The sequence below is a fragment of the Lepidochelys kempii genome, chromosome 20, assembly GCF_965140265.1.
Source record: "Lepidochelys kempii isolate rLepKem1 chromosome 20, rLepKem1.hap2, whole genome shotgun sequence".
Lineage (NCBI taxonomy): Eukaryota > Metazoa > Chordata > Testudines > Cheloniidae > Lepidochelys > Lepidochelys kempii.
Window position 1 is genome coordinate 25,854,639 of NC_133275.1, and position 136,443 is coordinate 25,991,081.

The 136,443-nt window shown below is 45.9% G+C and overlaps 3 protein-coding genes across 3 annotated transcripts; all 3 read right to left on the reverse strand.

Moving 5' to 3' along the window:
• Nucleotides 1-26,802: 26,802 nt before the first annotated feature.
• LPAR2 (lysophosphatidic acid receptor 2) lies at nucleotides 26,803-48,115 on the reverse strand. Its single transcript, XM_073318706.1, has 3 exons — nucleotides 48,042-48,115; nucleotides 39,181-39,924; nucleotides 26,803-28,124 (listed from the first exon to the last, which is right to left on the reverse strand). Exons 2-3 carry the CDS (start codon nucleotides 39,911-39,913, stop codon nucleotides 27,823-27,825), a joined length of 1,035 nt encoding a protein of 344 aa, XP_073174807.1. The 5' UTR covers nucleotides 39,914-39,924; nucleotides 48,042-48,115; the 3' UTR covers nucleotides 26,803-27,822.
• Nucleotides 48,116-69,317: 21,202 nt separating this feature from the next.
• GMIP (GEM interacting protein) lies at nucleotides 69,318-109,545 on the reverse strand. The gene is made up of 23 exons (XM_073318686.1): nucleotides 109,510-109,545; nucleotides 108,802-108,885; nucleotides 107,162-107,326; nucleotides 95,726-95,819; nucleotides 94,296-94,371; nucleotides 91,715-91,778; nucleotides 90,040-90,165; nucleotides 89,572-89,636; nucleotides 88,688-88,798; nucleotides 87,197-87,277; nucleotides 86,107-86,295; nucleotides 85,137-85,274; nucleotides 83,841-84,031; nucleotides 82,326-82,450; nucleotides 80,735-80,821; nucleotides 79,173-79,271; nucleotides 78,389-78,528; nucleotides 77,819-78,007; nucleotides 77,176-77,313; nucleotides 76,370-76,566; nucleotides 75,006-75,294; nucleotides 72,050-72,170; nucleotides 69,318-71,412 (listed from the first exon to the last, which is right to left on the reverse strand). The coding sequence occupies exons 3-23, from the start codon at nucleotides 107,181-107,183 to the stop codon at nucleotides 70,883-70,885; spliced, it is 3,072 nt and encodes a 1,023-aa protein (XP_073174787.1). The 5' UTR covers nucleotides 107,184-107,326; nucleotides 108,802-108,885; nucleotides 109,510-109,545; the 3' UTR covers nucleotides 69,318-70,882.
• A 19,188-nt stretch (nucleotides 109,546-128,733) lies between these two features.
• NXNL1 (nucleoredoxin like 1) lies at nucleotides 128,734-135,046 on the reverse strand. The gene is made up of 3 exons (XM_073318527.1): nucleotides 134,626-135,046; nucleotides 131,789-132,788; nucleotides 128,734-130,089 (listed from the first exon to the last, which is right to left on the reverse strand). Exons 2-3 carry the CDS (start codon nucleotides 132,112-132,114, stop codon nucleotides 129,789-129,791), a joined length of 627 nt encoding a protein of 208 aa, XP_073174628.1. The 5' UTR covers nucleotides 132,115-132,788; nucleotides 134,626-135,046; the 3' UTR covers nucleotides 128,734-129,788.
• Between the last annotated feature and the right edge of the window lie 1,397 nt (nucleotides 135,047-136,443).

A 136,443-nucleotide genomic window follows, 5' to 3' on the forward strand; every position in this document is an offset into this window, starting at 1 on the left:
GAGTATGGTGCAGGGAGGTCAGTACCCGGAGTGAGGGGCTGGCCAGGGGCAATGGGGCATGGTACGGAGGGGGTGGCCCCACTCTGCCCAACCCAGTGTGAGGGCACTGTTTACAAACCAGCAGCTGCCAGACGCACATTAGCCCACCCAGCCCTCTGCTGCCAGCGTGTCCCTTCCCCTCTGGGGCGGGCCCATGCCATGCCGCACCCACCCCCCAACAACATTCCCCAACTCCCTGTGCCCAGCCTCCCCCAGACCCTTTATGCTGAGCACACACACCCCGCCCACAGCCCCACCACAACTGCCCAGCACCCCAACACACAGATGTCCCGCACCCTGAACTACCCAGTGTCCTCCTCCACAGCCCTACCATTACAACTACACAGTACGTCGCACAGGCCACCCCACTGCCAGCACCCCCCCTCCAAACTGCCTAGCACGCTAAAACACACAAACCTCCTCCACTGCCCAGCACACCCCCCCCCAGAGAACCACTCCCCCATGCCCTGGCCCCCTGCCGCACTCACCAGCCCTGCTAAGCCAGCGCAGAGCTGGGATCCCCCTCCGAGCACAGTCCTAGGAAGCAGAATAGCTGAAGCTTGGGAGCCCAGAACGGTCCCATCCTCCGGGGCCCCTCCCAGCCCTACTTGCCTGGCGCTGGGAGGGGCCCACTTCTGCAGAGCGGGCCCTGGGGCCCACCCAGGTCCTTTTAAATTGCCTGCCCCCTCCGAGCAATTGTCCCCTTTCCCCCCCACTGTCAGCAGGCCTGCTTAGCCATGTTGAGTACATAGCCACAGTCTATGTGGGGGGGAGGGATAGCTCAGTGGTTTGAGCATTGGCCTGCTAAACCCAGGATTGTGAGTTCAATCCTTGAGGGGGCCATTTGGGATCGGGGCAAAAATTGGGGATTGGTCCTGCTTTGAGCAGGGGGTTGGACTAGATGACCTTCTGAGGTCCCTTCCAACCCTGATATTCTATGATTCAGGCAGGTTTGTGCTCGGTGCAACTCGATTACCGACCTAAAAGTGGCAATTCAACAAAAAAAACTTCAGAAACAGACTCCAATGAGATACTGCTGCACTGGAATTAATTTGCAAACTGGACACCCTTAATTTAGGCTTGAATAAAGACTGGGAGTGGATGTGTCATTACACAAAGTAAAACTATTTCCCCATGTTTATTCCCCTTCCCCCTCGTTCCTCACAGGTTCTTGTCAACTGCTGGAAATGGCCCACCTTGATTATCACTACAAGGGTTTTTGTTGTTTTTTCCCCTCTCTCCTGCTGGTAATAGCTCACCTTACTTGATCACTCTAGTTTCAGTGTGTATGGTAATACCCATTGTTTCGTGTTCTCTGTGTATATAAAATCTCCCCATTGTATTTTCCACTGCATGCATCCAATGAAGTGAGCTGTAGCTCACGAAAGCTTATGCTCAAATAAATTGGTTTGTCTCTAAGGTGCCACAAGTACTCCTTTTCTTTTTGCAAATACAGACTAACACGGCTGCTACTCTGAAACCTGACTACTATTTATACTCATGTTAGCACTCACTGAGCTAGTGAAGTACGCGTACAAGGGCTGGGAACAACACCCCTAGCTCATAGGCTAACCATAGGCTCTGTCTCTCCTGTCCAAGCTGTTCTACTGTGAATAAGTTATGCAGAATCATTGGTCCAGAGACAGAAAGAGAACAAACATGACAATGACTCTGCAGTCGGATAGTGAGAGCCCTTAGATGGGAGGTAGGAGACCCAGAATCCAGTATCCCATGCCAATGACTTTTTCTTAATTATTTATCCATAGAGAAGAGCTTCAACAGGAGGGACTGAGGGAACCCCACATTCCAATATCCCATAACCCATAGTTAGAGCACTCACCTAAGTAGTGCCAGCTGGCAGTGTAAATCCCTTCTCCCACTGTGGGAGAGGGGGACATGAACCACACCCCAAGTGAGTACCCCAACCACCAGACTAAAAGTTACAGGAGGGTCCTCTGCAGTGCACAGTTGGTAATGAAAGAGGTGCCAGGGCCCAAGCAATTTTTTTTACATTCATAATTGATGCAGCAAGCCCAGAGGTGGTAGGGCTATGAACAGTCAAGCCTAGAAGTGCCAGGGCTCAACCCTGGCAAGCCCTGGCACAAATTAAGCACTGGTCCTCTGCTTCCTGGGCCCCACCATCCCATCTGGTCCTGCTCTCATCTCTCCAACCCCCACCCCCACATGCATGCCTGTGTTTGCATGGGACAGAGCCCCCCACTAAATTTCTACTGTGGGTGTGCTAGCCCACCCTTCCCTACCACTGCTGAACTTTGGGACACAGCTTAGCACCCCACCTCAGCTTAGCACCTCCCATTGGCTACCTCAGCAGAGCAACTGTCCCCCATGCTAACTTTCGTGAATCGCAGTCTGTAACAGGGTGGCACCCACCGGTCAGGTGTGTCTCCACCTCTCTCAGTCTGTGGTGACCCCAATCAACAGTTTCAGTGACTCAGCCCTCCAGCCAAGTGCCACACAGTCTGTGGATAATGCAAACAAAACAAACACCTTCCAGGGTGGACAGTCCAACAGAGACCTATCACAAGGCCTCTCAGTCTTTAAGCAGTTTCACAGTCACAGTCTGGCGCTTCTAGGCTTGGCAGTATCAAGCCATATCCCTAGGGGTTCCACCTTGGGAGCAATGATTTCACCCTCTCCAGGTCCTTCTGGTCCCAGACACATGCTACTGTGCCCTTTAACTGCTCACTATGCTGCTATGATTCCATGGGCCACTTCCCCAACTCTTCACCCTTACGGTGGCCTGAAGTCTGGTATTCAGTCCCAGCAGCCAGCCAAGAGCTCCTTCTTGCAGCCCCCGTCCCTGATAGCAACTGCTGTGTCCTCAGCCAGCCAGCCAGCCAGCCAGCCAGCCAGCCCGCCCGCCCGCCCGCCCGCTCCCCCAGGAACATCAGCCACACTCCTCCACCCCAAGCAGCAACTGCCTGACTCTGCCACAGCTTCTTTTATATGGCGCTTTTGGGCCCTGATTGGCTGCTTCCCCTGCAGCTGCTCTAGGCCACTTGAAGGCCCTCTCTACGGCTCCTTTCTGGGACAGAGTGTGGTAGTACCCCCAGGCCTCCAGCAGGGGGCCTCTGGGCCTTGCCCACCCTGTCACACAGTCTGGCACCCATCTCTCCTCATTCGTTGCATAGGGAGCCTAGGCACCCAAATCAGGCTTTGTGAACCCCAGTGATTTTCTGTCTGCAGTGTAGCTGTATTGATATGTAGTGACATAGGCTCAATGTCGTGATATTACCTCACCCACCTTGTCTCAGTGACTTTCTAGGCACCTAAAAGTTAGGCGTGGTGACACTGCCTATCACACTGCCTAAGCATCTTTGTGAATGTAGCCCTCCGTGCCTACAACCTACTGCACGCTCACACAGACTGGTGGTCGTGTGGCTCGAGCACAGGCTGGGACTTAGGAAACCTGCGTTCTACTCCCAGCTCTACCACCGAGTCACTGAGTAACCTTGGTCAAGTCACTTCACCTCTTTCTATCTCATGTTCACCATTTGTAAAATGGGGAATGATAATCATATGTATCCATGTTTGCAAAGTAGTTCCAATAAAAGGTATGATGTATTATGCACACTATATACCAGAGGTGGGCAAACTTTTTGCCCCAAGGGCCACATCGGTGTTGCAAAATGGTATGGAGGGCTGGGTAGGGAAGGCTGTGCCTCCCCAAACAGCCTGGCCCCCGCCCCCATCCACCTCCTCCCACTTCCCACCCCATGACTGCCCCCCTCAGAACTCCCGACCCATCCAACCCCCCCTGCTCCTTGTCCCCTGACCACCCCCAGGACCCCACACCCTATCCAACTCCCCCCCGCTCCCTGTCCCCCTGACTTCCCCGACCCCTATCCACACCCCCACCCCCTGACAGGCCTCCCGGGACTCCCATGCCTATCAAACCCCCCTGCTCCCTGTCCCCTGACTGCCCCCTGGAACCCCACCCCATCCAACCCCCCCTGCTCCCTGTCCCCCCAACCCCACCCCGTATCCAACCCCCCCTGTTCCCTGTCTCCTGACCACCACCCCCTGAACCTCTGCCCCATCCAACTGCTCCCTGTCCCCTGACTGCCCCCCAGGGCCTCCTGCCCCTTATCCAACCCTCTTACCCTTACCCTGCTGCTCAGAGCATCAGGACAGACTTGTTGGACAGCCTGGGAGGTGGGTGGGCGCAAGCTGTGCTACCCGTGCGGAGAGGGGGGACAGCAGGGGAGGGGCCAGGGACTAACCTCCCTGGCCGGGAGCTCAGGGGCCAGGCAGGACAGTCCTGTGGACCAGATGTGGCCCGCGGGCTGTAGTTTTCCCACCCCTGCTATATACAGATAATGCACACGTACAGTACATTTGTACGCATTTGTGCAGCGTCAACCCTATTTCCAACACAGGTCCTGATCTCCGTGTATTTACACCAGCATCAATCAGGAGTAAACCTATTGAAGTTAATGTAAATATACTGAGGTAAAACCAGTGCAAGTGAGAAGGGGAACAAACGAAGAATATGGACACCGCACATGCTGTAGATGGCCCAAATTTATACACTCACTGGGGTTTGACTTTAGTCATAATCCCAATAATGAACAGAAATCCCAGTTGAAGCTTTCTCCCTATTGGGACTGGTCCTAAGATTTCCCTGAAGGACCTCCCCTGTCCCAGTATGTGTCAGAGGGGCAGTCTAACCACTCCTATTCTGGATGGAGCTAGCAAGATCTACCTGCCAATACCTGAAGTTGTGTGGTGCTGAGAGCCTCAAATTGTATTAGTGTTGATGACTACGGATCCTCACTGGGACAAAATGCCACGAAACATTGCCAGACTAATTATTTGAACCCGAGTTCTTCTCTGTAGCTTGATCACCTTAAAATATTCCCAGTAACCAGCAGCCAATGCAAATGATCAATGCATGGGGAGGGTCTGCTCCTGTCGCCCCTGACCCCGCCACGCCGGAGTGAACTGCCACCTGAGTTTGTGATGAGCCCGCTTTTCACCTGCTTTGTGGTGAACTGGACGCTCCATAGGAAACTCTCTGCAGCCATCTCGTCTGATTTTTTAATGGGAGGATGGAGATGGGTGGGAATCTTCTGTGGTAAAGGAAATAAATTGCTGTCTGGAGGCGGACACAGATTCTGGCCCTTTGAGAGAGCACATTACCTGGTCCATCTCCTGCTAACAACCTCACCTCCAGTGCATAGCTGCCTCTGGCACTGAGGATACTTAGGCCTCCTTTCAAACTACATAAATTTTCGTGGTGTTGTGTTTTTGTATTCAATGTGGTTTTATTTTTAAATTAGATCATCCTTAAAGAAAAATACATGTCAGTAGTATTTACTCTGCATCTTCAGGCAGGTTCTAGCAACTGCCCTTACCCTGACTTAGCAGAGGATCCTGCATTCCTATGCAGAGTCCTAGAACCGTCCATCTATTGCACCATTACAATACAACATTAGGCCCTGATCCTGCAAAGACTTACATATGCTTAGCTCTATACACTGGAAGGAGTCTCACTGAAATCAACAGGGTGACTACCCCCAGCGTTCAAAGTTAAGCACACATGTAACTCTTTTCAGGGGGGGTCCTTCTTTTATACAGCATCTTTCCTACAAGCTGTGGATCAGATCCTGGCTCTCAGTTAGACCATTTTAAATCCTGAGTAGTACAGTAAGTCAAGGCAGAATCTGGTTCATCAGCATGGGGCACGGGTCACTTGCTGGAGGATTCTCTGCACCTTGAAGTCTTTAAACCATGATTTGAGGACTTCAATAGCTCAGACATAAGTTAGGGGTTTGTTACAGGAGTTGGTGGGTGAGATTCCGTGGCCTGCGTTGTGCAGGAGGTCAGACTAGACGATCATAATGGTCCCTTCTGATCTTAAAGTCTATGATTCTATGTTTACAGTTGAAAGGATTTCACCAAGCTGGAGCTAATTTTCCCGTGTCAAAGGGCTGAGTGTTTACGACCCCCATAGCTGTCAATACTATTCAGTGGGCCCTGGGAATAGTGAGTGATGTGATATAGTGCAAGCACCATGGAGGAAGAATCATATTTTTCCACCTTTTAGTAAAAATGATTAATAAACCAGCTTTTCTCATTCAAAAGATGCCTGTGGGGGAAAGGAGCAGGATTAAAAGATGACAAGAAATTAAATTGTATTGTGAATGTTCTTGCTGATGCAGCCAAGGGAAAGCTGTCTGCAGCCCTCTGACAAATCGCCCCACACATTTCTATAGGAAATGGATGAAGGCATAATTAGCAAGTGAATTCTCTCCTGTCAGCAAAAAAGAAAAAGGGAAAGGAAAGTGAATTTTAAAATTCAAGACAGAACTTTAGAACCTGATTGGCAAGTGTTTGTGCTGAGATAGAAGCCACAGAGCCATAAATCTGCACCGATTCATTCCCCACCTCCAAGCCATGCATTATCTCCAGGAATGGCAGTGGTAAGGGCTAGAGCTTCAATAAATGTTTGCACAGTGATGGGATTAGATTAGCTGTCAGCCAGTGATTGCTGCCTTTGCGATTCAGGGAGATAATATGCTGCACAAAAGTGAGGGGTTCCATCTGGAGAGAGAACTGCACAGTCTCAGAAGGAAATGTAGATTCCCCACAGCTGTTTCTCAGAGAGTTTTCATACTCTCTCGCTCTCTGTGAGTGAATGTGTTGGGTGTGCGACCACCGCCCCTGCTGGAAGGAGTACGTGGAGCTGTTGAAGTGTCTGCTGTGACTGTTGTGCACTTGTGGCTGTCCTATTAGTACTACACAAGCTTGAGTGTTTCATGGATAGCAGCTCGTTTTCTAAAAGGAGCCTGATCTTACTGATGCTGATGCAGAAGCAGCAACAGTGAGCACAGACCCAGGTCCAGTGTAATGCAGCTTTATGTAAAATGAAAAGGAGTACTTGTGGCACCTTAGAGACTAACCAATTTATTTGAGCATGAGCTTTCGTGAGCTACAGCTCACTTCATCAGATGTTTACCGTGGAAACTGCAGCAGACTTTATATACACACAGAAATCATGAAACAATACCTCCTCCCACCCCACTGTCCTGCTGGTAATAGCTTATCCACTTTAGATAAGCTATTACCAGCAGGACAGTGGGGTGGGAGGAGGTATTGTTTCATGATTTCTGTGTGTATATAAAGTCTGCTGCAGTTTCCACGGTAAACATCTGATGAAGTGAGCTGTAGCTCACGAAAGCTCATGCTCAAATAAATTGGTTGTCTCTAAGGTGCCACAAGTACTCCTTTTCTTTTTGCGAATACAGACTAACACGGCTGTTCCTCTGAAACCTGTCTTTATGTAAAATGTGCACCAAACTGTCCTGATGTTACGTTACAAAACTAACTCTTTGGGATGAACTGCAAATGATTTTTCATTCATATATAATTTCTATTTTGCACTGTATGTGTTTGTGTGTATGCCACGCACACGCTCAGGTAGGAGTGTTGAGATCATTTGGTGGGTGAAATACAATTGTTTTTTGACAGGAGGGTACTGGATTTTGTGTGCGAGAGAGCTTTTATGTTTGGTGGTTACCTTTCTTTTCCCTGCAACCCCAAGGAGCACTTTACATACACACAAACTCATGCACATTTCATAGATGTGTATGAACAATTCAACACACAGTTGCATGTTAGGAATTACTAAAGGGTTGCTGGGTGATTGAAATAGGCAGTAGCCATGAGATTGTCTCTAGTAAGAGGTGTCATATTAACATAATGTTTGGGAACCTCTGTATTAGAATAACACACAGTCTAAGTGTGCTGTGTCTCCCACAGTGGCTGGGGAATACAGAGGATAACAACCTACTACAGCTACTACTTAATGAAATGACTCCTTTAGCTCAAGTGACAAGGTCTGTTTTACAGTGCTGGAGAGCTCAGTCAAGCCCTGCTAATGACCAATTTACTCCTGAGGGCATTCTGCACCAAAAAATTAAAAATTATGCACCATTAAAAATTATGCACACAATATTTTAAAATTCTGCAAGTTTTATTTGTCAATAAATAAACGCAGAGGCTCCAGCATGGCAGTGGGGAGCACAGGCCACTGGCTGTATGAAGGTGGGAGATCACCCTGCAGCCTCCTCACCCCCAGGACACGGACTCGGTGAGGCTGCACCTGACCCGAACACAGCACAAGGCCTGGGCCTGCCCCAGAAACATCCTGGGGCTCTGCCCCTCTGCCCCAGGCACACCAGGTGTGGGGCAGGCAGGATCAACCCGGCAGCTCAGTGGGGAGTCTAGGTGTGGAGGGATCTGGATGCACAAAGGCTCGTTGGCAGGGGTCCAGGTGTAGGGGCAATGGGACTCTGCAGGGTCTTCCAGTCAAGGTGAAAGTGGTTGGGGCTCAGCGAGGAGTCTGGGTGTGGGGGTCTCCACACGGGGGCCTGGGTTCTGGGGGCTCAGGCTCATCAGGGTGGGAGTTTGAGTGCAGGGACCTTAGTGAGGGGTGGTCTGGCTGCAGGTGTGGGAGTCCGGAGACATGGGGTCTGTGTGCAGAGAGGTTCTAGATGTAGGGGTTGAGGTTTAATGGGATGAGGTTCAGGTAGGGATGGCGAGGGGGGTGCTGGGTGAGGGTCAGGCTTGGCAGGGGAGTCTGTGTATGGGAGGTCCAGATGCACAGAGCTTGGGTGGATGGGGGAGCACTTCCCCATACAGTGACCCCTCCCCCCACAGATGAGGAGCAATGAGGGCAGGAAGCAGGGGAGGATGCTGAGCTTCCTGGAGCTGGGGGATGTTTCTGGGGGTGGGTCTGACACAGACACAGCCACTCCTTACGAGGGAAGAGGAAGTCCCGTCCTCTCCTACCTTCAGCCCAGCCAGGATTAGCAGCTGATTCCGGCTCAGGGTGGGAGCCACTGGCTGGGGTTTGCCCAGCCCGGTGGTGATTTACCTCTCCCCCAGCTGCTCCGAGAGCCTGAAACAACATACCTGCAGAGCTAGGGAATGGTGTGTGACTGCTCTTGCAGTGTCCCTTTGCTTCCCTGTCAGAAAATCATTTTTGTGCGGGGAAGCAAAGAAATCTGCAGTGGCACTGAATTCCTCCAGGAGTACCAATTATAGCTAGTGTGCACTACTGTAATGCATGGTGCCATTACATGTATAATTGCTTGCCAGCTGGAACAACTATTGAATGGCACTGTAGCTATGAAATTCCCTAACAGGAGATAGGCTTTTCTGACTAGAGAAGTACACCATGCTATTGAGAAAGAAGTATGGTAGTTGCTGGCATGTCAATATGGGAGTCAGGCCACCTCAGGTCTAGTCCTAGCTCTGCCGCTGACTTGCTTCACACCTCTGTGTTTCAGTATAAGGGGTAATAATTCTTACTTCTCACACAGAGGCGCAGGGAGTTCTTTACACATATCTGTAAAGCGATCCAAACTCCTTAGCTAACATGCAATGTAGAAATGCAAAGAATGATTATTAGCAGCTGCCCCGAGCAAAGCCACCATTCTCCCAGCGCCAAGGAGGAAGATACTTGTTATTTTTATGGATAATACTATAGTATTTTCTCCTAGCTCTCAGCCTGTTGATCCAAGGTTGGTAAAACTGCCTCACCCTGGGTGTTGCTGAATCCCCATGCGACAGCAGATGACTGAGTCTGGGAGGGAGGGGTGGTACATGCCACAAAAGCGTAGAACATATTTCCGTCAGTGAAATTACATGGAGAAACATTAGAATCACAGCAGTCAGGATTCTGTGAGCCTGAGTCACCGCTGCCTTACTCATCTTGTGCTGTTGTAACTCTGCTGGTTTTAATACTTCCACTGATGGGCCCTGGCTGCTGCCTTGCATGTTCACACCAGGGATTTACTCTCCTGCGTAGGTTTTAATTTTCATCTCCGATCACTACTTGTAATCTAATCTAGCTCGCTAGCTATCCTTATCACTGTGGGATTTGAGCACCTCCTTCCCCAGCACAGGCTGATGCAGGACTATCCAAAACCACTTGCCATGCCAGACATGGTCCAGAGCTAATTTGCAACATCAACCACCCCAGGTTCACCCTGCAGGGGTAGGACCAGACCATGAGCAATAACTCACCAGGCCAGCAATCTGGCCAGGCCTAGACAGATGCCAGAGACCTACTGGCGACCATTCATCCAGAGGTACTCCAGTCCCAGAGTCTCATTTTCACAGCTCAGTGACTTTTCATGAGAGATCTAGGTGTTGGCCTCTTGCTGCTCACAATTTCCTCACACAGGACCTCATTCCCTGTATTCCTCACTAGGATTAACACTGCTCAACTCCAGGGCTCCACTGCGAGCTGCTGCCTGGGAGCGTACAGAGCATGCAGCCTCCCCCGGAGCACGGAAATGCAAAGCACAAGCACTAGCAAGGGCCAATAAAGTAGCAACAGTTCAACAACTGTATTATTCCTCAACTTGCTATCAGTTCCAGAAACATAAAACAACAACTTAATTATCTCTGTCTGTCTCCTTTTTGGCTTCGACTGCAGAATTTTACAAGAAGGCCAGTACAAAAATGACAAGATTTATGGTGGAAGCTGGCAGCTTGGGTGGTGGATAATGTGCTTTTCTAGGGAAAAAAAAATCTATTTAATGGAAAAATAATGAAAAATAGTTTCTTACTGTATCCAAAGAGATGTTTTATGTTCAGATGATGCATTGCAATAAATGTCTCCAATATTGTGGCTTACACACTCTATACACATTTGATGCAGATGAAGCCATCAAGAGAACATTTTCTAGGCCTTTTTATATGTTGGAAATATGTGAGTATTATTAATATAATAAGGGTTGAGAGTGAGATCAATGGCAGAGAGACATGGATCAGATCCTCTGCTCTGAGCTTAGGAAGAAGCTGTGTCAGGACCCATCTACACAGCAAAAAAACACTGTTACAGAACTGGTGACATAGCTGTGACTCCTGCAGGGACACGTGTAATGCTGCTAAAGCAGTTTGTAAAACACATCCTCGGGGCAAAGGCTAGAAAATAATCGTATTGAAGAGAAGGTAAGAGGTGGCGGCTTGATCCATAGGCACCGACTCCTGGGGTGCTCCGGGGCACAAGCACCCATAGAACAAAAGTAGGGGGTGCTCAGCACCCACTCGCCACAGCTGTTTGGCAGGCCCCCCATCAGCTGTTTGGCAGGCCCCGGGGCTGGCCGCCGATCAGTTGTTTGGCCGCTGGTGGAGATGCTCAGGGAAGGGCAGAGAGCAGCGAGTCGACAGGGGTCTCAGGGAAGGGAAGTGGGAGAGCATGGACAGGAAGAGGTGGAGTGAGGGCAGGCCCTCGGGAGATGAGGCAGAGCACCAACCAGGAAAAACAACAGCGCCTGTGGCTTGTTCACAGTCTATCAGTACCAATGCAGGGAGGGGTTTGATGGAAGAAGGCAGACCAAGATCCAATGACTGGCAGTTGAAGTTAAACAATTGCAAGCTACAGGGATGAGAATTAACCATTGGCGCAGCTTACCAAGGGGTGAAATGGCTTCTCCAGCACTTGAAATCTTTAAATCACAATTGGATTTCTTTTCAAATGGTACACTGTAGCTCAGCCAGAAGTTATGGGCTCTATGCAGCAATTACTGGGTGGAATTCAGGGGTCTGTGTTATGGAGGATGTCAGACTAGATGATCATCATGGACCCTTCTGGCCTTAATTCCTATGAAGCTATGAAAATCCTGCATGCTTGATGAAGGGTGGCAAATACAGCTCTGTTCATCATTCACTCACCCAGTGTTTAAAACCATTGTCCTGCTGGTGCAGGATGGAGTCACCCAAAGTCTGCAGCTTTGGTAGAAAGCCTGGCCAACTCCAGGGCCTTGACTACACTTTGCTACGACAGCGGTGTTGGCAACAGACGTTTCTCCAGGCTACTGCTGCACAATTGGTAGCAATGGCTTTAACCATCACGTGGCATAACCTAGCTAACTGCAAATCCAGACAGCACAGTGGTTAAAACACTGCCAGCTCCTTCGCTATGTTACCATTCCTAATGGAGAAGCTATATCACGACTAGCAATAGTGGGAAATTTTAGGACAAAGTCTACTGTAGCCAACATAAGAACGTAAGAGGGGCCATACTGGGTCAGACCAAAGGTCCATCCAGCCCAGTATCCTGTCTACCGACCGTGGCCAATGCCAGGTGCCCCAGAGGGAGTGAACTTAACAGTTAATGATCAGTGATCTCTCTCCTGCCATCCATCTTCACCCTCTGACAAACAGAGGCTGGGGACACCATTCCTTACCCATCCTGGCTAATAGCCATTAATGGACTTAACCTCCATGAATTTATCCAGTTCTCTTTTAAACCCTGTTATAGTTCTAGCCTTCACAACCTCCTCAGGCAAGGAGTTCCACGGGTTGACTGTGCGCTGAGTGAAGAACTTTAAACCTGCTACCCATTAATTTCAATTGGTGGCCCCTAGTTCTTATATTATGGGAACAAGTAAATAACTTTTCCTTATTTACTTTCTCCACACCACTCATGATTTTATAGACCTCTATCATACCCCCCTTAGTCTCCTCTTTTCCAAGCTGAAAAGTCCTAGCCTCTTTAATCTCACCTCATATGGGACCCGTTCCAAACCCCGAATCATTTTAGTTGCCCTTTTCTAATGCCAGTCTATCTTTTTTGAGATGAGGGGACCACATCTGTACGCAGCATTCAAGATGTGGGCGTTCCATGGATTTATATAAGGGCAATAAGATATTCTCCGTCTTATTCTCTATCTCTTTTTTAATGATTCCTAACATCCTGTTTGCTTTATTGACTGCTGCTGCACACTGCGTGAACATCTTCAGAGAACTATCCATGATGACTCCAAGATCCTTCTCCTGATTAGTTGTAGCTAAATTAGCTCCCATCATATTGTATGTATAGTTGGGGTTATTTTTTCCAATGTGCATTACTTTACATTTATCCACATGAAATTTCATTTGCCATCTTGTTGCTCAATCACTTAGTTTTGTGAGATCTTTTTGAAGTTCTTCACAGTCTGCTTTGGTCTTAACTATCTTGAGCATCTGCAAACTTTGCCACCTCGCTGTTTATGCCTTTCTCCAGATCATTTATGAATAGGTTGAATAGGATTGGTCTTAGGACTGACCCTTGGGGAACACACTAGTTACCCCTCTCCATTCTGAAAATTTACCATTTATTCCTACCCTTTGTTCCCCATCTTTTAACCAGTTCTCAATCCATGAAAGGATCTTCCTTCTTATCCCATGACAACTTAATTTACCTAAGAGCCTTTGGTGAGGGACCTTGTCAAAGGCTTTCTGGAAATCTAAGTACACTATGTCCACTCAATCCCCCTTGTCCACATGTTTGTTGACCCCCTCAAAGAACTCTAATAGATTAGTAAGACATAGAATCATAGAATCATAGAATATCAGGGTTGGAAGGGACCCCAGAAGGTCATCTAGTCCAACCCCCTGCTTGAAGCAGGACCAATTCCCAGTTAAATCATCCCAGCCAGGGCTTTGTCAAGCCTGACCTTAAAAACCTCCAAGGAAGGAGATTCCACCACCTCCCTAGATAACGCATTCCAGTGTTTCACCACCCTCTTAGTGAAAAAGTTTTTCCTAATATCCAATCTAAACCTCCCCCATGATCTCCCTTTACAAAACAATTTATGTTCTTCTATGTGTCTGAATTTTATTCTTTACTATTGTTTCAACTAATTTGCCCAGTACTGACATTAGACTTACCGGTCTGTAATTGCCGGGATCACCTCTAGAGCCCTTCTTAAATATTGGCGTTACATTAGCTATTTTCCAGTCATTGGGTACAGTAGCTAATTTAAAGGACAGGTTACAAACCATAGTTAATAGTTCCGGAATTTCACATTTGAGTTCTTTCAGAACTCTTGGGTGAATGCCATCTGATCCCAGTGACTTGTTACTGTTAAGTTTCTCAATTAATTCCAAAACCTCATCTAGTGACACTTCAATCTGTGACAATTCCTCAGATTTGTCACCTATAAAAGACGGCTCAGGTTTGGGAGTCTCCGTAAAATCCTCAGCCATGAAGACAGAAGCAAAGAATTCATTTAGTTTCTCCATGATGACTTTATCGTCTTTAAGTGCTCCTTTTGTATCTCGATCATCTTGGGGCCCCACTGGTTGTTTAGCAGGCTTCCTGCTTCTGATGTACTTAAAAAACATTTTGTTATTACCTTTTGAGTTTTTGGCTAGCTGTTCTTCAAACTCCTTTTTTGCTTTTCTTATTACATTTTTACATTTAATTTGGCAGCGTTTACGCTCCTTTATATTTACCTCACTAGGATCTGACTTCCACTTTTTAAAAGATGCCTTTTTCTCTCTCACTGCTTCTTTTACATGGTTGTTAAGCCACGCTGGCTCTCTTTTATTTCTTTTACTGTGTTTTTTAATTTGGGGTATACATTTAAGTTGAGCCTCTATGATGGTGTCTTTGAAAAGTGTCCATGCAGCTTGCAGGGATTTCACTCTAGTCACGGTACCTTTTAATTTCTGTGTAACTAACCTCCTCATTTTTGCATAGTTCCCCTTTCTGAAATTAAATGCCATTTTCTGATGTGTCAGATTCTTTATATGAATGTTTCTCATCTGATCTGGCCCATACTTTATCCTCTTTCATCCCCTCCTCCGGACTAAAACCTAGAGTCTCTCTATCAATAGACTCTCCTCTAAGAGAAGTCTCTGTCCGATCCACGTGCGCCTCTGCAGCAGTCAGCTTTCCCCATCTCTTAGTTTAAAAACTGCTCTGCAACCTTTTTAATGTGAAGTGCTAGCAGCAGTCTGGATCCACTTTGGTTTAGGTGGAGCCCATCCTTCCTGTATAGGCTCCCCTATCCCAAAAGTTTCTCTAGTTCCTAATAAATCTAAACCCTTCCTCTCTACACCATCGTCTCATCCACGCATTGAGATTCCGAAGCTCTGCCTGCCCACCTGGCCCTGCGCCTGGAACTGGAAGCATTTCTGAGAATGCCACCATAGAGGTCCTGGATTTCAGGTCTCTTTCCTAGCAGCCTAAATTTGGCCTCCAGGACGTCTCTACTACCCTTCCCTATGTCATTGGTACCTACATGTACCACGACCACTGGCTCCTCCCCAGCACTACACGTAAGTCTATCTAGATGCCTCGAGAGATCCGCAACCTTTGCACCAGGCAGGCAAGTCACCATACATTTCTCCCGGTCATCACAAACCCAGCTATCTGTGTTTCTAATGCTTGAACCTCCTATTACTAACACCTGCCCTTTCCTAATGACTGGAGTTTCCTGCCCCGTAGAGGTAATCTCAGTGCGAGAGGATACCCCAACATCATCTGGAAGGAGAGTCCCAACTATGGGAAGGTTTCCCTCTGTTCACATTGACTGCTCTCCTTCCCTGGGCCTTTCATGCTCCTTAACAGCGCAGGGGTTGTCTGACCAGAGGTGGGACAAATCTACAGTGTCCCGGAAATACCTCTCTGCCTCCCTTAGCTCCTCCAGTTCTGCCACCCTGGCCTCCAAAGCCTCCTGGTCTCTGAGGGCCAGGAGCTCCTTGCACCGAATGCACACATATGCCACCCACCCACAGGACAGGTAATCATACATGCTACACTGAGTGCAATAAACAGGATAGCTCCCACTCTGTTGCTGGGCTTCTGCCTGCATTTTCTCCTACAGCTACCTAGGTTAATGATAGGGTTTTTGTTTAAATCAAGAAGTTTTTATTATAGTTTAGCGTAAACGTTTTAAGAATGGCAAGTGTACCTCGCCTCCTTCCCACTCCCCTCCCAAACTCCCTCTTGAAACTCTGTTGGCGGCCTCTGTTCTCAAAAAGCCAAGGCCAAAGGGTGCTGAACTTAGGTGGCTCTGTCCACACTAGAGGGACAATAACTGTCAAATACCAGCTGAGCTGTGGTCAGGGAGAGGAGGAACTGGATTTGACACCTACCCCCTAAGTTCCCTGCCACTAGTTGTTTTCACTGACAGATGCTGAGAAAGCAACCTCCTTAGTCCTTCTTGTGATGGTGCTGAGAAATTCAGCTCCAGCAGAATCCAGGCATCCCAAGAGAGACAGAAAGCTGCATTTCAGGGTAAACTGGGTCTGGCACACATGAAAGGTGGACTTTCTCTCCCTTCACCAGCACGGAAATGCAAGTTCCAAGAAGCGGAGGCAAGACAACCCCTCAAAAAACACAGCAGCCCCAAGGACATCTGCTTTGCATGAGCAGCAGCATTCCAGCTCATCCTGCAAAGGGATAAGAACAGTCTGCAGAGCAGAGACCTATGGCTTACAGTCCCTGTACGCAACAAATACCTGTAGGGAAACCTCCAGCATACTGAGGGACTGATTCTCCACTGCCCAGCACTCTGTGCCATCATCTACACCCGCCCAAAGTGGGTACAAAGCTCTTCCATTCTGATTTAGCACTGTTTTAACACCCACTTTGGTGCTCGCTTTTCATGGATATAAATAATTGTATAAAGTGCAGTGCAGCGGAGAATCAGGCCCAGTCAGTTTCACAGGGGGAGATTTTCAACAGCACAAAGGGCAGCAAGCAACAGATTTTTAAAGATACTGAAGCATCTAAAGATGCAGATCGACTGGGAGTTAGGCACTGAGGAACTTCTGAAAATCCCACTAGATGCCTAAATAATTTTAAAAATCTAGTCCTAGCTGCCTCCTATTTGTACCTTTGAAAATCTTCTCCACTATCTCCATGTTGTTTAGTCTCTTTTAGTTTGTTAGAGGGAAATTGCTCACCTGCTAGCTACCAGGGTGCTTGCTGAGACCCTGTAAATCCATCGGTGTGTATTAAAGGTCTGATTTAGGCAAACAGACGTATTAGAATTTGCTGCTGTCAAATCAACAGAGAGGGGGCTGCTTTGCCTACCAAGTCTCATTCTGATCTCATTTATTCCTGTGTTAATCAGGAGTCCACTAAAGCCAATGGTGTCACTTTGCTGTTGGTGAAATCAGAATCAGATCTACACTCATAAGCAATGCTGCCCCCTGAGGTTTTCTGCCGTACTATAAGGTGGTGTCACCTAGATTCAATTCCAAAACATTGTCACCAAATACACTTAAGCCTTGTGTGTTAAAGCCCTAACTTAACCTTGCAGAACCAGGCTTTAATTCCTTGCTGCCCTGCACACTTTAGAGTAATTTACTCCTATTAAAGCAAATTGGATGCAAAAATCAGACATCTTCCCTCAGGCACCCTCCTGCGAGAATGCTGCACCCGCTTTGCATACCATAAATGATTTCAGAAAGAACCAGGCGCCAGGCCAGGCCCAGGGAGAACCAATGAATGAATGAAGCTTTGATGCCCCTAGTGGACACACGGATCCATTGCGCTGCAGAGTTGCTTACCTCGTAAGCCAGGGATGGGCAAACATTTTGGCCTGAGGGCCACATCTGGGTGGGGAAATTGCATGCAGGGCCATGAATGTAGGCCTGGGGCAGGGGGCTGGGATGCGGGAGGGAGTGCAGGGTGTGGGTGCGATGTGCAGGAAGGGGCTCAGGGCTAGGGGTTGGGGCGCAGGAGTGGGTACGGAGTGTGGGAGGGGGCTTAGGGCAGCGAGTTGGGGTGCAGGCTCTGGCCTGGCTCCACTTACCTTGAGCGGCTCCGACGTGGCAGTGGCGTGCAGCGGGGCTAAGGCAGGTTCCCTGCCTGCCCTGGCCCCGCACCACTCCCAGAAGCAGCCGGCACCACATCCCTGACGGCCCTTGGGGGAGGAGGGGCAGAGGGCTCTGAGGGCTGCCCTCTCCTGCAGGTACCTCCCCCGAAGCTCCCACTGGCCGCAGTTCCCTGTTCCCGGCCAATGGGAGCTGTGGGGGACAGTGCCTGCAGGTGTGGGCAGCGCGTGGAGCCCTGCCCCCCTTTCCCCCCCAGGGCCACAGGGACGTGGTGCCAGCCATTTCTGGGAGCAGCATGGGGCCAGGGCAGGCAGGGAGCTCACCTTAGCTCTGCGGTGCCATGGGGGTGGCAATCCTGCAGGCCAGAACCAAAGCTCTGATGGGCCGGATCTGGCCTGGGGGGCTGTAGGTTTGCCCACCCCTGTTGTAAGCTCTACACATTTCTGATATGAACAGTAATAGCTGTTACAGGATTCTTCCACACTTGTCAACATGCATAATGCGCAATCAATGCCTCAGAGACAGGAGCGACTGATTGCACCATGTAGAAACACTCAATCTGGCTTTTTAATAGAGAAAACAACGCTGTACATAAAAAACGTCCCAGCTTGACACGGTGCCAAACGGCAAGTCCCAGGCTGCAGAGCACTTTGTGGGGTTTAGGTAGCAGCTTTCCCTGTCATGGGAGCATCACCGCTGCATGTCATCCCTGAGTTTTATTTTTAGATATGAATCATGTCCTGACTCCCTTCAGAATGGCTTTGCCACTTCTTTCCAGGTGCTACAGTAACTTGCTCACTACCCAACTTTTGTCTGGATGTTAGAAGCCCAAGACAGTCACACGTTGGAACATGACAATATGACAAAACGTACTGCTCATCCTTTGCGCATCACTGGGATCCTCCTGGCTTTGGTCTTCGCATTCCTTACGGACTTTCAGTCAGTACCTCCACCTTTCATTCTGCACAATCTGTGCTTAAGTTCTGAGGCATGATCCACTGAACTATTGTGATGCCACCCTGTGGGCATCTGTGGCATTGCAGAAGCTGTCACATGGACTCACTTTTAAGCTGCAGGGGACGGTGCCTGCAGGTGAGGGCAGCACGTGGAGTCCTCTGCCTCCCTTCCCCCCCAGGACCTCAGGGACGTGGTGCCAGCCGCTTCCAGGAGTGGCACGGGGCCAGGGCAGGCAGGGAGTCTGCCTTAGCTCTGCAGCGCCACGGGGGTGGCAATCCTGCAGGCTGGAACCAAAGCCCTGACGGGCTGGATCTGGAAATAACAGAACACCACTAGTTGTCACCTTCAGCTCGCAATTAAAACCTCTCCAGAGCATCAAAGATTTACAACCTATCCTGAAAAATGATCCCTCACTCTCACAGATCTTGGGAGACAGACCAGTCCTCGCTTACAGACAGCCCCACAACCTGAAGCAAATACTCTCCAGCAACCACACACCAAAAACACTAACCCAGGAACCTACCCTTGCAACAAAGCCAGAAACCTACTCTGTCCACATATTTATTCAAGTGACACCATCATAGGACCTTATCACATTAGTCACGCCATCAGGGGCTCGTTCACCTGCATATCTACCAATGTGATATATGCCATCATGTGCCAGCAATGCCCCTCTGCCATGTACATTGGCCAAACCGGACAGTCTCTCCGCAACAGAATAAATAGACACAAATCTGACATCAGGAATCAGAACATTCAAAAACCGGTAGGAGAATACTTCAACCTCTCTGGCCACTCAGTAAAAGGTTTAAGGGTTGCAATGTTGCAACAGAAAAGCTTCAAAAACAGACTCCAATGAGAAACTGCTGAGCTTGAATTAATATGCAAACTAGATACCATTAACTTGGGTTTGAATAGAGACTGGGAGTGGCTGGGTCATTACACATATTGAATCTATTTCCCTAAGTTAAGTATGCTCACACCTTCTTGTCAACTGTCTAAATGGGCCATCTTGATTATCACGACAAAAGTTTTTTTCTCCTGCTGATAATAGCTCATCTTAACTAATTAGCCCCTTACAGTTTGTATGGAAACTTCTAAACTTCCCTGTATGTATATATATCTTCTTACTATATGTTCCATTCTATGCAGCTGATGAAGTGGGTTGTAGCCCACGAAAACTTATGCTCTAATAAATTTGTTAGTCTCTAAGGTGCCACAAGGACTCCTGTTCTTTTTAAGGCACATTTTCCACTAGTTTCTAACATAAACTTTTCCAAATACGGCTGGTCCGTGCCCCATTTTGGGCTTTGAACGCCACATTTTACAGACAGATGATTTTATTTCTTTGGCCAGCCTGACACAAACAGCCTCATGACACCCTCTAAGTCTAAGAGCCCCTTGCAGACTACATCCATGTTTTGCAGCCATACAACAATATGGGAAGGATACAACTCGAATAAATCCTGAACTTGATTGTCATACTAAGATGATGTTGATTCCATATCTGTTGTAAACGGCCCATTGCAGATGCTGCGATGCCAATCCGATGGAGACCCTCCGTGTGAGAATTGGAGGAGCTGGTAAGCATAGGCCCCAACTTCTCCTGGCACCGGTGGGTGCTTGTGAACCGCCCCCCCTCATCCCAACTCCACCACCAAAGGAACATTTAGAACTAGAACTAGAATTTAGAACTAGTTTTTCACTGTTTACTTTTCCCTGTTCATAAAACCATGTGAGAAGCTGGAAATCGTAAGGCCAGGCTAAAATCGGGAGGCGCCAAGTTAGGCTGAACATTCACAGCTCTCACTGGCGCCAACAGACATGGAGAGAGCTCACATGGCACAAGAATGCCAAGACAACTCAGTATTCGGAGTTAAGAGTTTTTGAGGGTCCAGTGTCAGGGGACTAGAGGGGAAAAGTCTTCTGCACTTGTAGGTTTGTTTCATTATATACAGCACCAGGGTGGGGAGTGAGGAGATGGGGGTGTGAATTATTTTATTATTTAGTTTCTTAATGCCTGGGCATTGCTATTCATTATTCTGGGTGTTTAATCTAAGCTCTGTGTCACATATACAGAGTTATGTTAAAAGATACATTTGGATGGATAATGTAATGCTCTAGAGGAGTGTAACTTGGAGACGTGCACTCTCATTGGTCTAATTGCTGTAGGATGGATGGGTATTACCTTTTATAAAAATCTGATTTTAAAAAAAAAGAAAGATGCAACTCCATGACTCAGAGGCAAATGTAGAACTAAACCATCCAACTAAAACTTCAATGCTTGACAGTTTGCATTGTGGCCTGAAAGGAGGATCAAAGGCTTTCAAAACTTATTACTGATCTCGGCACAAAAAGTGGGAGTGTGCTAATAAAGTTTGCAGATGATACAAAGCTGGGAGGTTTTGCCAATTTAGAGAGAGACTGGGATATCCTACAGGAGGAGCTGGATGACCTTGTAAACTGGAGTAACAGTAATACGATGAAATTTAATAGTGAGAAGTGTAAGGTCATGCATTTAGGGATTAATAACAAGAATTTTAGTTATAAACTGGGGACGCATCAATTAGAAGTAACTGAGGAGAAGGACCTTGGAGTATTGGTTGATCATAGGATGACTATGAGCCACCAATGTGATATGGCTGTGAAAAAAGCTAATGCGGTCTTGGGATGCATCAGGCGAGGTATTTCCAGCAGAGATAAGGAGGTGTTAGTACTGTTATACAAGGCACTGGTGAGACCTCACCTGGAATACTGTGTGCAGTTCTGGTCTCCCATGTGTAAGAAGGATGAATTCAAACTGGAACAGGTACAGAGAAGGGCTACTAAGATGATCCAAGGAATGGAAAACCTGTCTTATGAAAGGAGACTCAAGGAGCTTGGCGTGTTTAGCCTAACCAAAAGAAGGTTGAGGGGAGATATGATTGCTCTCTATAAATATACCAGAGGGATAAATACCAGAGAGGGAGAGAAATTATTTAAGTTCAGTACCAATGTGGACACAAGAGCAAATGGATATAAACTGGTCATTGGGAAGTTTAGACTTGAAATTAGACAAAGGTTTCTAACCATCAGAGGAGTGAAGTTCTGGAACAGCCTTCCAAGGGAAGCAGTGGGGGCAAAAGAACTATCTGGCTTTAAGATTAGACTCGATAAATTTACGGAGGAGATGGTATGATGGGATAACATGATTTTGGCAATTAATTGATCCTTAAATATTCATGGTAAATAGGCCCAATGGCCTGTGATGGGATGTTAGATGGGGTGGGATCTGAGTTACCACAGAAAATTCTTTCCTGGGTATCTGGCTGGTGAATCTTGCCCATACGCTCAGGATTTAGCTGATCGCCATATTTGGGGTCAGGAAGGAATTTTCCTCCAGGGCAGATTGGAAGAGGCCCTGGAGGTTTTTCGCCCTCCTCTGTAGCATGGGGCACGGGTCACTTGCTGGAGGATTCTCTTTCTTGAAGACTTTAAACCATGATTTGAGGACTTCAATAGCTCAGACATAGGTGAGAGGTTTTTCGCAGGAGTGGGTGGGTGAGATTCTGTGGCCTGCGTTGTGCAGGAGGTCGGACTAGATGATCATAATGGTCCCTTCTGACCTTAATATCTACGAATCTATGAAAACCAACTTTGGACAAGAGGTCAGCTCATAGAATATGTGAATTACCAGTTTATTCACATGGCTGTTTTTCACATGGACATAACACGCAATTCTCAAGCGCGAAGTCTCCACCTTCCCATTGCACTGTCGGTTATTGAATCACTTGGGGATAGTCATGAACAGACCAACAGCAGCACTGACTCTGCCTGTCTATCGTTTTGTACTACACCCATAGGCTTGGTATCTGAGCGCTTTTAAAAACAATAGCTCTGACACTTTAAATGTAGCTGTCGGTTCTCCTTTCACAATCAGCCCAGTGACACGGTCTCTGTGGGGTTCTAGGAATGCAGAAACACAGGAACAGCCAGCCCAGCTCAGAGCAAGCATCCAGCCAGCCCAGTCTCAAATGGTGGCTGGTGAAGGCACCAGCGACCCTGCAATGGCTGTTATGAGATAAACTGCCCGCTGGAAAGCTCCTCCTAACTCCCAGGAGTTGTAGGTTGGCTTATGGCAGATAGTATTAGAACAACTGTCTAAGATACAGCAATGGAGACATTCCCATAAGATTTCTTTACTAACAGTAACAATTACAGTGCAAGCAGGGACACTGCAAACTGCAAAAAAGTGCAGGGAGCTAGGCCAAGGCCACCCCTCTTGCAATCACTGCCTCATATGATCACTTTATTTACACCAGGGTCCCTCTGCGCCCCTCTAGCATGCAGAGGGGCCTTACTTGAATGGGAATCAGGAGCTTACTGTTCATGCAGAGCAGATAAGATTTTGGGCCAATTTTTTCAAATTTGCATGCCTAAGGTCAGGCACCAATGGGAGCTACATGGGCTAAGCCCATCTGAAAATGAGACTACTTATCCACCAGCTCAGTATCTAACTTTAGGCTTGAAAGTTAGGAAATTTTGGCCCTGGCTTAAGGTTTCTGCTAATTGAATTGATGTCATTAATCTTCCTTCCCAGCACAGTTTCAAGGTGCCCAGAGCCAAACCTGGCTGCAAAGGGGCTCCATTCAAAAGCTCCTTTGGAAGTTGGGCTCTTGAGCTGTAGCATGCAAGCCCTGGATGATCTCTTTCACTTCCGCTCCCCATGTAGCATTCACACCCATATGCTGTGCACTAGAGCAACTGTCAAATGACTTTACCTGTGATTCCCTGAGCAACCTGTATTCAGGAAACTCAACTGATGTCTGCAACTAGCATGTATGTATGTTTATATCAGCCAAAACAAATATTGCCTGTATGACTTACAGCGCACAATGGAAAGCTTCTTACACACAGAAATACTGCAGGAAAGACCTGATGTAAAGTCAATGTGATCTTTCTTTCCTGAATTACCTCTGTTGGGCACGCACTTTCCGTGGCAGAAAGAAGCCAGGCTTTGCAACTATATTAAAACATGTCACAAAGAAAGAAAAAGCTTTTTGAGCCATTGCTTTACTGACCCCATAATCATCTAAGCACTGGCTGTCTCCTGGCTAGCCTTAGACAACTTCCCTCTGCCTAGCCCAAGTGTTCTCTACTTGTTAAAAATAACGCTAGACTTCTATTGCTCCCAGCTGCTTGATACTGAGCAACAATAGATGAGAACTGAAAATACCTACTACCCTCTTAGAGGAGCAGAGGTGTATCTGGAGAGTTTGGCCTGCTAGGGTTCTCCCTTTCAGTTGGCCCTGCCCACAATACTACAGCTGTTTTACTATCCAGCCATCACCCAAGTCACTGAGTTGCAGAAGGATGGGTGAGCCTTTGGGATCTTCACAAATAATTTCCCCTTATTAAACAATTCCTCATCTCTCCCACTTCTTCCAGTGTTTGTTCCAACAAACAAAACTTGAACCACACCTTCAGTGTTAGCCTCCTTTCAGAATTGCCCTTGTATGACTTTAGGCAGTAAATTGCTTAAAAGATTCCAGCCTGCCAGCAAGGCACGACCCCTCATTCCTGGAACCACGTGGCCTAGCTTTGATCAAGCTGTGTGTTCTCACATATCCCATATCTGATCCTTTAAAAACAGCTCCTAGGTGTCTTTTCCTTCCTTCTACCCAATGGTCAATGAGTCTGTAATAGCCACATGCATCTCTGACATCTAGAGCAATACAATGCTGGCCAATTTCAGGCTGCAGGAAGATTTTCTCATTAGAAGTTTGAAAAAGTAGATGATGAAACTTCAAAGGGAGGTTCATACTTCAACATTAGAAATCCATTATTTTTCTTCTTGAGATGAAGAGAGTAAGGGATGCTAGCTTTGCTGTCAATATTGCCTCCTTTTTTGTCTTGAACACTGAGCTAAGACAACCGAGGTGAAATGAACAGCACAGGTACAGTGTGTCATGAATCCAGTGTGACAATAAAGAACAAAATTCACATGCACTTTACAGCATCTCATTCATGTGCAATGAGAAAGTTATTTCTGGAGTCTGTAAGTAGCCTCTACGAAGCTAACATTTTAGTAGAAAACATTACAACCTGCTCTGCAAAGCATGTCGTTAGACTCACCACGAAGAATGGGAAATTTAACATAAAAGGGTACTTCCTGTCTCCATGTAATTAGGTAAGGGCTTTGTGTTTCCTGGAAAGTGAATTTCTTGTACTGAGTACTGAACAGCCTCCGGTCCTCTTTTAATCATGTGGACTCCATATACACCATTTATCTCCATTGCTAGGTGGTTTGTGTCTGCACCTGCCAATCTTGACTCACTGACTGTCCCTTTCCTTTCAAGTTTCATCTGACATTTCCACTACTGCTTCTACGCTTATTTTCCCTCTCCCTGATCTATTAGATCTACTTGGAAATCAGCTCGATTTCTAAGGGTTAAGTCACTCAAGAAGAGAAACCTCATTAAAGACTCAAGCCACTCTCTTTCCATTCAGAATGAGTGACAGCTGTCATTCAGAGGAGATATGGGCCATGTCTCTCTCTTTATAGTCACTGTCTTTATTGGGTTGGGGAGGTGCATTCTGAAGAAGGAGAATAAATCATAGGCTGAATTTTTGCATAGTCATTACTCAACCCTCCAACTCCATTGTTACAGATAACGTACCGACAAGCTCTAAGGCAGGGCAATCAGAGGGGAGTGTCTGGCTGGCACAAGCCATTAGAACCAACAAGACCTCACGTACAACAATCTGTCACTGCTAATACAGGTTCGGCTCTGAGGCTAGTTTTAAATAAACTAGTTAAAAATACAGAAAAACAAAGATGATCTTCTATATGGTGGCAGTAAAGTGTCAAATAAAGGAAAATTATTATTAATTATTATTAACAACTTCCCTTCCTCCACTGAGACACCTGCAGGAAACTACTTGTAAGAGTGGACTTAATTGCTCTCTGTAACAGTGCAACAGCTGCAGCTCAGCAGACTGGGTGAGGTCAGGCTAGTTAGCTGAGCTCTCTGGGAGGAATGTGCACAACGTATTAAAGGCCCAATTGGGCATAAAAGCCAACTGCAGTTCTTGAAGGGCTGCATGTCATTTCATCCGCTACAAAGATTAATTCATAACCAGCACACAGCCAATGGTTTTCCCCTGGAAATAATTTTGGTACCAATCCCATAGCTAAACACCACAACTAATGCACACTTTTAATTATTTTACCCTGTTAATAAAAGAGGAAGCCTGGACAAATATTTCAAATATAATTTTGCTTTGTTTTTCTGACAGAGGAAACTTTTATTGCCTTGCTGCTTCAAGGCTTTTTGCAGAAGCTGTAGAAAAATTGTTAGGTTTGAACTGGGCACAGCAGATCACCAGTGACAAAACCCAGGAGTCTACAAATATAGGATCCACCTCATTGCTAGTGGAAATTGGCCACTGACTTCAACAGAGCTGTGCGAATCTGCACCAGTAGAGAATTTAGCCCGTAAAGTCCTTGGGTGCAACTGCAGCTGTTCTACAGGGTTAATCTCTTTTCTTTTTGGTGGAAAATATTTAGATACAAAAATCCTCTGCCAATCAAGCAAAGCACTGCCCATTTTCTCTCAGCCCCATGACACGGAAGTTTAAAAGGTAAAAGCTTTCCAAGCATGACTAAGCTATGCAACATGTCTGAAAGCTGTTTCTTAGTTGTATCTGGATTTCTGAGCCACTGCTCGTGACAGTCATCTAGCTAAACAGAAGTAACTACGATTGTAACATTGGCAATCCCACAAACAACATTGGACCCGATCCTGAGAAATGCGGATGTTAGTGGGAGTTGAGGGAGCTCAGCACCTGAAAGGATCAGGCTCTTTAATTTTTAAAAATTTAAATATTTTGTGTTAAAGGTTATAGGTGTTGGTCTACCACCGCCCCCAGTGGAGCCAAGGGTAAAACCCCCATTGCTACTGTGGGAGCAGACTCAGGCGAACACTGCGTGCTTTTGCAAATCTCATCCTAAAGTTTTGTTAATGACATGGAAGAAGTTCGGAGAATTGTTTAGTCTACCACACAGCCAGTGTCACAAATATTCTCTCTATAGCAAAATGTCTGCCTCCAGTAGGGGGCACCAAAATGACAATCACACAATGCATATTATCACAGGGTTCACATACATTTCAAGAGGCAAATACTCTGGTGCCATAAACCCACTGAAATCAATGGAGTTACTCCAGCAGAGAATTTGGCTCTAAGCATATTGATGGTGAGAAATGCTTCTTGTTTCTGTGCTGCGCGGAGACAAAAAGAGGTCTTGGTTCACCTTTCAGACCACATTTGAAATGATGGTGTTTACACGCTATTTGAACAATTGAGGGTTAAGCTACAATCTGCACATTAAAAACTAGGGGAAAGTGCTGATTGCCTCAGACTCCAACACAAAGCTGTCGAAAGGGCTCTTAGTGAGTGGAAAGGGTTAGTTTCATGGGAACATGACTCACTGCATCTTCATGAAAGGCAATGAATTTGCAGTCAAGACTATGAAGTACTGTGTAGTACATGTAACAAAACACAATGCTCTTGGAGCTTTTAGCTGCAGCTTAACTCTCTAGCTCAGGAAAGTGGGAGGTGTTCCTTGGGCAATCTGGAAAAGCCCACAAGACTTGGAAATTCAGTAACAAACTGCTTCTCATAAAGGAATTCACATAAACTAGATCTTCTCCTAGAGACACCTTGAAGAGAACAGGATTTTCAAAATCTGTGGGTCAGAAGTCTCTCAGGCAAAAGTCTCAAGCAAAGCTCTTGCTGATATCAATAAGTAAGGACAGATTAAGCAAAAGGACTTTGGGCTTTGGCCCTGGAATACCACAGCATTGGAACGACCATTCCTGTAGGTAGTAATACTGAAGAACTAAGACAATACGTGTCTCATGTAGAAATACTTGTACAAGCATCTTGGTTAACAAGCAGCATGTCTTTTAGAGGCTACTAGATTAAATCAACAGTGCTGTTAAAAACAGCACCTCTTTAATAGTGGGTATGTAACTCCAAGTCTGTCGGTGCCAAGCCAGGCACTGCTTGGCTCTGCCTTAACAGCTTTTTGCCCTATTCTGCGGACCCTACTCTTTATCCAAACATTTATGCTTTCAAACAAGTTTAGTTTTTTTTAAAAGGTTCTTCTGCTTGACAGACAGGTCACCCCAGGTCTCTGTTCTCGGCTGGTCACTATGGAGCCATGAGGATGAACCCTGAGCTAGGCTCCTACAGCGAGGAATCCATGGTAGAATGGCCATTCTGAGAGAGAATCCTGCGTTTCGGGACGTTGGACTTGACCGACGCGGGAGAGTATTTGGGATTCCTGTAGCAGATAAAGCAGAGGATCCTCCGGAAGGTGCTGCGCATCTCATTGTCCCGATAGGAGTAGACAATGGCGTTGATGAGCGAATTGATCTCTGCCAGCAAGAGGACATACTTCTCCATTGCCAGCACATTACAGCTCTCGCAGGCCAGGCCATCCAGCAGGAGCAGCACCTGGCCTGGAGTCCAGCAGATAACGAAGGCACCTGGGAAGAGAAGAAAAGCTGTAAGAAGAAAGTGAGGCACCAGGACTCCTGCCTCTGACTTGCTGGGGGGTCAGGGCCTTGGGTGAGTCTCCTGCCTCCACAGCTGGTCAGGAAATGTTCCCCCCCACTCCAACAAAACAAAGAGAATGAGATTAAAAAGATATATTCAAATTTTTGGTTTTCATAGAAAACCTGAAAGAGGTGGTTAACTATAGCAGGTTATTTCCGACAGAAATGCTGTTTCTACAAAAAAGACTTTCTGACAAAAAGTCATTTTAGGTGGAAAATTTTCAGCTAGCTTTTATCTCAGTTTTGCTATCTATATGACGAACTGACTTACCCACCATGGGAAGGAGAGCAGGTTACTAAACGCAGTTAATTAATGCTAAATTGACAAATGCAAAGAAATGCGCATAGGAGGAAACAACAGAACTATTTATATACCTTACAGGTTTCTACAGTAACTCTGTCAACTCTGAGGAAAGACCTGGGCGTCATTGTGTGCAGCTCAATGAAGATCTCTGCTCAAATATGCAGCTTCAGTGAAAAAAGCAAACAAAATAGGATCATGAAGTAATAATCTGGAAAATATCCCAACACAATTATATAAATCAATGGTTCATTATCTGAAATCCTGGGTGCAGTACTGGTCACCCCATACCAAAAAACAACATTGCAGAATTAGAAGGGGTTCAGAGAAGGGTGAGGAGCATGATCAAAGGCCTGGAAAATTCTGTTCTGAAGAGAGATTGAAAAGCTTGGCATTGTTTCCCTAAGAGAAGAGAGGATGTGATATGCCCACACCTTGAATACTGTATGCAGTTCTGGTCGCATCCTTTCAAAAAGATATATGTGATTTGGAAAAGAGGCAGAGAAGGAAAACTACGTTTAGAGGTATGGAACAGCTTCCATACGAGGAGAGATTAAAAACACTGGAACTGTTTAGCTTAGAAATGATGACAGAGGTCCATAAAATCATGAATGATTTGGAGAAAGCGAATAAGGAAGTGTTATTTACCCCTTCACCTAACACAAGAACTAGAAGTCACCCAATGAAATAAATAAGCAGCAGATTTTAAAATAAACTAAAGTAAGTACTTCACACAACACAGTCAACCTGTGAAACTTCTTGCCAGTGAGAAAGTCTGAAGGCCAAAAGCATAACTGGGTTCAAAAAAAAGATTAGATAAGTTCATGGAGGACAGGTCCATCATTGGCTATTACCCAAGACAACCCCATACTCCGTGAGTCCCTAAACCTCCAACTGCCAGAAACTGGGACTGGACAACAGGGGAAGGATCACTCAAAGTGCCCCGGTTTGTTCATTCCCTCTGAAGCACCTGGCACCAGCCTCTGTCAGAAGACAGGATACTGGGCTAGATGGACCATTGGTCTGACCCAGTATGGCCATTCTTTTGTTCTTAAGGGTCATTTCCCTTTATTCCTGTAATTTGATCAGACTGGGAACAAAGACATTTGTTTGGGGACTCAAATTATAGACACATTCTGTACACATAGGGACAGTAACTCAGAAATATCTATTCATCCTGTCTCGTAACACAAGAACTGGGGGATATTCAGGAAAACTGAATGGTGGCAAATTCAAAACTGAGAAAAGTATATACTTTTTCACACACAATCTAATGGAACTCATTCCTACAAAATTTCATTGAAGATAAGAGCTCAGCAGGATTCAAAAAAAAGGGTTGGCCATGAAAGGCATAACAAGGATATCCATAATTATAATAGTGAGGATTAAATAAATAACCAAGCATTTTGGACGCGATCTAAACTCTCCTGTTTTAGGACATGAGCCCAATCCTCTGGCTGTAATGAGTCAATAACTTCCCCTGGGGGTAGGTTATCCCATCACTTCCTTCTGCAGAGCTTCTTGCATCTTGCCATAGTCAGAGATGGAAGACAGGGCTGGCTGGGCACCTAGGTCTGTCTGTTCCTGGCAATTCCCATATGCTTTCTGAAGGTCTTCTGAAGAGATCCATGTTGCTCGAAAGCTTGTCTCCTTCACCAACAGAAGTTGGTCCAATAAAAGATATTACCTCACCCACCTTGTCTCTCTAATATCCTGGGGCCAACATGACTACAACACCACTGCAAACTACTGTTTGGGAAATCCTTTAGCAGAAGGATTTCGAAGGACAAAGGATGGCCATTCTGTCGATGAATGAGGCAGAGGGGGGAGACGGAAGGAATTTCTAGGATGATTATTGTGCATTCTGAACCCCCTGGTATTTGCAGTTGTGCTTTTAGTTCTGAGGCTGCCGTAAACCATGCACTCCCCTGCTAGCATTCAAGGATGTGTCTTGTTACACCAGGGGTTTATCCTGGCCTGCCTCCTGGAGGAGGGTTGGAGCAGGAGGAACAGTGCTCACTGGGAGTTTCTCAACTACACCCTTTACTGGAAATCATCTGCTAGGAAGAAAAACTGCCACAAGGGTGCTGCAAAATGAGAGACTGACTCCAAAACCTTTCATTAAAAGAAACAAAGAAAAAGGCAGCACTGGTGGGGGGTCAGGGCACCAGCAGCTGCTTTCTGGGCAAGGCTGGGTTTCTCTGCAACTCCAATAAACTTCCTTCCAGGGTCACTGCTTTGGTCCTAATTTCAGAGGGAGGAGGGGGGACAAAAAGAAATTCTGCACTCAGCTGAATATTAGCCTTTAGAGAAGAATGCGCACCAGTGCATCACTAAGGCAGGGCTGATGCCCCCAGCTTGTGAGAGAGCGGTCTCCACTGTGTCTCCAGCCCATGCACGCTGCGCCAAATTCTCCAGGGCTGAGTGCCCACAACTGGAGCCAAGTTCCCTGAAGAGCTCTGTTGCCTCTTCAGCACCTAAACAAAGGGGCTGGACTCTCAAAGGTGTGCTGCACCCAATGCACCAGCCTCTTGCGTCTGAACACCCGCACCCATGTTTTAGTGCCTAAATGGGAGCTAAGTTCTTTGGAAAATCTAATTCCCCATAGTGGCCCGCCAACAACCTCTTTGAGGCTGTTGGGCCCTCTCCTGTGATCTCATTCTCATCCCCCAGTTACAAAAGCTCTGTCTAGGGGCTCATACCATAGGAAAGTTATTTCAGCAAAAGGTAGGGTGTGCATTTAACTCACTATCTCTGTTCTGGGATAAGAGCTTGCATGGGACACTCAATCTGGAATAAGAGTGTTCACACAGAGAGCTCTTCTGGGTAGCTATTGGTAATCCAAGCCCTTAAATGTCATCGAGAAGACAGAAATCCACGAGCTTTAGGAAAGTCCATATTTGCCATCCCACCCATTCACCTTGCTCCCTCTAATACAAAACGAAACACTTTTCCAACCCAAAAGCATCTTTCACATACCCCATATTGAGAGTTCCCTGAAGATTATCCATTTCAGAAGCTTTCTCTCTTCATCATCATCACCCACACACACACACCCCCTTTCCCCACACAGAACTCCTGAACACTGACATTAACCAGATGCTTTTGGCTTCCTTTATTGAGCAATAAGTTGTCTCAGTTTTGCTGTTTCCCCAGATTTTACAGAGCAAGCACAGGGGTGTTAATTACTAAGCCAAGTCTCCGTTGATGCAACTCGAGTACAGTCAATAGAGTTACAACAGCAGAGAATATGGCCCAGTTATGAACCACCTGGTGCCCTCTGCGGCTGCTGGGATCTGCTCACGTGCAGTTGCAGGTCTGTCTTTGGAAGAACAGAGAGGCACATGGGGCAGGATCAGGCAATGGAAGGCCGAGGAAGCCCTCCTCCCATCACTTTGCCCTGGCCCACAAACATGATGCGAGTGCCTCACACCATCCGCCCCTCCATCCTTGCGCTCAGGCCAGGGCCGAGACTTCCAGGGCACCCAAGGGACCATGCGTCATGCACACACGCGCCCACAAGCCTAAACAAGAATGGGCTGTCTCGCTGTCAGAGCCATGCAAACAGCTTTGACCCCGTCCTGACTCCACTGAAATCCCCCAAGGGCTCTGGCAGTACAGACTCTACAGAGTCTGTTATCTGCCACGGCCCCATTAGGACATGGCTTTCATCCACATTGTCTGGACCGAGGGATAATGTCTCCTGCTGCCCAGCCTCCCCTTGGGCTCTCAGTTTGAGCACACAGGGGAGTCTGGTCAGCGATGAATCTGCTCAGGGCCAGGGGCCTGGACTCAGGGGAAATGTTGGACTGGGCCTTTCCTTATCCTTATGCTGCATCTTTCCTGTCTCCTCCAGTCCCCCCTGCCCCCTTCTGAGTGGTTTCATCCTAAGACCTTTGTACCCCATTTTTAACATCTGTGTCCTACATGAGTCTGTCACACACTTGCTGCCCCTGCAGGTCTCTAACCTCCCTCCTTGTTAACACACCTACCAGCCACCACACCCGCCAATTCGTAAGGGGCAAAATATGTCTCTGTGCACAGTCCAAGTTTGCAGAAGGCTGTGGAGCCAGGCTAAGGGGATGGAAATTATCCCAGGGTTTTAACAGAGCAGAAAATTTCTGCATTAGCTGCTCTGGCGGTACCCTGCTGAGCCGTATCATGAATGGGTATTTCCCAGCTTTGAGTAGTAAAAAAAGGTCTTCCCTTCCCCAACTTTCTCAGATGTCTGGGTGAAGAGCTGGCTCTGCCATTTTCTCCCTGATGTCAGTCCCATGGTGATGGCAGAACCCAGGGTTTCACTGCAGAGATTCCAAGGGCTTTGGCCAATTCCTCTCCGTCTGCCTGCATACAGCCCCCATGTGATGGGCAGAAGGCCCCCACTCCTCACAAAGAGCCGATCGTCTCTTCTTGGCCACCTGTCCCAGCTCCCTGCAAACCTGCACAGAGCCACTCCTCCAGGCTCACCTTGCTCTCCCCTGCTGGTTTCCAGTTCAAGGAGCAAGGAAAGGCTTGAAAGAGGAGGAAAGGGGATCCTAGCAGCAGAAAGAAGGGTCAGGTCTGGATTTTTCCCCACCACCAGCTTAGACACCCAGGTAAGCATCCCTGCCAGCAGCCAGAAATCCTTCCTCCTTCCCAGCATGATGCCTCGAAGTCGCACTGAAATTAGCTGGTCCCAGTAACCTCCACCCACAGTGGAGTTAGCTACTGTTCTAAGGGGGGTGGGAAATAATGTGCCCTGTTACTGACTGCACAAAACAAATAAAACGTGTTCCAGCCCTGCTGAACTTGTCTACAGCACCTGATTGATTTCCAGGCAACCATGGGCATGCTGCTGGCAGCAGAACATAATGGGGGCAGGGGGACGCATGCAGCTAAGGCAGTGGTTCCCAAGCTGGGGTTCGCAGAACGTTACAGGGGGTTCGCCAGAAAAATTTCAGTCATGGCAGCCAGGGGACCCCGGGCCTTAGAGGCAGCAGGTGGGACCCGGTTGCAGGGCAGACAGCCCGAGCCCCAGCGAGAGCGGGGCCAGGCAGTTTGGGTTAACAGCCCAAGCCCCAACGCTCTGCATGGGGCTGGCAGCCCGAGCCCTAGCGAGAGCGGGGCCAGGCAGTTTGGGCTAACAGCCCAAGCCCCAACGCTCTGCATGGGGCTGGCAGCCCGAGCCCCAGCGAGAGCAGGGCCAGGCAGTTTGGGTTAACAGCCCAAGCCCCAACGCTCTGCATGGGGCTGGCAGCCCGAGCCCCAGCGAGAGCGGGGCCAGGCAGTTTGGGCTAACAGCCCAAGCCCCAATGCTCTGCATGGGGCTGGCAGCCCGAGCCCTAGCGAGAGCGGGGCCAGGCAGTTTGGGCTAATAGCCCAAGCCCCAACGCTCTGCATGGGGCTGGCAGCCCGAGCCCCAGCGAGAGCGGGGCCAGGCAGTTTGGGCTAACAGCCCAAGCCCCAATGCTCTGCATGGGGCTGGCAGCCCGAGCCCTAGCGAGAGTGGGGCCAGGCAGTTTGGGTTAACAGCCCAAGCCCCAACGCTCTGCATGGGGCTGGCAGCCCGAGCCCTAGCGAGAGCGGGGCCAGGCAGTTTGGGTTAACAGCCCAAGCCCCAACGCTCTGCATGGGGCTGGCAGCCCGAGCCCTAGCGAGAGCGGGGCCAGGCAGTTTGGGTTAACAGCCCAAGCCCCAACGCTCTGCATGGGGCTGGCAGCCTGAGCCCCAGCGAGAGCGGGGCCAGGCAGTTTGGGTTAACAGCCCAAGCCCCAACGCTCTGCATGGGGCTGGCAGCCCGAGCCCTAGCGAGAGCGGGGCCAGGCAGTTTGGGTTAACAGCCCAAGCCCCAACGCTCTGCATGGGGCTGGCAGCCCGAGCCCTAGCGAGAGCGGGGCCAGGCAGTTTGGGCTAATAGCCCAAGCCCCAACGCTCTGCATGGGGTTGGCAGCCCAAGCCCCAGGGAGAGTGGGGCCGGGCAGTTGGGGCTGCAGCCTGAGCCCCGGTGGTCAGCGGGACCTGCAACCCAAGCTCAGTGGAGCTCAGTTGACCGGGGCAGTCAACAGCGTCCAGCAGCAGGAGCCCCACGGATTGCGGACAAAATTTAAACTTAAATCCCTGGACATATTCATTTTTAGGAGGCGGTTCACGAGATTTCACAATTTAGTGAAAGGGGTTCGTGAGCTGTTAAAGTCTGAGAACGACTGAGCTAAGGCAGGAAAACACACAAAACCGTAGCACTGTGTTAGCAAGTTGCAACAGGATGCGAGTGCTCATTCTCCTCCAGCAGGGAGACACCAAGGAACCACACAACTCAGATTCCTGCTGCCCCCGCCCCCTCCCCAGCTCTGCCAGCAGAAGTTTCCAGGGAGTAGCTTCTTTGTTTGCAGCTTGAAGGTTTCCCTGACTGAGCAAATTCTGCACTTATCAGGAGAGAACTGCAAGCTGGGGAGCGTGACCATAGGCTCAGATGTGAGCTGGGCTGCAGAGGTTAGGATGACAAGACAGCAAGTGTGAAAAATTGGGATGGGGGATAATAGGCACCTATATAAGGCAAAGCCCCAAATACCCGGACTGTCCCAATAAAAGCAGGACATCTGGTCACCCTAGCAGAGGCACTTAACATGTTTATTTCATTTTCATTAAGCACTTTGTATCATGAAGGATGGGACAGCAAGTAATTAAAAAAAAAAAATCAGAAAATTGCCCTGCACTGGCCCTGCAGTCGCCAGGCACTCTACACCAAGGTCCTGGCCTGCAATAGCTGTGAACGCTGCAGGGAAGCCCTGGCACTGCGATACTGTTACACGGCACTGAGGTACGGGCGCTGCAGCCTGAATGGTCATAATTACAAATAATATTCCACCTGTGTCTGACGCCTTTCACCCAAACTCCCTAATGACCTTTAGAGACCATATACACGCAAAAACACTAACATGCAGCTGCCTCTGGGGTGCAGGGCAGCAGCCACAATGCACAACACTGGGCCAGGAGACTGGGACAAACCTTGGGCAGATTATCTTGGTGTACTTTGCCAGACCTGTGCTGCATTCAATGGAGCTTCACCAATTTATACCAACAGGGAGTTTAGCCCATGGGGGTCTCACAGAGAGCTCCGCCTGGCGGCTTTAATGTTTCTGTAGAGCAGACAGTACCTGGTGTTTCAGGGTCTCTGCAGTGATATAATTCTCAGAGCAGTTTCAGTACAAACTTCAGGCAGGACCCAAGTCAGGTGTGTCAAAGACCCCATGAGAGTTACATGCCCAAATCCCACCGACTTTGGACCAGAGTGGTGCACAAATCTCCCCTGGCCCATTTGAAAATACCTGAGTGAAATCTGGTTTCATCATCCTTATCCCCTTGTATTGCAGGAGATGTAGGTGCCGACTCCGTGGGTGCTCCAAGGGAAAAAAATAAAAATAAAAAAAGAGTGGATGCTCACCGCCCACCAGTGGCCACACGCCGACCAGCTCCTCCCCCTCCAGAGCCTTTTGCCCACCGCTGATCAGCTGTTTGGTGGCGGGCAGAAGATGCTGGGGGGAGGGGGAGGAATGGGGGTGAGAAGAAGCAGAATAGGGGGTGGAGCCTCGTGGGAAGGAGCAGGGTGGGGGCGGGGCCTCCACGCCGGGCGGGGCTGGAGTACTCCCAGGGAAAGCTGAAAGTCGGTGCCCGTGACTGCTTCTCTAGAAGCCTCCACACCAGTACAGCTGCTCCCAGCTCCACTGGCGTCCACAGGCAACGCCCCCCTTAGGAGAGCAGAACACGTTGAGCAGAGCATGTGCCTGCCAAAGCGCACCCCCACCCCCAGACAGCCAGACATGGGGTGTGGTGTCAATACACAGCTCACGTTCCCGGTCTGCGCTGGGCAAAGCTCAGCCTTTGCTTTCTGATGGAACATCCCATCTTCTTCCCCCACCACCTCAAGCTCTTTTAAGAGCCACAGCTGCTGGCCATGTTCACAGAAAATGGAGATAAGAGAACTGGAGGGTTGCACGACCCTCCTAAGTATCTCCTCCAAGTGCTCCAATTAGAAGCCAAATGCCAAACTCACCCCTTTAGCTGGGCCTTCCCTCAACAACAGCAAAGAAAAGAAAGGTAGAAGGAAAGGGAGAGACAGGGGTGAGACAAGGAGTGAAAGGAAGAAGAAATAAAGGATCATTTCTCCGCGTGGCTGTCAGGAGGAAGGAAGCTGAGTGGACCCCGTGATGGATTTTATACTGTGCGTGGTGATTCTGGAAAGCATTCAGATGCTACAGCGTCGGTGGAGCTTGCAATGGATTTATTTTCTTTAGACGGATGGTTAGTCCAATGGTTATGGAACAAGGTACGGTGACTGCCCCAGACGTTTCAATAACTAACACCACGCTACAAGTGGTGCATAAGTTCTGCTATCTAGGATCAACTGTATCGGATAACTTAACTCTAGATAAGGAGCTGAATTCTCGAATTGGAAAGGCAGCTACCACATTCAGCCAACTGACAATGTGTGGGAGATAACAGAAAACGAACAGTGAACACCCAGATACATATCTACCAGACGTGCGTTTCAAGCATGACGTCTTGACGGTGAGACCTGGACCACCTACAGCAAGTGTGAGAGAAGGCTAAATACCTTTCACACCCACCACCTTCGCCATATTCTAAATATCAAGTGAGACACCAAGGTTCCTGATGCCAAAATTGCCAAGTCTAATCACTACTCTGGACATCTTCACCGGATGGATGATTGACACATTCCAGAGGATCTCCTGTATGAAGGATCTGCAGATGCTCCGAGGCCACTCGGCCAACCTAGGCTCAGGTTCACAGACATTTGCAAGAGGGACTTGAAACCCTTCAAAATCAACATCCCAAGCTGGGAAGATGCAGCAGGGAACAGGCTACTCTGGAGTCAAAGAGGCTGAAGAGGGATGGTGGAGAGAGAATCATAGAATCATAGAATATCAGGGTTGGAAGGGACCTCAGGAGGTCGACTAGTCCAACCCCCTGCTCAAAGCAGGACCAATCCCAACTAAATCATCCCAGCCAGGGCTTTGTCAAGCCTGACCTTAAAAACTTCTAAGGAAGGAGATTCTACCACCTCCCTAGGTAACGCATTCCAGTGTTTCACCACCCTCCTAGTGAAAAAGTTTTTCCTAATATCCAACCTAACCCTCCCCCACTGCAACTTGAGACCATTACTCCTTGTGCTGTCCTCTTCTACCACTGAGAATAGTCTAGAACCATCCTCTTTGGAACCCCCTTTCAGGTAGTTGAAAGCAGCTATCAAATCCCACCTCATTCTTCTCTTCTGCAGACTAAACAATCCCAGCTCCCTCAGCCTCTCCTCATAAGTCATGTGTTCCAGACCCCTAATCATTTTTGTTGCCCTTCGCTGGACTCTCTCCAATTTATCCACATCCTTCTTGTAGTGTGGGGCCCAAAACTGGACACAGTACTCCAGATGAGGCCTCACCAATGTTGAATAGAGGGGAACGATCACGTCCCTTGATCTGCTCGCTATGCCCCTACGTATACATCCCAAAATGCCATTGGCCTTCTTGGCAACAAGGGCACACTGCTGACTCATATCCAGCTTCTCGTCCACTGTCACCCCTAGGTCCTTTTCCGCAGAACTGCTGCCGAGCCATTCGGTCCCTAGTCTGTAGCTGTGCATTGGGTTCTTCCGTCCTAAGTGCAGGACCCTGCACTTGTCCTTGTTGAACCTCATCAGATTTCTTTTGGCCCAATCCTCTAAGTTGTCTAGGTCCCTCTGTATCCTATCCCTACCCTCCAGCGTATCTGCCTCTCCTCCCCGTTTAGTGTCATCCGCAAAGAGAGCGAAGTGCAACCGGTCTCAAGGGTTAGTAGTGCCCCAGCTCCACCCTCGGGCCCTGTGCTTTACACCTGCACTATTTGTGGCAAGGACGGTCACCTGTGAACGGGACGTCCTCAGTCACTCGTGATGTTGCAGCATGACACTCAGTACGAGAGCTGCTTTGGCACGGACACCAGTCTTCCGAGACAGACGGTTGCGATAGACAGCTGGTGATCAACTCCTCTACACAATTCTGGCTGTGTCACTGAAACACATTTAGGAAACTAATAAAAAGCAACAGCCCTCTTTTTACAGGGCAGCGGGCTGGATTCTTAGCCCCTCAACTGCCCCTTTAACTGAAAAGCCAGCAGGTCTGAGGACTCTCCCAGCCTGAAGGAAGCCCCCGGTGGCATACGGATGGCACAGCTGGATCTATGCGCCCCCCTTGCAGCCCCAGGGTGTGGTGGAGGCGCTGGGGGAGAGCCTGGAAAAGGTGAGACAGCCATAGTGTACTGGCAAGTCAGTGTTCCCCAAAACACCCCCATGGGAGCCACTGCAGTTGCATGTAGGTTAGAGCAGTCCTGGTGGAATCTCTTTCCTTAGAAGTTTTTAAGGTCAGGCTTGACAAAGCCCCGGCTGGGATGATTTAGTTGGGATTGGTCCTGCTTTGAGCAGGGGGTTGGACTAGATGACCTCCCGAGATCCCATCAGAACCCTGATGTTCTATGATTCTAAGTTACACCAGAGGCCAAACCATCCCCCCAGAGCCCCAGGGGAACAGGAGGGTGGCTCAAAACCACCTCCCCCCATCTCAGCTGTACTGGACACCTCCTTCCCTCTCTTACTCCCCAGCACCTGGGCAGACAAGGGAAGGAGCCACATGGCACCATGCAGAGCAGGAAGCAACTTACTGAGAATGATGATGACAGTTTTGATGAGATTGATCATGGTCTCCTTGTAGCGGGGGTGGAAGCTAGTGTGCTTGGACATGCGCGTCATCTTCCGCTTGACATAGACAAAGATGTGAGTGTAGACGACCACCATGATCAGGAAGATGACCAGGTTGGAGAGGGCCCAAAAGGTCAAGTAGCTCCTGCTGTAGAGGGGCGCCATCCTGGAGCAGTTGCCCAGGTCGCACAGGCAGTGCCAGCCATAGGACGGAATGAGGCCCAGCAGCAGGGCTGTGACCCAAATGCAGATGATCAGGATCACCACGCGCTGGTTGGACATGGAGCTGTGCAGCTGCATGGTGAAGACAGTCTGGTGCCTCTCCACTGCGATGGCCAGCAGGTTCACCACTGAGGCAGTCAGGCTGGTGTCCAGGAGGCTCTGCCGGATGAACCAGGTCTGGAGGGAGAGCCCTGCTGTCCTGGGCCCCGTGTGGAACATGAGGAACATGTAGGCAATGCCCGCGAAGAGGTCTGCCGCCGCCAGGTTCCCCAGCAGGTAGTAGATGGGGTAGTGGAAGCGCCGGTTGATAACGATGGCGCTGATGACCAGCAGATTGGTCAGGAGCACAATGACGCTGACTGTCAGGCCCAGGGCAACGACCAGGACGTCCTTGGTCCTCCAGTAGGAGGTCAGCTCCTTGTGGCTGTTGTTGTAGAAGAACCCCACGCTCTCGTTGTAGTAGCAGTGCCTCATCTTTATAGTCCCTGAGGACAGGAGAGAGTCATGTTAGTTCAACCACTAGCATGCAAAGCAGCCCCCGTTTACAGCCCCCGAGAGACACACTGAGCTAATACTCTACAGCCTGGTCGACACTGCACACAGCACTCAGTTGGGAAAACGTTTGCGCCCTCAGCGCCACGGTTAGGTTGACTGAACCCCTGGTGCAGACACAGGTAAGTCGACAGAAGAACTCTTCCATTGATCTATCACTGCTCGCGGAGAGGTGGCCATACCACAGTGACGAAAGAACGGCGGCTGTAGCCAGTGTCTCCACCGCAGCAGCACAGCTCTGCCTCTCTAGCGTTTCTAGAGCAGACCGAGCCTGAGACACAGAACAGGAAACAGCGTAGGTAGGACAAACTTAGAATCATAGAATATCAGGGTTGGAAGGGACCCCAGAAGGTCATCTAGTCCAACCCCCTGCTCGAAGCAGGACCAATTCCCAGTTAAATCATCCCAGCCAGGGCTTTATCAAGCCTGACCTTAAAAACCTCTAAGGAAGGAGATTCTACCATCTCCTTAGGTAACGCATTCCAGTGTTTCACCACCCTCTTAGTGAAAAAGTTTTTCCTAATATCCAATCTAAACCTCCCCCACTGCAACTTGAGACCATTACTCCTCGTTCTGTCATCTGCTACCATTGAGAACAGTCTAGAGCCATCCTCTTTGGAACCCCCTTTCAGGTAGTTGAAAGCAGCTATCAAATCCCCCCTCATTCTTCTCTTCTGCAGGCTAAACAATCCCAGCTCCCTCAGCCTCTCCTCATAACTCATGTGTTCCAGTCCCCTAATCATTTTTGTTGCCCTTCGCTGGACTCTCTCCAATTTATCCACATCCTTCTTGAAGTGTGGGGCCCAAAACTGGACACAGTACTCCAGATGAGGCCTCACCAATGTCAAATAGAGGGGAACGATCACGTCCCTCGATCTGCTCGCTATGCCCCTACTTATACAGCCCAAAATGCCATTGGCCTTCTTGGCAACAAGGGCACACTGCTGACTCATATCCAGCTTCTCGTCCACTGTCACCCCTAGGTCCTTTTCCGCAGAACTGCTGCCTAGCCATTCGGTCCCTAGTCTGTAGCGGTGCATTGGATTCTTCCATCCTAAGTGCAGGACCCTGCACTTCTCCTTATTGAACCTCATCAGATTTCTTTTGTCCCAATCCTCCAATTTGTCTAGGTCCTTCTGTATCCTATCCCTCCCCTCCAGTGTATCTACCACTCCTCCCAGTTTAGTATCATCCGCAAATTTGCTGAGAGTGCAATCCACACCATCCTCCACATCACTTCACCATTTGCTACAGACACGAGTCTAATGAAAGTGAAATAGGGTGAACGAGAACCGGAAGCCATGACAGCCCTTCCCCCATGTCCTGTAAACCAGGTGCCTGCTTCTCCTTTGCCTCATGCAGTCGTTCACTGCAGTGCACGGTGAAGACAAATTGGGCGTCTGACGCTGCACTCCTGTGAGTGACTGCACAAGATGCTGGGCCACAGGGGCCCGAGAGTATTATCGACTCCAGGAAGAGGATGCAGAGGATGCAGCACAACTCCGGAAACAGATCAGGCCTCAGAGATTTGCCCTGATCTGATAAGGGATTCCTCCTCAGGAATATCTGCTTCCCGACCAAGCAGCTACGTGTGGGAGACAGAACTGCAATTGTTCTTGTTGCTCCAGCCACTCTACTTCAGAAATGTAAAATAAAGCGCACAACACAGGCGTTTATCAGTCAAACACCAAGCAAAAATCTGACAGAACCTTTGATTCCCTGCAGCTGTCACCCACCCCCAGCACCGTGGCTCCTGGCTTGAGTGCACAGCTCTTAAATTGGTTGAATTTATTTTGCTACTCAATGCCTGAAGGTAACTCCTGGCTGGTCCTGAACTCCACTCTGTTCCCAGGTCCTACTAATCCTTCCAGAGGGGGTGGGCGCTGCAAGACTAGTCTGCCAAGGGGCAGATGAGTACTGAGAGTCTGGGCAATCGAATCTCATACTCCAGGGTATCAGCTAATCCCCTGCCTGGGTCAGGGAGCGACTCTCCCCCTCCCCACAGCCACGCTGAGCAGTCACAATTGAGCAGGAGCCTGAGCCAAAGCCACTGAAGTCCCTGGAAAGACTCAGGGGCTCCAGGTGCACTCTAGTGTTGGGAAAGGCTGTTCACCTTTCCTTGAAGCATCAGGTACATGCTGCTGGTGGAAGCAGGGTATGGGACTAGCTGGGCTATGGTCTCCAAGGTGATAGCAGAATCAGTACAGCTGCAGGGAAGAGTCAGCAACTACGCTTGCACTGGATTTCCCAAATGCCATCAGACATGCAATTGTGCATTGTACATCCAGAAGGGTACCCCCTAATCCCTCAGAACCAGAAAGTGACTCTGGCACGCAGGGACTGAGCCCAAGCAACAATGGGAAGTCTAGAGCTCCATCTCCTGCTCAGAAGGATTCCAGCTCCCCATATTCAAGCCTTGATTTTAAATCCCTCCAGCTCAGTGGTACTCAACCTTTCCAGACTCCTGTACCCCTTTCAGAAGGCTGATTTGTCTTGCGTGCCACAAGATTCACCTAATTTAAAAACAATGTGCTTACAAAATCAGACATAAAAATACAAGTGTCACAGCACACTATTACTGAAAGATTGCTTATTTTCTCATGTTTACCATATTATAAAATAAATCAATTGGAATATAAATATTTTACTTACATTTCAGTTTATGTTCACAGAGCAGTATAAACAAGTCATTGTCTGTATGAAATTTTAGTTTGTATGGACTTTGCTAGGATTTTTATGTTGCCTGTTGTAAAACTAGGCAAATATCTAGAGGAGTTGAGGTACCCCCAGGGGTACACAAACGCCTGGTTGAGGACCATTGGGAGTCCACCTGACCTCACAGGCCTTTTCATACTCCCCTCCCCTGCCTGTTACCCTTCCCTACATAGGGTGGGTTTCAGCTCTTCCTCACCACTGTGGGTACAAGAGTCCTCTCCTCTGGAGCTACAGCGATCCAGAGCAGCCTCCCTGCCTCTCCTCCATTATTTTCCAAAACAAATATGAAACAACCACTTTTGCCTTGGCCTAAGCCTCTTCGTCGTCGTCCCCCACATTACTTGCTGCTATTTAGCCATATGAGGTATCTGAGTTGCAGTTTGCAAAGGGAGAAGCTGTACAAGATGAAGGTACATGGCACCTAATGTAATTTCAAGCCCCATCATCATTTCCTTTTGCAGCCAACATCCCATGCTGAGTGGCACAAAACATTTGCATTGGAGAAACCAGCGTTTGTGTTTTGCAGCTATTCAGAAGCTCTTCCCTGGCATCTGCCTGCATGAAAATTGGGAGTCAGCACCGCCCTGCAGTGGAGCGAAGGGTGGAGGGAAGCTCAGCTCAGAGCCAGAGAGAGGCCATTAACATCTGCCCCAATTTTTCCATTTATTTTTCCTTCTCTAGCACCTTCCATCTCAAGGTTCTAAGGTCAGGCTTATTAGACATGAACTCACTAATCCTCATTGCCCTCTTAGGCTATTGCTATCCCCATTTTGCAGATGAGAGTAATGGAAACACAGAGGGAAAAATGACAAGGAGTCTGGTGGCACCTTAAAGGAGGAGGAGTGTGAGCATGCTGAAAAACTCATGAAGCTGCAGAACTAGAGGGGCGGTCGCATCTTTTTGCAGGACATCAAGAAACCAGATCGTGATGATTAGGAGAATGGGTCGACAGCAATGGAGTGTGCCTTGCACCAGGAAAAGAATGTGAACCAGTCACTCCTTGATCTGCACAAGCTGGCAACTGACAAGAATGACCCTCATTTGTGTGACTTCATTGAAACTTCACTGAGATTTATTTGGGCATAAGCTTTCGTGAGTAAAACACCACTTCTGTTACAGAATGTCCAGGAAGATTGAAGTGCTTTAGCCAGTAGAACACTTCAATCTTCCTGGACATTCTAGAACAGATTTAAAAGTAGCTATACTTGAACAAAAAAACTTTAGAAACAGACTTCAAAGAGAAGCAGCAGAACTAAAATTAATTTGCAAATTTAACACCATTAATTTGGGCTTGAATAGGGACTGGGAGTGGCTGGCTCATTACAAAGCAGCTTTGCCTCTCTTGGAATTGACACCTCCTCATCTATTATTGGGAGTGGACTACATCCACCCTGATCAAATTGGCCCTGTCAAAACTGGTTCTCCACTTGTGAGGTAACTCCCTTCCCTTCATGTGTCAGTACATAATGCCTGCATCTGTAATTTTCATTCCATGCATCTGAAGAAGTGGTGTTTTACCCACGAAAGCTTATGCCCAAATAAATCGGTTAGTCTTTAAGGTGACACCAGACTCCTTGTTGTTTTTGTGGATACAGACTAACACGGCTACCCCCCTGATACTTAACACCATGCAAAGGTAAATGGCTCACTTAAAACCATACAGCAAGCCTGACGGAGAAAGGAACAGAACCCCCATGAGTCCTGACTTGCAGTTCCCTTGCATGAGTCATTCCCTTTAATGAGGCTGCTACCCAAGGCTGAGAGCAGAACCCAGGAGTCCTCATTCATGGTATCCCACTCCAGCAAACAATACTGTCTCCTTTTCCCGGATGTTTCAGAGTCTACCCACGCAGGACAGCAGAATTTGCTCTGCTCACAATATTGTTGGTAACCCAGTAATGAGGTTACTATAGCCAGTCCAACCTGGTTATCACCTGTGCCCCACCTGCCTCTCCCCACGCACCTTGCTAATTGTGCAAACATGCAGCATGAACTGGCCTGGAATTTGAAAGCACAACACAGAAGCAGCCAGATTCAAAAGCTCAGCTAAAGACAGTCTCTTGATCTATCCACTTGGGCCTTGTCTACACTGCCACTTTACAGCGCTGCAACTTTCTCGCTCAGGGGTGTGGAACCCCCCCCGCCCCCCGCCCATGTGCTGCAAGTTTCAGCGCTGTAAAGTGGCAATGCAGACCGTGGTACAGCACTGGGGACCCGCACTCCCAGTGCTGGGAGCTACTCCCCTGGTGGAGATGGTTTTTACAGCGCTGGGAGAGATTACACAGCCACGTTAAAGTGCTGCACGCTTAAACGTTGCTTGTGAAGACGTGTCGTTATACACATGGCTCCGATTCCCAGAGAGCCTTGGTGCAGCAGAAACATTGGTGAATTTAACTTATAATACTCCCCTACCTCCCTGGGGTGTGCTCATCCCCATTTTTACAAATGGGGAAACTGACGCACAGAGGTGTGGCCTGTCCCAGAGGTAGCCTGTGGTAGAGTCATAAACGGTGTAACCACAAGCCTGTGCTTCTCCCCTCGGAGCCAGCAGCAGGAAGCTGAGGTGTATGCCGACCTTACACACCACCATGCAGTCGTTCCAGGGCACCATCGGGTCCAACCACAGCTCAGGTGGGGGTGGGAGCCCATTACAATCTGCAAGGGCAGAGGAAATCTTAAAACAACTAAAGTCTTGATCAGCAAGAGGAAGGAAAGATAGGAAGAAAGATTAGGGATAGCCAGAGAAAACCACTGGGGGTAACAGACAGCTAGAGAGCTCCCTGGGGGAGGATGGGGGGGTGGGAGGAGTCTCTTAGGGAATGGAATTGGTTAGGGGCTCACACATGTTACTTAACACACCAGCAAGGCCGGCCCTGTCAGCATCTCCCTCCTCAGCCATTTGCAAAACCTTAAACCAGCCAAAACAAACGGGGAAACTTTAGCAGGAGAAATAACGATACATTTCTCTGCAGAGGGTCAGGCCCCTGGCACCAGGGCCCTGGGACAGAGGGATAAAAGGGCATCAGCCATGCACATAGCACTTTATAACAGCTGTATGCACAGGAAGCAGGTTTCAAATACATTTGATTCAATCAACATTTTGCTGTGAAATGGTTTCAGTCTATCCTTATTTTTTCCATACTGAACAACAACATAGGTGCTTAGATACTATGATGAGTGCGAGACAGATCCATACATACTGGCCTCTAAGCAATATTCATTGAACACACCAACTCATACACCCAGCGCAGATTAATTTTATCAGAAGGATACTGAAAATAATAAAACTACACGTGTGTTAATCCATGTGGCATCCAGTTTCAGTCTTTTTCAAGCCTGAGAGACAAAAAGCATACTGAGATAATGCTGTCTTGAATTTCCACCAGATAATGGAGACCAATCGCATGTTGTTCAGAGGATTAAAATTTCAGCAACTACTTATAAGCAGTGCTCTTGTATTGCTATTGGTCCCAGACAGGGGTTGTCTCTTTTTTGTCAAGGTCTGGACTCCAGAGAAAATAATAATAATGATATTAATAAATAAATAATAAGAAGAAAATAAAAAGATTTCAGGGTCTGTTCAAAAGTCTCTGGTGGTCCACCTATTGACTACTCCGATCCCAGGCTTTTAGAGAGACAAGCTGGGTGAGGGTAATACCTTTTATAGGGCCCACTTGTGTCGGTGAGAAAGCTTGTCTCCGATAAAAGATATTACCGCCCCCTGCTCGTCTCTTCAGCAACTATTTGACAGGCCCAATAAACTTTGCTATGCACACTGCATGCTTTCATGGTTCCCCAGGGAATTGCAGAAGTTTCTTTCCAGCAGCACTGAAATTGTATCAGTTTGCCTCCACTTCCCCTTCACTGAGAAAATCTCTGCAAGTGAGCAAAGCCTCAGTTTCTCTTTACTCAGCTGCATAAGTAGAAAAGAGACACGGTCTGTATGTGTAGTATCTAAGAATGGAAAACCAGTTTATCAGCATTCACCTAAATGATAGGGTCTTAAACATGGCTTCAGACAAACACCCAGCTGGAGAACATGGAAAGTTTCAGAGAGTTTTGCCAACTCCCCCTGAAACACAAGGAAGTTACGTTTCAGAGTAGCAGCTGTGCTAGTCTGTATCTGCAAAAAGAACAGGAGGACTTGTGGCACCTTAGAGACTAACAAATTTATTTGACCATAAGCTTTCGTGAGCTACTTCACTGCATCCGATGAAGTGAGCTGTAGCCCACGAAAGTTTATGCTAGAATAAATTTGTTAGTCTCTAAGATACCACAATTCCTCTTGTTCTTTATAAGGAAGTTACAGGTTAACCCTCGGCAAACTGGTGACCAGGGTGTGGTCCAGGTGCTGCCAAGTAATTGCTTCTGTTCCTGGGAGCTTCCCTGACATCTCATGCGCAGCTTTGCAATTAGGAAACTGACCTTGGCGCACGACATCAGTGGCGGAGATCACCACAAACCAGCATTATACAAAACAGACAAACAAAAGGCACCCAGCAGCAAGCAAATGGACAATCAGGCCAGTGCCATGATGCACAAAGGAGAGAGTCTGATTCTGTTGCTGAGTGCGTGGCCATTCCCTTTCCAGGCAGGGCCTTGCAAAGCTTGGTGTTCACTTATTGGTAAAAAGAAGCTGCAGCTGACCATTGTTTATCCTCAAAGCCTCTTCCCCCATCACATCATGGAGAACTCATTATGCAGTTCCCTCCCTTTAATCACCCATTGCTAGTAACTGACCTTGTAGGCAATGCTGGGGAAGAGAAATTCTCACTCCATACCCACTGTCCTGTGGGATGTCACTGGGAGCTCTTCCTGTTAAAGAAGTGCACAGTGCACCTTATTTCCTTGCATCACATAGGAATTCCTCACCTGAGCTGCTATCCCTACACATACCTCCTCCTTTACTCTCACAGTTAAAGCTGTGACAGGTTCACAGCAAGTTCAGACTCATTCTTTTAACAAAAAATAAAAATGCCTACACATCCTGGCTTTTCATTTCTTAATGTTCAGTGACACTGGAAGGTACTGCCTCTCTCCTTCGAGTCTGGGAAGGCATTTGGTGCACATGACTGGACCACTGATAGCCAATGTAGTATGGCAATGAGCAGCGATGAATAGCTGAAATTCTGCTCCAACTAATAATCACAATCAATACTGATCAAACCTGAACAATGGAGCTAGTACAGAACTAGTATTCTCCTCACACATGCTCCAGTCCAGCTATTTGAACAGAGCCCACTACAATACAAACCTATGTTGTCAGAAATTCAAAAAGCCAATTTTTAAAAAAACCTTAGTCACTACAGTGTTTTACTCCAAAGAACGTTCTTACCTGAAAGCACAGCTACTGCCTCCAAATGTGACAATTAGCATTGGTCTCCCCAGCACAGAAAGACAGAGCTGCTATTCAGCAAGGAGATGGACGACCTCATCCCTGGAAGACAGAGAGAGGCTCCTCCAGGCAAGGAGGAGGCCTGTGCCAATAGAAAAGTTTAAGACAAATGCTATACCTCCAAAGTCTGTCACAGGCATCTCTGAAACACTGACTCCTGAGAGGCAACTTTGCAAGAGCTCTCTGCAAAGAGCCCATCCTTCTTTGTGCCCTCCCCTAGGCGGGCCTTACCAAGCCACAGACATCTGCCAAGCAGGAGACTTGATTCACCCAGGAACTGTAATCTGAGTCTTTTACTAGCTTGATCTAGGCTGCAACACCATTCTCTGAGCACCTCCACTTCTGGAGGCTCTGGTCTGGCACTGGAGGGGAGAAGTTGCTCAGATCTGCACTCGTGGCTCTGTGATTTTGCTCACTGTATGAATGGGCACAGCGAACAGCAATTAAGGTGTGGGGGGGAGTTCTCTCCATTCCCACCCCCAAGGCCTCACCTAATGGTAACCTTCATTTCATTCGAGTGCTGGACTCTGATCCCTCCAAAATCAGGAGTGGTACAGACTGTCCTCTGGAGAGCTTCCACCAGAGGAACCAGCTGCTTTAGAGACTAAAAGAAAAGGCATACTAGTGGCACCTTAGAGACTAACCAATTTATTTGAGCACGAGCTTTCGTGAGCTACAGCTCACTTCATCGGATGCATCCGAATAATAATAAAGCTCATGCTCAAATAAATTGGTTAGTCTCTAAGGTGCCACAGGTACTCCTTTTCTTTTTGCGAATACAGACTAACATGTCTGCTACTCTGAAACCTTTAGAGACTAAGACCAGCCCTGATGAGAGCAGCACACTAAGGGCAGCTATCCCACAGTGCAGCTCTCTCCATTTTGACGATAGGTCTTATGGGAAGGGGGGGTGATCGCGGGGCATCCTGGGTCCCTGCACAGCCTCCTCTCCCCAGACACTGATCAGCTCCAGGAGCTCAGCATTGCTCCAAGCAGGGGATCCTTTGCTCTGTGGAACAGCCATTGTCACCTGGCCAGAGGACAGGTGAGCACTTGCCAAGAAAACAGGAAGGGGAGTTTCAAAGTTCTTGGGGCTTTACAGGGGAGGGGTGAATGTCTGTTTACCTGGCATCAGAGCAGCAGAGCTGCTGACCAGAGTGGTCACCTCGGCACTGTGGGAGATCCTACGGAGGCTAAAAGCTCTGTAAACAGGAAGAACGTGTCTTCACTTGCACATCACCGCAAAAGCATCACCGGCAAGAGCTGTATGCCTCTTGTGGAGGGGGTTTTCTTTCTGCGGTGAAACTTCTGAGTTTCACCACAAAAAGTCATTGGCAAGCGTAGATGCTCCGACAGTTTTTCTACAAAAAACGGACTTTTTCCGCTTTAAATGGCAAGTGTAGACATGCCCGGAGGTGGTCTCTGCCCCAGAGGCAGAGCACAGGGCCTGACCTGGGACAGCTCCCTTTCCTGGCTAACTTGCTCTGCTACAACCCCAATAAGAAAAGGAGGATTTGTGGCACCTTAGAGACTAACCAATTTATTAGAGCATAAGCTTTCGTGAGCTACAGCTCACTTCCTCAGATGCATCCGATGAAGTGAGCTGTAGCTCACGAAAGCTCATGCTCAAATAAATTGGTTAGTCTCTAAGGTGCCACAAGTCCTCCTTTTCTTTTTGCGAATACAGACTAACACGGCTGTTACTCTGAAACCTGCCTAAGGGAGGAGGAAACACATGACCCCTGTGGTGACAGATTTAACAGGGGGAGGGGGAAATGCACCTCCTGCAGCAGGGGAGACTCACAGGTGATTTCTTCCCTTTGCACCTCTCAGTGGGAAGCTCCCATGAGGCAGACCTCACTTCTTAATTATGCTCAAATAAATTGGTTAGTCTCTAATGTGCCACAAGTACTCCTTTTCTTTTTGTGAATACAGACTAACACGGCTGCTACTCTGAAACCTTCTTAATTTCAGGAGATCTGACAGTGATTTGTTTAAAACAGAGAGAGAAAGAACACTGTGACTTGACTGCATGAGTGTCTTCCCAGAGGGAAACCTAGACCAGGTCTACACAAGAAAATTCGGTTGGTTTAACTATTTCTGTCAGCAGTGTGAAAAATCCAGGCCCCTGAGCAGCGTAGATAAGCTGATCTAAATCCTTGTAGAGATACCATTTGGTCCACGGAATAATTCTTCCATCACCCTAACTACTGCCTCTTGGGGAGGTGGGTTCCCTGTGCTGATGGGAGAACCCCTCCCACCAGCATACATAGCATCTACACTGATGAACTACAGCAGCACCGCGGTGTCACTGTAGCATTTTACACCCTTATTCCTTCCACGTTTGTCTTCTAAACCACTGATCCCAGAGCCCCACTGTGCTGGGCATTGCACAGACACAAGAGAAGAATCCCTGACCCAGTGAGGTCCCAGTCCACGTAGAGATAACAGGCAAAGGGGCATCAGAGGCAGAATGCATCCTAAATTGGCCTTTCTCCAGAACCATGTTTACTCTGCTAGCATTTCTGCTTTGCATACTGCAGCACAATAAAAAAATATCAGAAAGGTGTGTGCATTGCAAATTCCCTCCAGTCCATAACAATAGAGATGAGCCAGGATCTGGAGTCATCTTGCTCTCTTAAGAGAATGGAGGAAATCCACAAACAAGCAGCAGCAGGAAGAACAGTGTTACAGACATGCTAAACCAGTGGAAAAAAAAACCAAAAAAACGGGGCTTGGTTTTGCCTTAATTGGTTTGTGAGTTCCTTGTTGGCTAGTTTTTGGCTTGTAGCTTCTTTCTTTTGGATCAGCTCCTGGCAAGCAGCAGCGTCAGGGGTGCACAGCAGGCCCACCACAGTCCCAGACTGCACGCGAGGTGCGGGGGGAAAATCTAGACACAGAGTGTTGGAGTTCTTAGGGGTCGTCTTGTTTCAGCTCCGTTTTGAAATGGGATTAGCTTGGTTGTCGGCTTATTGTGAAAGTCAGGGGGCTTATTTACCACCTGAAAGTTGGCAACTGTGCGTGCAGAGCATGGGCTGCTCTGGAGAAAGCATCGCAGCTCGGAATCCTAATGTGGGACCCTTGGTAGCTCTGATTACATGAAGAGGTGTGGGGGGGAGAGCTCTCAGATTCCACTGCAATCAGCAAAAACCACCCAGCATAACTGGTTTTAGATGAACGGTCAATGTCTCATTACAACAGAGCCACACCTCGGACATAGACCTGAAGAGTATATAAGGGTCAGGAGTGTGTTTGAGGTCCCGCCGGTCTGTGTCCACAGAGGATTTTCTGTACAAAGAACAGGACCATAGGAATTAGACGGGCTCGCACCAAGTGTCCAGCTGGACCTTTGTCAGGCTGTGTCTACGCTTGAAAGTTAATTCAGGTTTGTTTAAGCACAATAGCTATTCCTGAATAACTCCATACATTGGCCACTCTTATTCCGGAATAAAAGCGCTGTGTTCCTGTTTAGCTTGACCCAGGTCCAGCTACACCAGAAGAAGGCCCCACCCTGACCCACAAATGGAATTATTCAGCAATTGTGGAGTAACTCCATGTCTAGACGGACAGTGGCCAGGGTCAGCTGCTTAATAGGAAGGTGCAAAGATAGTCAAGAACTCAGTGCTCCGGCTTTTATAATACAAACTAATATAACAGATCTTGCATTTCTCTACCCCCTTTGTCAGAGTCTCTTAGACAATAGTTAACTAACCCTCACAAGCCCCTCTGTGAGGCAGGGAAGTATTATCCCCGCTTCACAGATGGATGTTGGGATTTTCAAAAGGAACCTGACTCTTGAAAATCCCAGATGAAGAAAATGAGGCATGATGAGCTCAGGTCACTTACCCAATTAGCCTATTTCCTCTTGTTTTTTCCTCCCCCCCCCCCCCCCGATGTTCTGGTTTAACTTGGATTTAAACTTGGAGAGTGGTCAGTTTGGATGAGCTATTACCAGCAGGAGAGTGAGTTTGTGTGTGTATGGGGGTGGGGGGATGTGAGAAAACCTGGATTTGTGCTGGAAATGGCCCACCTTAATTATGCACATTGTAGGGAGAATGGTCACTTTGGATGAGCTATTACCAGCAGGATAGTGAGTTTGTGTGTGTGGTTTTTGGGAGGGGGGTGAGGGGGTGAGAGAACCTGGATTTGTGCAGGAAATGGCCCAACTTTATTATCATGCACATTGTGTAAAGAGTTGTCACTTTGGATGGGCTATCACCAGCAGGAGAGTGAATTTGTGTGTGGGGGGGTGGAGGGTGAGAAAACCTGGATTTGTGCTGGAAATGGCCCACCTGATGATCACTTTAGATAAGCTATTACCAGCTGGACAATGGGGTGGGAGGAGGTATTTTTTCATATTCTCTGTGTATATATAAAGTCTGCTGCAGTTTCCACGGCATGCATCTGATGAAGTGAGCTGTAGCTCACGAAAGCTCATGCTCAAATAAATTGGTTAGTCTCTAAGGTGCCACAAGTACTCCTTTTCTTTTTGCGAATACAGACTAACACGGCTGTTACTCTGAAACTTACCCAAGTAAGTAAGGTCTATGACAGACCCAGGAAAGAACCCAGGTCTCCTGACTCCCATTCCTGAACCCCAAGGCCACCCTTCTTCCCAAGGGCTGCATTTGAAAATCTTCCACCAGTTTCCCTATCATTTGTTCACGCTGTAGTACATACAGGGCTCCAGCATTTTCAGCTAGCGCACTTCAGCACCTCATTTGCACCACTACTTAAAAAAAAAAAAAAAAAAGATGCAAAAATCATTTAGCGCAGACAAGGCCAAGAAGACTAGAGGGACATTACAGTCCATTCCACAAATTGCACCACTTTAGTCTGATGGGTTATTCCAGTTTCACTGGCTCAGGGCAGGTTTTTAGCATGTTGTGTAGTTTTTCCTCACAGCCTACACCAACAAAGCTGCTCAGTCGAGAGGCACTCAGTAACCTGATCTCAGAGCGGACTGCAGATGTGATCACATTCTGGTGCCCAGCAGAGAACCAGTGGAGAAATGTTTCCAAAAATAATAGATGTTTGCATCCCTTTTATTACTCTCTTATTTTTCAAAGCAACGTTAGTTGTTTTAATAGATTTTGCATTTTCAAACAACCTTAAAGCCAAGATTTTTGTTCAAGCCTCATAGCTGTGATTGTTCCTGTTCATGGCAAACTGCAGTTACCTACCACTGAACCCCTCTCCTGGAATCCTAGGAATGTTGGAAATCTCCTGGAAGAGGACCCCCCACCCCAACTCTACAAATAACTCAGCTCAAATGAAAGCTTCCCAAAGTCCAAATGGCCCTGGGATTCCCAACCCTAAGAGGAAGTCACAAATGCACCTTACCTCCTTAGGATAATAGCCAACCTTTATATCACCTTCCATCTGAAAGTGTTTTAGAAGTATGGGAATCACACCACCCATTGTCATTGAAATGCAGCTGCCTCTGGGGTGGAACACAGCAACTATTTGCCAGAGTACAATAGCACTGCATGGCAGTTTAGGACGGGAAGTGACAAAGAATGTTATGCTCAACTGTAACCTTATCTGCAACGGAAATTTGCTTTGGTTCCAGCAATCAACAGCCATCCATTGCTGTAGTTACTCCAGGACAAAATCCCAAGGACAGATGTGATTAGAAATTGCCTTGCCTGCACTTGGGGTTAGCACTGCAGTAGTTGCATCTGTGGCTGGTTTTGATGGCTGGAATCAGGACAAATTCCCATTGCAGACAAGGCCTAAAATTCCAGGGGGAATTAAGTTCAGCAGAACACAATCAGTCCAGATTAGAATCCGGTCACGATGATCTTGTTGGAGAAACTGTTGAAAGCACAAGGAATAAATGAGCATAAGAATGGACTGGACTGGACACGAGTGACTCAAATGCTGCTAGGTTCCTGACCCAGAGCCTTGTGACATCCATTAGGTAAGTACCCTAGGAGTGATTTAAAAAGGTGCAGCAATTTGATAGCACTTTGCACAATTCCTGGACACCCCAGCACCCTCTAAGCAGAAAGCATTTGTTCTGCAGCAGTTCAGAGGAAACAGAGCGGGGGGTGGAGAGGGTTGTTATTGAGGCCGTTTTGTTTGGAGACAGGATGGTCCAGGGGCCCTGCATCTCTTCTCCTAATTCACACAGGAAGAAGGAGATTATCCTCGGCAGGAGGGGAGCAGGGGGGGGGAGGCATTTTTGCAGGCAGAAGCAGCCCTTTGGAATAGGAGGGTAACCTGGCCCCTGCGTGATGTCATGTTATGGGAAGCCACATTAAGGTTAAGCTCAAGTTGGGTCACTGTGTTTATGAACCCGGACTCGGTTTTTAACCAAAGAGAATTTTATCTGGCACTTTGCACTATTGTTAATACAAACAAAACGAGGTGGAAGCTCCCTCTCTGCGAGCTGCATGCGGGCAGCCCTGGGCACCGGCTCCTTTCACTGGGAGGCTGCACCCTGCTTCACTCTGGACTTGGCTGCAGCCCCGGGAGATGAAGGCTCCCTGTTTAGCTGGCACTCACTGGAAAGGAAGGGAATCTGACAAGGACTCCACACACCTCAGTCTTTGCCTTTGCTTTTATAGGAATTCTCTCTGAAAAGCCATTTCCCCCAGGTCTCTGTTCAGTTTGGTGTCAGATGCCTGCCGCTTATGGATGGAGAGTCACAAAAACTGTTTAGCATGCCTTTCTGCTTAAGTCTGGAAATAAAACACAAAATCAATTCCCAAAGGCCTCCAGCTGGAGAATGAGTGGCTACAGCAGGACTGCAGCTTTATCCTGAACAAAGCACCCAACTCTAACCCGAAGTGACATCTTGCATCAAACTGCCCTAGGGCCAAATCCTGACCTCCTAACTCAGGCAACGCTCACAGTGAAGCCAACAGGATCTTTGCTTGACTAATAAGAATACCTTGTTCTTATATAGCACTTTTCATCAGCAGATCTCAAACCACTTTACAAAATACCATTATCCCCATTTTATAGATGGGGAAATTGAGAGGTGAAAGTGACTTACCCCAGGTCACTGAAGCAGACAGTAGCAGAGCCAGAAACAGAACCTCGGTCTCCTGAGTTGGGAATCGAATGCTCTAGCCACTAGACAGCACTGCCTAGTATATAGATATAGACTTCAGGATCCGGCCCAGTCAGTGGCAGGTTTCACTAGCACGGGTCAAAACATTTCACAGCGTTGCCCGCTCCATGCTGCAGCCCTCTCCCCACCTACAGGGCAGGTGTCAGGTGGCTGCAGCAGAGTGAGAGCCTCACCACAGCATCTGCCTGGAAGCAAACATTTTACAAAAGGGTTTGGAGTCAGTCATAAAACCTCCTCACTTGGGTCCTAAGGTTGCCAATCCTCCAGGATTGTCCTGGAGTCCACAGGAACTAAAGATTAATCTTTAATTAAATATTATGCCATGAGGTGAAACCTCCAGGAATCCGTCCAACCAAAATTGGCAACCCTCTTGGGCCCTGATCCTGTAATTGGCTCCTCGGGGCTCGGCACAGTGGTCTGCTCCAGCAGATCCAAATATAGGAATCAGGGTCCAAGACTTTTCATTTTTCACATGACAAGATTTCCAGGGGGCAGATTCTGATCTCCATTGTATGTGGAAAAGGCAGAGCTGCGATAGCTTCAATGGAGTTACTACACAACTGAGACTTCATCTGGCCCTGTGACATTTCGGGTTTTTTCCTAAAAAGGCAGTCTTTGTAACCTGGTTTGCAATTCTCTCCCATTCATTTTTACACATTTGGTTCTTTTTTGTGCCATTTTGTTAACTTTATACTCCTATAAGCTTTGATATCAAGCATTTAGCCCTTTTTTCAATGGAAAATAAACATAATCATAATTAAAAACATTACAGACCAAGTCATTTTCCTTTTTTTTCAGCTTTTTTTTTGCCACGAAAAAGCTGACTTTTACCCTGACAAACACCCAGCCTTACTTATAACTAAGCCCTTCACGTCTGGAGAGTAGGAAGCCTGCCAGTTACATTTACAGAACTGTTATATATTAAAAACATTTATATGTATTTTAAATTAGTTTAAAAGGGCAACAAAGCTGATGGTCACGCAGGCCCTCACTGCTAAATATCTCAAACTGACTGTTTAAGCACAGACTGAATTACAGCTCTACAAATCTTTTTTTAAAATAAATGATAGAGGAGGGCAGCCAGTGCTCTGAAAGGATTCCAGCCACAAACAGTTGATCTAAATGCCCAGACGTGCACATTTAATTTAATTTGTTCCAGATTTTCTCTGTTGCATGCACTTGACTTGTGTATATTAAGGTGTGCAACACCCAAGGGTGTGTCTGTGCCATGTTGCAAATTAAAGGGCAGAAGCAGATTGTCACCCACGGTCTGAGCATTCAGTCCAGTGAGTACAATATTCTTCTAAAGTTTGAAATGTGCAAGGCTTGGCTAAACATTTGATATTCATATATTCAGCTAATTCATGCTCTTGCTCTCTGTGTTGCTACAAGCGCCGTTGGCTCCATGTGTCCACAAGAGAGGAATAAATCAGTGTAACATAAAACTTAAAAGAAACAAAAACAAGAATAGAAACCACATCATCCATTTTTGTTCCTGATGTCTTTTTTGGACCCAACAAGAAATTCAGAGAAACACTCACGTTCCGCTGCATCTTCCACCCAACATACTTCCTCCTCTGATCTGCTAGCAGATTTTTGAATTTATTAGAACAGAACATTTAACAATTAAATGAGAACATTGTACATATATTGCATTCATATAACACCCTGCAGGATCCCAAAGCTGGTTACAAGCTAATATACAAACCATAGCTGTGGATCACTTCACTGACCACTGAAAATATCGAGCCACCTCTGGCGTGAAACATAGCAACTATCTTACAGGATACAGCACACAGCAGCGCTACACAACAATTTAGGACAGGAAGTAAAAGCAAATATTGTAACCAATGGAAACTGCAGGAGTAATTAATGTAATTTTCTGATCTAGTATTTGCTAGAGCTAAGGAACTTGAAACCAAGGAAGCGTGGTGCATAAGGGTGACATTAGCAATTTTTTTTAAAGGTAAAAAGACAAAACTATTCATATACTGAGTACCATATCCCGTATTAGAGTGATTTCTATGTCTGTTACTTGGCATAACACCACTGCCACTTCTTTGAGCACCTAGGTGGTGCAACTTGGAAATCGAGAACTGATCCAGCTCAGTTCATGAATTCTGCAGGAATTGCAGTGCACATAGATATGCAATCCTTTGGAAGTGCTTAGCACTCTGGAATGGATTCCGCTGAACTCATGGCTGCAGCAAGAAGCCTTTTGAAGTTTATGACAGGTTTCAGAGTAACAGCCGTGTTAGTCTGTATTCGCAAAAAGAAAAGGAGTACTTGTGGCACCTTAGAGACTAACCAATTTATTTGAGCATGAGCTTTCGTGAGCTACAGCTCACTTCATTGGATGCATACCGTGGAAACTGCAGAAGGCATTATATACACACAGAGACCATGAAACAATACCTCCTCCCACCCCACTGTCCTGATGTGAGGAGGTATTGTTTCATGGTCTCTGTGTGTATATAATGTCTTCTGCAGTTTCCACGGTATGCATCCGATGAAGTGAGCTGTAGCTCACGAAAGCTCATGCTCAAATAAATTGGTTAGTCTCTAAGGTGCCACAAGTACTCCTTTTCTTTTTGAAGTTTATTACACCCATTTCAAACAAGTCAATAAATACATTTAAACATCAAATAGAAAACATTTGGGTTTATGTATTTTACTGTAGAGGACATTCAACTTCTTTAATAATTGTAACAGCTTATCAGAACCCCCATTTCTTTCCCTTACCCCCATATTCTCCCTCTTTAAACTAGAGAGAACAACATGCCCCTGTCTCATGGCTGAATTGGGCTCATTTAGTTCACATTTGCAGAATGCTTTAAGTTCCTCAGATGGGAGGTGCTAAGTGACTGCATCATCCCTGCATCTGACCCTGCTCCTAACCACACTGAAATGCAGGGCTATCACTAGTTTCTCATCACATCTGCAGCCTCCAGGGAAAATGAAACTGGAGCAAGTTGATACATTTCCCAGGGAGACCAACTCAAGGAGCATCCCCACGTGCCAGCTCCAAGATGGGCAAAGATAGTGGACACAAAACTACACATAAAAGGATTAATGTATCAACTGGCAAGCTAGGGCTGCTATTGATGGTACTATGGCATTCATTGCTTGAGAGGATTTGGCCATTTGCTGGGTATTAATTATTGTTGGGCAAATTATTATTTAATGAACTGTGGCTGCATCCACACAGATACCATGGATGTCAGGAAGGACTGAATGCAGGGCATTCATGACCAAGGATGAAAGTCACTCCTGTACAGCATAAACCTCACGAACCCCCCTTAGCATTCACTTGCTTACTGTGAAATCCAGCTTATTAATACACACCATAATAATCAACTTCACTCCGTCACTGCAGACAATGGAGTCACCATTAGAGATTGATTCATCTTGGCCAGCCAAGAGGGCAGAGTTAAGATTGCTGGGTGCAAGCGAGACTTACAAAATAACAACACCCTAACACAGAGGTGGACAAACTATGGCCTGCGGGCCACAGCCAACCTGCAGGACGGTCCTGCCAGGCACCTGAGCTCCTGGCTGGGGAGACTAGACCCCGACCCCTCCTCTGCTGTCCCCCCTTTCCCGCAGCCTCAGTGCGCTGCGCCGCCGGTGCTCTGGCCCGCCACTCCTGCTCTGAGCGGCATGGTAAGGAGGCAGGGGGCGCCGGGGGGCAGTCAGAGGACAGGGGGCAGTTGGATGAGGCGGAGTTTCTGGGGGGTGGGTAGTCAGGGGACGGGGAGGTTGGATAAGGGTTGGGGTCCCGGGGGGCGGGGGTGTGGATAGGGGTCGGGGCAGTTAGGGGACCAGGAACAGGGGGGTTGGATAGGGGGTGGGAGTCCCAGGGGGCCTGTCAGGGGGCAGGGGTGTGGATAAGGGTCAGGGGGTGTATAGGGGGTGGGGTCCCGGGGAGCAGTTAGGGGCAGGGGTCCCAGGAGGGGGCAGTCAGGGGACAAGGAGCAGGGGGTTGGATGTGGCAGGGGTTCTGAGGGGGGCAGTCAGGGGGCAGATAGGGGTGGGGTCCAGGTTGTTTGGGGAGGCACAGCCTTCCCTACCAGGCCCTCCATAAAGTTTTGCAACTCAGATATGGCCCTCGGGCCAAAAGTTTGCCCACCCCTGCCCTAGCAGTTTGGTTAAAAAAGAGTAACTCTTTTAGCTATGAATACACAGCAGGTTTGATCCTCACTGGGTCTGCTAGAGGGAATCCCGATCACATGCAGTGGCACAGTGCATTACAATTATTCATCAAAAAATGCATTTTGGAAGTGCACTATTTGTTATCCAGTAATCCCCAGTTTTAAACATGTCAGAGGGAGCAGAACCAATACCCCATGAGTCAGGTGACCAGACACACATCAAGAATAGTGATTAGTCAAAGAACAAATTCCCAGAGGCTGAAAATTATTTGCATGAACCACCTGGCAAAGTATGAATAAGAAAGTTTGGATCAAGTTGCAAATTGCTTGCAAAGAGAAAAAAAGGTCGACCTTTCCAATGCACATTCAGCCTGATGCTGTACCTCTGAAGCCAGTGGGAGGATTGCCATTTATTTCAATAGGAGCAAGTTCGTTATTCCACAGCAAATAATTCAACCAGCTCCTGCAATAACCATTTAGCCTTGCTCACAGACTTCTAGCTATAGTGAGAATCAAATATCCTTGGGAAGAAGAAAGTGTTCCTGCCATTCTAAGGGGGTGCTGGGCAGACTAAAGGTCTTATAAAGCCTTTTACAATTTTCTCTTTCCTGGCGACAGGAAGAGAGCTTTCAGAGTAACAGCCGTGTTAGTCTGTATTCGCAAAAAGAAAAGGAGTACTTGTGGTACCTTAGAGAGGAACCAATTTATTTGAGTATAAGCTTTTGTGAACTACAGCTTATGCTCAAATAAATTGGTTCGTCTCTAAGGTGCCACAAGTACTCCTTTTCCTTTTAGGAAGAGAGCTGAGTCCCTCCTTGCCAAAGAATCCATGAGGGAAGAACTGCTAGCTCTTTGTCTCTACAAAGAAAAAAAGTGAATGCTGCAGTTGGCACCTTAGTTAGCTAAGACTCTACTACCATCTGAGCATTTAGAGCATTAGAGCTGAGACTTCTAAATTCACTTTTATTGTAGGAGGGAAACCTTCTGGGCCATAATGTTGCATTAATGTCTCAGTGTTAGGATCTTTTGTGCATGACGCTCTCAAAGGCATTTTAAACATATTCGGGGGGGGGGGGGCGGGAGACAGACAGTGTTATTTAAACAACAGCTCTTACTCCTGTAAGCACCCACTTGACATGTGGTGCATGTGCGTGTGCAGTAGCTAGGTCAGAGATGGGCTGACATGAGCCCAGGAGGCCTGGTGCTGCTCCCACTGAAGTCAGCAGTAGATTGTCTAAGAGGCCCCTTGCCTATGAGTCTCTGTCAGTGCCATTGTTGGGTGCAGTATGGAGTATGGGTCCATACTGGCAGGGTCTCTGCTGGCTTCTAGGTACCAAACACCAACAGATTAAGATATTCCTGTTAAAGCCCCAGGTTCTGATCAGATGGCAGCTCTCTGCTTTACGTAGAGGGGATGAGGGTGTTAAAGGCAAACGGCTTAGAAGTGCTAATGGTTTCAAGGACCTTACTTTTGAATGAAGTAGGTTCATAGGTAATGTAAGAAGCTGAGCTGCCCATTTCCAAGGCCCCTTCTTTTAGGCAGTTTTAGAAAATATCCCGTATGTAAGCCAGACTCTCAGCTGGTCCATGCAGATAACAAGAAATAGTGACATATAGCAGGGGCCAGAAGAAAGAAGGTTCTGAGCCCCACAGAGCCCTGAGCGCCCAAAGAGAGCTGCAGGATTTTGTTTCCCCTGGACCCTGCTTTGTAGGAACTGTTATATCTGAGAAGGATCTGGGATCCTTGATAGCCCCTTTGGCAAACCCCACAGGGCTTTGCTCTCAAGGTGGTGGTATCAAGGTATCTCCACAAGGGAACACAGTCAGATTGGACAGACTGCCTGGAGAGCCCCTTTCTTTGAAGGAAGTGACACAGGGATAGCCCCCCTGAAGCCCCAGGTACGGATCTGCTCCAACCCTTCCTGCTGACAATTAAAGACCTGACTATCAGAAGATAAGTCAGGAAACTCTGACTGAGCTTCCCTGATCCCTGCCTCAATTAACTCACAGATGCTCCTTCCGGAACAGGAGGCAGAGCCTTAATTTATTTAAACACAAATGCCAGAGAATAAACAACAAAGCAGTAGGCAGCAAGACCATGAGAAACTACAAATACCAGCTCATTCTGAAGTGTCCCTGCCTGCCCACTTAAGCTGAACATGAAGAGGGAAAGATGGTGAAATTCAGTCTGGCATTGAGACATTTAAAACTGGCCTGGGAAAAGGTTGGCCCTGGAGAGGACCTCGTCCGGAACATGCCTGCAGCGGCCCCTGGCAGGAGAACGGAATTTTCAACCAAGCCTGAAGGATTTAGGTGCCCAGTTTGAATGAAAGTGGATGGCAGAGGCTGCTTTGAAAATCCTGGCTACATGCCCTGCTAGATCCTTCCCATCTAGCTCTAGTTTCTATGGGATCCTGTTACTGGTTTAATGTAAGTGACTCTAGTTCAGTGGTTTTCAACCTGTGGTCCACGCACCCTGAGGGTCCTCAGACTATCTCTAAGATTTCCAAAGGAGTCTGCACGTACATTTGAAATTTTTTAGGGGTCCATAAATGAAAGAAGGTTGAAAACCTTTGGTCTAGTTGATATTCATGGAAGATGGGAACACGTGTAACTGAGGGGAGGATTTGGCACACAATCCACATTTTTCTGCTGCACACAAAATTAGAAATACTAATGGAGTATTAAGTTTAAAAGGTCATTAATCTGCTCAATCATACCCCACACACAAATACTGATCCCAAAGTAAAATCCAAATAACACAGGCCCAGGCTCTGCCCCCGTAGATTGTGGAGTTGCTTCACATTTACACTGGTCTCAATGAGAGCAGAATTTGGCCCTCTGGGTAGGGGAAAATAGAATTAGGGCCTGATCCTCGACCCACTAGAACCAAGGGAGGGAGTCCCATTTATTCAATGGGCATTTAATCCAGGCCCCTAATGCACTCACTCAATGTCAATGGCAGAGGGAGAAAACTCAGATTTCCAGGTGAGATGTGTAAAGAGAGGAAGCCTGAGGAACACAGGAAGTTATAGCTGCCTAGCAACTGTTACCTGCACCACCGCTTCAAGGCCAAGAAGCTCATCAAGTGAGCAGCCCCTTGTGTGTGTCTGCCTCTCTCACAGGCCCTGGTGCGCGGGGCTCCCTTCCTGATGGCCTTGGAATCCACATCCAGCCTCTCTCAGCTCTAGTGGGAAGCGGTGCCTGCATGGGACAACTCTTCCCATCAGGAATGGATTCTGGTGGGAAGAGGGGGTTCTGGCCCCCCAATAGGGATCCAACTACCCCCCTGTTTAAGGATCTTGTACTTAACAGAGGATCCAGTAGTGATGGCACCATGATCACAGGGATTGGGTTGTAATTGTTTTAAAATAAATAGTTAATTGGAAATTTTTTTTAAAAAAACCCTGCTATTATATGGATAATTAACTTTATCTGAGCCAGTTACTAGCTGCTTTCCCTTCCATTGAAAGGTTTAGTAGCCGACATTTGCTGAATATGTCAAGACATAACTGTGTTAGGGGTTTGGGGAAGGGGAAATGTGCCAGGCAGAAACAAAAATTTTTTTTTACTTTTTGCTGATAAAATCCCTCCCCCCATCACAGCAGGAGTCAGTAGCCAGGAATAGGAGCCCCAGGTCAGGAACCAGAGTCAAGGGTCAGGGCCAGGTTACCTGGAACAAGGCAAGGCTGGAACAAGCAGCTAACAGCCAGGAACAAAGGCTTTGAACAACCACCACTGCTCCAGCTGCCGGGTGTAAGCTGATCTGTGGACTCTGCCCACCAATCAGGCAGGGTGGCCAATCAAACAGTCCACTACAGGCCAGCTGTGATGGTTAGGTTGCTGGGAAACTGAGTTTCCTGATTCCTGACACCAAGTCTCAGAACTATGGCCCCTTTTTGTACACATTTCACCTTCTATTTAACCTCACAATTTTAATGGATAGTTGAATTTTCCTAATCTATCAGATTCAGTTTCTTTAACCCAATTGTTGCCTCACAATGATGGTGCCAGGAGGCACCCAGCCTGGAATCAAGGTCTCCAGTTGTGAAACCCTCAGGCCTTTAATTCACTTTATGATAAGAGGGTCATTGAGCACTGCTGAGACTCAGAAGTGTCTTCATTGGCTGGATTAGGTGGTTGTATTATCCTGAATTAATATTGACTGATGAAAACAAGCTCAAAGCAAGCGGTTTGTTTCTTGATGGTTTGGCTGATAAAAGTCTCCTTGTTAAGGTTACTAGGGCTTTACCTTCCCATGATCTGTAAACCTATCATAACTGCATCCCCTAGGAACCAGCTCAGAGCCACAGGGTCAGAGAGCAGCTGCCTGGAAAACAGCTAGCAGCAGATAGGCCAATAAACAAGGGATTCTCTGCCCCTGCTTTGAAATGGGACATGAGCATGAGACCTGGCTGGGGATAATTCCACTTCATAGACTTATCCAGGACTGTGAATTATGTCCTGCAATACACACTTGAGGACCAGTCCTTTAAAGTAGAAATAAGGCACCAAAGACAGGAAGGAGCCTAGGAGCACAATGTTTCCCTGTGTGAATTAGTTTGAGCTCTTACATTTCAACTTCAAAGAACAAAATAAATAAAATATTAGATACATCTGAAAAAACAAAGTCTGGAGGACACCCAAGGCCCCCAAGCTTGCTGGCCCAGAATAATCAAGATTTCCCTTGCATAATGACAGGTTTCAGAGTAACAGCCGTGTTAGTCTGTCTTTGCAAAAAGAAAAGGAGTACTTGTGGCACCTTAGAGACTAACCAATTTATTTGAGCATGAGCATAAATTAACCAATTTATTTGTGCATCCGATGAAGTGAGCTGTAGCTCACGAAAGCTCATGCTCAAATAAATTGGTTAGTCTCTAAGGTGCCACAAGTACTCCTTTTCTTTTTGCAAGATTTCCCTGCAGCCGCAACCATTGATGCCCTCACAATCAATCTAGTTGTTAAAACAGTAAGACCTCAAAATGGCCCTTGGGGCTGTATGAAAAAGACTGAGTTAAAGCCCATTGCCAGACTAGCCTGTGTGTGTCCTGTTATGGGGTCTACCGTTAAAACCAGCATGCTTTAGCGCCATCTTGTTATACCAGACTTTCCCAGCTGAGGGCAGATATTTCGAGGGCTGGAGCTTGCCTTAGTCCCCTTTGAAAATCCCCTGTACTAGAAAGAAGAAAAAAAACAACCACCACAACCAACAAAATCCTAGGTTTCAGAGTAACAGCCGTGTTAGTCTGTATTCGCAAAAAGAAAAGGAGTACTTGTGGCACCTTAGAGACTAACCAATTTATTTGAGCATAAGCTTTCGTGAGCTACAGCTCACTTCATCGGATGCACAAATAAATTGGTTAATTTATGCTCATGCTCATGCTCAAATAAATTGGTTAGTCTCTAAGGTGCCACAAGTTCTCCTTTTCTTTTAACAAAATCCTAGCATTTATACAACTCTTTTCAGCAGTAGATCTCAAAGCACTTTATCACCATAGGAATTTGAGGATGGTCTGTTCTCTGCCATCTGTTCACCAGGGTTTTGGCTAGTCTGAGTTTCAAATGACTTATTGCATGCAGTAGCTGACACCGTTGTGTGAGATAGCTGGCAGGAAAGCGCATCTTCCATTTTTTGAGGGAAGCGTCTGAGGTAGAGGAGAGGAGACAATGGTGCCCGCAGCTGACAGCAGGCTGCCATTACTGTTTTATGTAATATATTTTAAAAAATAAAGTGGTTACAAAAGACAAAAATCTTCTTGCCTTAATCAGAACTCCACCACAATGGGGAAGAGGCTTCCATCACCACCCACGGGATGCTGTTCCCTAGCGAGTTCAATCTCTCTGCTAGGAAGTGGTGCCTGTGATAGCTCACTCAGCCTGGATTCTCCATTACTCAGTTTCAAAAGCAGAATAAGTGCCACTCGCAGCCCCTGCTGGAGTTCTGTGAGAGGTAAATCAAGGCAGAGGATGGGCCTCAGTCTCAAAGGAAAGGAAATTGCATACTCTGCCTTCTCTCCCCAGTCTCTGTTGGGTTGTAATAAAAGTGTGACTCACCAAAAAACTGTAAAAGATGGATATGTGTTGCTTGGACTCAGTCACCTGACCTGGGTCAATGTCACATGGCTGGGTCAGCATCCATAGTCAAAGAGGCCTAACACAAAAAATGCAAGCACTTAGATACCACAATGACAGGGATGGATGGATAGACAGATTAGCTAGAATGATTTTGGACCCCTCTTTCTGTCTGGGAGTTTGTCCAACTGTGTTCAGACCCTCTCAGATCCCCAGTGAGAGGCAGATAAGTTTAATTAGAAAACGCTTCTCTGTAGCAACATATTTAAACTGCTCCCCCCGCTGTTCCTCAGACATTCTTGTCAACTGCTGAAAATGGCCCAACTTGATTATCACTGCAAAAGGTTCCTCCCCCACCCCCGCTCTCCTGCTGGTAATAGCTCACCTTGCCTGATCACTCTCCTTAGAGTGTGTATGGTAACACCCACTGTTTCATGTTCTCTATCTATATAAAATCTCCCCACTGTATTTTCCACTACATGCATCTGATCAAGTGAGCTGTAGCTCACGAAAGCTTATGCTCAAATAAATTTGTTAGTCTGTAAGGTGCCACAAGTCCTCCTTTTCTTTTGATGGATACAGACTGAATATGGCTGCTACTCTGAAACCATATTTAAACTGAGTGACTCATCCTGTGAGGGGAGACTATGAAGAAAATGCCTGCATGTGGCAGTGATTACAGCTAACTGGTTTAAATTATGTGGGCTGCGGATGGTAGTTGAGGGGGAAATGCACAGCATCTTCAGGCTGCCTTTGGTAATGCATTCTGCTTCCTGTCTGTGCTGGAAAGGCTATTGCAATTAATGCTCTAATCTGCTGGTTTGTTAGCTCAGAGTAATGCTGTGGGGGATGGGACTGGAACGATCACTCTTCGCACCCCACAGGGAGAAGAAGCAAAATACTGATTTAGATGCTTCACTTGTTTGTCAGAAGGGCTTTGGTAGCTGGATAGTGGGGGAATTTGGGCAGGATCTTTTTTTTGTGTGATTAATGATTTAAGATGGAAACCTTGAATTTAGATTAATTTGTCCCCATGGAATCAACGCCTAGAGATCCCTGCAGCATCTCTAAAAGATATACACTGCTGCCCTTCCCTCCACTGCAGCTGTCATGGGTCATTTGCAGCTTGTTTTTTGGTTACACTGAATAAGGAAGAAACAAAGATAAGCTGGATTTTTGCCCCAAAACGCAAGAGACAGTCAGCTGCTCCAGGCCTTTACTTGTGACCTCCATTCTTTAACATCATGCAATTGTGAGGAAAATCATGAATGGTGTGGAGAAAGTGAATAAGGAAGTGTTATTTACCCCCTTCACATAGCACAAGCACCAGCAGGTTTAAAACAAACAAAAGGAAGTACTACTTCACACAATGTATAGTCAACCTGTAGAACTCATTGCCAGAGGATGTTGTGAAGGCCAAAAATATAACTGGGTTAAAAAATTAATTAGATAAATTCAGGCAGGGTTGGTCCATCAATGGCTATTAGCCAAGATGGTCAGGGATGCAACCACATGCTCTGGATGTCCTTAGCTCATGACTGACAAAAACTGGGACAGGATGACATGATATGGAGTCCTGTTCTGTTCATTTCCTCTGAAGCATCTGGCACCAGCCATTGTCACAAGACAGAATACTGAGCTAAATGGACCATTGATCTGAACCAGTGTGGCCATTCTTATGTTCTTAGGGGTCATTTCCTTTTATTCCTGTAATTTGATCAGACAGGGAACAAAGGCAATCCCATAGACACATCACAGTAAGAACTGACTGCATCTCCAGGGATGCTAACTGGGAAAACTTAAAACATCATGGAGTGAATAGCTTTTTAAATGTTTCTCTAAGGCATGCAGCAAACCCACCACAAGTGGGAAAGATTTGCCTGACCATCCATCCATACTGAAGGATTCTCCCTCCACGTATGAGAGTTTTGGCAGTGCTGGAGCCCTGGATGGAAAGACAGCCCTGACACTGATTTTACTGAATAAATATCAGCCCTGCAGAAAGCAGTGAGCAATGTCGATTTACTTAGTGAGCACATTTTCACAAGCAGCATTGTTGTATTTATTGGAATGCCTGAAGGAAAAGCAGAGGGCATAGCTGGATGGCAGAAATTGTACCGTTTCGATTAGGCAAAGGCTTCAAAGCTTCCCCTACAAGGAGTAGCATATGCTTTTTCACACAATGCCCAAGTAACCTGTGGAGCTCACTGCCACATGATATATTTGAGGTCAAGAGTTTAATAGGACTAAGGAAAAGGTTGATCCCTTAAGAATATGTGCCAGCTAGTTATGCTAGACTATCTGTTCAGCCTTGTATTTAGCTGTGACATTGAGTGCCTTTTCCAGACCTGAGGAAGAGCTCTGTGTAACTTGAAAGCTTGTCTCTCTCACTAACAGAAGTTGGTCCAATAAAATATATTACCTCACCCACCTGGTCTCCTAATTTCCTGGGACCAACACGGCTACAACAACACTGCATATAAGGAAAATCTTGGACATTTACAGGGATAACAAGAATAACCAGCATTATAGCGTGGATTAAAAATAACCAAGACTTGTGGAAGGGCTATAAAGTGTCTTTTTTCAGGCAGGAGCCTCAACATCTCTCTGTCAGGAGGGTACTTCCCCTGGGGGCAGGTTATACCATTGCTGCCTTCTGAAGGGTTCCTGCATTTCCCTCTGAAGCAGCTGGTTTGGGCTACTGTCAGATATGGGATACTTGTCTAGTTGGACTCCTGGTCTGGCAATTTCCATGTTCCCAGAGAGAGAGTGAATCTTCAAAAGCTGTAATAGGAGTCTAGGGAATTGGCTGTATTACTATTTTCCTGGGTCTAGCGTTTGGGTGTGCCTCAGTTTACCCATCTGTAAAATGGATTAAATTATAGTGACCTGTCTTTGCAAAGTACTTGCAGATCCTAGAATGAAAAGTGCAAAATAGAATAATTTAATTTGTTAAAAATAAACACTGAGGTCAGAAGGTCTGTGTGTGTTAGGAAATCAGTATGAAGTAGTGCTGTAGAAAAGCTGCATTTGTTCAGAGCAGCATAGGCAGCCAATAGACACAGTAGCTGCAGGGAAATAGAACACTAGCAGGTTTCAGAGCAACAGCCGTGTTAGTCTGTATTCGCAAAAAGAAAAGGAGTACTTGTGGCACCTTAGAGACTAACCAATTTATTTGAGCATAAGCTTTCCTGAGCTACAGCTCACTGCACTAGCAGTTAAATGGTCATGTTGACTCTTGGGTGCCATCTGGTGGACATGAGGGCAGATCCTTAGCTGGAGTTAATTGTCATAGTTCCATTGAAGTGATGACAATTTACATTGGCTAAAGATCTGTTCCACAGAGTCCATGTAAAAATTCACTCAGTGGCATATTTTCTGGATTTAAATCCTACCACGATCAAAATGGGCTTAATGTATTTAAACGTTGTTAGATAAAAAAATTGTCTGGGCAGATGTGAGCTGCCTTGTGGCTCTTGTTTACTGGAATCTATTTGACAGATTTGTAAAGTACAGAATTCATAAGGTGCAGCCTGAGGGCAACCTGTACGTGTCATACAGGGTATCCTAGCTCAGACTGGAGATTTAGCCTTTTGCTCTCATGGTGTAGGAGGGCTGTGGAGGCAGCACCTCATCCTGTAAAATTCAATTCAAACGTGAGGCAAGAAAGGAAAATCTGGGTTACCTTCCTCTTCCAGCTCTTGCAGCATGTCTTGACTTATCTGTTTCAGTCCCTTAGATGGTGAGCTCTTCAGCATAGAGACTGTCTTTAATTTTTGTCTTATAAAGGGTTGAGGGCACTGTTGGCACAAACCAAATAATGACAACAGGCCAACAAACGTCCAGCCAGGGATTTCACAAATGCTCATTTAACAAACAAACAGGACACAAAGAACTTGTAATAAAGCTCCCTAACACTTACTACAGAAATTTTATTAAAAGATAATTTAATATTCAAGAATACAAAGCAACATATTAACATTAAATACACATCTTTTGAGGCATGATGTGGAGTGAGTGGGTGATTTCCCCCATTTTCTGGCCCAAGCTCTACAACTACTGGGAGTAAATCCTTAGCGTTTCTTTTAGGATCTTGTTAAGAAACAGGAACAAATAAAAAGATCAGGGATGAGGAAAGAGAAAAAAGAAGGTGGCCAACATTATCAGAAAAAAGAGAGAGATGCTGAGCAGACTTGGAGAGATGTAATATTAGCTTTAACCATTTGCTAATGGCTTCCTGGTTCAGACACAAGTAGCTCAACAGCTGCTCACTATTGGAGAAATTCACCCTTATGCAAAAGGAGCTTAAATTGGTGGCCAGTCCTTGCACTGCCCTCTGCACAGGGGTGAATTTCACCCTGTACATAACCAGAAACCAAGAAAATCCATATCTGTGGATCGCAGTGTGCACCCTATTACAATAAATCACCCCACGTAGCTACCCATCATTTTATTTTACATATTTCAGTGTTAGCTCATTACATAATATTCATGTATTCATCTGGGGCCTAATCTTGAGATCTTTACTCAAACAAACATCACATGGACTTAGTTTGGTTCTGACACCATCAGAATAGGGCTCCATGGTGAATAATCAATGTGCAGGGCAGGAGGGGGAGGGTGTTGTCTTAATGTGATCCTGATATGGAAGATGTTGAGAACCACCAAAATACAGACTAGTCTTGCTTTGGATTAGTGAAAATGTGCCCTTCTGTAATGGGTTCAAGGGATTATGTTTGTGACACAACAGTTAGAGATGCTAGAGAGTGAGGGGTCTGTTGGAAAAGCAGAGAGATGGAATTAAGATAAAGAAACACACTGAGGCTGCTCACTGGGTGGCACAATCTCTTCTCTTTCCTAAAAGATACATGCTTTTTATCTGTGTTTATAGAAAATAGAAATTGCAGCAGTAGAAGCCCCAGGACCCCCAAACCATATCAACACACACTGCTTCACTGGATTTGTGCTGAAAAATGAGGGATGTTGGGAATTAAACAAATCAGTGGAGGCCTGTAGCTTCAAGAAAGTGACCATTTGTGAGTGTTTCCTCCAATGGCCTAATCTTTACAGTCATTTCCTCTCTGCCTAGGTATCCGCGGCCAAGTAATCTGTGCTCTCTCTGTACTGCCTAGATTATTCATCACACTGTGCTAAAATGTGTATCACACCGAACCCATCCCTTGCAGAAAACTCCTGGCACCACTGACAGATGTTTGCTTTCCATGAACAGAGCAGTAAGTCCTCTGGACTTATTTCTGAACGGTCTCTTGGAGTTTGCTAAACAGTAAAAAAAAAGGAAATTCTGGGCTGACCCACAGCCTGCCTGATGATTCATAGCAGAGGTCTTTCCTGCAGGCTCCATCCCTAACAGAAAGCTAGGATTGGGTCCTCATCTCATCCCCTTCTCTGTCCCCACCATTCAGCAGGCAGCACTTGGCGGCAGTGCAGGTCTGTCTCACTTTCCAGCAGTGCACTCCTCATTGTTCGCAAAGGTTTTCCTGGGATGGTGTCCCCAGGTGAGGGTTTGGTTCGGGTTCAGTGCAGTCTGTGCTTGTCCTTTCCAGAGAAACTTGAGGGGACCCTGTGGAACTGTTGTTGGTTTGAAACTTGGAGACCATCCTGGCAGTTTCCTGGGTGATCTCAAAATGTCTGAGTTGCTGTTTTCCTCCAGAACGTCGCTGCAGTGTGCTGGGCTCTGGTGAGCTACTCCTGCTGCTGCCTTTCTTCTCCAGGACTTCCTTTGTCATGGGGCTGCAGTCTGCAGGATTGCCTTCTGCATCAGCCTCCATCAGAGGGCTAGACAGAGCAGCAGCCATCAAGGACAAGCTGGAAGGTTTGTGAATGACTGGCCTCATTTTGGCCTGTGCAGGTCGAGAATACTTCACAGGCTGCCGGCTGAAGTACCCCCTGGGTTGCGTCCCTAGAACTGAATCAGAATCTGAGTCTGCCTTTTCGTGCACTGATTCCTCAAGGTCCTCCAGCTCAGAGCCGTCATTTCTATTCAAATCTGAACAAAACATTAGAGAGTTATTTTAAGATGAGGTTCCCCCTCAACCTAGAGCAGTGGTGGGCAACCTGTGGCTGACGGGCCGCAGGTTGCCCACCACTGGCCTAAAGCATGCGGCCTAGCTAATGTGACAAATTGGACTAGTACAAATCCCTGGACAAACATACAAGTGGAGGCCATTCCCCTGTTCAGTCCTGGGGACTGAGCTGCCACTCTTAATGCTGGTGTAAATCAGGAGTAATTTCAGAGACATGGTGGGAAATGGGTGCAAGTGAGGGGAGATCAGGCGCTGTGTTCTCAAGCCTGTGAATCCTGCTTACAGCACCTTAGAGAATCGACTCTGGCAGGTAACTCTAGGCCTCCTGGCCTCTAGCAGCAGGGCTTGTGCGGAGTAAAGGAAAACCCCTTCCCGAGAAGGGCTCATAATACATTGAAACTTGGTGGCATGCTAGCCCGGTGACTGTGATGGAGTGGGCTGCCTAGACAGGAAAGTGGCAGAGCGATGCCATGCCTTACCCCATACACAGGGACACACGCAGAGACAGGCAGACACAAAGAAGTTGTGAAAGTTCAGTAAACACAGATCAAGCCAACCCAAAACCTGCTCCATGAACATGTGCCCCTGCTTGACATTTACCTAGGGGATCTGTGCTCAGGGGACTGTGTGCTCCCTCCACTGTCAGCTCATTGATGGCTTCACTGGAAGATGACTTATCAGACACGTAGCCCTCACTTGAATCATGCTTGAAGGAGAAACTCTGTTGGAAAAAGCCGAGTTTTGTGAACCTCTTTAGACAGGGCTCTCCTTTCAGATTAATTACAATATGCAATTCCCTGAATGTTGCAGTAGCCAAGGGAACAAAGATAATTGGCTAATGGCAAAAGTATCTTGATCTCCAAGACTCCATTTCAGCTTGCCCAATGCAAAAGCACAGTGCTAAAGCTGGCTCAGCAAGAGAGGGAGAGGCCTCTTACAGCTGGGGTTAGGACCCTATTTCACTGGGTGCTGCACAGACACAGAATGTGGGACAGTCCCGCCCTGAAGAATCTAACTAGAGAAAGGCTGTGAGGTGAAACAATGGGGAGGTGATTTGCCCAAGGTCACACAACTGGTCAGAACCAACAACAGAACCCAGGTGTCCCAAGTGCCAAATCAGCACTCTGCCCATTGAACCATACTGCCTGCCACAAAAGGCACCACAGGAGCAGGGGTTGCTTTCTGGCAGGAGAAACGAGACCTGTGCTAAGGTTTACATCCAGGTATTCTACATACTATTAAAACAGACCATTTTAGAATGAAGGGGCGGTAGCTCTGCCCTGGAGTTGTGGGGAGACAAGGTTCACTCCCTGGGTTTATGGCACCTTCAGAAAACCCTGCATGGAAGCACAGGCCCCTTATTTAGAGCCACCTGTTCTTTATGCTCGATATAAATCAGGAATAAGCCAATTAAAAGCTTGGTGAAGGACTGATTATGAAAATGGCACTAAATTCATGTCACCTCCCTGGTTCCCTCTGGATAGGTCACGATGCGCAGCATTAATGGGCAGCAGCCATATTATCTGTCATGCTGCGGCCTCGCTTAGTGATTCCTTTGTGAGTCCTTGTGCAGATGGACAAAGTGGGGGGAAGCAACGGAAACATAACCATTAATTACAGCAAAGTAATTACTATTAGATTGAAACAAATGAGAGCCTGAGATGGCTGCTACAGTGGGGCCCGAACATCATTGCTCTTATGGGCCCAATTCCCCATGGAAGTCAGTGGGAGTTTGTACAGAGATTGATCAAAATCTGAGCAGGGACTTCACGATTTGGCTTTATTATTATATTGAGAACTCCTATAGAACTTAATTCCCCACCCCGCAATAATTTTTTACCTTTCCTGTAGAATTTAGTAACCATCCCTGCTGTAGAATTATATAGGATGGTGTGACGGGGCATCTGCCCTGCACAAGCCCCGATAGGGTTAAAACCCAGCCTGGAGGGCTACAAGGAAACAGACAATTAGGGCTGTGGCTGCAAGGCTGGACCAGCCAATCAGGGCCCAGCTGGCCCATATAAAAAGGAAGCTGCAGGCTAGAGCAAGGTTGTCTGCTGCAGGAAGCCCAAGGGAGGGGACTGGCTTCCTAGAGGGCTGCAGAGACTAGCACTGTGAATAGGGCTGCTAGGACTTGCAGGCCCAAGGCCCTGGAAGAGGGTGAAGGAGCCAGAAGCAGGAGCCGAAGGTGCTGGGGAAGTGGTCCAGGGACTTGAGACAGACTGGTGGAGAATGAAAGGAGGGACAGCGGGAAGCTGTTATTTACAGGGTCCCTGGGCTGGGACCCAGAATAGTGGGTGGGCCTGGGTCCCTTCCTCCCCCCACTTGCTGCTGAAGAAGCAGCCAGGCTATGGACTGCCAAGCTGCTGCAAGGAGCCACTAAATTGTTGCAGAAGGAGGCCCCTGGAAGGGGGAACCTGGATTGTGACATGGCCGGAGGGCTGTGCCCTGACGCAGAGGCAGTGAGACTGGAACTGTAGTGGGTCTGCAAGTGGAGACAAGGACGGGAGAGCCACCACCACCACTGGAGGGCACACCTGCTGACCAGAGCTAATTCCCAAAATGGCCAGCAGGAGGGCGTCAGTGCGGTGAGTGACTCTGTGACAGATGGTTTTAAAAAAACAAACTCAAACTATGGAAAGGTGCTGATTCCCTATTAGAGTCATACCTATTAGATTATATTGGACTTTTCCATATGGGGAATGGAAGTCAGGTGCACTGTCAGATTAATACCTGCTTTCAGCTGGGATCACAGTCACGATAATTCCTTAGGCCTCAGTGACTGGGAACCACAGGGAAAGCAGTACCACTGCCAACAAGACATGAATGTGACAATTAAGAAAAAGAAGTGCCCCCCCACACCCTTCTCAGTGGCCTGAGCACAGGACTGGGACACAGATACTGATCATTCAGGCTTCGACTCTCCCTGTGACCTTGGGAAAACCACTTTCCCTCTCTCTGCCTCAGTTACCTCAATTATAAAATGTGGGTAACACCCCTGACTTGGCTCCCAGGAGGTATTGCCCATTACCTCAAGTTTTAAAGTGCTTTGAAGAGGAAGGGTGCTAGGCCTTATCGTGAGAGACGAGCAGATGGGGAGGGCTGGAGAGGTGCTTAGCCCTCAGCAGCACAGAAACACAGCCTATCTAGGCACAGCTGAACTACGCCTCTGAGGGAGGCAAGCCCAGCAGGTCTGAGCTGGGGATCCTGCTGTATCCTTCGCTATTTATACAATCGTCCATTCCACGAGCTATAAAACTATCTACTGAGAGACGCAGCAATGTCCTGAGTAACGTAATCTGGAGAAACCCATGTCTTTTCTGCAGGAATCGGATTCTTTAAAATGGACAGCAAAACACTCTCCAGAGCTGTCTGGGGAGCTGCTGAGGGATCCGTAGCTTGGAATTTCTTCCTGTTCAGTCGCCCATTTGCTCTCTGAATAACCCACAGATGCCAAGTGGCTTCACTTTCTGTAAGATCCCGTCTTCCTCGCTAATCCAACTCCCTGGGACTATAACAGGGTCACGGGGCCCAGCTCAGTGTCTCCGAGCTGTACCTCTGTGGTCACACCCTGGGCTTTCTCAGCGCTCTGCTGCTCCTCTTTGTCCTTCTCTGCCAAGGCCTCTTGCGAAGTGTTTTCATCCAAAGATGGAGGCAAGTCATCCATCCCAAAGACCCTCTCGTAGCTCAGAATGAGAAACTCCACAATCTGGGCCTGGTACCCAGAGTCTACGAGGCATGACATGGAGACATCGCTCCCTGAGCCAGGCCGGATCAGCGTTGGCCCAAAGATTATCCCCAGGTTGTTGGGAGACATCTTGTTCTCTTCGTATCTCTGAGCCACCCTGGGAAAGGGAAACATCATGGTTAGGGGCTTCCCAGCTCTCAAACCCACTGCAGTGAGCGGGGAGGGACGGAATGGGCAGGTACTGGGGGAGCTGATAGCACCATTTCCTGGCGCAGATATACATCCTGACCCTGGCAGGAACTGGGTGAGGGAGGGAGGGGATGAGGTTCTGGTTTCCAACGCTCAGACTCCACTGTTCCCTCTAAGCTGTGCACGTGTGCGTGTATACACTGATCCTAAACCCCACGCACACAGCGAAACACTGTGTGCACAAAAATTTGCATAGAAGAGATTTTTTGCACACACAGCCTGTCAAAAATTAGAGGGAACATTGACTGTGACCCAAGAAACTGCTCTGAGCTGAGTGAAAAGTCTAGCTCTAAGAGAAGATGCTTGGTCAGCGCTGAATGAAAGGAGCTTGGGGACATAGGCCCATGTCTCCCATTGCCCTAATGGGGATTCTGGCTCTGCACCTAGTTTAACTGTAAAGTGCCATCAGTTAAGGAGTGGCCAGCCAGCTCATCTGGGACCAGGGCCTTTTCCTTCTCCCTTGTTGGGAGCTGCGAGGGTCTCACCTTTCTTCTGAATAGGCTTTTCCCTCATGGCTGTCCCTTTGGGTCTAACCCTGCCCTTTCGCTGGCGAAGGAGGCTACAGACATGTCAGCACTTCAAGCTGAGGGTGTAATTCCCAGCTAGTGTGCTAAACACGGAACATGGCTGTGGCAGTAGTGCAATGGCAGGAGAGGCTAGCTGTACTGAGCCACCGATGCCAGACTCGTCCTCGGGGCAGCTGGCCCCTCCCGCCGCTTGTGCTGCTGTGGCTACATGCTATTTTTAGCATGCTACCTCACGGAGAGCTAGCTCGAGTATGTTTTCTCAAGCTGGAAATTATACGCCAACTCCAAGTGTAGATGTGTTCTAAGAACTTGTTCTGATACTGACCTGCCATTGTGCCAGATGCTCATCTGGGGAGCAAGATCTCTGCAGCAATCTCTTTGCAGCACTAGCGTCTAACAGACCCCCTCCCCATCCAGGTAACGCTAATCAGCAAGCCAGCCCCTTGTCCCCATCACCTGTACAGATGTGCAATGAGGTGTCGCAGGGTGTTGTAGTTAGTCCCAGGCAGTTTGCTCAGCAAGTCCTTCATGCTTTGAATGGGATCTGCTGAGAACCCTGAGCTGTCTCTCTTCCCTTCCCCAGGTCTCTGTAGGTCCTTGGCAAGTGCGATTAATTCATCGTAGAGCTCATACAGGAGCACTGGTCCTGACAGCTGCAGTGAGATGAGGGAGATTGTGTTACTGCAGCCTGCCTATTTGATGCTCTGGGGAAAGTCCCATGAAGGACCTTTGCTGGTGTCAGTGGCCCCGCAGTCGTGGCCCCCTTCAGCCACATGCTCCCAGGCTCATACCCATGATGTGCAAACTAGTGATTGGCTCCCTGATTTCACATGAACTTCTAGCGCCTGCAGAGAAGGCCCAGGCCTCGCCAGAATTGCCTTTCACATGGAATTAATATTTGGGGAAGCTCAGAAATAACCCAGGTCTGCTACTGCTCAGGGAAGCATTGGGTCTCATCTGCCCTTTATCACTGCAAGCCATGAGGCCTGGTGAGGTCAGGAAACTTCCCAGGGACCATCTTAGACAGTCACTCCCATGGCACCACAGAAGGTGAAAGTTAGGAGATCAGTGCCTGGAATTAATCCCTGATTCTACAGTAAACAGACATCAACACATCCCAGTGCTTCAAAAACCCAGCTAAGAGCAAGCCAGGAACAGGGGTTGCCACCCTCCCAGAGATGCACCAGAAACTGAAGCCAGGAGCCTGCAAGTAGCCAGGACCAGAGATTGATCCTGGCTCCTCCTAGGGATTTGCTACCCACCTCCTTCAGGAAATGCTTCAGGACGCCAGTGATGTCATGGGGAGAATGTTCTGAGAGCTCCACCAGCTCCCTCCCATTTTCAAATGCCTGGCAGAGCTTCTCCACCCGGGCCTTGGCCCCACTTATCCGATAGATCCCCTGCATTATTGAAATGGGGAAAGGGCAAGGGATCCTGGTTAGATAATGTGAGAGGAGTGGGGAGGCAAGGGCCAGGAACTAACAGGACAGCTTAATTTCTGCAGCTAAGGCCAAGAAGGGATGTGACATTCTCTTTCCCCCTGTGGACAGGCAACAAAGGGTGATATGCAGAGACTCGGTACTCAGCCACCCCCATGATGGGCCATTAGAAATACCAGAGCTAGAGGAAACCAGAGAGAATTTTAGTTAGTCTGTCTTGATGCCAGGTGACCTGTGCCAGCTGCCTGGGCCACCATCAATGGTTCACCAGGGAAACCCCCTTTGTGAAAAAAGAAAAGGAGGACTTGTGGCACCTTAGAGACTAACCAATTTATTTGAGCATGAGCTTTCGTGAGCTACAGCTCACTTCATCGGAGTTCCTGTCAAAGTCAAATGGAGCATAATCCTGGTCCCCAGCGGGAGCAGGACCAAGCCCTGTGCTGGACTCAACCCCAGGGCTGCTCACCTGCACTCCGAGGGCACGTGCCTCGATTTCTGAGGTGCATTTCACAACTATGAATGGAACCTCTTCTGGGAAATCCCGTGGGACCTGTGTGAAGTCGATGCCAAAGAGGGGCACTCGGCTGGGCAGCTTCTTGTGGCCACAGGTGATCAGGAGGTTCTCCAGGCACTTCCTGTGGCAGGTCAGGTAGCACTGCAAGGGTAGGACGATCTTGCAGTTAAGCACTAATTACAGTTCAGCAAGGGGAAAGTGTCCAGAAGCTGCGGAAAGTGTCTCCCCCGGGGCACGTCACAGGCTCTCCCTTCTCCTGTTCCCTCCATTCCCTGTTCTACACCTCTCTGCAGAAGCGCATCACTGGGAGATACTTCCCCTTTGCCTCCCTTTCCTCCGCTGTTATGGCAGAGCAGCCTGGGGTAAGAGACAGGGAGATGGTCATGCACTGAGTTGTTGGCCTCACAGTGTGGGGCCCATTCACATAGTTTTGCACCGGGGACATGCCTGCAGTGAGATACCTTGCACAGGGACCAGGGAGAGCTGGTTATCTACAGTCCAGGGTGTTCTGAGCTTTCTCACCTCTTCACACTCGGTGCCACTGACCATAAAGGTTTCACACTCCCTGCACTTGGACGGACCCCGCAATTTCCGCAGCCGGTGGGTCTGTGCTGCACTTGACAGAGAGATGTTCTTAAACTGACACTGGGATGATCCATTTTCTGGTGCAGCAACCATGTAAATAACAAGAAGACATTATAAAAAGTCATTCATGCCATCTAGAAATGCAAAAGACTTAGCAGCCCATTTCTCTAGACAGCTGGGCAGTTCTCTTGTCCTGCTATCCATTGGGGATGATAAGGGGTGCTCAACATAATGACTGACTGTTATTGGCTTAACTGGAGGGGGCCTGAAATAGAATTTGGGACATTGCTGCCATATGTAAGTGAGCAGCAGTAGCATAGCTCTACTGAGGTTCAGGGCTGGAATACCATGGGGCGTTGTGGATTGGAAGGGGCATCAACAGAGCTGCTGTGGGGAGCCCAGGTTTAGAATAGCAGGGGCCTGTGGTTTTGGATTGAGGAGCATCAGCAGAGCTGTATATGTTGGGTGGGGAGCCCAGAGCTGGAATAGCAATCGGGGGGGGGGGGGGCTGCAGGTCCAAATTGAGGGGCATCAGCAGAGCTGTATGTGGGTCCAGAACTGGAATAGCAGGGGCGCTGCCCGTTGGGATTTACATGCATTGACAGGGCTGTGTATGGAAAGCTCCCTTTCATAAGCATAACAGAATGGGGAAGCACATGGGACGCAGGATGCTCTCCTGCTGTTTCTTTTTATCAGTCATGTAGGTTTGTTTATTGCTCACCATTTTCATATGTTTGAGATGAATCTCTCTCTTCAAAATCATCCGAGGAGGACATGGTGCCTGTGGATGAAGCTTTTAGCAACATCCTACTTTGGTGCCCTGGAGACAAGGAGGAAGGTTTTACATTATACAAAATACAAGATGTACTTTATTTACGTGACAGGTTTCAGAGTGGTAGCCGTGTTAGTCTGTATCAGCAGAAAGAACGAGGAGTACTTGTGGCACCTTAGAGACTAACAAATTTATTTGAGCATAAGCTGTCGTGGGCTAAAGCCTACTTCATCAGATGCATGCAGTGGAAAATACAGTAGGAAGAGATATACACATATACACAGAGAACATGAAAAAATGAGGGTTGCCATACCAACTCTTAATAGCCAACCTTAATCAGTTGGTCTTGTTATCATCAGGAGAAAAAAACTTTTGTAGTGATAATCAGGATGGCCCATGTCAAACAGTTGACAAGAAAGTGTGAGTAACAGTAGGGGGAAAATTAGCAAGGGGAAATAGTGTAATGACTCATCCACTCCCAGTCTTTATTCAAGCCTAATTTAATGGTGTCCAGTTTGCAGTTTAATTCCAGTTCTGCTGTTTTGCATTGGAGTCTTTTTTTGAAGTTTTATTGTTGAATAATTGCGACTTGTAGGTCTGTAACTGAGTGTCCAGGGAGGCTGAAGTGTTCTCTGACTAGTTTCTGAATGTTATAATCCTTGACGTCTGATTTGTGTCCATTTATTCTTTTGCGTAGAGACTGTCCGGTTTGGCCAATGTACATGGCAGAGGGGCATTGCTGGCATATATCACACTGGTAGATGTGTAGGTGAACAAGTCTCTGATAATGTGGCTGATGTGAGATCCTATGATGGTGTCCCTTGAATAGATATGTGGACAGAGTTGGCAACGGGCTTTGCTGCAAGGATAGGTTCCTGGATTAGTGTTTTTGTTGTGTGGTGTGTGGTTGCTGGTGAGTATTTGCTTCAAGTTGGGGGGGCTGTCTGTCAGCGAGCACTGGCCTGTCTCCCAAGATCTGTGAGAGTGAGGGATCATCCTCTTGAAGGACGGAGTCCTCGCTTACAGACAGCCCCCCAGCCTGAAGCAAATACTCCCCAGCAACCACACAACAAAAACACTAACCCAGGAACCTATCCTTGCAGCAAAGCCCGTTGCCATCATGTGCCAGCAATGCCCTTTTGCCATGTACATTGGCCAAACCGGACAGTCTCTATGCAAAAGAAAATAAATGGACACAAATCAGACAAGAAATATAACATTCAAAAACCAGTCAGAGAACACTTCAACCTGCCTGTGTGTGTGTGTCTATATAGATCTCTTCCTACTGTATTTTCCACTGCATGCTTCTGATGAAGTGGGTTTTAGCCCACGAAAGCTTATGCTCAAATAAATTTGTTGATCTCTAAGGTGCCACAAGTACTCCTCATTCTTTCTTTTATTTATGTGTTGCACATTATAGAAAAAATAAAAAAAGCTCCAAATCACATTTAATTTCTATTGAAGTTTTTTTGTTAGTATGAATATTAGGCAGAAAGTGCCATTCTTCTCACCTGGGCTAGAGGTGGGAGAGTCCAGGGAGCGGGATTCGCAACTCCCACCCAGGCTTTCTGTGTCACTGTAGAAGGATTTGTTTACACCTGTAAAAGGTGAAGTAAAAAAGACAGATCATCTCAACACCCTGACTAATGTCTCAGCAGCAGTTTCTAAATGTACAATCTCATCTGCTGGGGTCTTTACTCTTACCGACAATGCTTCACAACAACTGACCTTTCTGCTAATATCTTTTAAAACAGAAACATAGGCACAATGAGAGCCTGGTAATCCAAAGAGCAATCTGGAGGCATTTTTGCTGAATCATGCCATGCTTTTTGAAGACCTTTAGGAAATGTCCTTTTGTGCCAGAAAAGTTTAATGACAATTATTTTCTACCGTAATGAGATTTCCAAAATGTCTTTGAGAGAAATTTTAAGATGGTGAAATGGGATGTTAAATGTGCAATGAAAGGCGATGATCTGTGGAAGGAGCATGAAAAACTTGAAAATATAAAATACCACTCGGGTCTGAACTGAAGGAATAACAAGAGAAGGCTTACTGGCTGCACTGCCTGTCACAGCCCACTCTAAGGTGGCTTGCATACAGAGTATAGTCAAGCATGAAATCAAACATGAGGTTATAAAAGTGATTCATAGATATTTAGGTCAGAAGGGACCATTATGATCATCTAGTCTGACCTCCTGCACAACGCAGGCCACAGAATCTCACCCACCACTCCTGTGAAAAACCTCTCACCTATGTCTGAGCTACTGAAGTCCTCAAATCGTGGTTTAAAGACTTCAAGGAGCGGAGAATCCTCCAGCAAGTGACCCATGCCCCATGCTACAGAGGAAGGCGAAAAACCTTCAGGGCCTCTTCCAATCTGCCCTGGAGGAAAATTCCTTTCTGACCCCAAATAGGGCGATCAGCTAAACCCTGAGCATATGGCAAGATTCACCAGCCAGATACAAGTAAAGCGGTCTGATGCTGCAAGTAAAGGGGTCTGAGGGTACACTGGATGTCCCCAGTCCCCAAACTGCCAGAAAATCCATAAATGTTTTCACAGGAAAGAGAAACAACAAAGTTTCAGAAAAAAAATCTCCATTTCAGGTCACACACCAGGAGATGGACAAGAGCTTCCAAGGCATTCAGGCCATGAACCAGCTTGTTTGTACCTTTATTAAAATGCTGTAAGGCTTATGTACCATGCAAATAGACTACACCTGCCTTATCCATGACAGCATCTCCTGGTTAAAGCTCAGAATGACCTTCACAGCCTTTTTTTTTTTTTTTTTTTTTTTTTTGGAACATACCTGTTGTCTAAGATGCCTGTGGATGTGGAGTGAATAAAACCTGACACTTTGTGAGATAAAAGTAAAATTTTCTGATTCAATCAGGGAACAAATTTTCATGACCCTGAATCCCTTTCCATAAAATGGCAGCAGCCAAACCAGACACAGTTCCAGTCTAGAGAAAGCCCTGGGCTCTGACTCTTTTTAGGTTATTAATAACCTAACCTCTCCTTGCTACGCTTGGCTACATATATATAGGAATCAAGCAGCAGTGACACAACAGAGAGTTAACTTTTCCTTGTTAAATTAAACCCACTTTGTTCACTGTTTGTGGAAAACTGCTTTCCTGATGCATCTTCCGCAGATGTGCTCAGATCAGCGGCCGAGGATGAGATGCAGGAGTATTGCACTGCATTCTTTTTTCTGCCACTAGGGGGAGACCTGAGACCGACAAACACAGAGAAACAAGTTTCAGAGTAGCAGCCCTGTGAGTCTGTATTTACCAAAAAAACAGGAGGACTTGTGGCACCTTAGAGACTAACAAATTTATTTGAACATAAGCTTTCGTGGGCTACAGCTCACTGCATCGGATGGATTCAGTGGAAGCTTATGCTCAAATAAATTTGTTAGTCTCTAAGGTGCCACAAGTCCTCCTTTTCTTTTTACAGAGATGAGGAAATATTTTTTATTGTGAAAGAGACAAACTTTTGAACAACACAGACTTATTCAGGTCTGGGACCACCATGACTACAACAATGCTTCAAATGAAATACACAAGCAGGGGCATTTTGTGTTTTGTTTTTTTTAAAATGTCTTTAATTAGTTCAAATATTATTGCCCCATAGATGTACATGGTGCTTTAGGTCCATATAAGGGGACCAGGTCCTGGCCTCCGGGAGTTTACAGGTATTTGTATGCTGGTCTTTTCAAAGAAGCCAGGGACAAGTGCAAACTAGATTGAGAGTCAATACTAAGAACATAAGAATGGCCATACTAGGTCAGAACAATGGTCCATCTAGCCCAGTATCTATCTTCTGACAGTGGCTGGTGGCAGATGCTTGTGAGGGAATGAACAGAACAAGGCAATTATTGAGTGATCTAGCCCCTGTTGTCCAGTCCCAGCTTCTGGCAGTCAAAGGTTTAGGGACACCAGAGCATGGACTTGGATCCCTGACAATCTTGGCTAATAGCCATAGATGGACCTATCCTCCATGAACTCATCTAATTCTGTTTTGAACCTAGTTATACTCTTGGCTTCCACACTATCCCCTGGCAATGAGTTCTGCAGGTCAACTGTGCATTGTGTGAAGAAATACTTCCTTATGTTTGTTATAAACCTGTTGCCCATTAATTTCAATATAAGTAAGTTTAATATAATTTCCCATATATTTTCTGTCTACAGGAAGTATATAAAGATGGGTAGTTTGGAAATCAAACATCATACATATGAGATAATGAGGATCAATACATTAAACAAGTGGGAGAAATAACTCCTGACTTGGGACAGACAGCTGGGCCAAGTTATCCTTGTGCAGCCTCTAACACTTACTGATCGTCACAAGGAAAGCAAATGATCTTTGGGAGTCTGTTCTCTGCTAATGTTAATGGAAGCTATGCAGAGACCTCAAGGAGAGAACAGACCCTTCTGGACTTTGGCTTGTGGTACTTCTCAAAGTGATCAGCTAGCCTATTCCATGTCTTCTCAACATTAATAACCCTGCAGCATCACAAGTGACTTTATAGCGTAAAATGTTTTGAACGAGTCTTTTTATTCAGCTTATTATACATTTCAAGCCCTCAAGTCACCAGCTGTGGTTCTACATTTCTTTACCTCCGCCCTGCAGGAATAAATGCTTCAAATTCAAACACCTCCATGGGGACCTCTTTCTTCTGCAACTTCTGAATGAATTCCAGATATTTCTCACCCACTTTGTAGGGCTTGCAGTACTCAGTCATGTTCTCGTACCCCACTGGAATCTTCTCTGCCTGAGTCTGCTGCAACTTGAACATCCTCAAGGTGACCTTATGGAAATCCCAAAAAGCATGAAACACCCCTAGGCCTAGGTGACCCTCTTTCTCTTGAATCTCAGGTGTGTCCCCCAGGCTCTCAGTTCAGTTCAGCCTCCTACACAGGCCCCACTGTTACCCACACTTTCCTGCTTATTGATATATCTGCCTAGCATTTTAGTTTCACTTTGTTAATGAAATTACACAAAGAATTGCATTTAATTTAAATAAACCTGCATACAAGCCCATTAGCCAGTCAAAACACAGACCCCTACCCCATATCCAGCTGCTCTAGGAACTGTACTTCAGTCATGGTCAGGTGAAGCTGGTGAGGGCTCCTCGGGGCCGGATTAACCTCTTGTGGGCCCCCTATAGGGGCAATGGAGCATGGCGCGGTGGGGGTCGTTCCCCGGAGCGACAGGCCAGCCAGGGCCGTTGGGCATGGCATGGCAGGGGTGGCCCTGCTCCGCCCAGCCCAGTGAGAGGGCCCTATTTACAAACCAGCAGTTGCCAGATGCACAATGGCCTGCCCGGATCTGTGCTGCCAGCGTGCCCCTTCCCCTCGGGGGTGGGCCCATGCCATGCCACACAGCCTCCCCGCCGCCCCTGATTCCCTATGGCCAGAACCCCCCAGACCCAGGGGCTGGTGGGGTCTCAGGGCGCAGTGCAAACAGAGCAGGCTGGGGCCCGTCCTGAACGTGGGCCCGGCTCTAAGGCACCATTGGTGCCATTGTAAACCAGGCACTGGGGCTCCTCTGGGAAGCCAAGAGAGGACTTCACCTCCTCTATGCTGAATCATATACAGGACGAGCTTTGCTCACTGGCTCTGAGCCTGCTCTCTAGCCTCTGTGTTTGTCTCCACATCGTCTGTCACCAGATTCAGCCTTGTCCCACAGACTCCCCTGGTAAACTAGGAGGTCTGTGGTCACTATAGCTATGTATGTGACCACTGATCCTTGCAAAGTCAGCACTAAAGTGATGCTCAGGATGTGATCTGAGTTCCGATTGCTTGAGAACCATCACATTAATTATCTGTATAGTAGAGAAAGATCAGGTGGCTCTGTCCTGAATGATGACTTCCCTGTGACTGGGGCAAGTGGCACAGCAGTGTCATACTCACCCGTGTCAGCACCTCATCTCCTTGGTAAATGAGTTTCCGGATATGGGAGACAATCCTCTCCCGCACCTTTTCCAGCTCCTGCCGACGAGAGTTGGCATCACTGATGCACGTCTTGTAAGAAACTTCTGTTTCCTGAACCTGGGTGCAGCAAAATAAAGAATGAAGAAGCAGCAATGCCAGGCTGGGAACCCTGGAAATCACAGGCAGGCAACCACAGTGCAGCCAGGAGTGAGGGTGACATGTGATAACGCAGAACACAAAGGGAGATGAGCTGGATGGGGCTATCGGCTTGTTTGTTAAGCGTTTATATTAAGTCTTAGTGCTGATTTTCAAAACTTTTGTTGATACATTTTAAAAAAATCAAAGATTGGACAAATATTTTTGTGAAAAATTTAAAATTTTAGTAAGGCTGCAAACTCTCCATAAGGCTAGTGAATTCAAAACCCATCTGTGTCACTGGAGCATTCTGCGTTGCTCTGCAGCACATTCAGTTGTAATGCTAGGTGTTCAGCCTACAGGGGTATCTAGCCCAGCATGGTAAAGCCACTGAGCATTGAATATTCCTCTTTACATGAGGAACAAGCTACTTCAGGGTCCCAAACTCTTCTGGGCACAGGTGCCTTTGTGGGTGCCAAAAATGGGAAAGAGCAGAGGATATCCAAAATGATTAAAGGCTGAAAACTCAAGACCTAGCCCTGCTCAACCCCACATCCCAGCAGCAAAGGATGAACCTGGTAGCCTCATAATATTTTACTTTGAGCACAATATTTCAAGTGGCTTCTAGTTCGTTGAGTCTGTTCCCCAGTTATCTGTATAAGAGAGAAGTGATATAAGCCCAGGTTTCAGAGTAGCAGCCGTGTTAGTCTGTATTTGCAAAAAGAAAAGGAGTACTTGTGGCACCTTAGAGTCTAATCAATTTATCTGAGCGTAAGCTTTCGTGAGCTACAGCTCACTTCATCGGACGCATCACCTTCAATTGTGCCTCCTCACGAGTGCGGCGCCGTTTTTCCAGCTGCTTGTTGGCGCTGCCAGGGTGGGTTGCTGCTATGCCCTGGTACTCATCTTCTGCCTTGGCACTCAGCAGCTTGGCTTTCTCCAAATCCTCGCAGCGTTGTATGTAGTGCAGGCGGGACTTGCGCAAGGATGACAGTGAATCATTCTGGAATCCGAGAAGGAGGGCATTTAGGGCACATCGTCAGGCTGGAAGGAGACTGGGACCACAAGTCTGCTAGTCATAAAAGCATCTGTTTCTTGGGTGCCGATGTCACTTACTCTAAGGCCACTGCTAGCCAGTGTCAGACTGTGGAGAGGACTCTATGCAAGTATCACTTACAAGACCAAAGAGTAGGACTAGAACTCAGCATCTCCTGGCTCACTGCTCCTGACCACACTGCCCTGACTCATCATCACACTCAAGTTGCAGTGGGGGAGGTTTAGATTGGATATTAGGAAAAACTTTTTCACTAAGAGGGTGGTGAAACACTGGAATGCGTTACCTAGGGAGGTGGTAGAATCTCCTTCCTTAGAGGTTTTTAAGGTCAGGCTTGACAAAGCCCTGGCTGGGATGATTTAACTGGGAATTGGTCCTGCTTCAAGCAGGGGGTTGGACTAGATGACCTTCTGGGGTCCCTTACAACCCTGATATTCTATGATTCTATGATTCTATGATCATCCTCACTGCACACCTCCAACTAATTATTTTCATATTAATGATGACTGTCATTAGGCTTTAGAGCATGTACCCCATTGAGATGAATGGGTATCTCTACACTGCAATTAGAGACCTGCGGCTGGCCCATGCCAGTTGACTAAGGATCACAGGGCTTAGCCTAAGGGGATGTTTAATTGCAGTGTAGATGTTAGGGCTCAGACTGCAACCCAAGCTCTGGGACCCTCCCACCTTGCAGAGCAGTGTAGGGCAGGGTAAAGGGTTCCCAGTAAGGCTGCTGTTAGCACTTCTCCCTATGTGCTCTGAGAGGCCCTGTGTTCTCAGTGTTCTGGGCCTGTAGCTGTCAAGATGGCCTGGATCTCTCACCATTTTCCACCTCTTGGTCTCTTACCATTCTTTTCTGTTCCTTTAGCCATTGATCTTTGAATTCTTTCCGCCACTTCTCAATTTCATTCCTCTTGGCTGTGAGAGGCTGCAAGGGAATAAAGGTGCAGGTGAAAACAGCTTAGCTATACTCTAGCTCAGCCAGAAGCTATTGATGCAGACACCACTGAGAACCCTATGTTAGACAGGAAGTCACATGAAATGGTCACAATGGTCTCTTCTGGCCTTAACATTTCTGAGCCCCTAATGTCACCCCTCACCCTGTGTTACAAAGGCTGGAGCTGTTTAAGGATCAGTGTCAGGATGCTAACCCTACCCCTCTACTGCTGCAGCCTCTTTTCATACCCAGACAGTAAAGGGTTACATTAAACCAAGTCACTTCATGTCATCAAAATTGCAAGAGGGGAAAGTCTGAAGCATCTGCCCTGCCTCGGCCTGAGTAACTGGGCAAACTAGTGGGGAGGTAGAAAAATGCCTTCCGGATCACTCAGAGTATGTTTACACTGGAATTAGACACCCATGGCTGGCCCAGGCCACCTGACTTGAGCTGCAGGGGCTTGGGCTGTGGGGCTGTTTAACTGTGGTGTACATGTTCCGGCTGGGGCTCCAGCCTGAGCCTGGACATCTACAACGCAACTAAACAGCCCCATAGCCTGAGCCCCACAAGCCCAAGTCAGTGGGCACAGGCTAGCAGTGGGTGTTTAACTGCAGTGTAGACATACCCCGAGCTGCTCTGCAGCTTCCACTGCAGCCTAAAGCTAGACTAGGTTCCAGACTGTGTGTGTCTCTCTCTCCCTCCCTCGCACACACACATGCACACCATTGAGAGGAGTAGGTACAGATCCTCCCAGCCCATTTAGCTCCCAATAAACTGTTACACACAGATATGCCAGGAGCCCCTGCAGAGTGGCACTCCATGCTATAGCATGTGATCCCCCTGCACAGGTCCTGGCATCCTGCCAGTTCAGCAGAGCAGAAACACTCTTCACAGGCATGGAAGAATGGGTAGGATGAGCCACAGCAAGGTTCTGCTCTGGAAAGGGACTGTGTAAAGTCCCTGTGTTTGTTGCCTCCCAGCAACTCCAGATCAAATGTGTGCAATTCTTTAGTAAGAAGGAACCACAGATTCCACCTGGCCCCTGAGAGGCAAGCTGGGGTCTTTCTGGCTCTCACTGTCACTGTTGACCCAAGAGAACTGAGGTACCATATGGATGCTGGTCATGGGAAGGTGGAGAGAGACATGGTTTGAGAACAGCACCAGCTCTGGCATCTGAGGCTATGACATCAGAAACCAAAGCTCCCAGAATGCTGCTCTGTTGGGAAGTAACTTCCCTTTCCCAGAAGCTGAGTGTGGACTTCCTTCCCGTTTCTCTCAGTCAAATCAGAGAGAGCATCTAGCTCCCAAAAGATTAATGGGCCCGCCCTTGAACTACCCTGGCTGCTGCCTTTGGCTAACCAGTGAGATTAAACTGTCTGACCTAAGCAGGAAATACAGTACCTGGCAGTATTCTCTCAGCTGCAAAGCCCCTGCAGTCTCAATGGCTAAACTCCCAATCTTTATGTCATGTTCCAGGACCATGGTGTAGAGCAGCTGGAGTGGCATGCAGACCTGGAGAGGCAGAGAGTGTGCATCATATATACCAGGTAGCCACAACAGCTTCTCCAGGTTAAAGAGCTTTTGCTTATTATGAACTGAAATGGTTGTCCATGTTGATTACAGCTATAACAAACACACACTGCACATCACAAAGCAGCATCAAAGGGAGTATTTATTCTCTGTTCCACTCCTTTGACATATTACGAATGCATCCCTTTGTCTACTGCATAGAACAATCTTTGTTCCCTTTATAACCGTATGGAAGAAAAAGGGAATTGTCCCAGCTCTGAGAGCTTTATTAACTATGACAGTTAATGCTAGACAGAACTTTTGGAAGGAATATAAAACCTCCTGCTTCAGGACTTAAACCAATCTCTAACTATTAGGAATTAGGATGAACTTTCATAGGAGGCAGATTACCCACAGCTGCCTACTGTGCAGTTTTTTGCACCTTCCCCTGAGGCTTCTGGTATTGGCCACTGGCAGAGACGGGATACTGGGCGAGATGAATAATGGGTCTAATCCAGTCTGGGAATTCCCATGTTCTTATGTTATGTCGGTATTTGGAATATCCTTAATGCCCTTGCTTAGACTTGTACCCAGCAAATTACTGAACTTCTTTGCAGTATTGTACTTTTAACAAATGGGAAATCATGTCCTGTAGGCTTCAGCATGATTCAAAACAGAGCTGATTTAGCTCCATGAGTGATGTATACACAGCGGCACAATAAACCCTCTTGTACAGTGAAAGCAATCCAAGAAGGAAAATCCAAAAGAAATCATACCTGTTGGTTAATGGTATATCGGCCTGATTCTGCTATCTTCACAATGCTTTTGGCAAACTCTATTTCTGTGAAAGGGAAGAACAGGTTAGTGTCTAGATCTTCAGTGGCAGGGGGATGTCTCCCAAGAACAGAGGTATTGCTCAGCCAGTATGTGAATTAGCATCATCCTAAAGGAGGTTTTAGGACTAGAAGAATTTATAGCCCGGCCTTTTCTGCTAAGAAATGATTCTGCATTTTAATATCTGGTTCAGACCCAAGTTAGAAAAGCAACCTTTCACCTGTTCCTTGTTAGCTTATTTGAATCCACTGCTGCCTGCAGTAACCCCCCTGCTGGCTCTGCAGAGAAACACCAAGCTATGAGAGTACAAGGTCTTAAAGCTGGCCCTAGTTCACCCTTATGCAATGAGAGAATTTGGTACCATAAGTGGAAGCAGTGGAGAGATTATGGATTCTGCTAATGGGACTCACCATAATTCAGGCGTTTATCAATCCAGCTCAGCAGTTCTTTGACATATTTACACCACGTTTTGGCATATTCAAGTGCTGCATCAACACCACCTTCGCATTTTATCAGCATCTCATCAGCCTCTTCAACTGCAAAAATAAATCCAGACTCAGAAGGGCTTCAGAGGCTCCCCCAGGGTGAATCTCTCTGATATTTTGGCTTGTGCCATCTTCACATAACAACAGGTCATAGAAGAGATCTTTCATGGAACAACAAGGCTATACAAGCTATTTCACCGCAATCAGCAATTTCACACCAACTCCCCAGCACAGCCATATGAGTTTTAGGCAATTTAGATACATTTTATTGGGGACCAAATGCATTTAAAATAGAACTTTTATTAAGTTTATTTTTTGTAAATTAGAGGCCAGGACCCATTGTGTGATGGTAATGGGAGTGACGAATTGCAGTTATGCTCCCTCTCTGCTCCTTGAGGATGCTGAGACCGACTCACAGCACTGAAGTTAGCAATTCTGACAGAACTTCAAGCCAAAAGTTGTCATCACACAAATTAGAAAATGGCTTCTCTTCAATGTAAGATTCTCATGAGGGGAGACGTGGTTTTATATGGGACTTTATGATGCCAGTGATGAATACAGAACTGATGAGTCTATGAAAAGTGAGCAACAACAGCATTTCAAATACAGTAACTGATTTTTATTATTGGGAAAATATTTATTGCACTAAAAATTGACAGGCAGCTATAGAAATATAGAGAATTAACGTCCCAGTGCTCAAAAGTCAAAGTCAGTGTACGAAGATAGGCTGTTAGTGGGATAACAGGTGAAAACATGTGTAAACAAGGGGCTCAGAGGGGGTATGATGGGTATTCATCCCACACTTACCTGGAAAGGGTTAATATAGATTGAGAATGGGGCTAATTAACCCAACAGGCCGCAGCTGAGGGGAATCAAGTGGCTAAGTAATCCCCTGACTGCATGAGGCAGCCCATATGAGGAAGAAGGAGCAGGGTTGGGATAAAGACAAGTAGCCCACAGTTACTCCCTGGGAGTAAGCAGTTGAGAGGCTGGCGAACTCAGAGAGGGGGAAGGTAGGAAGGAGAAGGTTCAGGAAAAGGTAGCAAGGTCTGTGAGGGAATAGACTTTAGCTGCTGAGCTAGAACCCAGAGAAGAGGGTGGGCCTGGTTCCCCTACCAGCCACTGAGGGAGGGGCAGTGGAAGGGAAGACTGCTGGTGAGAAGGGACTTTGATACACAAGCCTGAAAGGGACTGGCTGGAGGGCTGAGTCATGAAGAGGCAACTCTTGGAGCAAGACAGAGGCTGCAGACAAGCCAGAGAGGATGGAGAGATGATGTGCAAGTGCAGAAAGGGGTGCTGGCCTTGCAGAGCTAATTCCCAGAGTGTCCAAGAGGAGGTGTTATCCTGGTGGTGAATAGAGCACCTCATCTCAAGGGTTTATAGGGAGCAATGTGAATACTGAGCTTTAGAGCCCCAAATGGACACATATGACTATATTCATCTCTGCTGGAATCTGCCATGGCCATATAAGGTAATGGCAACCAGGGGACATCTGAATTGTACATTCTTGTTCATAGGTGGGGAACAAGAGCCAATGACAGAAAATGGATCAACTATTCTTGAGTCATCTATATATTTTACTTTGCTTCTCTTAAATTACCTGTGATTTTCATCTGCACCTGCCCCTCCAAATTGCTTTTGCTCTTGTAGAAATTTTCATCCACCTATGGGAAAAAAAAGGAAGAAAAATATTATCCAGATGTTTAGAGGAATTTACTAAGAGCTGGTCTTAGAGTTGTCGTCTTCTTTCCTGGGAAGTTTTATGTAGTGAGGAAGGTAGCTAAAGACTTGACAGAAGGCTAGTAGCATAATATAAAACTCCACAATTTACAGGAATGTGGGAACTGTGACAGGGTGTGCACACCCTGCACTGGGACTGCAGGGGTTAATTCCTCTCTTTAGGCTGAGGAGGCCACGCCCCCTCGCCCCTGTTGGGCATGTGCAGGCCAGGTATAAAAGGGAGCAACCCAATTAATTTGGGGCTGACTGCTGGAGAGGAAGGAGGTGTTCTGCAGACTCCTGCTGAAGAACTGCCGGCACGTCACGATGCAGAGGTCAGCCAGATGGCAGCGACACCACCCCCCACCCCGACCTCCCAGGCTCCAGATGCCACAGAGGGAGGAGAGACTGGGGGAACCCTGAGACTCCAAGCCGCAGAGAAGTGGGTAGGAAGTAACCCAGGGAGGTGGTCGGAGACTAGCTCAGCGTGTTTTGGCTGGATCCCTGCCGAGCTGGTGGTGGGCAACCCTGCCACCGACAGGGCCCTGGGTTGGGACCCAGTGGAGAGGGAAGGCCCGGGTCTCCCTATCCTGGCCGCCGCCCACCCTCGAGTGGTGGCCTGGCTCACCACCCCTAACTCAGGCAGCTAGGCCGCACAGCCCTGATTGCAAGAGCAGGTAGAGTGACTTTGGTTGTTAGGCCACATTACTCCAAGACCCAGAGGGGTCGTGCAGAGTTGCCCATGGGCCTATAATGACCCATGCCCCATCCCAAAAGGGGATGGGGTGTGCATGATCCGTGACAGGGACAAATAAGCTTCTAACCCTGTTAGCTCTGGAGAAAAGCCTGAAAACGTAACATGAGTGCAGCCTAAAGGCTCAAAATCTGAAGGCAAATAAAAAACCCCAAGTCTATTTTCAAAAATCTCATGGGTTTTTATAGATTTGTATAAATTAGGGCTAGAAGGGAACATTGGATCTAGTCTGACCCTCTATATGGCATTAAATTTCACTAAGACACTAATTTGCAGTGACTAAGGCAATTTTCAGAGTAACAGCCGTGTTAGTCTGTCTTTGCAAAAAGAAAAGGAGTACTTGTGGCACCTTAGAGACTAACCAATTTATCTGAGCATGAGCTTTCGTGAGCTACAGCTCACTTCATCGGATGCATACCGTGGAAACTGCAGAAGACATTATATACACACAGAGACCATGAAACAATACCCCCTCCCACCCCACTGTCCTGCTGGTAATAGCTTATCTAAAGTGATCATCAAGTTGGGCCATTTCCAGCACAAATCCAGGTTTTCTCACCCTCCGCCCCCCCCCAAACTCACTCTCCTGCTGGTAATAGCCCATCCAAAGTGACCACTCTCTTCACAATGTGTATGATAATCAAGGTGGGTCATCTCCAGCACAAATCCAGGTTCTCTCACTCCCTAACCCCCCTGGATTTGTGCTGGAAATGACCCACCTTGATTATCATACACATTGTGAAGAGAGTGGTCACTTTGGATGGGCTATTACCAGCAGGAGAGTGAGTTTGTGTGGGGGGGAGGGCGGAGGGTGAGAACCTGGATTTGTGCTGGAAATGGCCCAACTTGATGATCACTTTAGATAAGCTATTACCAGCAGGACAGTGGGGTGGGAGGGGGTATTGTTTCATGGTCTCTGTGTGTATATAATGTCTTCTGCAGTTTCCACGGTATGCATCCGATGAAGTGAGCTGTAGCTCACGAAAGCTCATGCTCAGATAAATTGGTTAGTCTCTAAGGTGCCACAAGTACTCCTTTTCTTAAGGCAATTTTGAGCTTTTAAGCAAATCTCATGGATTTTTGCTGCCAGATTCATGATTTCTGAGCTCTTTGGGTTGACAGTACTGCCATCTTGTCCACCTTTTTGCATAGCGTAGGTCCTAGAACTTTACCCAGTGATTCCTGGCATGGAGGAAATTACTTTTTCTTAATCAGCAAGAGTGAATCCAAACTGCATGCATTTGAAAATTCTATGAAGTATTATTTGTTCTTTAGCCCCCAAAATAAAATTAGCCACGCTTCTCACTTTCTATTCTGTACAGGGTCTTCTAGCACAGTGGTGGGCAACCTGCGGCCTATCAGGATAATCTGCTGGTGGGCTGGGAGACGGTTTGTTTACATCGACCATCCGCAGGCACAGCCCCCCACAGCTCCCAGTGGCCGGGAACAGGGAAGCGCAGTCACTGGGAGCTGCGGGTGGCCATGTCTGCAGACGGTCGATGTAAACAAACTGTCTTGCGGCCTGCCAGCAGATTACTCTGACGGGCCACAGGTTGCCCACCACTGTTCTAACACCATCACTGTATCTGTGCACCTAGCATGTCTCTCTCCTTTGGTAAGAATTCTAACCAAAAAACAACTTCATTTCCCTTGCTAGAATAAACGTTACTTAATCTCTATTGAAAAGGGTTCTCTTCTTTTCGCTTACTGGAAGCATCTTGCTCTCTGGGATCAAGTCTGTAGTGTCCGTGCTGTCTGTGTCATCTATGAACATGTCAACTGTCCTGTAAAGTAAATAAACTGATTAAATAATAAAGACTTAACGCTATTGGAAGCTGCAAAATGCAGGATTAGAACCATGGCACTTAATTTATTGCTGAGCCCATCTCTTCTGGGGTCTAAAAGGCAGAATATGACTAAGAGAGAGGTCAATCTGTAACCAGCTGGTTTTTGACCTGACTTAGTCCAAATTATTATTATTTAAGAATCTAACCAGAAATGATCATTGTAGCCTTTAGCAGAGTCAGGGGATCCATGTCTCAGCTGAAGGTAGTTATAAGAAAGAGATGCCCAAATTCTGCTCTGTTAAACCCATTTAATCTCAATTAGTTCATTGGGTTTCGTAGATATAACTGAGACCAAGCTTATGGAGCATACACAAAGGAGGGTTTATAGTGCAACTATAGCTATTGCATACCCAGCTGAAGCCATCGGTGGGTGTCTGCGCCTATCCCAGAGTTAACTAGAGCAACAGAACAAATATACCCAGCAGAATAAGCTCTCCACCTTTTATCTGTTTGAATTTTAATAGAACTGTTGTTCTTATAAACCCCACCATTTAATATGCTACAAAGCAATAGAGATTACCTAAATAAACCCTTCTCTGCCATTTTATCTGCTTTTATTTCATGTGAGTTTTTCTTTTACAAATTAAATAATTTTATTGGAGATGGTGCACTGTAGTGGGCAAACATAAAACACTTGAGAGAAGACAGACATGTCCTTCAGTGTTTGATTATATAATATAGGGCCAAGTGTGGAATTTACACTAGTGAGCACTGACTCACATAAATAGCCCCATTCACTTCAAGTGATCACCATCACAAGGGAGGATTCCACAATCTCTCTCAGAATGTGTGTGGATTAAGGCTGAAAGACAAGATCTTCAGAGCAGAGATTGTCATTAGCTCTGGACAGCACCTAGCACAATGGGACCCTGAATCAGGTTGGCCTCTAGGTGCTACTACGATATACATATTAAATTACTACAACAACAATGGGCCAGACTCTGCTATCCCTGGTGTAAATCCAGAGCTCCCTGAAAACATCCTCTCTAGTAAGGTGCTGCAAAGTTCAGAAGAAAGGTACGTGATTGACTATCTTAGGAAGCCTGGAAGATAGTAAAGTAAATCGAAGTTATAGGCAGAAAATCTCGAACCTAGAGAAAAAGAAGCAGGGAGGGGACTCTGATGATTTTTCTAAACATAAAAAGGGTATTAATAGGCAATGGAGGTAATGAGTCACAAATAATATATACAGTGAATGTGCAAACACGTAAAAAAGGAAAGGGAAAAAGCAGATATGAATGGTTAAGGCCCCATGGAACTGGAACCAGACCCATCTTGTTTGTGTACATACGCATTTCCAAGTGAGATTTCTAAGGCGTCCAGACTCCGGAAAATCTCACTGTACCGCTTCTTGTTTTCAGACCCTCTCACTTGATGGTTGAGACCTGGAGATAAATAGGAAAGAGAAACAGTTTTGCTAAGAAATCCCAATGGGCCTGATCCAATGTCCACCGAAGTCACTGGGAGCCCTGTGCATTGCAGTGAGCTTTGGATCAGGTCCAATATACAGAGAATGGTGAGGAAAGTAGCAAACCATGGTGGGCTAACAGGAGGGTAATAATGGGAGGCCACAGATGGGAGGAGATAAAACTGTGGGAAAACCAGACATTTTCCAAGGCTGCTTGGGTGACTGAGCCTCTTGGAAACGGGAAGCCAGATCCAGAGCCCACTAATGTAAATAGGAGACTTTCCACCAGCTCCATTGGGCGAGGGAACAGGCCCAAGATCAGATAGGTAAATTAGCAGGAACTCTCTCGAACAGGTTCTGAACTGAAATAGCAGAAGCACTGCGTATTGGTGCTAATGTGCATTGGAGTGCTGTGTGTGAGATGCTTGCACATAGTACCTGTCTGCACGACACTTGGATCAAGTTAGTAATTGGCCTCTACTTTGGAGCTCGAGTCTTGTGTATCAGTTAGTGGTGCATATGATTCGTAACGTGCATTGGCAGAGCTGAGTATGTATGTAGCACTGCAGATTGGGATCAAGATGCATGGGCAGGGCTGAGTTGTGGAAGTTGTCCATTGCTTGAACAACACATGCTATCCTGTGTTGCAATTTGTTGTGTGTAGTAACCATTTCTCAATACCATACATGCTTGTTTCTGGTGATACTCTAGCTGCTGAAATACTATATGTGCTGTATTTCATGACAAGCATTCATAACAGCAATAAATTCCTGCCACTGATCTTCCAAAGGCCTGAGTAAATTGCACAAACACAAGGGTGGTTGTGAGCACATGTGTTTTATGCAGGATGTACAGTAGGCAAATTTTGCTTCCTACTCAGATACATTCAGTTACGACTATGGACAGAAACTAGACTTGTCCTACTGCAGAAAAGCAACGGCATTTTTTAAAATAGAGAACTAGGCATATTTGGTATAAACAGAAGTGAACTTCACTCTTCTTTTTTTTGGTCCCCCTGACATTCCAGGAAACAGGATGTGGTTGACCTAAATCAAGAGTTACTTCACTTGTAGCTGAGAGGTGCAGTCAGTGAGCAAGCACTTGCAAATGTCACTTAATGGTGCTTGATGGAAAAGTCAGTGTCTTTTCTTGTTAATCTGACTACAGTACAGCTGGTCTGTGTCACAGCTGAAATATGCAGATTTTCAAGTCAGGTTTTTATTAGAAGGTTGGCTGCTCTGGCAGCTCCTCAGTGAGGAGTGGACTGTGGAACCCACACACAGCCCACATCGTAAGGTCCATTGCACAGCCACACTGCCCCTGGGGAGTCCAGGGAGTGGGGAATTCTGCCTGTCTGAACTCCCCAGTGTGCAGGAGGAAGGCACCTGCTGTTATGCCCCTCCAGAGGTGCTGTATACTATCCACTGCAAGCCAGCCTTTTCCCTCAGGCTGATACAAAAGGAGATGGGTGAGAGGAAAGGAACAGGACATGACCCCCCTTTAAGGTGGCCTGTGCCTGCAAGATCATAGATAGAGTACACCTATTCTCACAAACTTTCTTTAAATTTGAAGCAGAACTGTCTGGCAGGAAGTGAGGAGGCTGTGAAGGTTCTGGACAGAAGCTTTACAGCGAAGCAGAGAAAGACAGAGCAGCTTTAGAGATAATCTTGCTTCCATATTCTAAGAAATATGGGTCCTGGGTCAGGTGAAAGTGACTCTGTGTCTGTCACGCTGTGTCAGAGGCCAACTCATTTTAAAAAAGCATCATTAAGAGTAAAGGAAAAAGGCCAATGCAGCCCACCCCAAGCCTATCCATTTGATGGGCCATGGAACAGCCTGGGTTAAAGGAGCATGGCCAGTTTCCAAGCTGCAACGAAGTTCAACACAGTGCAGGCACCTCTTCTATGCAATGGAGCACAAAGATGGGAACGTTTATACCTTATTTGTCTTTGCTGAGCAAGAAACTGAGATTAATGGTGACATCATTCTTCAAAAGTCTGAGCATTTCATCCCAACAGGGAATGTAACCCAGGAGTGCTTTTACCAAAGGCCAGGAGGAAGTGTAGAGGTCATTTGGACTTGCCTGCCAGCCTCATGAAAGAAATTAGAGCTGATTAAAATTACCATTGATGCTAATATACCATTGTAAATTGTATCCTATTGCTTGCCCAGTTACCTCTCAGTGGTCCCACATCCAGCCTGTGACTTCCATGTCACGAGAGAGGAACTCTCCAAAGGTGAAAAGATGAAAGCTACATCCGATGAAGTGAGCTGTAGCTCACAAAAGCTTATGCTCAAATAAATTGGTTAGTCTCTAAAGTGCCACAAGTACTCCTTTTCTTTTTGCAAATACAGACTAACACGGCTGTTACTCTGAAACCTCTCCAAAGGTGAAAAGTCTGATCACCTATAGCAAACCTATTGTGGCCCTGCAAGTACAGTTGGGTTACATGTTGGCAAGGATACATAAGTAACACCAGAGCCTCCCATAAAATGCCAGGAGTGAGCCCGAATGTCAATGAGTGGCCCCAACAGAGAGCGGGACCTAAAATGTAAGGTAGAATCATGTTACTCTTGCAGAATGACCAGAAAGACACAACCCAAAGAGTCTAATTTACATTGCTTCATCTGTCCTACCTTGGGAATTGTGAACTAGACCACTGCAAAGAGAAGGGGCACATCTATCTCGCAGTCATTGACTGTTTTTTTTTTTTGTTTTTTTTTAGATTTGTAGAAATTCTGCTCCTCACTAGACCCACAACTCAATTGGTCATAAGAGCATAAGTATGGCAATACTGGGTCAGAACAACAGTCCATCTAGCCCCGTATTCTGTCTTCTGACAGCGGCCAATGCCAGCTGCTTCAGAGGGTGAGAACAGAACAGGACAATTTTATCAAGTGATCCATCCACTATCATCCAGTCATCACTTCTACCAGTCAGAGGTTTAGGGACACCCAGAGCAAGGGGCTGTATCCATAACCCTCTTGACTAATTGATAGACCTATCCTCCATCAATTTATCTAGTTCATTTCTGAATCCAGTTATACTTTTAGCCTTTACAATATCCCCTGGCAATGAATTCCACAGGTTGACTGCGTGTCATGTGAAGAACTACTTCCTTATGTTTGCTTTAAACCTGCTGCCTATTAATTTAATTGGGTGACCTCTGGTTCATGTGGTATGTGAAAGTGAATAAGTGTTCTTTACCCTTTCTCCACATGAGTTTATAGACCCCTCAGCTGTCTCTTTTCCAAGCTGAACAGTCCATTTTTTAATCTCTTCATATGGCTGCTCTGTCATATGCCTAATCATTGTTGTTGCCCTTTTCTGTACTTTCCAGTTCTAATAACCTTTTTGAGATGGAGTGACCAGAACTACATGCAGTATTCAAGGTGTGGGCGTACCACAGATTTATCCATTTCCTAATGTTTCCTAACATTGTTAGCTTTTCTTTTGTGTGCAGCACATCGAGCAGATGTTTTTCAGAGAACTATCCTTGATGATTCCAGGATCTTTCCATGACTGGTAATAACTAATTTAGATTCCATTTTGTATACACTACTGGGATTGTTTTCTAGTGTGCCTTACTTTGCAATTATCAACACTGAATTTCATCTGCCATTTTCTTGCCCAGTAACGAGATCCCCTTGTAACTCATTGCAGTCTGTTTAAGATTTAACTATCTTGAGTAATTTTGTATAGTCTGCAAACTTTGCCACCTCACTGTTTACCCCTTTTCCTACATCGAGTATGTTGAACAGCACTGATCCCAGTACAGATCCTTGGAGGACCCCACTGTTTACTTTTCAAGTGGGCAAATTGACCGTTTATGCCTAACCTTTGTTTCCTATCTTTTAACCTGTTAATGAGCCGAGAGGACCTTCCCTCTTATCCCATGATTGCCCACTCTGCTTGAAAGCCTTTGGTGACTGGACCTCATCAAAGGCTTTCTCAAAGTCCAAGTACACTATATCCAATGGTTTCAGAGTAGCAGCCATGTTAGTCTGTATCCGCAAAAAGAAAAGGAGTACTTGTGGCACCTTAGAGACTAACAAATTTATTTAGGCATAAGCTTTCGTGAGCTACAGCTCACTTCATCAGATGCATGCAGTGGAAAATACTGTCTTTTCCACTGCATGCATCCGATGAAGTGAGATGTAGCTCGCGAAAGCTTATGTTCAAATAAATTTATTAGTCTCTAAGGTGCCACAAGTACTCCTCCTTTTCTTATATCCAATGGATCACCCTCATCTACATGTTTGTTGACACCCTACAAATTCTAATAGATTGAGGCATGATTTCCCTTTGCAAAAGCTGTGGTGACTCTTGCCCAACATATTTCTACTGCTATACTCTTGTTCAAGCATGGAATTTGTATTCATAGAGATTCTCTGGTACTGTTTAGATTTAAGATTTTTATTATATTTGACTCTATGCTTTCTTTCAAAAATAGTGCCACTCCCCCATCAGTGCAACCAACTCGCAGTCCTATATATTTTGTACCATGGTATTACTGTGTCCCATTGTTTATCATTCCACCAAGTTTCTGTGATGCCTATTGTAGCAATATCTTCATTTTAAGACCAGGCACTCAAGTTCACCCATCTTAGTATTTAGACTTCTTGCATTTGTATACAAGCACTTATAACATTTCATATTTAGTTGTCTGCTTTCATGTGACATAATTGAAGGGTACTCATTTTTGGTTGATTGTGTCATCTTACTTCCTACTGCACTTTATGAACTTCTATCCTCTCCTTTTTACTAGGATATTCAGTATTCCCTTTAATAAATCCTCCACTCAGGGATGTGTCTGTCCAAACCATGTGCTTCCTCCACACTGTCAGCTTTCCTCTAGCCTTTAGTTTTAAAAACCCCTTTGCTGGCATGTAAAATTAAAAATTTTGTAATCTTGTTCTATTTTGGTTTAGGCTGAGCCCATGCTTCCTGTATAGCTCCTCCTTTCCCAAAAAATTCCTCAGTTCCTAATAAACCTAAATCCCTCCTCTGAACACCATCTCCTCCAAGCATTGAGATCCTGCAATTCTGCCTGTTTCACTGGCCCTCTATGTAGAACTAGAAGCATCAGAGAATACAACCAGAAGTCATAGCCAAGTTAAAAAACCTCTTTTCTGATTTTGGCATTCTGGGAGAAATAGTCACTTCGTAAAGTGAGGCACAACATATCTAACAAATCAGCTGAAACTGGAAAAATTAGAGTCACAAGCGGTCTGGTTAGGAAGTTAGATTCCTAAAATCTTGTTTTCTTTCTTGAGTGGTCACCTTCCCTTCTCCTTTATTTACAGAGTTGTAGAAATAAAAGATATTGTAAAACAGGAGGAAGTGATTCATCAGGGTATTTGATCTTCTTAGCACAAATGGCGACGGGCAAAATGATAGATTATGCTTTTGAAAGTGAGGCTTGATTGAAATGGAATATAAAATAGAAATAGCCTCAGTCACTCAGGTTCCTTCACTGTATTTATCATTAAAATTTCAACTTAAAGCAGAAAGAAATTGGATTTAAGACGTTTTCCTGTCCTAGCAAATGCCAGCTCCATTAAGCACCCAGCTGTGTAGTCAAAACATACATTCATAGGGATACAGATAGTCCCTTTCTTATCTAGCAAGAACGCCCATCTGTCCTAACCGGCTGTCAGCCTCCAAGTGGCCTTTCAGCACATACAGGTCCAGACCAAACTCTTTACATGCCCAAGAATCTCTGATAAAGGAACGTCATCCCATTTAAACATAAGCTACTTGTATTCACTTTCATGGCTCATCACCGACCATAGTCCACTGTTGCAAAAAAGGCAAATGTCATTCTGGATGTATTAACAGGAGTGTTATATGTAAGACATGGAAGGTAATCATTCCTTTCTCTTCAGCACTGGTGAGGCCTCAGCTGCAGTGCTGTGTCCAGTTTTGAGAATCACACTTTAAGAAAGATGTGAACAAATTGGAGAGAATCCAGAGGAGAACAACAAAAATTATAAGAAGCTTAGAAAACGTGACCTATGGGAAAAGGTGGAGAGAATTAGGCATGCTTGGTCTACAGAAGAAGACTGAGGGGACACTGTACAAATCTTATATTTATATGGTTGTTATTAAGAAAACAGTGATCAACCTCCAGGATCAAGGGCAGGCTGAGAAGGAATTGGCTTTACAGCAAGGAAGAGTTAGGTTAACTATTATCCTTTCTAACTATAAGGATAATTAAGCACTTGAACAGCTGTCCTAAGGAGGCTGTAGAATCCCCATCATTGTTGGTTTTAAAGAACAGGTTAGATAAACACCTGTTGGGGATGGGTCTAGATATACCTGACCCTTTTTCAACACAGGGGAATGGACTAGATGACCTCTTGAGGTCTCTTCCAGCCCTACATTTCTATGATAGTTTCTCTCTCGCTATCAAGATGTTGATTCTCACCTTGAATTGCCCCATGGTGCCAGCCTCAGTTATTCACTTGTTAAATTTTCACAGTCATCTTTGTGCTTTCTCCCATGTTGTCCCTCATGATTTGAAGTAGCTCCTCAGAAACATCTACAAAGCTACCTCATTATACTTCAAATAATTCTTTAAAACTCCTTTACTGTAAGCCTACAAAAAACTTGACAATAGTTAGGCAATGGGTGCATTGAGGCTACTGCCCAATATGGTCTCACTGTTTTCTAGCACTTCCACGTCAGTCTGTTTTTATTCACCTTTTGTCTCTTATTGTAACCTCTTTGGGGCAGGGACTTCCTAGTTCTGTGTTTGCAAAGTACTTAGAACAATGGGCCTCATGTCCATTACTGCAACTCCTAGGTACTACTAATACATTAATTTTTGTAGCCATAAACTACCTTGAGTCTTATGAGAGATCTTAACACTATATAAGTAAACAAATACGCTGGTCAGTACCAGAGAAGAGGAATAATTTTTCACAAAGAATACTTGCTCTGGGGAAAAGAATAGTGGGCTAAAGGTGAAACAGGATAAATGTCATTTAGATATTATAATAATTAATAATGTGTTGCTCTTCTGTGGCACGTTCCATCTGAGGCCCCCAAACCCCTTCACAAATATTACTTAAGCCCCATAACACTCATGTGAGGCAGGGAAATATTATTATCCCTATTTTATAGGTGGGGAAACGGAGACACCACGTGGATGATCAGGGAGTGCAGCAGTCTGGTAGCGGAGGGATCATGGAGAAGTTAAATAAGTTTATGGGCAAGAAGGGTCTTTCATACCTGATACAAAAGGCTGAAGTAGATTTGTGACATCTCTAGCAACCCTATTATCTAGAATATCCTTGCACATTCAGGGTCTGTGAGGGGGTTCTGGTCTGGACAGGGGGTTGGGGTGCAGGGGGGTGAGGGATTTGGGGTACAGGAGAGGGCTCTGGGTTTGGGTGTGGGGCTCAGGGCTGGGGCAGGGGGTTGGGGCACAGGCTTACCACGGGCGGCTCCCCGTCAGTGGCGTAGCCAGAAGCAGCTAGGAGGTCCAGCTCCTAAGCGAGGGGGCTCCTAAGCGAGGGGGCCAGGAGGCTCTGTGCGCTGCTCTCGCCCACAGGTACTGCCCCCCAGTTCTCATTTGCTGTGGTTCCTGGCTAATAGGAGTGTGGAGCCAGTGCACAGGGCAAGGGCAGCGTATGGAATCCTGTGCCTCTTCCTCCCCACCCCAGAGCCAGACCTGCTGGCTGCTTCTGGGGCACAGCGGGGTGCCAGGACAGGTAGGGACTAGCCTGCCTTAGAGCTGCAGCACCACTGGACTTTAACGGCCCAGTCGGTGGTGCTGATCGGAGCCGCCAGGGTCCCTTTTCAAGCAGGCGTTCCCAGTCGAAAACCAGACCACTGGCAACACTAGTCTGCTCCATCGCTGCAACAGAGAGTAATGAAACCCTTCCAGCACCAGCTATGCATATTGGTTTACAACATGCAGGATAAAGAAAGGGGACTGCTGTGCAAGGCTAGTGCTGGGGCACAGCTGTCCAACTCTCAAGAGCTAGTGTCAGCAAAGGCCTGTCACGCTCCTGGCCTTCATAGATAACTAGACCAAAAGTCATCTGATCTACATCTACCCTGCAAAAGGCCCATTAGCCTTGTTTTCCATTCACTCTTGTTGCGGGAAAGGCAGGCTCCCCTAGTAGTGGGTGTGCAGAGCAGGGTGGATATTTTTAGAGGGAGTTGTTGTTGCTCTGCAGAATGGCAGAAGCACCACTTCCCTTTCAGCCACTGACACCTCATTTCACAGTAAGTGTATAATTTCAAATCCTAGAACAGCTGACTCTTTGGTTTGGTACCAGCCTTCCAGAGTCTCGGGCTGCTGCAGGAATTCCCAGTGGTGCCTGCTTTCCCTGCTCTTGATACTGATCACAGACTCAAAGAACTATTCTTTCCTACCAGATCACTTCTCCCTTTGGCTGCAATACAGTCTGCAGAGTTGGTCCAAGCACTCCAACTGCACAGGACCTCAGTTCTCAGTCCATGTTCATCTTTTAAGTATTGCTGGGAACTGAATCTGTTCTCCACATAAGGACATATGAATCTCAGGGGCAGTAACTCAAAATCCACTGTCTGCACTGCAGTCTGATCCAAATAAACTAGTCAGAAGCTCTCTCAAGTCTTGCTACTCTCCTCTGTGAAAGCTTCTCTACTTTTTGCAACCTAGACATCTCCTCACACCTCATCCTCCTATTATTAACAGAAAAAGCAGCTCAAGCTGCCAGTTGTGAGAGGGAAGACTGAGCTGAAGTTGGAGAGGTGATAAACAGGGCCCTACACAGTATTATTCAACTTGTGCCCCTATGCTTCCCTGAAGGTGGGCCCCAGCCTGCGCTGCTGACCCCAATGTGTCGAGGGGGCACAGCCACCTCCCCTGCCTATGGATCCCCAGAACCCGCCCCCCACTTGCTGACACAAACCAAGCTTTGTACACAGCAGATGCTGCAGCAGTGGTTCAAGGCAGGCTTCATGCTGTCACGTGGGGGCTGCATCTTGCCAAAGCCCATGGCCCTCCTGCAGCTCCTCGCCACTCCTGGCTCACCACGAGAATTTTGACAGGAACTACCAAGCAGTAATAACAATAATAATACGTGTATGTGTGTGTGAGTGTGTATGAGAGAGAGAGAGAGAGACTGTATTGGGGGACTGTGACTCATGAGAGGCTGTGTGTGTGTGTGTGTGTGTGTGTGTTAGGGAAGTGTGAGAGACGGTGAGTGCAGTGTCACTTTAAGTCCCTCCCTCCTTCCCCTACGCAGTGGGACTCCCTCTGCCCCTCCCACTGACTCATCTGGAAGTTTTGTTCCTCCTGTCCTGGCCCTGGCACGGCCCCTGCCGGAGACCGGCACAGGCTGGCAGGGTCCAGGGAGGGACTCCGCTCTGGGCAGTGGTGGGCTGGAGCTAGTGAGGGAGGGGGTGGGGTGGGGTCGGGGAGAAGTCCACCAGCCCAGCACAGGGGAGGGGCTGGAGAAGAGAGGATTCTAGCTGCGGCCTGCGACAGGAATGGTGCCCCACATTTTTGGGTTCCCTATGCCGTCATGTATGTTGCGTATGCCTATGGATGGCCGTGGTGATAAAGGGAGCAAGAATAAGCTATCTGCTCAAAGCGCAATGTCTCTGTGTGTGCCTGTGGGACGTGTGTTTTACAACACAGTGCTTCACAGATTTCTTGGAAAAGTCAGAACCAAACTGTTTTATAGACACAAGACCATTTCCTATAATCTCCTCCGTATTTCTCACATTCTCCACCTACTTTCGTGTGTGCATCACCCCAAGCAAAAGCACTAAAGCAAATTATACATAGCTGATAGGAAACAGAGGACTGGCTAAGTCAAACTTTCTCAGCAAGGGGTGATACCTGACACGAGTATAATATAGCAAAAAAAAAAAATTAGACAAAATTTTACTCCCGTTCCAAGAAGGAGACAGCCCTTTTAAGATACCCTTAGGTCCCAAACCTGTGGGGAGCAGCCACAATGACAGATTTGGGTGTAATACAGAGAAATATTGAACAGTTCTGCAGAAATTCAAAAAGCAGCCAACTTGGTCAAAATATAGGTAACACAGCTAATGTGCAGTACCCAGGGTAATGTCAATACTACATCATAATACTCTGCCCTTTACTGAGGTGTTCAAAGTGCTTTATGAATGTTAATGAACTTAGCCACTCAACCCCCAATGAGATCTTCCCTATCAAGGTACCTATATGGCTCCCAGGAACTGTGGTCAGCATAATTATCCCAGTTTTGCAAAGTGGGAAGCTGAGGCACAGAGAGAGGTGACCTGAGACATTCAAGGCGTCACACAATCAGCTGCGGATATTGTAATAGAACCCAGGAGTCCTAACTCCCCACCTCCTGCTGCGACCATTAAACCCCGTCTCTTTCCGAAACTATTTGGGCCAGGCTTTCAGTTGCATGGAATGACACTGGGTCACTGGCTAATGTTGAATCAAATACTCGTGACAGACTTGGCATTTCCAGCCTGTTTCCCATCAGGCAGAGCTGCTCCTCTCTAGTAAAAGCATCACACACACACACCCCTCACTCTCAAATCACAACAATCAGCAATACTAGCATGTTATACCACAAAGAGCATTTTTTTTACCCTAAAGATCTCTTCATACTGTTTATGGTCAAAAAGTCCCTACAGGCTCAAAATGCTGCTGAAATCTTTAATGGTGGAAATTGAGCACGTGCGCAATAGCCTGTTTGCAAAATAAAAATAAAGTAATTGTTCCACACTTTTCTCTCTTTCTCCAATTAGCAGAGCTTTGTCTCCCTGAATGGGAAGTCACCTGGAGTGTTGCGTTTGGTAAACAAAGCTGGCTTTTTTTTTAGTTAGAAAAAAGCATGTGAAATCTTGAACTGGTTATTTCTGCACTTTTGAGAATAGGAAAATGCCATGTGGCCTGAGGATGTTTATGGTTGACGAAGAGACTCTTAAAAATAGGGGTTATAACAAAAAATGTTTAAAGAACCTCAACCCAGAAGAGTGGCACTGTGTACTGCAGGAGATGCATCCACATTCTCAGAGAGAACACTGGAGCCTGTGACTCCTGGTAATGGAGACTCTGCATTCTTTTCTCTCACTAAGAGTTTAGCTTGCACTACAAAGTAACCCACAGCTGCATCTGGAGGCAAGAAAGAGCTGTAGTAAAGCGCATGGAACAGGCCAGGTCTTCATGAAAAGGCAAAGACACAGAAACGTTAGTTTACCATTGAGCTACCACAGCCTGCTAGGCATTTCAAACTGACACAATAGATGGCCCCTATCCCACAGAGCTTACGTTATAAACCATTCACAAGGTTATTTCAAATGCCAACACATACCACTTGGTTCAGGGTCTCCCATGACTGGGTCTTCTGTGTTTTGGTCTGAAAGCAGCAGGGTCCCGGTTTACCCAGCTCTGGATCGCAGCCAAGTTGAGTAAAACACAAATCCTTGACCAATTCTGATGTTATCTGGTTAGCCAGAGAGTCCATATGAGTTGTATGCTAAGGGAATTGACAGAGAAGCCCTGGTCTAAGTGCAGCCGCTTTAACCAATCTACTTCCTGCAGACACATTTCCGTGTAAGGAAACTGTGCGCAGTGTACATTTGTTTGATCGTTCAATTTGCATACATTCAGATCTGTCTGTGAACAAAGAAGGGCCCATTTTACAACTCTGTTGGCTTCAGTGCCTACAGCAGCACAAACTCTCACAGCTAACCTTCACTCTCACCCCAGGAAAACTTAACTCACAATTCCAAACTCCTGGGGTATATGAGTCTGTGCACATTTATGTGGGAACATGTGACTGGTGCTTCTAGGGATGCTAGGTTTTCCCATATTTATAAAATATATTACCATAGATGCACAGAGAATGTGGCCATTGGTTTAAAAGACTCTTCTTAAAATATTTCAGTAGAGCACCATGTAGCAGCACTTACTCCAGAATAATATATTCAGTCATACCAAGAGAAGAGGGATTGGTTTGGGACAGTGGGAGAATAGTAGAAATTGACCAAAACCCCACAATTATCTGAAACTCTTGTTCCACGCTTTGGTGGTTTGGACAAACTGGAACTGAGACACTCCCCCTGCCCCACCCCTCAAGATTTTGGTTTTTCAAAACCCAAACCTGACCAAGGATTTTCGAAGTTGAGCTCTGGTTTCCCCAGCTCACCTCTAATATGACACAAATGCTCCTTGCTTGAGTCAGTATTTGTTAGGGTACATTTACACTGCAAGCTGGGGGTATAATTCACTTCAGCCATGCTCTGTTTTTAGCATACTTGCTCAAACTCTTATCTGAAACTCTTGTTCCACGCTTTGGTGGTTTGGACAAACTGGAACTGAGACACTTGCTCAATTGGAGCTAGTGTGGGTATGTCTCCTCGAGTTGAGAGTGTAATTCCCAGCTCAAAGTGTAGACATACCCTAAAACCCATGAGGAGGTTTCTCAGATTGAAACCATCTTGAAGACAACTAAACTTTGCTTGAAGTCTTTACATCAGGATTGGATGTCTTCTTAATAGATATGCTCTAGTTCAATCACTGGGTGGAATTTTATGGCCTATGTGATGAGGAGGTCAGATTAGATGATCATAAAGGTCCCTTCTGTCTTAAAACCTATGAATCTCATCCTCAATGTAGAAACACTTATTTGTTTGAAAACCAGTGATACAGGAAATATAGGACACATTTATTCAAAAACTATGGATTTACCTACATAAAGTGAGTTGTGAACTCTAGGGTTCACTTTACAGCAAGAGTAAACTTCAGTGGCTTCCACTGCAATTACTGATCATAATATAAAGTGTTTTACAGAAATTCTTATTATAAAAGTCAGGTGAACCAGTCTCATGGCGTAACCATAGGTCTCTCATGTTCAGCAGTGAAACAATTAATTTTCTTTCATTGACTCACAAATAATTAGTTATAAAAGACACAGTTGTTTGCTCTATACAACCAGAGAAAGGCTCTTACCTATAACTTCAGCCTCTGTCAGGTGCCACAGATCACAAACCCAGGTCTGCAGGGTTGGTGAGTGATAGCCATACCTTCACACCACTGCAAGGTTGGACAAGAGAATTGCAGCTAATATTTCACAACCAGAAGCTACATCTGCTGACTCAGTTGGGTCAGATGACAGCAGACTTACTGGACACCACTTAATTTTACAGCTTCCTATTCTTGCACCATCTTTTGTCTGAGCAACTAGTCTCTTAGGCCTGTTGTTGCCCAGACCCCCTGGAGAACAAACTCCGGCTACCCAAACCAGTCTTCTGACCTGGCTGTACACTATCCTGCCATGCCCAAACCTGGATGTGCCTGCTACCTACGCTAACCAGACTGCCCCTGCACCTTGCATATGCACTGATTACCCTCCTCCCACCAACTAATGGTCCTGGCTGCTGACTTGCTTCACCATGGACTATGAAGCTACCCCTCCATGATCTTTCGGCAAGGCCTGGCTGTTGCCAACCATGTGCATCAACACGTGATCAGCAGCCCTGACCTCAAACCCCACGGCTCTGCTTGCTCACAGCAGGCCATGAGAGCATCCCAGGTTCAAATGTGTTTGAATCACAATAATAAATACTCTGTTTTTTAGCTTTCCTCATGAATATGAATTGATAGCTGAATCTCAGAACTCTGGGGTTGTCAGACTAGGGAAATTAAGGGACTTATTACCTGCTCCCATGAGTAATACATGCCAGAACCAATTGCTTCTCCACTTTCCACAGTAGGCAGGATATATGCCACATGTGCGATGAGGTAACCAGACCCAGTGATGAAGTTCAGAGCTGCTCACTTATTTCTATTCATGTGGCTGTTTCTGGGTGGGTATAAAAGGGCATCCTGCAGCTATGAGCATGAACGTTATTGGTTGAGAGCTTTAGGGTAAGTGGTGTTGACAAGTTTCTGTGGTTAAAATGCAGAACTGTGGACACAAAACATTTCATTTCCTTTAACTCATCAGCCTTCTTCCTTGTTCTGACTCAATCTTGTGATCTCTCTCTCATTGGGTTGACTCTTCTAGACCAATACAGTAACTAAATTCCTGGGTGGGAAGCCTGATCCAGAGTCATTGTGACAATGTACAATGCTGGTTGGAAAAGCAGTTGTTGCAGGCACTCCAGAATTTTTGTGGCTTGTGGTTCACAGAAGCCGTAAGAAGCATGATTTCTCTTTCACCCCTCTCTGCCAATTGCTATGGAAATACAGTCTGTTAGAATTCTCACTTCAGCTGCATCATTGTTCCTGTGGCAGCCTCTTAACCACAAGCATAGAACCCTGTCTCTCCCACCACATACACTACCCACAGAGAGTCAGGATTACAGCATTGCTGGAGGACTTATGGGAGTTAAGGCCGCGGCAGCATTTCCATCCTAAACACCTACCTTTTATAAACATCTAACCTAAAAAGAAAATTACCTTTTGGGTTGAAATTTTTCATTCTCATGTGAACATTCTGTGTTCGTTATTATACAGGTACAGAAATGTCTGTCATATTCCTTTGGGGTTTGGGATTGTTTGTATACTGGTAATAAAAAAAAAACAACTAGGTGACATTATGGGTCTGAATCTCCCCACACGCACACTGGAGATACTGTATTGATTTCAAAGGCATTTCTCCTGGTTTACATCAGTGCAAACAGCAGAAGGAGGAAGAGTACGAAAAGCCAGGTTACAAGTTATGGAAGGACTTGGCTGGGTACATGTATGTTGCTGCTCACCAGCTGTTTAAGCGTCTGCACAAGATAGGTCTAAACCTCAACATTTGTATTTAGAAACCTTCAGCATCTGGGGTGGGTGAACTAGGGCTCAGGTCCACCTCTAATTTAAATAGCTATTTGCGGGGGTGGTTAATTCATTAAATGAAGCAGTCACACTGAAATCTCCCTCTGCTCAAAAACCTGACCAGAACTAGGTCTCACGGGCACCTTCTATCACTAATGCCAGCACTCCCTTTGGCTCCGCCCCATCTCCTTGTATCAGTCAAACATGAAACATCTCCAGACATGTGAAACACAGGATGGAAAGCTTTCCCTGTTTCCCCACATGTACCCTCATGCCCAGATGGCTCACTGAGCCTCACACTCCTGCAGTCCTCCTATGAAAGAAGGGCCTAAATGGCAACTTTGTGTGCAAATCAAGGTCTACAAAGCTTGGAGGTGCTAAGAGCTGCAGTGGAGATAAAGGCCTATCTCTATCCTCTATACCCACCCTCATGTGCCCCACAGATCCTTGCCCACATACACAAGATGAAGTACCAGCACATGGAGGTCAAAGAGTTTTCTAGTTCAGTGGTTCTCAACCAGGGGTGCTCAGAGGTTTCTAGGGGGTACTCAAATCATCTAGATCAGTGTTTCTCAACCTGGGGGGTTGCAGCCCCCAGGGGGTCATGGGATGGGTTATGGGGGATTGCAAGTGCAGGGCTGGCATCAGGGGGTGGCAAACAGGGCTTCAATCATGGGCAGCAAGGCTTGGGCTTCAAACTAGTCTCAAATATCAGATATATAAGTACAATATATATATTCTAATCGATTTATTTTTACATTTATTTTATTGTGAAATTATATGGCAAAAATGAGAAAGTAAGCAATTTTTCAGTAATAGTGTGCTGTAACACTTTTGTATTTTTAGGTCTGATTTTATAAGCAAGTAGTGTTTAAGTGAGGTGAAACTTGGAGTATGCAAGACAAATCAGACTCCCGAAAGGGATACAGGTTTCAGAGTAGCAGCCGTGTTAGTCTGTATTCGCAAAAAGAAAAGGAGGACTTGTGGCACCTTAGAGACTAACCGATTTATTAGAGCATAAGCTTTCGTGAGCTACAGCTCACTTCCTCAGATGCATATCGTGGAAACTGCAGCAGGCTTTATATATACACAGAGAATATGAAACAATATGAATATGAAAGGGATACAGTGGTCTGGAAACATTGAGAACCACTGCTCTAGTTCCTCAGTGGGAACAAAGAAGGCCTTAGACCCTTGGATTCCTATGCTGGTGGCTAGCAATTCTCCCTCCTCCTTCTGGTGCCCTCACCAATATTCAGCTCTCAGTCACATCTTCTCCAAGCAGGCTGTGGGGGGTTTGTTCTTATTTTCCCTTTTCTCCCTAATGTGGCATTACCTTTGTTTCCTGAACATTTTCTCCTTTTGCTACCTAAAACCAAAAGCTCAGCTTCAGGATAGCAGCTGCAGCGCAACTCCTCCACCTGTTTGTGGTGGCAACAGGTTCTGCGCTTATTCAGAACAGATTCCAGAACTAGCGAGTTTTAGACCCATTGTCCAACTTTTCTGATAAACACAGCAAAGGAAAAGAGAAAATAAACCAGTATCCATATGTTCTGTTTCTTTTCTAAGGTCTGGTTTGCTGTTTGGTGAAAGTCTCTTGACTTCAGATTCAGGCCACATACATCAGTGGCTAGAACACAGGACTGAATTATATTTCCAATAAATGTACCACTGACTAACTGTGTGACTACTTAACCGCTGTATGCATCAGTTTCCCTCTGTTAACTGGGGATAATTATATCTACCCAGCTTTGTAAAGCATTTTGATATTTATAGATAAAAAGTGCTATTGAAGTGTTTTATGTTGTGCAAAGACATTTATAGCAAACAGGGCTGCAATGTAATACAACAGATAAATGTTAATAAAGCTTAGGCACTCGAGGCTTTAATTCTTAAGAACTTCCTAGGCACTATAGAATCATAGACTTTAAGGTCAGAAGGGACCATTATGATCATCTAGTCTAACCTCCTGCACAACGCAGGCAACAGGATCTCACCCACCCACTCCTGTAACAAACCTCTAACCTATGTCTGAGCTATTGAAGTCCTCAAATTGTGGTTTAAAGACTTCAAGGTGCAGAGAATCCTCCAGCAAGTGACGCGTGCCCCACGCTGCAAAGGAAGGCGAAAAAACCCCAAGGGCCTCTGCCAATCTGCCCTGGAGGAAAATTCCTTCCCAACCCCAAATATGGCGATGAGCTAAACCCTGAGCATATGGGCAAGACTCACCAGCCACTCCATCTGACATGCCATCACAGGTCATTGGGCATATCTACCACTAATAGATGAAGATCAATTAATTGCCAAAATTAGGCTATCCCATCATATCATCCCTTCCATAAATTTATCAAGCTTAGTCTTGAAGCCAGTTATGTCTTTTGCTCCCACTGCTTCCCTTGGAAGGCAGTTCCAGAACTTCACTCCTCTGATGGTTAGAAATCTTCCTCTAATTTCAAGTCTAAACTTCCTGATGGCCAGTTTATATCCATTTGTTCTTGTGTCCACATTGGTACTGAGCTTAAATAATTCTTCTCCCTCTGTGGTATTTATCCCTCTGATATATTTATAGAGCGCAACATATCTCCCCTCAGCCTTCTTTTGGTTAGGCTAACAAGCCAAGCTCTTTGAGTCTCCTTTCATAAGACAGGTTTTCCATTCCTTGGATCATCCTAGTAGCCCTTCTCTGTACCTGTTCCAGTTTGAATTCATCTTTCTTAAACATGGGAGACCAGAACTGCATACAATATTACAGGTGAGGTCTCACCAGTGCCTTGTCTAATGGTACTAACACCTCCTTATCTCTACTGGAAATACCTCGCCTGATGCATCCCAAGACCGCATTAGCTTTTTTCCCGGACATATCACATTGGCGGCTCATAGTCATCCTGTGATCAATCAATACTCCAAGGTCCTTCTCCTCCTCTGTTACTTCCAACTGATGCGTCCCCAGTTTATAACAAAAATTCTTGTTATTAATCCCTAAATGCATGACCTTGCACTTTGCACTATTAAATTTCATCCTATTACAAAAGGTTTTCTCTCCCCCCACCCCATGCTTTGTGTGTATAAAAAGATCTTCTATACTTTCCACAGTATGCCTCCGATGAAGTGAGCTGTAGCTCACGAAAGCTTATGCTCAAATAAATTGGTTAGTCTCTAAGGTGCCACAAGTACTCCTTTTCTTTTTGCGAATACAGACTAACATGGCTGTTACTCTGAAACCTGTCATCCTATTACAATTACTCCAGTTTACAAGGTCATCCAGATCTTCCTGTGTGATATCCCGGTCCTTCTCTGTATTGGCAATACCTCCCAGCTTTGTGTCATCCGCAAACTTTATTAGCTCATTCCCACTTTTTGTGCCAAAGTCAGTAATAAAAAGATTAAATAAGGTTGGTCCCAAAACTGAACCCTGAGGAACTCCACTAGTAACCTTCTTCCAGCCTGCCAGTTCACCTTTCAGTATGCCCCGTTGTAGTCTCCCCTTTAACCAGTTCCTTATCCACCTTTCAATTTTCATATTGATCCCCATCTTTTCCAATTTAGCTAATAATTCCCTATGTGGAACCGTATCAAATGCCTTACTGAAATTGAGGTAAATTAGATCCACTGTGTTTCCTTTGTCGAAAAAATCTGTTACCTTCTCAAAGAAGGAGATCAGGTTGGTTTGACATGATATACCTTTTGTAAAACTATGTTGTATTTTGTCCCAATTGCCATTAACCTCAATGTCCCTAACTACTTTCTCCTTCAAAATTTTTTCCAACACCTTGCATACTACAGATGTCAAATTAACAGGTCTGTAGTTACCCGGATCACTTTTTTTTCCCCTTTCTTAAAAATAGGAACTATGTTAGCAATTCTCCAGTAATATGGTACAATCCCTGAGTTTACAGATTCATTAAAAATTTTTGCTAATGGGCTTGCAATTTCATGTGTCAGTTCCTTTAATGTTCTTGGATGAAGATTATCTGGGCCCCCCGATTTAGTCCCATTAAGATGTTCAAGTTTAGCTTCTACTTTGGATGTGGTAATATCTACCTCCATATCCTCCTTCCCATTTGTTGTCCTACCATTATCCCTAAGCTCCTCATTAGCCTCATTAAAGACTGAAGCAAAGTATTTGTTTAGATATTGGGCCATGCCTAGATTATCCTTAACCTCCACTCCATCCTCAGTGTTTAGCGATCCCACTTCTTTCTTTGTTTTCTTCTTATTTATATGGCTATAGAACCTTTTACTATTGGTTTCAATTCCCTTTGCAAGGTCCAACTCTACATGGCTTTTGGCCTTTCTCACTTTATCCCTACATGTTCTGACCTCAATAAGGTAACTTTCCTTGCTAATCCCTCCCATCTTCCACTCCTTGTAGGCTTTCTGCTTTTTCTTAATCACCTCTCTGAGATGCTTACTCATCCAGCTTGGTCTACAACTCCTGCCTATGAATTTTTTCCCCTTTCTTGGGATGCAGACTTCTGATAGTTTCTGCAACTTTGACTTGAAATAATTCCAGGCCTCCTCCACCTTTAGATCCACAAGTTCTTTAGTCCAATCCACTTCCCTAACTAATTTCCTTAATTTTTTGAAGTTAGCTCTTTTGAAATCAAAAATCCTACTCACAGATCTATTTTTGTTTATCCTTCCATTTGGTTTGAACTGAATTAGTTCATGATCACTCAAACCAAGGGTGTCCCCTACAACCATTTCTTCTATGAGATCCTCACTACTCACCAAAACCAAATCTAAAATGGCATCCCCTCTTGTTGGTTCAGCAACTACTTGGTGAAGGAATCCATCAGCTATCGCATCCAGGAAAATCTGAGCCATCTTATTATTACTAGCACTTGTCCTCCAGTCTATATCTAGGAAGTTAAAGTCTCCCATGATCACACAGTTCCCATTAGTATTTACTTCATTAAAACATTAAAGAGGTATCTATCCATATCCACATCGGATCCCGGTGGTCTATAGCACACCCCGAGCACTATCTCAGGGGAGGCTCTAGTAGCTTTTTTCCCCAGTGCGATTTTTGCCCAGACAGATTCTGTCTTATCCATTCCATCACTTCTTATTTCTTTACATTCTTCTCATCATTGATAGACAATGCTACTCCACTACCTTTGCCTTTATTTCTGTCTTTCCTAAACAGGACATACCCTTCAATGCCTGTACTCCAGTCATGACTACTATTCCACCATGTTTCTGTTATCCCTATAATATCTGGTTTCACTTCCTGCACTATAAAAGTTCTTAATATAACAAGGCTGCTTTTAAAACCAATTAAATTCAGTCACAGTGTCTCCATCATACCGTATAAAATAGTGCCTAATAGAAGTTTATATCAAATTTCTAATCTGGATTAAGTGTCATATCCTTCTGACATTTTAAATGTGATTTCCCACGCTCAGGTCTCTGAGCTATTCACGCAATTATCTGGATATCAATGCCTCCAACCTCAAATTATTTGGATTATTAGTAAAACTTTCCTTAATCAGAACCTATTGTACCCAATTCAGTCAGTGCCCAATAAGGTCTTAGTGGAAACATCACACCAGAGATCCTGAAATCCCTGATCTCCTCTCCCATCTCAGTCAGTCAGAGGGGAGAGGCCAGTGCTTTGACTCACTCTGCTGCCAACTCATTTCTGCCTTCCACACCTAGCAGTTTCTGCTCACCTCCCAGTTTCAACACGAAACTCAGGCTCACTACCAAGTCTTTTCTAAATAAATCACTCTGAAATGTACAAGCCAGTGGGTGCAAAGCCTGAGGAAACTGAACATTTTCAGAAAGGAAGAACTAATACCACAGATTTATTGGAACCAAGATCATTGCAAGGAGCTGTGGGAGATGTAAGCTATTGAAAGTTTGGGTAAAGTAGTAAATATTTACATTTCGTGTATTTCTGAATTCACATGCCTAGAGCCAGTGGTCATATCTGAGCCTGCTACTGTAGCATTAGAAAAACACAACACACATGGCTGTTGGACATGGAGCCAAACCAGAACCCTAGACCCAAGCACAATGAACTTTGGGGAAGTTTGAAAATTAAATTTGCAATTCAGGCCTATTCCAAATTTCTACAGGACTCCAAAAGGAGCTGAACTAGGAGCATCAATTCTGAACTGGCAGCTTCTTCAGCTAATTTCCTTTAATTACTAACTTCTGCATGACCTTTACCAAACAGAAGTAGCGAGAGACAGGTGATTAGATAATGAGAACATTATTTCCTTTACAATCCAATTGTTTTCAGTTACTCTTCTAGAGGGGGAAAAGTAGTGTTCCAGGGGAGAGAAGGAGGTAGGACAGCACTGGGGAAGGATTGTTTGGCTGCTTGGATTTTATTCTTAGCAAATCTGCAACTCTTAACTATGTAGAAAGAATACAAGGAATATTCCCAGGAGGAATCTAATCCCCATGGGAGGAACTTTTCAGATAGTGGTTCAAGTACACCAAAAATAGGGAAGTGTAGTGTAGAACCCAGGAGTCCTGACTCCCAGCCTCATGAGTTTAACCACTCAGCTTTTCTTACTGTGTTTGTTTTGTTAAAGCACAGAAAGCAGAATCCTGAGCTTTCTTTGGGGAGATGCCCACAGAAAGTAAGTACAGGAATTCTTCAGAAATGGATCAGCTTCTACATTCACATCAACATACAGGGAGTAATAGAGACTCATACCCCCTAGACATTTAATCTCATAAATTGTCCCTGTCTCTCCCCACAGCCCCCACTTATGGTTGAAGCAAGATTATATTTTATCCCTAGACCAGAAAGCCTTTTCATTTGCACCCAACACTGAGATCTCCTATAAGACAGTTGGTGCATCTCCTTATTGCTTTTCTAATTAACAGCTGTACATTCAGTGACTGCACATTCAGTGACTGCATTAGAAAAAGTTAAGTGCTACATTGCAGAGCAGCCCCTTCTATGTTTCCTGTTGACCTTTCCCTTTGGGAAAAGCACCAGCCTTTTTATAAGAACTTTTTCCCCAGCATGCCTTTCAGGGGATGGGGGAGTGGGAAGCAGGCCTTTTCAATGTGGCAGAGAGGCGCTGCTGCTGCTGCTCTAAAGCTGCTGCATCTTCCTTCCTTCCAGATGGGGGTGCATATCCTTAGGTTCCTGGAGAGACAGCCTAGCATGTTCTCTTGTACATGTTCCTGAATTGCATTTACTGTCTTAAACTAGGAAAACACTGGGTTCTTCATTTTCAAACAAATTTACTTTTGCTAGCAGAGTGCTAGGATAAAAAAAAATTGCCTGAAATACAATGCTGTAGGGTCTCACTATTCCCCTGTGGTATGGAAGGCTGTGGTTTGGGTTCTGTTCCTGTGTGGGGTAGAAATGACCAGGTGGTAATAATAGCCAAAGCCACCATCATCCAAACTGAACTGAATCAGGCAGGCCGCCAGGATGCAGAATAGTCGGAACAGGTATGGGCCAGCCTGAGAAGAGTCCCTAATGAAGTCTGCTAGTCACAGCTTCTGGTAGGACCTTCCCTGAGAGGCTCCCCAGCCCTCCGCAAATAAAGTGCTCTAAACTCCTCCTCTAAGAATTCCTAGTCTCCCCTTCAGTACTCTTGCTGAACTGGCCTCAGAGTGAAAGAGCTGTAGTTTAGTGGCTTGGGCATGGGACGAAGTACTAAAACTAGCGTGTGATAATCCTGGTTCTGACAATTACTATGTTCCCTCTGTAACCTTGGGCGGGTTACTTCACCTCTCAGGCGCTCTGCTTCCCTACTTGTAATGTGGGGATAGTTAGTTACCTCCTCACAGAGGGGGTGTGAGGATTAGCTGTTTAGCAAGCTCTAAGAACAACTGTTTTTATGGAATTGACACTGACAGTGAGGGATTTGCAGGCAGCTGCATCTCACACGTTTTCTTTTCACAAGGAAGAGGCAGAAGAAAATGCAGTTTTTAAAAGAAGAATGGCCATAATGACTGGGCAAGTGTTCCTTGCCCGTACCACAGGAAGGGTTTGTCGGGAGAAAACTTATACTCTGGTGCCTGGGGTCTACTGTGGCTTTGCTATTCGCTTCTAAGCGAGAGGGAGATTGTATTTCTCAAATTGAGTAACTCTCTGCTTGCTTTAAGTGACCCAAAGGAGAAACTGAATCCTGAGCTCCCTGGAAGGTAACTACTACACACAACAGGAGGATAAAAAAATATTAAGGATTTGTTTCCAATCTCCCAATGCCAGCAAATCCATAACGAAGGTGGACACTTCCTCCTCCATTTACCCCAGTGCTAGGTTATTGCAGGGCTACGTCAGTGCCTAAGAGTAATGATGCCATCTACCTCTTCTAATTTTCCATGCACTTTATAAAGATTATTTAATTAAGCGCTGATGGGGGAACAGAGACAGATGTAAAATGACTTGCCTAAAGTTGCACAGCACGTTAGTGCTGGGAACAGAACCTAGGAGTCCTGACTTCCAGCCAGTCCCTCTAGCAACTAGATGTGAGTTAGAAGTAGAACCTAGGCATCCTGATTACTGTTCCCTGGGTTAACCATTACACCCTGGCACCTCTTTCATAGTGAAAATACAGTCATGTTAGCAACATGTTAGTGTAACAGCCAAGTTAAATAAGGTCCAGATGCCTTGAACAAACTGTACTTCAGAGAAACAAATAAGACATCATCTACTAGCACAGTACGAAAATAAACAGCGGAAACTGGTGGATGCCCTAGGCACTTGCAGATGTGGGAGGAAAAAGAAAGAAGATGCCTCAACTCTGAACTTTCCTGTCTTTATAAGTTTTAGCAGCAGCTTCTTCCCCAAAATAGAACTTTTAATGGGAATAAATATGGACAATTCCTTACTTTCTGCTTCATGACATCTGTCATAACATACATTCTACGCATGACCAGATACCTGCCTCCATATGTGCAGCACCAGTACAATGAGACCCTGATCCTGACCAGAGCTTTTGAGCACTACCCCAGTACAAACAATAACTAACACACACTTCTGACTCTTTCGGGTTGGTGATTTACCATTCACGCTGGTGATGAGGGCTGATGTGGCAAGCTGGATAACCGCACAGTTCAAAGCAGGATACTTGCTCAGGAGGGAAGAGATTGCCTGCAGCAATTCTGCCAATTTAGCTTCAACAGCTCCTGAAATAACAGCTCCTGAAATAAGAATAGTAATAAACAATTCTAAGTAATAGAGGCTATTTATTTTAAAAAAGAAAACATCCACATGATTTAATATTGAGGGATAACTGAAAAAGTGAAAGGGGAAAAAATAGATGACTAGTGTTTCACTACATAATTTCCCCCCCTCCCCCTCCACAGTAAGTATCTCTCTGCCCCCCAGACAGAGCTAAATCCCCTCTTTAGGGGCACTGACACCTTATTGCTCCCACACACAAGAGAAGCATGCAAAAGAGAAAAGAATTAACATCCAAGAGAAAAGCATTTCCCCCATACGTGAAAACCACAATGTACTAGGTGGAATGGAGCCAGGAAGTAGACCCTTGGAACCTGACCCAAATCCAAGGTGTGCCCACACCTCGAATAGTGGGTGCAGTTCTGGTCACCCCATCTCAAAAAGATATATTAGAATTGGAAAAAGTACAGAGAAAGGCAACAAAAATAATAAGGGGGATGGAACAGCTTCTGTATGAGGCGAGATTAAAAAGACTGGGACTATTCAGCTTAGACAAGAGATGACTAAAGCGGAATATGATAGAGGTCTGTAAAATCATGGATAATGTGGAGAAAATGTATTAAAGTGTTATTTCCCCTTCACATAGCACATGGATCAGAGGTCACCCAATGAAATTAATAGGCAGCAGGTTTAAAACAAATACTTCACAAAACACAGGTTCACTGTGTGGAACTTGTTGCCCTGGGATGCTGTGAAGGTCAAAAGTATAACTGGATTAAAAAAAGAACTAGACAAGTTCATGGAGGGTTGGTCCATCAATGGCTGTTAGCCAAGATGGTCAGGGATGCAGCCCCATGCTCTGGGTGTCCCTAAACCTCTAACTGGTAGAAGGTGGGACTGGATGACAGGGGATGAATCACTCAATAGTTGCCCCATTCATTGCCTCTGAAGCATCTGGCACCGGCCACTGTCTGAAGACAGGATACTGGGCTAGGTGAACCATTGGTCTGACCCAGTGTGGCCATTTTTATATTACGTTCTTACATTGAACAGCATAGGTCCTAGCACAGATCCTTGGGGAACCGATTTACCTCTTTCCATTGTGAATACTGACCGTTTATTCCTACACTTGCTTCTTTTTTAACCAGTTACTGATTCATAAGAGGACCTTCCCTCTTAAGAGTCTTTGGTATAGAACTTTTTCAAAGGCTCTCTGAAAATTCAAGTATGCAATATCAGCTGGATCATGCTTGTCCACAAGCTTGTTGACACCCTCAAAGAATTCTACTAGATTGGTGGGGCATGATTCTTGCAAAAGGCATTTTGACTCTTTCCCAACATAACGTGTTCCTTTATGGGTCTGATAATTCTGTTCCTCACTATTGTTTTAACTAATTTGCCTAGTACTGAAGTTAGGCTTACCGGCCTGTAACTGCCAGGCTCACCTCTAGAGCCTTTTTAAAAATCAGAGTAACTGTCCTTCAGTCATCTGGAACAGGGGCTGATTTAACATACCACAATTAGTAGTTTTGCAATTTCATATCTGAATTTCTTCATCATTTTTGGGTGATACCATCTGGTCATGGTGATTTATTACTGTTTAATTTATCAATATGCTCCAAATCCTCCTCTAATGACACCTAAATCTGGGACATTTCCTCAGATCTGTTACCTAAAAAGAATGGCTCAGGTGTGGGAATTTCCCTCACATCCTCTGGCATGAAGACTGATGCAAAGAATTAATTTAAGTTTCTCCGCAATGGCCTTTTCTTCCTTGAGGGCTCCTTTAGTACTTCAATCATCCAGTGGCCCCACTGATTGTTTGGCAGGCTTCCTGCTTCTGATATACTTAAATTTTGTTTTGCTGTTAGTTTTTGTGTCTTTTGCTAGTTGCGCTTCCAATTATATTTTGGCTTTCCTAATTATACTTGATTTGCTAGTGTTTCTACTCCTTTCTATTTTTCTCCGTGGGGTTTGACTTCCAATTTTTAAAGGATGTCTTTGTCTCCAACCACCTCTTTGCTCTGTTTAGTCATAGTGGCACTTTTTTTGGTCCTCTTACTGTTTGTTTTTTTTAATTTGGAGTATATGTTCAGTCTGAGACTTTATATGGTGTTTTTAAATAGTTTACAGGCATTTCTCTCTTGTGATTGTTCCTTTTAATTTCCATTTAACGAGCTTCTTTGTTTTTGTGTAGTTTCCCTTTTTAAAATTAAATGCGACTATACTGGGTTTCTTTGATATTTTCCCCAATACAAGGATGTTAAATTTAATTGCATTATGGTTGCTATAACCAAGTGCTTCAGCTATATTCCCCTCTTGGACCAGATCCTATACTCCACTGAGGACTAAATCAAGCGTTCCCTCTCCCCTTGTGAGCTCCAGCAGTAGTTGCTCCAAGAAGCAGTCATTAATGGTATCTAGAAATTTTATTTCTGCATCTTATCCTGAGGTGATATGTACCCAGTCAATATGGGGACAGTTGAAATCCCCAATTATTATTGGGTTTTCTCTTTTTTTGTAGCCTCTCTAGTCTTCCTGAGCATTTCACAATCACTGTCACCATCCTGGGCAGGTGGTTGGTAGTAAAATCCTAATGCAATACTCTTATTATTCAAGCATGGAATTTCCGTCCACAGAGTTAAAGTTTGATTCATTTAAGATTTTTTTTACTATGTTTGACTCTATGCTTTCTTTCCCATATCGTGCCACTCGTGCACCAAAGTGACCTACTCTGTTCTGTATATTTTGTACCTGATATTACTGTGTCCCATTGATTATCATCGTTCCACCAAGTTTCTATGATGCCTATTATATAAATATCCTTGTCTGATACGAGGGACTCAAGTTCAACATCTTAGTATTTAGACTTCTTGCATTTGTATATACGCATTTATAAAATTAGTCAATATTTAGTTGTCTGCCTTCATGTGATGTAATCAAAGGAGACTCCTTTTCATTTGACTGTTTCTCTTCAGTTCCTACCTCTACTTTATTAACTTCCATCCTCTCTTCTTTACTAGGATATAGAGTATCCCCTTTAGTAAATCCTCCTTTAAGGGATGTCTTGTACCACACTGTTTGCTCCTGCACACCTGTCAGCTTTCCCCCATGCTGATGTGATAGGCCATTAAACAAAGACCCACTTTGCCATGTAGCATAAATGTAGATAGGACCCTCCCTGGATACCATCCATCCCTATGCGGGATATAAGTATCAGGGGATAGCCATGTTAGTCTGTATCCACAAAAACAGTTGTAAGGTAACTCCCTTCTCTTCATGTGTCAGTATAATAATTGACCTCCTGAGGTCCCTTCCAACCCTGATATTCTGTGATTCTATGAATAATGCCTGCATCTGTAATTTTCCCTCCATGCATCTGAAGAAGTGGGTTTTTTACCCACAAAAACTTATGCCCAAATAAATCTGTTAGTCTTTAAGATGCAGGATATAGTTAGACAACGCTGCTGTTAGCAATGCAGGCTAGATTGTCAGCATCTGCTTCCTTTCAGTGGGTGTTATTCATTGCAGTCACTAACACTACTGTTTAGAACTGCTGTAAACCAGATTTTTCATCCACCAGTAATTGCAGGTGCCATCTATAGCACTTAGGAGCCTTCGCTTTTCATTTGATGAAGCAACTGGGTTCTTATATGCGGAAGTGCTATAAAAAGTGCCTGCAGTTATTTACAGGTGCAATAAATATGGGTGCAATTAATACAAATAAGAGTAAACATTATTAAGTGCCTGCTAAAAAAGGGAAGTAAGCATTGAAAGTCTGGTCTGAAAGGTCTGAGGGTCATCTGACTTCATTGTTTTTTATATGTGGTAAAAAGAATGCTGGGTGCTTTACAGAACAAAGATCCTGGGTCCTGTCCAGACCTTTTCAAGTGCAGCCTAGATTTGGTATGATGTTAACTTTTATGCTAGCCTTTCTTGTAAATGAACAAGCTTAAATATTAGATATTTACCTTCTCTTTGGAAAAGCTCCCGGAGGCTCTGGAATTTGCCATCGATGTTTCTCAGATGTCCAGTAACATGCTGCAGCTTGTTGGTACACAGGTCCATTTGGCCAATGCAGTTACCAGAGGTAGGTTTCTGGACAGAAGCCCAAACAGCAGTCAGGAACCCAGAGTCATGCTCAGGAGTGAAGTGCCCATTATCTGGTGATTTGCCTCCGATCTGAATGTAACTGGCATTGTCCTGTACTCCTGTGCGACTCATGGTAATGTCAGAGGTATTAGTAAGCACAAAGGAGAACCTCTTTCTCACAAACCATGTTTTCTGTTACACATTTCTGCAGTCCTACAGACTTCTGCACAGCTTGCTGTTCCTAAAATAAGTAGAAGAAACATTCTGTACAAGGCCTCAAAATTCAATACAAAATGCCTGGAATAACTGAGGGTTTGAGATTAATTCTCATGAATCATTGCTGTGAGCATTTATTTAAATATAATTTTCTAATCTGTTGCTGCTGCCTTTTGACGGTCTAGCAAACGAGACTTTAATCACTTCAAACGTGTAGTAAATACCATTATAAAAACTCCTCCTCCTGCACATTTCAGCAAATGGAGACCCAAGTTCAGGAAGGTTGGAGACCCAAGTTCAGATTTTCCTCAGAGAGACTGATATCAAAGTGAAACTCAAATATCCACATGCAGCAGCACTGTGTTTTCATGTGAGGTCTTTTAATTAAAGTCAGATTTTTTTAAAAGTAAAAGTATTTGTGTTCTAGGTGCACTGCTAGAATGTTAACGAGGAGTCCAGTGGCACTTTAAAGACTAACAGATTTATTTGTTCGTCTTTAAGGTGCCACCGGACTCCTTGTTGTTTTTGTGGATACAGACTAACACGGCTACCCCTCTGATGCTAGAATGTTATGAATCACCTTCATTCTCCTTCCCTATTTAAGTTGGGGGTAGGGGGAAAACAAAAATGACAACCTGTTTGAAAAATCAATTTGCCGACTGTCCCGCGTTTAAAGGCACCTCACTCTTGGCTGATAAAAATGGAAAATCAAGTAGTTGTCCTGACTCAGTCCTTTGTGCAGCAACAGCTCTTGATGTTTGCAGCCAGTTTCTGAACTCAACTGATACGCCCCTCAGTCTGAATCCTTTCAGAGGGAACCAGTCCTGGAAGTCTCACTACGTGTTGTCTGTGTGGGATGAGTCTCTCAAACTCCAGACAAGTGTCAGGCTATGTGGATTTTCCACATTCCTGCTGCAACTTATGAAATCACTCATTTCCCAGAGTATCTATACCATCTATAGGAGCAAACTGATCCTGCTACCACTCTTTTGTTAACCCCTTTACTACCTGAAGATCTGCAAACAGCCTTCGTAGTAAAAATTATTAGCAAATTGAATTACACAAGCATAACAAGATCTTTTATAAGAAGATTAATGTATAGTTCAAAAAGAAAAATGAGTTATGCAGACAAGCCAGCAGGTGGAGAGTTTGGAAAATGAATTGCTCAGAAATGTATTATTATTGTATTATGGTAGCACCGAGATGCCCCAATAAGCGATTGGGATGCCCTATGTGCACTACACACATATAATAAAAAGTTTAGTTTATATACACATTCACTCATATAATACTCAGAATTTTATATAGTGCTTTTAAACTTAAAAAAGTTTACAGACATTAGGAAATCGGTCCTTGCAACACCCGTGATCTGGGTCAGTCAAACAGTATTGTTTTCATTTCATTGATGGAGAAGTGGAGATGCAGAGAAGTTAAGTGACTTGCCCATGGCCACAGATGGAGAGAATATTAGAGCCAGCATTAGAATGCAGGAACTCCCTGCTTCTAATCCTGTGCTCTAGCCACTAATGAGCACTGCCTTTAATAGAGTACTTATATGCCATGTGTGCTGATAATACTAAACTTCTGTAATAATATATTTAAAGTATTCAATGAGCATTTTATAGGGGTACAAAGCATACTCATGTTTATACTTCTTTAGCTTTCTACCTCTCTACTTACTGCTTTTCTCATCAAACTTCTAGATCACTGTACTGTCTTTTAAAAAATGTAGATATCCAGACTTATTTGTACACAGTGCTAGTCCAGTGTTGAAGGACTTACCCATAACACTCCATCTTAGTTGTACAACTATTTCATACAGCATTCTTCATCATTTATATTACCAATAATATAAAAAGCTTGTCAAATGGGTGCATGTTAACTTTGAGTATGTGCCCAGATCCCTGTTGCACCCTCAGTAATTGGTGCTGTTAGGACTTAAGCTTCTTTTTGGCCCACTTTGGAAACACAGAACTAGGCATCACTGGATCTGACATCTGTATACACCTGATGACTTCCTTCACAGAGTTTTTGTACCCTTGTTGTCTTTCTGGATCTTGGATAGCTTAACTGAGGTGTCAAGTACAGTAGTTGGATCTTGGCATCACTTGCAGTCACACTCTTTCCCTGGAAAGCTCCCATGAGCCAAACTTAGCATGAAAGTGTCTTTCCCACTAACTTGTGTGAGCTGAACCCTAATTATCCTGAGATGACCTCACACAACAACACACATGCTTATGCCCATGAGGCTCAACTACTGTAATCTCATTTTAGCAGGATTTGCAGCCAGGCTTCTCTGCTGTTTCGGAGTGGGTACAGGGTGCAATAGCATGTTTGCTCAGTAGGTGGAGCATCCACAGTCAATTCTGTACCTTGGCTGCTGTCTAGACAGTGGCAGGTTGATTTAAAGTTGGCCCTGTGCCTAGGGTTGCCAACAGTCCCTTATTACAAGGGATGTCCCTTATTTTTCGTCTATGTACAACAAGATCGGGAGTTGCCGAATGCTGCAAAAAGCAGCAAGAAACACTCCTAGCAAATGTAGATGAGTTCTTCTTCTTAATAATAATAATAATAATGATAATATCAGGAGGAGGGGTGGGGTGCTAAGAAACAGTCCCTTATTTTTTAAATACAGTGTTGACAGCCCTCCAGGCTGTGCCAGAAGGAGTCATTAGTTAAAGTGGCACTGTTCACTTAAATCACACTTCTCTCAGAAAACTGTGCCCCTGCTATTGTCACAAGTAACTCCTCAGAGCCTGTAACAGAAAAAGGTTAGAGCAAACAAATGGTTCTCTTCATCAGCATGCCAGCACTTTGCCTTTTGTCAGGTTCACTTTTCTTTTGTATAGTTGTTCCATTTCCATTGTATAGTTGTACTTGTCCTTTTTTCAAACAGTAACAAAGGAAAGAAACATTGGAAAATATGATTGTAAAACTGCAAAAATTAGCAGAGGGAGTCATGAGTCGGTACAGCACTTGAAAATGTTTTTTACTATTTTTTTAAGCTGACATGAATTCAAGTGGAGAGTGTCTTTTCAATAGCATCACAATGCTTGGAGAATGGGAAGCACTATGGATGCTAATTAGTAGCCATAACACTAATACTGGCAGTCTTTAGATAGGTAGGTGTGGGTCTGTGTATAAAACCATTATCCTTTTCCTCCTCCCATACAGTAATATTTTTGTTTCTTGATTTTTAATTTAGAGGGGTTTAAAATTATATTGGTATAATCACCTGTTGTTGTACAGTGACCTAAGTAACTTGGTACATTGCTTTATCTGAGACTTGGAGTGGATCAGGAAGTCCAGTATCTCTCATCCCAAAGCTACTTCATCCCAAATGTTTTTATTTTTATCTATTTATTAAGCACCAAAGTGCTGTACAGAACACAGAAAATGTCCCAAAGACAGTGAACTGGATGCTGAACATATTGTTCTCTCAAGTAACCTTTAATCACACTTTGAAATGGTTTCCTTTTCAGATACATTTTGTGAGATACTCTGGCCCTGCTGATGACCAGACAGTTGAGAAATAATAAGATGCAACAGGTCATTTACACAGAATATCAAAACGCACATGATATTCTGTTTCATTATTTTCCTCTTTGTATCCTAGAGTATCAGAAATATAGCAAGTCTACAGATACACTCCTTTTACAGACCAGGCAGGACTTGCATAGTGTTAGAGCTGAGGGTGGCACCCCTTCAGTTTACATTTTTCCTCCCCCTTTTCCCTTCTACCTGCCAGCCTTGCTAGGTAAATAGAGGGAGGATTAAAAGAGAAAACAAGTTGAACAGGCTGGTCCTGCCTTATGCCTCTCTCTGTCTTCACTAGAAACACACCTTCTTTCAATTCTTTCATTTATTCATTCAGGCTATTTAAACTGGCCTGCTGGGCAATTTAAGAATATAAAATCAGGGGACTGAAATGCAAGATTACTGGGTTCTATTCCCTGCTCTTCCATGAGTTTATTGTGGTCAGGTCACTTAGGCCAAAATTTTCAAACACTGATGCCTAAATTTAGGCACCTAAGTTTTTATTTATACAGCTATCTAAGTGGCTTGATTTCCAGAGGTGCCGAGCAGTTGGAGTTATGGGTGCAACCAGATAGCAGGATTGGAGTTGTGTCCATTCTCTCTGCTGACTCAGCTGCTGAAGTCTTGAGTTATCCTATGTATTAGAACTGAGATAATAGGGACTAGGTTATTTATTAGCCTAGCTGTCTAAAGCAATTGCCTGCACACAAAACTATTTTAATTCAACCTGGGTAGTTAATGAGTGAGGCCACAGGTAGTAATTTGGAAAGGGGCAGTCAAAGATCTCTCATTGCAGGCTTCCTTGAGACTGTGCCTTGTTAAATCATGGGCTAACTAAAACAGGATTCAGTCCTAGTTGCTCCTGTGGCAAAAAAAGAAAAGTAGTTTCTAATCCCTTATTAGACCCATAGTAATGAAATGCCTCAATTTTGAATGAGGTTCTAGTTAGCACAAAAGAGTAAAAGGAGTTGCCTAAAAGATGCTAAAATGATTGTAAATTGTCAGTCATGCCCTCATTTCAAATAAATTGGTTAGTCTCTAAGGTGCCACAAGTACTCCTTTTCTTTTTGTGACAGACAGGTATTCAGCAATTGCTACTTACTACCAGTAGATGGCAACACAGATTAGAGACTAAAACTATGGTTTATTTATTATTTCACATAGCCCTGTAGGGGTGCATCAGCATCACTGAACATAAAAATCAAACAATGATGGTGGGGAAAAAATCCATTCAGCAGCACTGAAATTAACATGTTCTAGAACTTTAAACTGCATAATGTTACCAGTGATATGCAAGGTGAATCAGAAACTGTCACTCACACCAGTATCACCTGGGTCCATAACAAGTAAAATGTGTTGGTCAGTTCACCTGTTTCACAGGAGGATTTGGTTCATAGTCCTTTTAGTGGTCTGTGCATAACACATTAAGAGCAATCCATATATACACTATTGTTTTTAAAAATTAAAATGTCTTCCTCACTTTTTTTGGTGAATTACCAATTGCTTTATTGTGCAGAGCAGTATTTCTGAAAGCCAGTCTGCTCTTCTGTAGTAGTTCATTTTCTGGCTAATTTCTAGGTAAATGAATGGCTGAGATCTCAATGTGAGACTTTCACTAAGGTAGGTTTAGATTCTTTAGGTCAAGAAATCAAAATGTGAGAGCTGATACAGCCAGACTGTCATTAATGTGCTTGCTGCTAACAGAAACTCTCTAGGCAATAAAGGGAAAAAAGAGAGTGTGAGTACAGGAGGAAATGTTCTCTGGGGCATTTCTGTCCAATAATATCCCCGTTATAATATAAACAGACCTATTATTATATGAATAGATGTCAGTGAGGAAAAGGAAATGCCTATTCTCTCCTGCATGCATCTGATGAAGTGGGCTTTAGCTCACAAAAGCTTATGTTCAAATAAATTTGTTAGTCTCTAAGGTGCCACAAGTACTTCTCGTTCTTTTTGCTACCACTCTGAAACTTCTCCTCAGGCTGCATCTTTAATCCTGGCATGGCTCTCTCATCTCCCCAGCCACATGTTGTTCCCTGTTCAGAATCCTCCAGTTGCCACTGAGATCCTGAGACTTTGTGAAGATACAAATGTCTATACTAACTTGTGCTCCAGTAAAGCTACCCCCTTGAGTCTGGAGAGTTTTGACAGCGAGTCTCTAGGCTCCTGTTTTAGGATAACCAAAAGCCTAGCAAATGTATGTACTGCTGTAACTTCATAATTCCATATCAGGACAGAGCACTTCCTCTTTCTCCTTCTTTTTCCTTGTCTTCTTGTCCAGCTTGTACTTGAGGCGGCGGATGGGATCGGTGATGCTCCTCTTGGCCAAGTCATCAAAGTCCTCTGCCAAGAGAAAGCTCCTGTCAACTAGCTCAGCGGCCTCTTGCCAGTTCTTGAAACAGGCAGTGCCCAAGCACCTGATCTCCTCCACAGCATTCCCAGCAATCACCTCCCCGCTTGGCTTCAGCACCACCACTACAGGTGTGTTGGACACAGCAAACCTCAACTCCAGCTCCCTGGAAATCAACAAGGGAAGAAACCTTAAATCACAAAGCCCAGAGCTCCATGGCAAGCCACTGAAGACATTATATCCCTTCTGCTGGGAAGAGTGCTGGGGATATCCATGCTGCTGGGGATACCCATGCTGCTGCTGCTGCCCCTCCTGCTACCGCATTGTGGGGTGAGTTTCCAAACCTCCTTTTTAGGTGATTAATTGCATGACGTGTACAGTATCTTCTCTGGGAAGGAAAACACTCCTGACCCTTATGGGCAACATGGGAATGGGTCTATGAACTGGACGTGAGCTAGAAATCCTGCTTTCTTGTTCTACTTCTCATAATGACTCTGTGTACAGACTTGAGCAGGTCACTTCCCCTCTCTGTGCCAGCAAATGGGGCTAATTTCAATGACCCGCCACACAGAGGGAAGTAAGAACTAAATAGTTAAAATTCATAGGAAGCGTTTAAGCTGTAACATGCTCAGGTTTATTGTCAAGTGGGCAGGGAGCATTCGAAATCAACTACTATTTACATTGCTGCTTATTCTGCCACTAATGTGGGTACAATATTTTGCTTTACATGTTTTCTAGTGTCTCACAAGCAGCCCGGTGGGACAATCACTGTGTTGGATCCTTTTAAGAGCAAGAAATAAACAGGCACTGTAAAAGAACACAAAACACTCAGTATCCAGATTGCCAGAAAACACCAATTGTAACAAAGCTTTGAGGATCTGGAAATCACAGCACTAGATGAGCCTTTATGGCTCTGACTCCTTAGGAATATATCAAAAAGCTGCTTAAAAACAACTATAACAAAACACTTTGTACTTATCTAGCTCCCTGTACATACCTAGCTCACTTCACCCAGGTAACAATGAGCTTTGCAAAATGATAAAGTACAGTATTATCTCCATTTTGCAAAGCAACAAATAGGCAGGAGGGTTGAAAAACTTGGCGAAGACCACACAGCGAGTCAGTGGCAGAGATAAGAATAGAATCAAGGTACTCTGATGCTAAGTCCTTTGGACAATACTGGTTCTCACAGAGAAGAGTTTGTTGTAGACAAACTGCACTGATGCTGATCCAGCTTTATTTATTCCTGCTGTCTATATTTCTCCAAAGCCTCCCTTCTCATTACACCCACTTTGTATTCTTTTCCCTCTCGTACGACTGGAATCTCTCCCCACTCTTTGTTCAAACCACCCTTAAAACTCACTCCTTTCACAAAGATTGCCAATAATAATCCACCAAACAGACTTTTAAAATACATGTGCTACTGTGAATCTGAAACCTCAACCTAGGGACAGCTGGATCTAGCAGTGTGATCTTGGGACTGGGAGTCAGAACTCCTGATTTCTAATTCTGGCTATGCCCCTTTGACTCACTGTGTGGCCTTAGACAACTCACTTCCCCTTGCTGAGCTTCAGTTTCTCCATCTATAATAATGGGGACCCAACTCCTTCTACAGATAGGTTTCAGAGGAACAGCCGTGTTAGTCTGTATTCACGAAAAGGAGTACTTGTGGCACCTTAGAGACTAACCAATTTATTTGGTTAGTCTCTAAGGTGCCACAAGTACTCCTTTTCTTTTTGCTTCTACAGATAAAGAGTGCTAGATAAGTGCAAAGTACTATGCTATCATCTGTGTGTCTGTTGTGAACTGTTATCTGTGTCTGATTAGATTAAATTATCTGTCTTGTTGGTTTATTAAGATCTTACCTTTTGAACTCATCCTGGAAGGGTAAGAACAGCCACCTTTTGGGCATAGTCTTCAGGAACTTTTCTTGCTTCTCCTCTGTCTCATCCTGAGACACGTATACCAGGACCAGCTGGGAAGCCCTTTCCACATAAAATTCATCCGTGAGTCTCACAAAGAAATCTTTGAGGACAGGTGAAAACTCCTGGCATCGAGTACATTCACCAGATCCAAAATACAGCAGCATCACTTTGTTATCCAGTCTCTGGCTAAGTTCACTCTCAGTGTCCACTTCATCACAGTCCTTGTTGTTTGTAATCAGGATCTTCCCAATGAAAAGGGAAACCATGGCTAGCTAAGCCTAGGAGATCAGGCTGATAAAAGGTTAGTTAATAAGTAATTACAACTGATCAATTTGAGACTCTTTTGCAATGAAGGCAGGATTCCATCCCTATGTCTGGGAATTCAGTGTGAGGAAAGATTGCACAGCCTCTTCAGGGTCCCCTCATGAAATTTGTTTGCCTCCAGGAGTTTGTCAGTAAGATCATTCCTTCTACATACTGTTCCCTTCACAATGCTGTCAGAAAATGCACCAGTCCTGCTGCTGCTTAGGCTCTGCCTGGGTTTACAGTAAATCCAATAGTCTTCCTGTTGTGCTTCATCTCCCAGCCTATTAATAGTATCTGACACATCAAACTCTGCAAAGACTTCTTTAATCTTCTTAAACTGTTGACCTGCTCCTGTGGGGCCATTCAGAGCAGCTGTTAAACGATCACAGAAATGCACCAGGATCTGTCATTGGTACAAGCTGTAACAATTCCCTGGTAGGAAAGCAGGATGGGGGGATGGTTGTTGCTAAAGGAAGCAGGAGAGAAGGGGAGCATCTTTACAATCTCTGGTATGCCACTGAGGATATTCTTAAATGAAGATATTCAATGACAACCCTGTGCATTGCTTTTGCGAATCTGATTTCCGTCAACTGTACTTGCATATAACCTCTCTTCAAGAGGACAGAAAAATTCTCTATTTAAAAAGAGAAAAAAGAGTTTGGGTCCACTATGCTCATGATCTTTAAAGAGGAATTAGTATTAACATGAAAAACTGTTTTAAGATCTCAAATCAATAACATGCTAGCCTAATAAGTTTATACAATATTGTATATAATAGGTAAGCTCCAGCTGTGTTCAGTGCTATATGATAAGCTTATGCCAAAGATATATGGAGTTTAATACCTCGTAAAATAAAATATTAGAGAATCTGTTTTATATCCACTTGCAAAATCTTGACCTCAGAGTTGTTGCTCTTGCTACTGAGATCACAAACACCTAAAGTAAAGGTGGAACTGCAGAGAAATATTTGTTTTAGGTGATTATGATATCAGTTGTTCTGGCAGGAAAACAAAGAACCCTAGACTCAAGATTTGGCAGGTAAAAATAACTGATTTTCAAATACTGTTTAATACATACAGTTAGGGCTGTCAAGCGATTAAAGAAACCAATTGTGATTAATCGCACTGTTAAACAATAGAATACCATTTATTTAAATATTGTTGCATGTTTTCCACATTTTCAAATATATTTTAATTTCAACACAGAATACAAAGTATACAGTGCTCACTTTATTTTTTTTATTATAAATATTTGCACTGTAAAAATAAGAAATAGTATTTTTCAGTTCACTTAATACAAGTACTGTAGTGCAATCTCTTTATCATGAAAGTTGAATTTACAAATGTAAATTATGCACAAAAAATAACTGCATTCAAAATAAAACAATGATAAACTTTAGAGCCTACAAGTCCACTCAGTCCTACTTCTTGTTCAGCCAATCGCTCAGACAAACAAGTGTGTTTACATGTTCAGGAGACAATGCTGCCCGCTTCTTGTTTACGTCACCTGAAAGTGAGAACAAGCGTTCACAGGGCATTGTTGTAGCCGGCATTGCAAGATATTTACATGCCAGATGCGCTAAAGATTCATATGTCCCTTCATGCTTCAACCACCATTCCAGAGGACATGTGTCCATGCTGATGATGGGTTCTGCTCAATAACAATCCAAAGCTGGATGTTCATTTTCACCATCCGAGTCAGATGCCAGCAGCAGAATGCTGATTTTCTTTTTTGGTGGTTTGGGTTCTTTAGTTCCTGCATCAGAGTGTTGTTCTTTTAAAAAGCATGCTCTACACCTGGTCCCTCTCACATTTTGGAAGGCATTTCAGATTCTTAAATGTTGGGTCGAATGCTGTAGCTATCTCTAGAAATCTCACATTGGTATCTTCTTTGCATGTTGTCAGATCTGCAGTGAAAATGTTCTTAAAATGAACAACATGCTGGGTCGTCATCAGAGACTGCTATAACATGGAATATATGGCAGAATGTGGATAAAACACAGAACAGGAGACATACAATTCTCCCCCAAGGAGTTCAGTCACAAATTTAATTAACGCATTATTTTTTAACAAGCGTCATCAGCATGGAAGCATGCCCTCTGGAATGGTGGCCAAAGCATGAAGGGGCATACGAATGTTTAGCATATCTGGCATGTAAATACCTTGCAATGCTGGCTACAACAGTTTTTTGGTTGGAACAAAGAAAGCACAATCAATTTTAGCTCTCATCTATATTTCTTTTATGCATAAACCTTTAGATTTTAGATTCTAAAGAATTGGCAACAGCATGATTGTCAGTAAGATCTGACTTGTATATTGACCTGGGTCTGGGGCTTGGTCCTTTGGGATCCGGAGAACTTTTTTTTTTCTTTTACTGGGGTATTGGTTTTCATAACCATTTATCCCCATAACAAGTGGTACTGGTGGTGATACTGGGAAACTGGAGTGTCTAAGGGAACTGCTTGTACTTACGGTTAGCCAGTGGGGTGAGACCGAAGTCCTCTCTGTTTGGCTGGTTTGGTGTGCCTTAATGGTAAAGGAAACCCAGCCTTGGGCTGTAACTGCCCTGCTCTAAGTAATTTGTCCTGAATTGATACTCTCAGTTGTGTCCCACCAGAGGCAGCATCGTTACTCCCATTTTTAAACAAAAAAAGGAAATCCCCCACAGACCAGATTCTGAATGCAATTATATCTGTGTAACTCAGAAGTAAAGTCACTAATTTAGATGGAATTACTCTTCATTTATTCCATTTTGATATCAGAATCTGGTCCTATGAGCTCTGCATATTCATATATTTTGTGTTTGAGAATGAAAGGGAATCAGTGTAGCTCTGGGGGAATCTGATAAGGGGAACACCTAAACTCACCACAAATACACAGCCCACAAAATGTTTTAAGCTTTTTTGTTTTCCTAGCTGTAACTCTGTTCTGGATTATTTCAGTCACCTTTGGAAAAGGTCCCATTGTTTGCTATGTGCATCACCAGCTTGGGGTGCCCACCAGAAGCGCATGATGCACCTCTGCTCTGCATTAGCTTTGGGCCCTGCCAGATGCCTGTACACAGGCCTGTAGAGCTAGGCCAAGGGGAAGGGTTACTGCAGTGTGTCTGGAGCAAGTGCCATTTCCAGCAGAAAGGCCTGACCCAGGAAAACCAAAAACGCTATCCCAGCTCGCCCCTGTATAGTCCTCCCTCCAGCCCCGCCCACCAGGTTCTCTGTGCTCCTCCTTTCAGCCCTTTCTCCCTCCAGCCCCTTTATGCTCCTCCTTCCAGTCCCTCTATCCCAGTGGCCACTGATGGGTCGATCCTAGAGGATCTCCCAGTCGATCGTGATCTCCCGCAGCGCAGCGGGGCTGCTGCTAAGAGAGGCTCCCTACTTGCCCCGGCCCCACACTGCTCCCTGAAGCGGCCAGCGCAGCCCCGCAGCCAGGGTGACAGGGGTCTCCATCCACACACTGCTCCTGCCTGCAAGCACCGCCCCCGCAGCTCCCACTGGCCGGGAACGGGGAGCTGTGGCCAGTGGGACCTGCGGAGGCAGCGCTTGCAGAGAAGGGTAGTGTGCGGAGCCACGTGCCGTTCCTCCCTCCCCCCAAGGGGTGTATTGGCCCCTTCCGGGAGCGGCGTGTGGACGGGGTAGGCAGGAAGTTAGACTTAATGGCAGCCTCCCAGACCCAGCACCCCAAACCAGCCCTGAGCCCCCTCCAGGTGCCAGCACCCCAAACTCCCTCCTGCACCCCAAGCACTCACCTCCCTCCCAGAGCAAGCACCACCACCCACTCCTGCACCCCAACACTCTGCCCCAGCCCAGAGCCCCCTCCTGCTCTCCAAACCCCTGCCCCAGGCTCAGCCCAGAGCCCCCTCCCACACTGCAAACCCCTTGGTTCCAGCTCAGAGCCTGCACCCCCTCCTCTGCCAGCCTGGTGAAAGTGAGTGAGGGTAGGGGAGAGCAAGTGATGGAGAGAGAGGGATGGAGCGAGTGTGGAGGGGCTTCAGGGAAGGGGTGGAATAGATCCAGGGTTGCCCTTAAATTCAAAAAGTGATTTTGGAGATAACTACTCTAGCCCCGCCCCAAGCTCCTCCCTGCAACCTCTCTATCCCCCACCATGCCAGTTCTCTATGTTCCTCCCTCCAGCCCTTCTATCCCCTCCCCATGCTCCTCCCTCCAACCTCTATCCTCGCCCCTGGCTCTCCATGCACCTCCCTCCAGCCCTTCTATCCCCCACCACGCCAGCTCTCTATGCTCCGCCCTCCAACCTCTCTATCCCTCCCCCGCTAGCTCTCTATGTTCCCTC

What these genes read in the sequence shown, in the direction of transcription:
- LPAR2 (XM_073318706.1), bottom strand. Translation starts at nt 39,913, where the DNA reads ATGAGGCACTGCTACTACAACGAGAGCGTGGGGTTCTTCTACAACAAC. An exon ending in AACTGTCATCATCATTCTCA is followed by an intron (nt 28,125 to 39,180) that starts GTAAGTTGCTTC and finishes TTCTCTTCCCAG; the next exon opens with GTGCCTTCGTTATCTGCTGG.
- GMIP (XM_073318686.1), bottom strand. Translation starts at nt 107,183, where the DNA reads ATGGGAGACCCTGAACCAAGTG. An exon ending in CAGAGAGCAAGATGCTTCCA is followed by an intron (nt 91,779 to 94,295) that starts GTAAGCGAAAAG and finishes TTTTTCCCATAG; the next exon opens with GTGGATGAAAATTTCTACAA. An exon ending in CTCATTGCACATCTGTACAG is followed by an intron (nt 75,295 to 76,369) that starts GTGATGGGGACA and finishes TCCCTTTCCCAG; the next exon opens with GGTGGCTCAGAGATACGAAG.
- NXNL1 (XM_073318527.1), bottom strand. Translation starts at nt 132,114, where the DNA reads ATGGTTTCCCTTTTCATTGGGAAGATCCTGATTACAAACAACAAGGAC. An exon ending in TTCCAGGATGAGTTCAAAAG is followed by an intron (nt 130,090 to 131,788) that starts GTAAGATCTTAA and finishes GTTGATTTCCAG; the next exon opens with GGAGCTGGAGTTGAGGTTTG.